Here is a 137,528-nt window from a genome sequence, read left to right on the forward strand (position 1 = left end):
CTCCCTCCTTTCTACTCTAAAAAAAAATTCAGTGGAAAAAAGATCCTCAAGTGAGGATTAAAAAACAACCCTCAAACCCTAAAATGATTTTCAAAAAGGTTGTGTTGCATAAGCCTCAGGCTCTGGGCATCTCTCTCCACTGCAGGGGTGGGCAGGCCGGTGGCCCTCTCAGGGCTGGAGGGCCACAGGTCAGGGCCTTCTCTGCCTGCCAAAGGGGCCCTCCGGCAGCAGGGGCCCCTGCAGAGCAGGTGCCAGCACCCACTTCCTCGAGGATGGACCCCAGACGAACTGCTTTAGAAGCTGTACTTGCAGGATCCCTGTCAACTGGTTCTAAGGGACTTGACTGTCATTTGTCTCATGGCCACTGAGGGCCTACAAAGAATCTGGGTACCGGCTGGTAGCTAACAGTCTGTGAACCAGGTACAGAAGTAAGCTACGCCTTCTTCTGGAGTGGATGGAAGTTTCTAAATAAAACTCCAGTGTAGTGGAGGGGGATTGGGGAGGCACCCTCTTGGGGAAGCTCTTTGATAGAAGTAACTCATCTTCTGATACTTGTTCATTTACTCACTCAATACTTATGTGCCAGCCCTGGGGCTCCGATGAGGATTGACGCACTTGGTCTCTGCCTTCATGAAGCTCCATTCTAGAGGAGAAATTTCAACCAGGGCGCCCAGGACCTATCACAGACACTCCCAAAGGCATATGTGCTACAGGGACTTCAGTCAGGTTGGCCTGGTTAAAACCCGACTTTCCTCCTTACAGCCACATGACAGAGGAGCTGCAGCTTCTCTGTCCCTGCTCCTAGCTTCCCACGCCATCAGTTGCTGGACTAGTGCAGTGACTACCATTCATAAATGGCAATTATTTTGTATTCTTAAAAGCAAAGTGACTGCCTGGAACAGTCCTGACACTGTAACTGCCTGCGATGATGGAAACGGTCTATGTCCGACACGGCAGCCACTACTCACGCGTGGCTTCACGGTGAAACGGAGGAATGAAATTTACCAAACAGCTACAGTGACCAGGGGGTGATCATAGTGGACAATGCAGGCAGGTCTAGAAGAGGGCTGGATCCAGGGCGTGGCAGGTGATGTCACAGGTAAACAGGAGCTGGGAGGAGTGGAAGGGATGGGCGGCTGCAGAAACACGGCTGGGTGGCGAGGAGACAGGCTCGGAAGGGCTAGGAATGGCAGGAGCAGGTGGAGTGAGGGCCACTGCTGTGAGCAGTTTTCAAGTAGGGGGAGGAAAGAACATGTCTCAGGAGGTAGGCAAAGTGAAAGCCAGACACAAAAAGGCACATACTGTATGACTGCGTTGACATGGCACGTCCAGAACAGAAGCTACAGAGCAGAAAGATGCGTGGTTGCCGGGGGCTGGAAATGGGGGCAGTGGGAAGGGGAGTGACTGCTATGAGAGTGGGGTTTCTTCGGGAGGTGATGAAATTAGGCTGTGGTGATGGTTGCGTAACGCTAAAACTAACCACTATGCTTGAAGTGGGCAAATCGCATAGCGTGTGTGTGAACCTCCATCAAGCGGTTTCAAAACACCAAAACCTCAGGCCTCAGGTCCATTTCCCATCGCAAGGCTCTGACTTCTGATTTGAAAAACAAGAGCCCTCCCTACAGCTGGAGCCTTTACCAGGAAAGAGAAAGTCAATGCACGCAAGAGAAATCGAACACCAGCTGGTGGGGGTTTGAAAGGACTCCTGAGAGAGAAGGAAAATGCTTGAGAAACGCAGAAGGTGCGAGAAAAAGCCATCTCTCATCTCTCCTGAAAGGGCTGTTATCAGACGTTAGTTTGACATTCCCAGAGGTGAATGGACAAACCTGGCCTTTCATTTCCTTCTCAGTGGTTTTTCTTCATCAGGGATGGAGATGCTCAGGTGGGCACAGTGTGGGCAGGACCTGGGAGAGGCGGGAAGCTGTGTGCTGAGAAAGCTGGCGCACAGGCTTTCTCTGCGGCAAGCCAGCAACCAGCAGGGGCAAAGAGGAGGTTCTGGAGTCCAGTCAAAGGTGACTGAATGTCGGTTTTTAAAAGGAATACAGCTTAAGACAGCTATAAAGATGCACAAATCTAAATTTTAAAGTTTAAAACCAGTATTTCTGGCATATTCAAGTTTTAAAGAGAAACAACCATCTTTAAGTATGATGTTAAATTAGGAGACGTTCAAGTTGTGCGTAACGTTCTGTTTTTACATCAATTTCTCTCTCAGGAGTTCTAAGGCAAAGACTCAGAGAAGATCTAGATCACCTTGTTCTTGAGTCACAGAAAAATCTGCGCTAGCGTGGGGAACGTAAGGAAGAGCCTGGAGAACGTAGTCAATCATATGGTAATCACTTTTATATGGTGACAGAAGGTAACCGGACTTACCGTGGTGATCACTTCATAATGTATTTAATATCAAATCTCTATTGTACACTTGAAACTAACAGAATATTGGAAGTCAATGATATTACAATTAAAAAGGAAAGAAAACCTGTGCTAGATGGGAGTGAACTTCAGGTTAATCACCCTCTAATTACACAGGAAACAGCTCTGGAAGGGAGTCCATGGAGAAAGCCCCGACCCTCCATCCTGGCCCAGTTTCCCAAAGTGTGCGGTGCAGACTTGCATGGCATGCGATGAACACTTTATATATAGATGCTATGTAGCTTACCATGTATTTTAAAACATAGAATTAGGAGATTCCAAATACTAATGGTCAGAATGAGTTGAAGTTGAAAAGGGTGCATTTTAAGTTGCTTTAAAACAGGTGGTGGTGGTGACGCCCTGGCTGGTGTGGCTCGGTTGGCGGCGTCCGTTGCACAGAAGCTGCCAGTTCAATTCCTGGTTGGGGCACATGCCTGGGTTTCGGGCTCGATCCCTAGTATAGGGCATGTAGGAGGCAGCCAACTGATGCTTCTCTCTCCCTTCTCTAAAAATCAACCAAAAATCTTACACACACACAAACACACACACACCATTAGCAAAAAAGCCCACATTACTGTGATGATGGTTGTATGACATTGTGAATGCACTGAATTGTCCACTTAAAAATGGTTAAAGTAGCCCAAAAAATAATAGTGTGGTAGGAGTGAAATGCCAGTCCTCCCAGGAAGTGGCCTCGCAGCACACTGACCAACTATTCGGGAGCACTGAGTTACCAATGAACCCCCCTAAACACCAAGACAGCTGCTCTAAGGAGGGCAAAGCTGCAATGATTCGCCACCCGAGGGAGCCACAGGAGTTGTAGGGTCCCCAAGTGCCTTTGACTAGAGTCTAGATGACAGCGTGCAATCATGTGCAGTGAGACTGGAGAGGTTAACCAGAGCACGTTGGCCTTTATTAGTGGTTACGAGAAAGGGCTTGGGAGTCGGGCAGACCTGGTTTGATTCTCAGTGCATGCCACGTGCTAGCAGGCAGCCCAATTTCTTTTAACATCAGTTTGGTTATCTGCAAAATGGGGATGAGAACTGTAGCTCCCTCCCAGGGATGTTACGAAGACTGGAACACGGTGGGGAGTGTTTTTGCCACTGTGCAGGCTTTATGTGGCTCAGCCATCAGCCAGTCAACTGAGTTGAAGTTTATTTGCATTGAGGACTGTAATGTTTTAAATAGGTCTCAGTAAAGGATCTTCTTTGGGGGGAAAAAGACTGAAACATACAATGTGTACCCAGTGTTTCCCACAGCACTTGGATTGTGGTCAGTGAACATTAACTAGGATGATTACTGCCTATTAATACAAAGTTTTGATTTTTAAACATATTTTTAACGAATACAAATGAAAAAGCCATTTTCCCAAGTTTATTTGCATTCAGAACCCTTACTTCCACAGAACGCTTCACAGGCTAGTCCTCAGTGCAACCGGTGCTGGGAAACACTACCCCAGGCAAGCCTGAGGGAGGACCCGTGATGAGAAGGTAGAGGCCTGGCCTCTTCCAGGCCATGTGCTGGTTGCACACCTCTGCACAGGACTGGCCCCTTGGAGGAGAGGGTGGCAAGGGCAGAAAGAGCAGACATGCTTATACTGCAGCCAGAGGGCCTGAGGCTGCAGGCCCAGGGGCCAAGCCTGTCATTCAAGGACTGAGGAGGCCCAAGTGTGGGGCCTCACTTGGAGAGAGATCTAGAATTAATGAATAGTAAAGCCAAGGGACCTTAGAAGTGCCCTCCAGTGGCCTTGTTCTGAGGTCAGAATGAGGGGAAAGGAGCTGACCCACTGTGGGCTGCAGCAGTAAAGGCCCGGGGAAGAAGAAACCCACACTCTGAACTCCATCCTGGCCAGCTGCCTCCCTAGGCACAGGACTCCGCAGTCCAGGGAAGGGACTGGAACTCAGGCTTGGGCCAGTTCCGCAGTGTGGCAGCCACTACTGGGAATAGCAGCAGCATAAAAATCAGGGATGCCAAAAAAAAGTTACGATGCTTCCATTATCAGCAGGGATGCTGCAAAAGAAGAGAGGATGCCGGGGAAGGCGGTTTTCTGGGAGGTTACCTTCTTTCAGGAGCCGTGGGTGGGTTCAGCTGCAAACAGGTACATCGAAACGAAACCTTACTAGGGCGCCCACCCCCTCTCCAGGAAGGCCCCCAACCCCACCAGCCCCCAACCCACCGCCTGCCCCAATCAATAACTCTGAAGACAACACCAGTTCTTCTCAAACAGTTTAATAGCAAATAAACAAAGGAAGGTACCACACTTGGCAGATACAAAATGACTTTTTGTCCGTGTGTCTGTGCAATTAAAACAGATTTAGGTTCCCCATTGGGACAAAAGGAAAAACACACAAAAAAAGGAGATTCCTTTTAAACACATACTCCCTTGCTCCAAACTTGTAACAATTTTTTTTTCTTTTTTAATTCACTACACAAACTCTGTGATCAGGTCAGAAAAGCGACAAGGGCTCTTCTTGCCTTTTTTTTTAAACCATTAAAGTAAAATCCATAATTTTCTACATAGTACAACACAACTTCACACAAAAAAGACATTTTCTTTTGCAAATCAAAACAGGGAAGAAAGAAAAAGCTCAAACAAGGTAAAGGAAAAGCATTTCTACGGCTGAATCACGACTCTGAGTTGATTGAATCCCGTTGTTGCTGCAGAACAGACTGTGCGTTTGGTCATAGTGGCAATTTTTTCTCTTCACATTGTGAAATCACTTTACATTGTTTTCTAGTAGAAAAGGCAAAAAACTGTACAAAACCCCTAGTGTTAAATACAACGTTTGTACCAATAAAAAACTCACACAGGTTTGTCTTCAAAATGTAAAGTTTCTTTTTTTTTTTCTTTTTAAATTATTCACAAAAAGCAGCTGGAAATCAGAAAGGCAGCTGCCGCTCCAGGGTCTCAAATCCATTAAAACCACCACAGAACAATTAAAACAATCAGAGAAAAGGAAAAGGAAACGTCCAACGTTTGGCATTTGGTTTTATCCACAGGTTTTCCCAGAGCTCCTCTTGGAATTAAAAGCAAAATATATTGGCAAACACGGATTCTGAATACACAGGAAGGGGGAGCCTCAGCGCCTTCTGCCAACAGAGGCGGCTCTGTGCAGTCAGACTGTGGGGTGCACGGCAGTTTGCTCAGGCTGGGGTTCCTGGCCTCTTTCCATCCAATCGCCCCTTCCAGGAAATTAAGCAGTCTACCATACACTGGGCCTCCATTTGGCCTCCCTTTCCTTCTAGTAAGAGTGGCCTCAAGCATAATACTAGGCAACCCACTGAGTCCCAGACCAGAAATTCTGCTGGGATCCTTTCCTTCATCAACCCCAGCATGGATGATGCTAACAGTGCTTCTACCTTCCCCACCCCCTCCCCCAGCCCTCGGCTACCCCTCCCTCTCCACCCTTCCCTGGACAATCCTGCTTCCCAGCTCTCCCGCTCACCAGGATGTATCAAAACTCCTCCCTCTGCAACCTTTTACCTCCACAGATCCATCCTGTGACCCCTCATCTCCTTTGGCCTCTCCCTCGGCCACTCACATTCTTACTCAAGTCGCTAAGACCCTGAGGCTGGGTAGTGCCACAGAGAGGAGGGCAAGTTCCCTTCAGGGAACCAAGGAACTGGCTTGCCTGGCACCCAGGGACAGTAGCTATTTGGCTCTTCACCCAATTTTAAAAAACAAATCCCCACCTTCACCCCATCTCACTAGCTAAAGCAAGAGCAGAACTGCGGTAAAGAGCCAGTGTGGGGTGGCTGGTGGCCAGGGCTGTAAACAGTGTGAAGACTGTAGTATTGTGCTTGTCACCTAGGAAAAGCGCTGGCAGGTGTACTGCCTCTTAGTGCACAGATGGCCTCCTCCGAGTGGTCAAGAGCACCCTCCTCCTTCTGGGCCGGGGGATGCTCACTACCCCTGATGCGCTAAGCCTCCTGCCCACCCGCAGCCACCTTCTGGATTCTACCTCTGTTCCTCGTGCCTCTCCGGGCACCCTCCCAACCTGTCTCTGAGCAGAGCAGCCAGCCTCCTGGAACCCTGCTGAGGCCTGGAGGCCACGTGAGGTGACAGTCTAAGTGCACAGGCAAACGCTCGAAGGGCGATAGAGGAGAAAGATGCCACTTCAAATAAAACAATACAATCTTGAAAAAAATAATCAACCCCACAACAATTTAAAATAGCTTCTTTGAAACCCTTTTAAATCGGTCAGTTTTTGCACAAACTATAGAAAACAGAGAGGTGAAGGTGATATATAAGAAGGTGTGAAGAAACAGCAGGAAACATGCAAAACTTGTTTTTTCTGGGCATAATCTTAGTAGGAAAGGAAAAAATTCCAAACAAAAGCACAAAAACAATACAAAAAAAAAATCAAAGTATCACATTTTGCTGTGGATTCTGTAGGAACAAGCATAGAGGTGGGGACAGTGGGCTGAGGGAAGAGGCCAGAGGGTTCTGAAGTCTCCCTGCAGGGTGGCTGCAGGGAAGAACCTCAAAAGGAAAAGGGCTGGCTGGGGCTCAAACTGCAGCCTGCTGTCAAAAAGGAAAGGGGTTCAGGTGTTTTCTGCAGTTGAGAACTCAGAAAAACAAAAATAAGAACACATGTGGTCTCCTCAAGCCCCACAAACTATATCAGCAAAATGTGCTCAGGAGCCTCAAAGGTTTCAGTGACATCTTTTATTTCATTGTTTACTTCAAAGTTGTCTTTAAAACTAAGCACACGAAACAAAGCCTAGAAACGGACTGGCTGTGTGTTCACAGAAATACAAACACCACGCGGTATGTGCTAGTAGGGCTGCTCTGAAGACAATTACAAAGAATTGGAATCACAAAATCAAGTGGTTATCTTATGAAGTTCTAGAAAAATAGATTTTTTTATATTCAAATGCAAGTTTAAATATTTCCCCTTCAGCAGTCGTTCTAGCAAAACCAATTTGGCAGCACAAAAGAAAAAAAAGGAAAGAAAAAAGAAAAACAAAGAAAGAAACAAACATAATAAAAATACACATCAGCATCAAAGGTCAACACAAGGTCAAAGGTGAGAGTTCAAGCATCAGAGAAGCTGAAGAGACAGGGATTTGGACGATGTACTTGACGCCACATCGACATGCTTTAGGCACAACGATGAACAAACGGCAGGAATCTAGAAAAAAAAACAAACCAGAAAGAGGGAGACCCACTGAGTTACACAGAGCAATACATCCAAACAAAGAGAGAGAGAACAGGAACACTCACTGTGTACAGCCCTGAAATGAGGAGGCGGGCGGGGGGCAGGGGCTGGGTAATGACAGGGAACTTTTGCACATGCTAACAATGGACACAGGGAAAAGTCAAAAAGGACATGGAGGACACCAAGAAAACATCCAATTGCCAGAGACAAAGGGAAACTAAGGCTTGGATTTCCCCCAAAGCGTTCAAACGCGCATCTGAGATCTCTGGTAGAGCAGAGCCTCAGCACCCCCAGCTCCCTGTTTTAAGACCCAGGAAGAAAGGAGAAGCCTGGGATGGGAGAATTCTTTAGGGACAGGATTTCTCCTCAATCTTACGGGGATGGCTCTTTGTTCCCAGAAATCCAAGCTCTTAGCTTCCACGCAGGCCCTGGCCACTCATGTAGGATCCAGGAGACAATGTCTAGTTGCATTCAAGGCAAATCAATTTCATGATAAAACCCAAGTAAGAAACAAAACTACAGGAGAAAACACACACTTATGTAAGTGAAACCCCCACACAACAGTAAAAGACTGCTTAAGACTTGACTGCGAGTCTCCTCTCTCCGAGCTGAACCCTTTCACACCATGAGACTTGTAGGGGAGCAGCTTCTTCACAAAACCATCTTTGGCCGGGGAGAAAACTGTGCTCAAGGACAGTGCTGCTGTGCTTACTCACTGGGCAGGGGAGAGGAGAACAGAGGTGCCCAGTCTCACCAGCTGGCCACTGTGGCAGCCCAGGGCCCTGCTGGGGCAAATGCACCTTTTAGAGAAGAGAACACACAAGCAGGTATGAAACCTCAGGGTCTGGTATCAAAGGCAGGTTGATTACAACTTTGCTTTTCATGTCACGTCATTTGGAAAGGGGTTTCTGAAGGCCCCAGAACCAAGGACAAATCTGTAGACAATAATGGTAAAGTGGGGAAGGAGGGAGAGAAAGGTGGGAAAGTGGGAACGGACTGGACTCTGGGATTTGGAAAACCCCACGATGGCCAAGGAGGAAGACAGAACAGAAGGTCAGTGATCACAGCACCACAGCACCCTGGAGAGCACAGCTCTCTCCTCCGCCAATTCACAGCATTAATTCCTTCCCCCTCTGGCAGATTAGCTGGGCTGCAAACAGGCCACAGAAAGTCAGTAGTTTCAATCATACACAGCACCCTGTGTGTATAACAATCACATTCTGGATTCTACAAAATCCTGGCCTTTTCCAGAGATATAATTTAGGTAATAAATATTCTCCACCCCGGAGCTGTATAAAACTTCTATAAAAATAGAAACGACATTCTTGATTCCAGCCGGTTGGGATTCAGAACAGTGCCTCCCCAACCTAGCATTTTTTTCTTTTTTTATTTTCTTTTTTCTTTTTTATTTTTATTTTTTGCATTTATTTAAAAAATCCCATCATGACCCTGGAAGCCTTTGGAACAGTTTTATCCTTGAAACACAGGACACATTTCACCCAGTGCGCAGAATTCAAGTTTACGTGGTTCAGCTTAAGAAGTATGTTTCACGTTTCTTAGAGGACAACAGACCCAAGTTATCACTATGAGAAAGGAACAGCTGTCCCAGCTTCAATGGGATCACCCAACACCAACTACCTGTACAACAGCAAAATGGTCAATCCCTGTCTGTGACCCTAAGGGACAGCATGACGAGAGTCCCCATCAGACTTACTAGCAAACCAACCCCTTTAATCTCATCTCTGCTGATAGGGGTCAGGACTGATGTTTGTAAAATTTAAGATCCCAGGGACCCAGTCACTGGCCTTGCCTAAGAGTCATACCCTAACAGGGCTACCTGTGCCCACGTGCACATTCCCAACAGCATGTCCTTCCTGGCTCTCCACTCCCACAGCATTTCTTGGAGCAGAGGCAGAGCCCAGAGGCTGGGGGATCATAGGCAAGAGCTGGAGTGAGACCCATGGGAGGCAGCAGGGGACTAACTAAGCACGTGGACAAAAATGAACATGGTAATACTGAGGTAAATAAACACTAAATCCATATGGAGGTTGTAAACGTCCTGTTGTCTCCTCTGTCCCCAAGAGAAGAAGACAGGGCCAGAGTGGTCAGAAGAGGGGCCTGCCTTGGTGAAAACACTACATCTGGGACACCTCAACCAAAGAGGCAATCATGGATTTCTTAATCCTTTTAAGTACTAAGTGCTGGCTGGCCTCTGGCAAATGTAGCACTCTGGTTTGAAGGGACCTTCTGATGCAGGTACACCAAGAAGCAGGCTCCTCTCCCCCAGCTGGATGGCTTTTGATCACTCTGCTCAGAAGAGGTGCACCCTCAGCCAGGTACTATAAGCCCTTCTTGGTTCTGCCCTCAGGATAAAACGGTGGCTTGGGATAAAATGACACTCCTTGCTGTGGTCAACTACAAGGAAGGAAACCAGAGTGTCTTCCCTGGAGGCCTTCTTTAAAAGGACCTGTGAGAAATGGGCCATGGTCTAATGATCTGGTGTTCAAATAAACTAAAACTGACCTGTTTGACCAGGCTACTTCCTCCTAACAGCCACTAGCCTCACAGGGCCAACCCAATACCAATGACTGGCTGGAAAAGCCAGCAATGGGTGATGTCTCCCTGCTTTTTGCATACGTCAGGGTGTTTAACAGAAGTTTTATTTCCAGAGAATTGTTATCCCCTTCTTGGGAAAGAGGGGAAGAAATCCTGGACAGAATCTCAGTGCTTCCAGAGGGCAGCTATGGGAGAGTTTCAGCCAACACCTCCCAGGTGGATGTCAAGTCCCTCTCACTCTCCTCCAGAGCCAACCCCACCTGTTCCACCCTCCCCCCACCCCCAGCTCTTGAACATCAGCTCTCACTTCATCCACTCTCACACTCAGGGAGATTCTGGGGGTCAGTTTTTGGTTTCACTCAGTCCTCTTTTGGGGTAGTTTTGGGCAAGTTCTTATCTTCTTTAATGTTTCTCCATCCCCCCTCCTCCCCCAGGGCGGTTTGATGTTGGTCCTTCTCAACACACACTGGTTACAAACACAGCAAACTTTAAATAAAGAAAAAAACTCAGGATATGGCACCTAAACTCCAAAGTAAAACACTGGAAACCAAAGCACAAACTTGTCCTCTGTACGAAGCGAAACTCCCACAGAAGGCAGTAGCCGAGTCTTCAGGGCAAGCTGTGCCTGCGAGAGTGGCAGGGATCAGGGTCCAGGGCTGTCAACACACAGCCTTAGGGCTTCGAATCATTAAGGGTGCTCCTCCCCAACTTACCAGAAGACCCTCTCACTCCAGTCTCAGAGGGGAGCACGCTCAGTAGGGCTTGCTGTCATTCTTCGAACGTTTGAGCTGCACTTTAAGCCGCTTCATGCCAATCTGAAAGCCATTCATGGACTGGATGGCAGCTTGAGCCGAAACAGGATTGTCGTAACTTACAAAACCTGTGTGTCCAAGCAGAAGCCTAGGTGAGGGACATAATGAGGCAAGCAGATTCACAGTCCTTATGCAAGAGTGGTACCTTATGAGCTTAGCCTCAAATCCCACTTTTTCTCAGCAGGAACAAGAATTCTGGAAATTGTATCACATAAACTAAATTAGATTCCTAACAGTACCACTTGACATCAACATGGTAACTTTAAGTATTTTGGTCAATCCATTTCCCATACATTATTTTACTCTCTGGAGAGAGTCTGGGCAGAAATCACTGTGCCTGTTACAGAAGTGAAAATAAATGGAGGCTCAAAAAGAGGTCACGTAATCTGCCCGAGGCTGAGTTAAACAAGAACCCAAACTCCATTCCAGGTTTCTGCTATCAGCCCCTCCCCCCCCATACACCAGAAGAGAAGCCAACATACCAAAACACTTGCTCAGGTTTGTCTGCTTGTCTATAAAAACCTTGGCAGACACGACATTCCCAAAGGGCATAAACATCTGCAGCAGGTCCTGATCTCCAAACTCCTGGGGCAGGTGGTAGATGAATAGGTTGGCTCCCTCTGGACCTTCAAGACATCCATTGATTGAAAAGATATTGGTGTAAAGCATGCTTGTCCTCCGGCACCGTTTCTTATTCCCCCCCCCACCCGTGTTAAATTATCGGCACTCCAACAGATTCATTTATTTGGAGAACTAAACAGATTCTCCAAATACAAAGCAGGGAACTGAAGGGCAATCACTGAAACAGATCCCTTCCCTCATATTTAGCTATGCTCTTTGTCTCATCGAGGGATGTCAGAATTCGACCTGTGGGAGGAAGGTGTGCTGAGACAATAAAGTTGGCAGATTTGCGGGTGGAGCATAACACCAGACTAGACGCTTGTAGAAAAACACAGAAAAGGAGGTAGAAAGAGATCATAAACACAACAGGTTTCAGAACTGTGCCTAGAAACTACAGGGACAGCAAATACACTGGTAGTTGCCAGAGGCAGGAAGTGGGGGAAGAAAAAGGGACATGAGGAAATGTCTGGGGGTGATAGAAATGTTCTACATCTGTGATGGTGGTTACACGACTGTATGCGTTCATCAAAGCTCATAGAGCTATATTCCAAAAAAGGTAAATTTTACCTTATGTCAATTGTGCCTCAGTAAAAAAAAAAAATTACATTTTAAACTATGATTAACATTGAGCTCAAAAATAGAATATGCTTTCCTCCTCCTACCACTCAACAATTTTCTAACCAAAAGAGTTTCATTTACAACCACAGTGCAGTCATTCTCCAGCCAGTCCTCCCTGATGTTGTCAAACATATTAAGGACCATTTCTGCCTTCTCACTTGCTGCTCCTCTGTCCCCGTCATCTCTTCCTCTATTTAAATGGCAACTTTGAAAACCTCTCTGACTATTCTGTAGAAAACGCTGTCCCTGGCATTCCCCACCCGCCCCCCTTTCCTGTTCATCATTCTTCAAAGCATCATTTGGAACACCTCGTGCTTTTTACTGGTTTATTGTCTGCCTCCATACCAGTTTCCCCATTACCACATCCTAAGGCACATAAGCCCGATTCAGAGCAGGTGAGGATGTGCTAGACCAGGACTCCTTGCTGCCACGGCAAGAGAGAATACTTATCTTTTTCCTACATTAGTGCTTAAACCTTGCCAGCTCCTGGTTATAATACAAGCACAAGCAAAGAGGTGTCAGCAGGACTTTGTATTCATACGAACCACCTCCAGGCCTCTTTCTGCCTAGAAAGCCACCCCTGAATTTAATACCATTTATATCAAGACACATATTTCCCACTGCATCAACCCATGGGCCCTAACTCTTTGTGTCCCACCAGCCTTCAGTTTGTCCTCAATTAGGAAAAGCATAGATCAGAAAGTGAGAAAAACACCAAATACTAAAGCTAAAAGGGACCCCTACCCAGAAGATATCCTCTGACAGATTTCTAATCCACAGGGAAGACTTCCTAATAAAAACAGATTCCAAACTGGTGTCAGACACAGTAAGGTCAGTATGTTTCTTCATCTAAAAATGGCAGCCCCATCCCAGAAAGGTGTACAGAGGTTCTGATCTGAGCCACATCCAGAAAACATTCCAAAAGCAGGTCCCACTTAAAGAGTTCCTCAGAGTATCTTTGACACTGTCAAAACCTTTCTGCTCTGGTGCGGACAGAGAAAGCACCCTGTTCCTGACTCCAGCCACCCTTTGCACTCACCTTCCTTCTGGCTTCCAGCAGCACCAATGCTCTGCTGTGTCAACAGATTCTGGTTGTACAGAGTGGGGAGCGCCGCGGCAGCGTACTGCTGAATTCCCGAGTAGGCCTGCGTGAGGGCCTCCATGGTGCTCCCAGTGCCATTGGAAAGGCCACTGCTGCCCAGGCCACCATTTAAAGCAGCCATCCCTTGGTTGGGGGAGAGAACAGGATTAACAGGATTAGAAAGACCCAACTGATGCCAAAGCCCTCCCTTTCATCTTGCTCTTAGCTTCACCTTGCCATGTGAGTGGTCAGACTTCAGGACACTCACCAGGCCTTGTTGCTAATGGGGACATTAAAAAATGCCACACCCAGATGTGGCTTTCCCCTTTACCTTCTTCCAATCTGTGCAAGAAATGACACAATTTACACATGACTTTCCCCATTTCTCTTTGGATTTTCTGCCATTTCCTCAGATTCTGATAAATAATAATTTCAGGATTGGGGACTAAAGGGGGAACATGTGGTCTATGTCAAGATGTGGGTAAACCCTATCATTAAAAACAGCAACTAACATTATGGAATATATTCCACGTGCCAGATTCTGTACTGAGCAATGTACTCAGCACTTTACCTGTGTTCTCATAAATTCTTAATAACCCTCAAAGTATTCTATTCTCACATCATAGATAAGAAAATGACCTTGGAAAGGTAGTCAGAAGTTATAGCTAGTTAAGGGGCAGAGGTGGGATTCAACTCATGATTTTGTTTTTTTAAAGATTTTTAGAGAGAGGAAGGGAAAGAGAAACATCAATGTGAGAGCAATATATCCATTCGCTGCCTCCTGCACTTGATCCCACTAGGGATCAAGCCTACAACCTGTGCATGTATCCCTGACAGGGAATCGAACTGGCAACCTTTTGGTGCACTGGACAATGCCTAACCAACAAGCCACACCAGTCAGGGCAACTCATTGAGTATTTTTAAGTTCACTAGGCTACTCAATTATTCTTAACGGTGCCATTACCAGGGTTATTTATAATGTGCTACCTGTACAAAAGCCTGATGATACTCAGGGGCTCCCTCTCACCTGCCAAAGAGCTGACATTGAGGCCTGCTGTTGCTCCAGCTAATGTCTGCAAGGCTCCAAGGGAGGCAATGGGGTTGACAGAGTTGCTGCTGCTAGAGCTCGGTGAAGACCCTGTGACCAGAAACCCATGAGTTAAACTCAAGCCAACACTTGCCTTCTCATGTCAGCAGGAACCAAAGCCCAAGAGTGATACTACTTAAGTATTCTCTTTGTAAAAAGGTTTTCAGTTACTAATTTTGATAACTGTCTCTACTGTACATAAAACCAAATGATGGTTACAAGAAATTAAAAATTATGGGATGTATCTTAAATCAGAATATGGTATCTGAAAATTTGTTGTTCATAATCTGTTCCCCTTTGGAAACGAGTGTTAACTACTCTCCAGAGTGACATACCCCTCTTGGGATTCTGCCCATGGCACACAAGTGCCCACTGGCCCATTACATGCTTACCTGAACTGGTGAGTACGCTGAGGGGACTGCTGGATGTAGTGAGAGCATTGGTACCACTTGGTGTGTTCTGAGCAGCGCTAGCTGCAGCAGCTAGGGCAGCCAAATTCTGTAACTGCATTGCATTTAACCCTGCAACATCCAAAGCAAGAGATCAGTGAGCAGATAAGGGTGCCTCCTATCCGCTCCAGCAATAACAGCGCACACCGGCAGAAGGCTAGATCCAAAGAGGAAATGTTCTAAAAAAGCCTCATAAGCCACCCTACAGGGCTCCAAAAAGATTCAGATATCACTCAATTCATTAAGAAACTTTGACATCATTTCTTCAGAGAAGAGGTATTTAATCCAATAGCATGCCACCCCAAGTGAGCATCAATAAAGGGATGGGCAATTGGGAAACCAGGAAAGAGGGGCAGATCTGTGGTCTACCAAGGGGTCAGGGGTCCAAGAGGACAACAATGCCAAAACCTGTGGCACAGAAGCGGACTGCATCTGAGCCCCTCACTTAGACCTCACAGAGGATGTACTCTTTGAAATGGAGGTGAACAAGCAAAAAATGTAGCAGAGACCCAGGAAGGGAGGAACAACAGACAATACGTGTGGAAACAGCAAGAGGAGAAATAATAAAGAAAAACCGCCACTCGAATACAGATTAATCATCAGGAAAGAGAAAACACTGAGGGAAAGGCTTCCAAGTAGAACCTAGGCAACAATTAAAAGGAATTTGAACTGCACTGACAATGTGTTGCAAACCTTTTAGTAGATGATGAAAGGCAGAGGGGTGAAGAGTTAATGAGAATAAAAACTACAACACAGATTTTCAACCTAGCAACTGTCTCAGTCCCTGGGACAAAGTGAACCACTATCATTTTTCAAATGGTAAATGCAGCTCACCTAAGACCACCCCTTTCTCAAATGTACTTGCCTAGCCCTGTCCCACAACCAAAGAGGCAGGGGCAGGCAGGGCTGGAGCATCCCTCCCCTCACCCACTAACTATTCTGATGGACCCTGCCTCAGGTTTGTCTGTGGAGCCCCATTTTGTTATAAACTCAGGTATTTGTCAATTAAGTTTTCCATGCATGTTAATGGCAGCAAAAGGTAATTCACCTATGAAATAACATGTGTAAGACACAGAGGTAAACTAACTGCCTGGATTTTAGCAACTTCAGGGTAAGCCATTTGCATGGAAGCCACCTTAGGCTTTTCTTCAGATTCACTGGAAAAGTCACTTTATTGTAGAAACAAAGGGTTCCTGCAATTTTCTTCTGATCAAAACAGCCTCAGGTAGTCTGCAGGTGCTAACAGCTCTTTTCCATCTTCTTCCTCAACAGATACTTACAGGGGTGGGGAGCAGTAGACAACCCCAGAACAATCTGGCATCAATGACTAACAGTGTCACTTTCTAGAGACAAGGCAGTTGAGTTCTGGGATGTTCATCTCATGTCAGGTTTACATGAGTGGAAAATTTTTTTTCTGCACAAACGGTGCCAAGCTTTCAGACTGTTGTTAGCTGGGTCTGATGGCCTGGTTGCTGCTGCTCCTCCACAGCAGTGAAATACTTACCTCCCATTGGGTGGAGGCTGCTCAGGGTGTTGAGGTTCCCAGAGGAGGCAGTCTGCTGAAGGAGCTGCAAATAAAGCTAGACATTACACCAAAAAACAGAACAAGAGTGAGAGTGAGGGCTGGTTCTGCATCTGGGATAACTCTACAGCACAGCAAAGCGAGAGTGCAGAGGCCCCCAGAGAGAACGTTGAAGACAAGAACCCAAGCCAACACAACAGAAACATACGGCTTATGACAGCACAGAACAACACAGCTAAAGCCCTGGCCCAGAAGACAGTAATGTTCACTGAGTACTGAACCAAGCTCAAGTGCCCAGGCAACAGAATGTAGCACGAAAGATGACAGAAGTAGAGCAGGGAACTAAGCTCAACTCAAGCAGCTATATAATTGACTGCGATGGGTGTCTGCACATGGATGACTGCATTTCTATTTCCTCTATCTCAAGTTCTCCTTAGTTAGGTCCATACATCTTATTTTGCAGATTGTTTCCATCTGGATACTCTATTTCAAACAACTATTTTAAGCATTTTAAAAAATTTATTGATTGATTTGAGAAACACCAATCACTGTGTTGTTCCAGTTATTTATGCATTCATTGGTTGGTTCTTGCACGTGCCCTGACTGGAGGTTGAACCCGCAACCTTGGCTTATCGGGGCAATGCTCTAACCAACTGAGCTGCCTGGCCAAGGCCTCAAACAACTATTTTAAAAATCAAACTTGACCATTTCAGGGTATTTCTTAGAGTCACCCTCTACCAGCCACGACAGACCCATGACTAGATCAATCTCTCCCATGCTACACCTCCACTGAGCCATTTATCTCTCCCCTTCAAATTGGACTTCACTGGTGCAGATCACCAAATGATTGATGGATCAGTCCATATCAGTTCAGTGTACACATTCTTTCAATGGATGTCCCATAACAAATGAAACAAGAAGACCTATCTACCAGTTTATGGATCTCCATGACCTTGACCTTATTCTGCATCTTAGCTGACCACAATGTTTATCTAACCAACCTGCTGAAACCTTTGCTCCATTCAAATGCAATCACTGTTCCTTATGGACAACTGGTACTCTTGCTTCTAGATCCTTTATGCAACCTGTTGTCCATTCCCATAAACATATGATCTGGTTTCTCTTGAATCCCTTTAATCCACAGGTTTCAGGAGGTCCACAAACCTCCAGAAACAGAATGGAAAAAAAAAAGCACACACACAATTTTTACCAGGTTCTCAAAGGGGTCCACAGCCCCACAAAAAAATTCATAATGAATGCTGATGCACTATCACTTACACAGCCCATTAGCACCCACGAATTCACTTGTCTTCTTAAACACCTTGGGCAATGTGTTCAGTCCTAGCTGGTGGACTGTGCATACTGTATTTATCACCTTCATTTCCTCCTTAAATGAGAATAGCTTTTAGGGAGGGGATCACATCTAAATTAAAGAGACCATAGCTCTCACCATATAGCATCAGGTAATTGCTGGATGTAGCACAACAAAAAAAAGGGGAGTGTTCCCTGAAAAGAGGCTCTAAAACTCTCTAAGAAGTAAATGTGTATCATGGAGATCATTTTCAAAGCATTATAATTTTGGCAGAAGACTAAAATCTCTCTGAATTTTCTAAACTTTTAAGGAATGTTCTAGCATTAGGAACAATGTGATCTGTTGAAATAGAACCACCATCTTCACTTTTTGACTTCTGAGAAATATTAGCAAGGATAAACTGGGATTCTGTCTAACATATTAGAAATATGGAGACTAGGAGGCATCAAATTAGTCAAAATTCAGTACTGGGGGACAGAAATCACTGCCTTCCTTCTGTTTCCATAGAGGATAATATTTGAAAGGAATAGCAGTAGATGACAATAATTATTCCTATGTGTATATTTTTGGACTATCCATATAAATCTAGTGGTTTCACCCTTTATTTTCTTTCATTGGTAGCTTTACAGATGACCTGTTCTTTCTGATTTGCAGATGGCACAGTTTTAATTATAGTGTCCTGTCTGCAATTCCTTTAACGGTTTTAGCAGGGAAAATCTCCTGTAATATTGCAGACCTAGTAAATCTTAATAATAAATTGGAGCCTGCCCCTCTTTTGGACTGTACGACTTAAATTCAATGAGAGAGCGAGCAAATTAAAAGAAATCTATTTACAATATAGAAAACTCAAATATACACCTATAATACTCATTTAATAATGTCAATGCTTGATCTCTCAATCAGCAGAAAGAAACATTTATCATACTCTTCAGGGAGACTCAATAAGGTCTGATAGAAAGATATTTCATAATTAAGATTCCCTTAGGAATTTTTTTTCTTGGGGGCAGGGGCATGAGATGTTTCTAAATCTTTTTTTATCAAGAAATTATGATTTCACTTTAACTCAAGATATAATCAAAGTCTCAAAATATAACCAAAGATGTGTGACCAGAGCGATGACGAGAACATGACTTAAAGAACATTGCACTGCCTGAACTTTTACATAAAATTCCAATGTGCTAAAAGTTGTAAATGCCACTGCGTCTGTTTGCTGGGGATAGCAAAAGAAGAAACAGCTGGGAGCTTGCACAGTCTGCAGAAAGCAAACCACAAAGACTCACTGCTAAATACTGGGGTCCAAGAGTATTTAGACCAGCAAGGTTTCCCCACACAGATGCTGCGCTGATTTGCTGCATCTGCTGCTGGAGCTGCTGGGCCATTCTCTTCTGTTCTTTGTCCTTCTGCGTATCAGCAAATTTTACCACCATGGGGGATGAGCAACCCTATGAAAACACCAAAACCAGTAAGGGTCAAATTCCTCCTTCTGGGTGAAGGAAAAATCCTTTCTAGTGACACACAGGTTGCATTCTAATTTCATTCACTGTTAAATAATTCCCTTCCGGATACACGTGACAAAAGACAATTTAAAAGGGCAACTAGTTCCAATATGCTCATTTTAATGTTCATTTAATAATATCCAATATGTTAAAGAAACCATCGGTTGTTAACTTTAAGACATCTGGCCTGCTTAACTTTCAGGACAACCAGATGCTATACATGCTGTTGGGCTTTGAAGGCCAAATGCCCTAGCACTCTCAGGCTAAGGAACTTCCCCCTTGTATTCATCTGCTTCCTACCTCCATGGTCTGTGCTTGGTGCATTGCCTTGATAGCCGTCTGTGCCATGGCTCTTGTTGTAAAAGTCACAAATGCACAACCTGGTAAGAGAAGGGTCAATAACTCAATCATTCATTTGCTTATTTACTTAAAGACATTAACTGAGCACTTAACTATGTGCGAAGTACCATGAAAGCAATATGTATGGACTAGACACTAGATGTGGTTCCTGCCTTCAGGGGTTCATGATCTAGTGGGAGAACTATGTCACACCGGGGTGATAACTGCTATAATGAAAAACCTAGGAAGCAGAGAAACCCAGCAAACAAAGTGCTTGAGGGATAAAAGAGGATTCTTAGCCTCTAGTTCCTCCTGAGAAGAGTGCTTCCATTTTGACATCACAAACCTTTCCAAGCATAGAAGAAGAGAATTTTAATACATGACACTGAAGGGCAGAATCCACCAACACCAACCTCTCCACCATGACAGAGCTGTATTGGCTAGGGGTCACTAGTCCAATTAAAGAGACTCCAAATTCAAAATTAGCATCTTTTTAATTTATTTTTATTTATTGATTTTTAAAGAGATAGGAAGGGAGATATACATAGAGAGAAACATCAATTTTTTGTTCCACTTATTTATGCACTCATTGGTTGAATCTTGTTTGTGCCCTGACTAAAAATCTAACCTGTAACCTTGGAGTATCGGGGCAACACTCTAACCAAGTGAGCTACCCGGCCAGGGCAAGATGAGTATCTTTAAAGCTTAAAAATGTACCCACCTCGGCTCAGTCCATCAGGTCCCCGCAATATCCGGCATTCTTCAATCTGTCCAAATGAAGAGAACATGACTCGGATGTCATTTTCAGTGCACTTCTTGGAAATCATACCAATAAACAGCTTCCTGTCTTCCACTGCTAAGAGAGTAAAACACAAAAGGCTTGAACATTATTACTGCAAGAGGTAGTAGAGCACAGGAGTCAAGAGCACATGGGCTTGAACCCTGGCTCTGGTGCCTTCATGCCCTATTTCACAGATTCTAAGATATACCTTTCCCCCCATAGTTAGCCCTTCCTCTTATAAACAATGGTATCTTAAAATTGGAAGCACTTAGATGAAATGAAGTAGCTTTATGACCTTGTGAAAGGTCATAACCATTCTGCAACAAATTGATGGTTGTCAGAGACGGTGAGTGGAAGATGGACAAAGGAAGTGAAGGGGCTCAAAAAGTACAAACTTACAATTATAAAATAAGTAAGTCATGGGGATATAAGGCACAGCATGGAGACTATAGTTAGTAATACTGTATTGCATATTTGAAAGTTGCTAAGAGAGTAGATCTTTTAAAAATTTCATCACAAGAAAAGTTTTCTGTAACCATGTATGGTATTTCCACAATAACATTGTTACAGAATGGTTAACTGGCCTTACCATGGTGATCATTTCACAATACTTATCAAAACATTATGTTGTACCCTGAAATTAATGTAATGCTGTATGTCCATTCTACCTCAAAAAGAAATTAGAGCACAATGCAACTCAGATGCCACGAGAACAGCAAACTAGGAAGAAACCTGATAAGGGGAGGGCCTACATGCTTGCTTACCATTGTTCTTCTCACTGTCAGCAGGTTTCATCTGTATAGGATGATGCATCTGAAAAGGAAAACACATGACTATTACCATTGTACACACTGAAGGCTTTCAGAAATAAGAGTTAGGACTCAAGGAACACCAAAACTAGAGCCTGTAAGAGTTCTCTTGAACTCACATCTGCCTCATGACCTTTGCCCCGCAAAATATCAGAATAGATAGAATGCTGAGTCAAGAAGTCAAAATCCTCTTGGCTGAGAAAGAACTACTTTCAGCCTATCACCTTTGGAAGTCCCCTTCACATCCATTCCTGTGGCAGTTACTCTTTCCACCAAATGGTTTTCATTGTGTACCTGATCACTAAGTCAAAACCACCACACTTCCCACTCACTAGTAGGAGCTTTCTTACCCCTGGGAGGACCTTCATGTTGTGAAGAGCATTCTGTGCTTCTAATGCAGCTTTGCGGGTGTAAAATGTAACAAAACAGCACCCTGCAATAAACAAGATTTCACAAAATCAAACCAGTCCTCTGAAAGCAGAGAATTCCTGGAGTACTCAGTCCTCCCTGGACATAAAGGGTTGGGTTAAAAGTAGGTTTACAGTTGTATGTGAAACACAGTTTATTCTTGTCTTATTATTTACTAATTATTGCATTATTTTCCATACGAGCAACTGTAAACCTACTTTTGCCCTGCCCTGTATTAGAACTTTAAAAGGGCAGGGTTTATTAAAATTAGCGAGAGGGCGGGGGAGGGGATGAACCTAGCAGAGGGGGGAAAAACACACTTTTCCTACGAATTTTCTTTATTGTTATAGTCTTTTAGTTCTATTAAAATTCTTCTTTAGCTGCTCTTAGCTTTCTTTTCTTTGGGAAAGATGACCAAGCCATTGAACCCACCCTATTTGGAGGACCAGGTAGTGTGCTGGGCAAGAGGACTCGGCTACAAACAAGACAGACAGGCACCTTAAACACCGCGGGTCATTGTCTACCAGAAACACATTCTTTTCAGAATATATTACTCCTTACACTGTAGACAATTCTTACCATATGCCTCAAACATAATTATCATTTATTAAATTATAAAATGACTTAAGAGCAAGAACCTCTTGGTATCTTTTTTTGGACTCTTGGTTCTCATCAAATATAATTAAGCTTCTAACAGTACATGCTGCTGACTGAGATCTGTAAATTTTGTGCTTTGTGTCTTTGCTGGGGATAGGAGGGAGGAGGTGTATTTTGTAAATCTTGGGTTCATAGTGCAAGAGATACGATACACGTTTCTTTAAAAATCACTCTGCAAATAAGATTTTAAATTACTGCACGTTATATTGCCAGTCATTTCGAAATTACAATACTTTCAATTGATTTTAGAGAGAGAAGAGAGAAGGGGGAGAGAGAAACATCGATTTGTTGTTCCACTTATTTAAGCATTCATTGGCTGATTCTTTTTTTTAAATTTTTTTATTGACTTTTAAAGAGAGAGGATAGAGAAAAACACCAATGAAAAAGAAACATCACTGAGCGGCTTGCCTCCTGCACGCTCCCCACTGGAAACTGAGCTCCCAACCTGGGCATGTGCTCTGACCGGGAATCCAACTGGCAACCTTTTGGTTCATGGATCGATGTTCAATCACTGAGCCACACACGCCAGGCATCAGATGATTCTCGTACGTGCCCTGAACGAGGTTCAAACCTGCAACTTTGGCCTATCAGGACGACGCTCTAACCAACTGAGCTAACTATGGCAAAAAGGGAAATTAATTCCTTTCTTCTAGATCCTGCTATAAAACTGGTTTCAAACGTGACAATCATGCTTGTTCACATTTGTACTGTAGAACAACAGCTTTCACAGAAAATCACTCTGAATCTGTGTGTGTGGAGGGGCAAAGCTAACACCTTAGCTACTGTAAGTCCTATTAAATTTCTACTCTGCTGGGTATATCTGGAAGCAGCTCAGCCTTTCTTCTGTTTATTTTATAGGCTATAGCAAACAGGTACCTACAAACAAGGCCCTCCTAGTTGCTAAGCCATCCTGCAAGGCCTTTATATACACTAACAGAAACCCATGGGTACATGGACAGTCTTCTTCTTTCCATGGCCATCCCCTCCCATTAGAATTAGCTTACCCTAGCCAAAACAGTGAAGAAAATTTTATGTGGCTGGTTTACTTAATGGACAAGATCCAATTTACAAATCATCCTCACGAAGTCATCTTAACTTTTTATTCTTAAGCCATTAAATGTGTTTGGGCTGGAATATATAGCTACTAAAAAAGAACAGATTCCCCACCCTCCCCCATATGACCATAGGAACATTCTGGCAATGAGAGACAGCATGCACAGGACAAAATTTACATATAAAACCCAAACCCTCACCTTTGCTCTGAGGAGGGTTTTGGCTCCTATCCCTTAGGACGTTGATTTCATAGACAGCACCATACTGTTCAAAGAGTTCCCTCAAGTCCTTCTCAGACCAGGTCCTCGGAACCTGGCCCACAAACATCTTGATAGCATCAAGATCCGGTTGGTCTGGATGGTCCAGGGTGCCGTTCATTTTCTTTGAGCTGCATTAGATAAAAAACTACTATTATATACTCATGTTGCTTTCCAGAGGGAGTTTTCTTTGCTTTAAAGATCTCAACTATCTCCTGAAAAAGCAGGGGGGGGAATCTGTCTTTTATGACTTCCATTCAATTTACCAGAGTTCCCTGGTCCTCCCTCACCATGGCCGCCCCCTTCCATTAGAATTAGATCCCAAACTAAAGTTGCCATTCTGATTAGGATACCCTAGGTTTTAACTAAGAAATTGAGTGTCACTTATTCTTTGTCTAGTATGAGAATTCTCAGAAGAACTTAAGAGGTAAATTTCCTAAAGCAAATTTTAATAATTTTAAGAGTAGTTAACAAAGCTTTTTAAAATGTTCACAAAAACACAAAGGACTATTAATTATGAACAAGATTCAGGACTCTCAATAATACAATGATAGGTAAAAAGTTTCCTTTCAGTAGACATTAGAACAGAGGCACTTGATTTCCAAGGCCCAAGCTAAGGACTGACTAGATGTTGGTCTTTGAATGTGGCTGTCTATTGTGCTAATCCTGGTGCTCTTGAGGTAGGCCCCCAGACCAAAACACAACTGCCTCTTAAACTCTAACAAGTGATTGTTATATAAACATAAACAATGATGTCACCATTCTAGGCTTTTATTGTTTCTATGTTACCCAATTTAATGCTGTTTTTCCAAGACTTTACCAGTTATTCCCTTACCAACTACAACCACTACAAAGACAACAAATTCCTCAATCCTATCACACCAAACTTGTAATGTTCATATTTTAATACCTTCATTGCTACCCCTGCAACTGCCAAGAACCTAGGGGGATTCTTGCACTACGAATATTTCCACCATCAAAACAAATCAAAGACTTTCTGTACCACCGTTTCAAGATCTTATCTATATCAGTAACAACTTAAATTCCAAAGAGCCATCATAATTAACTTTTCCGCTAGTGTTTGCTGCTTAATCCAGAATCACATCATCATATTCAAATTTGCCATGCTTTAATATCTAACCCTAAATAAAATAATAGTTTTCATTAAAGGAAACACAAGTTTTTACACCACTGCTATCTTTTGAATAGTATTTGAAGACCACTGAGAATGATGGATCTATGAAAGCAGCTCAACCGCTATCTTTTAATTCCTAAATCTCTTGTAACAACACCCACAGGGGCAATTCTCACATCACCTTTACTAAATCTAGCATTAACTTATTATTGAAAGCTGTTCAGATAAATGGCATATAGACCAGCTCTTGTTGCTTTGTCCGTAGAGGTTCCCCATACTCTAGCTTAGTCTAGGGCTCCTTGAATGCAGAAACTGTTTTATTTCCTATTCATTCCTGTATCTGCACTTGGTATAGTGCCTGGTTCAAAGTAAGTACATACTCAATGTGGGATGGGAGAAATTTCTTGTTCTCAACAATTCCCCTATTTAAGCAACTAACCCTGATAAAAATGAATGCTCTGCATAAAGAGGGTTCACAAATTAAAGAGCAACTATTATTATCTCCTATGATTACTTGATTGTCACAGGATCAATCTACCTGTATTAGAGGGTAAAGGGAGCCAAATATATGGTGACAGGAGATGATTTCACTTTGGATGGTGGGCACACAATGCAATATACAGATCATGTATTATAGATAGAACTCTACACTTGAAACCTACATAATCTTGCTGACTGGTGTCACCCCAATAAATTTAAATTTAAATTAAAAATAAAAGCACTATGACTAGTGAAACAATGAGTATCATTCCCTACAACCTGCTCCCAACAACTTTAATTACCAATTCTAATATTTTATTAAAATGTTGCTAATCTTTAATCATATTTCTATTCTAGGGAGGGTTAATATAGACCCCCAATGGTGCTCAGAATGTTTTGAGGATGGAAGCTGACAGCTAGTTCAGAAAAAAGGTCTTTATTACCTTGCATTACATTGTAGGCAACTGCTTTCGGCTTGTCCCTTCCATCTATACTTGTGTGCCGTTTCTAAACTTTCTACATTACTGTTTAGTGCAAAAGCATAAACACAGTCAACACATGTGGACTGTGGTTTATCCAAAAGTTCAGTGGAGACAACGTTCCAGACAAATGCTCTCTTCTCTCTTTACTCTCCGAATAGTTGTCCATGTCTTCATTCCACCTACTCCACAAACACCCCCACCTCAATACCAATTCATTAGAAGAATCCCCAAGAACAGTGCACTCAAAATGCCCAGGGTTTGGGGCAATCTTCAAACTTAACTCAGAAACTTTTACAGCAATTGGACCAAGTAATTTTGTAATGTTCAATCCAATAATAATAGTAATAATAATAAAGACACACAAAATGCGATTTACACCCTATTTTTTCTACTCAATTGTTTTTACTGTATTTTACAAGTTGGGGGGCAGGACATGGTCCTTCACTATTTGAGAAGCACTTCTAGGGCAGAGTAAATTTTCAAGCCAGGCTCATGATGCTGTGGATACCATGCACAACTGGAGTTATCCACTGGTTTGTTCTTGTTCCTTCCTCCAATAAATACTGGGCACTTACACAGGCCAGGCACTGTGTTAGATGAATAAGAAAAACATTTATTTGGAGCACATGAAGACAGAGTTAGAAATAAAAGTAACATCAGCTAGAGATAATCTAAAAAAGGGAGATGCAACCACATGTTTATGTAATAAGCAGTCACAAACTTTTTCATCAACTGTTAACTGTGTCTGAAGAGATGAGTAACACTGCTTTTCCATCCTCAACCCTCCACACATACTTCCAGTATGGATGTCATCCTTATGAAAAGTTTCCACTGCATAAAAAGTCACCTGGGACAATATGCCCAGTGTGATACAAGGATCCCACATCATTCAGGTATGGCATTTACTCTACATATCACTAAATCCACTCTCAAATTTGTGCCTTACCTCCCAATGGTGGAGGGCTCCTTAGGGTCAGTGATCATTAATTATGTGTTATTTATTATACCTGTTCAAGAGCCAATGAATTCAGCAGCACCATGGAGAAGTGGCTACAGTGTACCTGTCATTTCTAAAAGGCAAGTCTGTAGAATTCTTATCTTCTGTGGAGGTACTGAACTGGGAGTAGGATGGAAGAGAGGAAAAGCAGGGTCTGCAGCAGTGAGGGAAGAAGGGAGATAAGGCAGCAGGTGTTTTAGGGGAGAGGCATGACACCAACCCACCTCTATGCTCTGCTTCAGACAGCAGAAGCAATAAATGGCGGCAACTGGTAAATCATTAAAAATGAGAAACTGAGAAATTAGGGCCAGAGGCTGCCTTGTCTACCTGATTCTTCATGGAACATGCTATAGGAAAACAGAGCAGAGAACCAACTTGGAAGAGAAACAGGGAAGGGAAAAGAAGGAGCTTTATTTTCAAAGCACGTATCTATTCAAAATTCCTAAACTCTCTTCTCTTTCTCCTATCTTTCCCTGTCTTGAAACTTCCCAGCCCAAACCCACTTCTTTCTCATTCCCCAGCACCATGGGGTAACACTTAACCCAACAAGCTGATCCACTGGCTGGCAAGAAACCTAAGACCATTACCTATGCTTAAAACAGGAAGATAGGCCTAACTAATCGAGTTCCTCTACAGATGCACTGAGCAAGACAATAGCCACTAGCCACATGTGACTAGTGGCTACTGCACAGGACAGCAGAGATATATAACATTTTTATCACAGAAAGCTCTACTGCACAGCAATGCTCTAAAGAACCTGGAACTGGTTAACAGAAACAGGCAGTTAGTGGTGAAGTCAGAAGTGGAAAAGGTGCAACTAGAGAGTGTAAATTGACAAGATAAAAGGGCAGCAGCAAGAGATAACGGGTTACGCTACAATACAGATGAAGTTCAAAGCAAGCTAAGTGAAAGAAGTCAATTACAAAAGGCGACATATTGTGTGATTCCATTTATAACAACACATCCAGAATAGGCAAATCTATAGAGACAGAAAAGAGAAAAGTGGTTCCCTGGGAATGGGGATCGGAGGTGGGGGGAGTGAGGGGAGGAAATGATTGCTAATGGGTACAGGGTTTCTTTTTAGGGTGATAAAATTTTTCTGCAATTAGTTGATAATTGCACAGCTTTATGGATATAGTAAAATTCACAGACTGTGCAGTTTAAGAGGGTAAATTTTATGTTATGTGAATTATTTCTCAATGAAACAAAGAGAGAGTGAGGAATCAGAAGATAGGGTGGAAGGGCAGGGGCAAGGCTAAGAAAGCCATGCTGGAACCAAAGTTATAGGGTAGATGAAGAGTAGTAGCAGCAGCAGCAGCAGCACACGTAAAGCAGGAATGAAGCAGAAAAGTTTCCAGGTGTTCCAGCTGCAGAGTTCCTGATTACATTACAGCCGAGTTCACCTGTGTCCTTATAAGAAAACCCTTAAATACTACCTTCACACCTGTTTAAAAACCATTTTCAAAACCTTTTCATTACTCATTTTTTCACTCTCTCCTTCTTTCTCATTACTTGTTGACCTCCTTTGTTCATTTATAAACAGAAAAATTTCAGACACTTACCAATCTCTCCACCTCCCAGCAGGCATAAATACTTGTTGCATCCTGATCTCCAGCCACCACCCACCCCACCAGGTCTCTCTGGCTCACATACTGTGCTGTGGAAAAACTGGCACAGAAGAACATCACAATAAAAAGGACCCAGCAACACTGGCCTGAGTTACTTACCAGCTGGTTCTCTAGTGAGAACAAGACAGAATGTGTCTATGCTGGAAGGAAGTAATTTTCATTTGGATAAAGGGAGCTCTTCCTGTGTTAGTTGGGGTATTAAGTACCAGAAAGAGCTATCCATAAAGGTTTTTAAGTCACTACTCAACAACAGAACAGCTAACAATCCGCCTATAAAGGTTTTCAATGTCCTTCCCTGAGGTATGGAGATAATATCTGGAGTGCCTATCTCTGTAATCATCTCTAATTATTAAAAAAACTCACAGGACTTATCGTTCATTCAACCGTATTTTCCATGCTCCTACAATGTGCCAGATACTACACACTATAAGGATCTATTGAAGTGACAGGGCAATTCTGCCCTGGAGGCAGTGGCACTGAACAAGTGGAAGGATGCAACTATAATACTCAACAAATGCTTTAACAAATTAATCAAAGTTCTGTGAAAAAAAGTGGCTAATAGTTTTATTTTATTTGGAGGAGGGGAGTAGTTGTATGCAGGAATTTAAGGGGAATGAACTAAGCAGCTGGGAAAAGTGCTATAGCATGAAGTATGCAAGTCTCAGAAGGGAGAAAAGGCTGAGATAACGTTAGAAAGAGAAAAGTTAGGGGAGAGTATAAAATAATTTAAAATATTAGGAAAAAAGAGAAAATATGTACATTAGAAAATGAAAGAGAATAGAGAGAGAGGTTGGAGAGAACCAGTGAGGGGCTTTCCATGTTATACCGAAAGAACTGGGATTTATTCCAAGATGTTTAAACAAGGATCACATTTGTCTTTAAAAAGACATCTGGCATTAATCTAGAGGATGAGATAAAGTGAGGAAATATGGAGATCAGGAGCCTCTTGAAAAAAACTAGCTCCTAAGATTAGGAAGTAGTCGTAGGCAAGGCTGAGAGAGAAATATGTGGGGGGAGAACCCACTGGAACTTGGAGATCACTCCATCAAGGAGATGAGGAAGGGGAGAAGTTACTGATCGCTCCTGGACTCTAGTGCAGACAATGAGGGATTGTTTGTGCTTGGGGAAGCCTTCAGATGGAGATACTCAATGAACAGTTTCTCAAACAAAGTCACAGAGCTCAGGGACACTGACGAGATACATATAAAGATGTGAGAATCAGAAAAGCACATCAATACCCCCTAAGCAATGGGAGAGCTAAGAAAAGAGAGCTAAGATCAACCCCTGGAGAACATCCATGTCTTACAGGGCAAGCAAAATAAGAGGAACCAGTGGAAGCTGAAGAATGGTCAAAGCGAAATCAAGGACATTGTTACAAGTGAGAATAGGCACTAGGGCTCAGGTCCCCGGGCCTTTCCACAGCTCCTCTACCAATTCTCTGTTGTAAAGAAATGCTGAGTGCTCACTTCGGCAGCACATATACAGTACTAAAATTGTAACGACAGAAGATTAGCATGGCCCCTGTGCAAGATGACATGCAAATTCGTGAAGTGTTTCATATTTTAAAAAAGAAAAAAAAAAAATTGGAAATGAGATACCCTGCTAGATCACATTCCAAGGCAATATTACTTCAGAGAGAAAATCACTGATGTCAAGCCTCCTACTAAAGTAGCTTGTGTGTAAAGGACTTAGAACCCAAGAACCGCAGGCGGCAAGCACACTCCATTCTCAAGAACTTTCTTCTTCCCAACTCTGAGGTGTGTGTTTTGGTATATGGTGCCTACTCGGGCCCGAGGACTTGCGATAATGAGAAGAACTGATGGGTAACTCTGTTCAGTGACAGCTGAGGCCTGGTCTAGGGGCAAAAATAGAGTATATCATTAAACTTGCATTTTAGGCCCAAGGTTAACACCAACTCTCCTCAGGCAAGTCAGTTTTAGCCCCCCTCAACTGGGTTTCTCATCTGTAAAATAGGGGCAATAACCTATTCCAAATTAACCTCAAAAAGCTTTTATGAAGACAGAGGACTAAAACAGATGTGAATGCACTTGGAAAAGAATGATATAACAGTGTACTCCCTGATTACCTCAATTCAGAATGGCCTATCTTCAGTCCATTAGTTCTCAAACTCTAGCGTATGTGAAAACTACATGGGACATTGTTAAAACACAGATTCTTAGGCCCTACTCTAGCATAAGAATATCTGGGCAGGGGTCCAGGAATCTGCAATTTTATGTTCCAGGTAACTTTTATGCAGTGTTCCATGGTCCAGACTTCATGAGATGCTGAATCAGTCCAACCTGTTAAAAGATGACAAAACTGCCTGCCTAGATCATCCACCCATGATCTAGGAGAGACCTATGATCCAAATCGATTCGATTCCTGGTCAGGGCACATGCCCAGGTTTCCACTCGATCCCCAGCAGGGGGCGTGCAGGAGGCAGCTGATCAATGGCTCTCACTGATGTTTCTCTCTCTCCCTCTCTCTGAAATCAATAGAAATATATATTTTTTTAAAAAGGTGAGAAAACTGATTGAGGAAAAATGCTGTATCTAAGGGTTGAACACTAGGCAGTGGCAAAGCAGAGAGAGAAAGTGTTACAATGAAAGATAATTTGAGCCACAAAATCCTATTTCTAAGGCTCATATATCTGGTACATAGGAATATTTTTATTATATAGTAAATACAATAGAATTTTAGCAGTAAAGAACTCTTATAAATAGACCTAAACTACTATTATTTGAGACTACAGGGAAGGCACAGGATTTATTTCAAACAAGCAAGCCAACTAACTTTGAGGACCCCCAAACTATTCCATGAAGAGCTGTTTGGAATCTGCTATTATCCGTATCTGTTACATCCAATCCCAGGGTGGCCTTATTTGCATGTGGAGGCCTAAAATCAAACAGTTGCAACTATCATGTGTTATCTAGGGAATATTCTACCATCTAATATTCTTGGCTTTGAATAACCTAGACTCATTTACTTGAGATTCCAAGATGCTCTGAAGCCTGGTTAAAGTAACTGAAACCAGGAATTAGAAATGTGTTCTCGCCTGGCCAGGCATGGCTCAGCAGTTGAGCCGTCGACCTAGGATCCAGGCGATCAGGGTTCGATTCCCGGTCAGGGCACATGCCTGGGTTGCGGGCTCAATCCCCAGTTGGGGGCATGCACGAGGCAGCCGATCAATGACTCTCTCATCATTGATGTTTCTAGCTCTCTCCCTCTCCTTTCCTCTCTCTGAAATCAATAAAGATATATTAAAAAAAGAAAGAAAGAAAGAGAGAGAGAGGGAGGAAAAAAGAAAGAAAGAAAGAAAGAAGGAAGGAAGGAAGGAAGGAAGGAAGGAAGGAAGGAAGGAAGGAAGGAAGGAAGGAAGGAAGGAAGGAAGGAAGGAAGGAAGGAAGGAAGGAAGGAAGGAAGGAAGGAAGGAAGGAAGGAAGGAAGGAAAGAAAGAAAGAAAGAAAGAAAGAAAGAAAGAAAGAAAGAAAGAAAGAAAGAAAGAAAGAAAGAAATGTGTTCTCTACAAAGCCCAGAATTCAGGTTCCCTGTAGCTACAACTTGGGGCCAGGTTAGTGCTTTAGTTGTGTACAACGGCTGTGTCACTTCCTGAGCAGTACTGATGAGGCTTCTCATTACCGTGTTCAAAATTTATTTGGGCAAGCTGCCAATCAAGACTGAGCCAATGGGGGGGGGGGGTTGCAGCTGATATATCCCAAATCATGTATTATAGCACTTTCAATTAGTAACTGAAATCAAAATCCAGAATTACAGTTTATATGTCAATACAGCATCCTGCATATACTACTAAATACATACTCTGTGATGAGTCTACCAGTCTTCTCTGTAATGAGTCTAGGAATTTGATCATTAAAAATAACTTCCCAAAAGATTATTTGAAATTACATACCCAACCTAAAGCAATAAAAGTACAGTTAAAAAAAATACCTCAGAACCTACCATATGGAAAACACTACAGCTTGGAGGGACAGGAGCCAGCACACTTGCTGGTCATATATCAAATGTACCTCTTACGTACAGAACTTACAGCCTTGAGGAAATCAGCAGTCATGAGATAGAAGCAGACTCTAATAGAAAGTAACAACAGCATGGATTTTGGCTTCCTCACCCAATTTTTTCTCTTTTAAGGAAAGGAACCAGTTACATTAAATAACAAAGAAAACAACCCAGCTCCTCTGCTTATGATAAAAAATTAGACATCAAAAATACTTACACGGGACTGGAATTCAAAGAGCAATGATCCACCATCATTTCTGGAAGGAAATCCAACTTAAACGCAGCCATCACCTCACTCTCCCCTTCAGAAGCCAATGATATTAACTTGCTGCACTTGTCTGATCCACAAATACACACAGCTTTAGCTTCCTGGGCCCCACAAAAAACACAAAGTGGAAACAGGAGCTCAGGGAAACCAGCAATAAGTGCCACAGAAACAGGCAGTACTGGGGAAGGGGAAGGGAGCATTGGATTAAAAGGGGGATGCGACCATGTGAAGGGAGGCTCAGCCCAGCACACAACGAAAGTGCTGATGCGCCAGGCTTGTTTTGTGTGATTTTTCCCTGGCGAAGCAGTACTAAGTGCACTGTCAGATAAACAGTGTCAGATCCATGAAGATAGCAGTGGCTAACAGAGCAGAAGAAACACAAACTTGTTTCACATCTTCCAAACTCCTCTCCCTGCAAATCAGTTTCTGAGGACCCCCAAAGCCTGAAACTACCTGGAAGAAAAAAAACCAAAAAACTCACCTTATGTGGTCTGAAAATGTTTTTGGAAAGAACTGGGTTGTTAGCCTTGCTCTGAACTTAGGTACCAAAGTACCAGGTACCAAAGACAGCAATGAGCACAGTGCTTGGGTCCAAACTAACCTCAGAATAGTCACATAAGGAGGACCACCAGCTCAGACCATCAGACGCAGGCCAGAGGCAAGCTGGTTCAAGAACTGGACATCAGAAACTTACTGCTCACATACTACTTACTACCTGCACCTGACTAACCTTGCTTTCTTGATGGTGTTGACAGCCAAGTGTGCCTTCTCATCAGTGACAGACTTTAAAAATTGCTGCTTCAGTGACATTCATTAGATGGCACAAGGCAGAATTTCTTTACTAACTCTGAATCTTAATTTGCCAGAAAATTGAAAAGGTAAAAGTGAAAATAGAATATAATATTTTGCCTCTTGACAGAGTACTAGAAAATAATGTCTTTTCAGCTGTTTGACCTTTCTAATAATGGAAAAGAACTGGGGCCTGCTAGGGACAAACACTCAAACAAGTGAGGAAGGACAGAGAAAGCAGATGAAGCCTCCTCATTCTCCGTCCTGTAACCTTGCCAAAACCAGGACTGATGAATGCACACATAAAAATTCTATTGTGGGTGAGCAGCAGAGATGGATATGCTTAGCAGTCAAGGCAGATGTGCTGCTCCCGTTCTCAATTTAGCTCATCCCTCCAAACAACAAATGGTGGTATTTCAATATTTAGGAGATGACTCTAAAACTGTATCTCTGAAGGTTCCCAAATTTCACAGGCCGCCTTTCCATTTTTATCATTAGGGTTGCCTTACTTCAAAGATTTCACTTCCGTCAAGCTCAGTTAACACAGGGAACTTTGAAAGAAGTAGTTATGTTCAACCCATTAAGAGGTAAATGACTGCACTTCTAACGTGTAGTTCCTTAAAAAATACTGAAAGGCAGCATGTCATGGTATAGGCCTCAATGTTCTCGTCTGTGTAGCAGTGGCTGACTGACACCTATCCTGTGTTTGACTAAGGAACGTAGAAACTCTGATATAACCATCCAAAACTTAAAACTGCAACAGCAGTTAACTACTTTTCTATTAGTCAGAGACCCTGGCTCATCTGATCTACTGCTGTAGAGACATAAGGGGCAGTAGCTCTCTTCTACCCTAGTAAAGGATGAAGCAAAAACAAGCTGCGAGTGAAAGGAGACTGCAACTGGCTCACAATACAGCTCACCAAGCCCTTCCTGCCAGACAGGCAGAGGCTGCGAACACAAGTGGGACTGGGTATGCTACTTGTTAGGTCTGCCCTAGTTTCTCCCATGTACACTGGAGCTCATCCCATGCCTCCTCCTATAGAAAGCTACCTGGACCAGTGAGTAAATTTGTGAGGTCAGTAAACCAAATTAGATTTTTTAAATTCAAGGATTCCTTTAAAAAGGAATCAGCAAATTTTAAAGAATCCCACTGGTTATTGTTATGCTTTTATTATTCAGTAAAAATACATGGCTTGTAATTACATCTGTTTCAGTCAGAATCACATCTATAATAAGAGAGTGCTTAAATGTGGAAGACTTCACTGAGTAGCCTGGTACTACTCAGTGCATGAAAGAATGTGCACTCCTTACAGTAATTTTTACCAAGCCAAAAGTTGGGAAGCACTGATTCAGAGTAATGTTTTAAAATCCACTTTACGATATATAAAGCAACACTGCTTTAAAAACGTACAAGATGGAAATGTTATTACATGAAGGAGAATGCTTCTTTTTAAGCGGGTCACAAAAGTTAACTCAGTATAATTACATTCAACATGCTTGGGAGGGACAGGAGCACAAAAATTAATCACAAGTCACTCAATTCTAGAAATGGGTTACAAAGTTAATTGATGATAAAAAACAATTATGGGAATACAAAATGCAACTGTTAAAATTAAAAAGTAGAATTAAAAGAAACCAAAAATGCCCATAAGTTGTTTTTAATTTCTAAATCAGAAACACATTCCAGACTTTTTCCACAAAGGATGCATTAGAAATAAAGAGTTGGCAGGAAGGTTTATAACCAAGGTCCGCTGCAAAAGAAGGCCTTAACTTCCCCATAGTCCCTTTTTACAACTTGTCCTCTCATTATGAATTTATATTCATGGGTTCCTTTTCTTTCTTTGGTTGTCTGTCTCAACTTTCTTTGCTTTGAATATTCTCTAATTCTTTTCTAAGGGCAACAATTCAAAGCCTGATTATGTGATGATAGGGCAATCAGTCTGTCTTAACATTAAGAATCCAAATCATTAAAAATGATGGGTAGAGCCGGCCTAGGCATGGCTCAGCGCTTGAGCATCGACCTAGGACCCAAGAGATCGCAGTTTGACTCCTGATTGGGGCACATGCCCAGGTTCCGGGCTCCATCCGCAGTGGGGAGGGGGGTGCAGGAGGCAGCCAATGAGTGACTCTCTCATCACTGATGTTTCTATCTCTCTCTCCCTCTCCCTTCCTCTCTCTGAAATCAATAAAGATATAGTAAAAAAAAAAAAAAAGAAGAAGAAGAAAAAAAAAGATGGGTAGAGCCCTGGCTGCTGTGGCTCAGTTGGTCGAGCATTGTCCCATGCAAGGAGAGGTCACTGTCTAGATTCCTGGTCAGGGCACATACCCAGGTTTTGGGCTCAATCCCCAGTAGGGGGAGTGCAGGAGGCAGCTGATCGATGTTTCTCTCCTTTCCTCTCCCCACCCCCAAAACCAATGAAAACTTTTTTTTAATTAAAATGATGGGTAGATAAGGGGAACCCTCAAAAGATTAACACACCCTGCATTTAAAATATTGGAATGGAAAAAGCAGTTTAAAAACGGAATTAGAAATGCTAGAAATCACAGCCTTTGTTTTGTAAAAAGAATGAACGAGCAAAGAAAAGCATACTTGAGCAAAAAAGCACCAGGTGGTACTCGCAAATGTCAGGCTATAGTGATGTAACCAGGGAGTTCAATAACAGGTGGAGAGATTTTATACTTCCACCCTGATAATCTAAGTGTGTTTTAAAGGGCAAAATGAAGTCTAGTTAGATGAGCTTAGAGGAAATTAGAGCCTACTACTAAATTATAAAGGAGAATCTATGTCATTAAAAATCACCATCAGTCTATATATAAGGAAAAGTATAAAAACCTAGGGAAGTCATAACCTCAGACAGTTAAGTGGACTGGATACCAACCCCCCAGCTTCTGGCAGTTAGATGATATAAGGAATGTAGAAAAGAAGCTACTGATACAACTTGAAAATAACCAACCAGAATAATTTAATTTAGCTTAAAACGTTTATGGACTTGAATTTCACTTCAAGTGAAATTCTCAAAAACTTGAGTACTTTTACTGTAATTAGTGGGTCTCCTAGAGCTCCCAATCCACTACCTTGCATATGCAAAAATATACTGACCTAAATTGGCAATGATCTCATTGGCATTTCACTTTGTGGGAGCTTTTTTGCAAAAATGTGACAGCTGAGTAAAATTTGAAACAAACCAGAAAACCTTGTAAGTTTCCAATAAGAATATAGACAACAAAGACATTTCTGAACTTGGGGAAAGAGAAGTAATAAAGAATAAAAAGAAATATTGTAAATAATTTTCATTTCAAATCTAAAATCACGCCTGGCCAGTGTGGCTAAGTGGCTGAGCGTTGACCCATGAACCTGGAGGTCACGGTTCGATTCAATTCCCAGTGGGGGCACATGCCCGGGTTTCGGGCTCAATCTCCAGTAGGGGGCTTGTGAGAGGCAGCCAATGATTCTCTCTTATCATTGATGTTTCCCTCTCCCTCTCCCTCTCTCTGAAATCAATAAAAAATATATTTTTTAAAAATTATCATATATGATGCACTGAAAGGACAGGACAAGGTAAAAGGGAGGAAAAGTACTACCATTTTGAAATCTGTAAGGTTTTCCATCCATTTCCTCCCCCTCCTTAATCACTATCTCCTCCCCCAATTGGTGTCAAAGAGAAGGACCAACGGAAGGGCCTCTTCTCTGCTTAGTGCTGTCAGCAGTATAAGCTCAGAGCCTCCCTTGGAGTGTCTGGGACTAACCCTGACCTAATAAATTGTACTGTCAAATTGTGACCACCCTTCAAATCAGGTCATATTTTCAGATACCAACTAGTTCTGGAACTTAAGTGTAATTCTTTATTTAAGCTCCAGTGCTGATTAAAAAATCAGTATGTTGAACAAATTCTGGTTTCAGGAGGGTAACATTATCTGTGTGAAATCCACTAAGTTCTGTCGTTATCCTTCCTTAGTCTACTTCACTTGGGGTCTTCCAGTTATGAAGTGGAATGGGAAAGTAAGTTAGCTGGGTAGCTGATGTGTGCAGTACTGCCTCCCAACACACACACATACCCAAACACCCCCCCACACACTCTCTCCCCCCCTTCCCCGCTCCCTCCCTTCTTCCCTCTCTTCCCCTTCCCCCCCCACACCTCTCCCAAAGTTATTAGAACTAGTAAACAGCTAGTTCAACTGGGAGATAAGCCTGCCATGGAAAATTTTACCTAAGGAGAGAGAGTTGGGAAAGGGCTAGAAAATATTTCTAGCTTCCTAGGGACAGGAAATTATATCCCATAATGTAGAAAAAAAGCCATCACCTTTCTGAAGGCAATTTTTTCATATCTGCACAACAGGCCTCATGCAAGGTTAAAAAGACGCCCATGGAGCACACCCATCCAGCAGTTAGCCCATACCTGTAGCTTTACACTTCCCTCTCTGGACTATGTCTTCACTCTAAAAAACCAAGGAAAGAAAAATAAGTGGGCCATACCTACACTTCTCATAACTCCAGATATGTAATGTATCTTCTTTCCAAAGAATAGACCTCTTGGAGTGTCGTTCCATATGCTGAAAGGTCGCAGGCTCAATTCCCGACTACATGTCCAGGTTTCAGCTTTCAGGTCTGATCCCCAGCTGGGATGCATGCAGTAGGCAACTGATTGATAATTTCACTCTCACATCAATGTTTCTCTCTCTCTTTCTCTCCTCTCTCTCTGTGCTTCTCCCTTCCTCTCTAAAATCAATTTTAAAAAGTATGTCCTCCAGTGAAGATGAAAAAAAAAAAAGAGCCCCTCCCCTCCCTCTCCCAATTTTAAAGTACACAATACCTTAAAGATAACTGCATTTAACATCTTAAAGCTAATTTTAAAACACCAGCAACTTAAAAGATAGGGAATTAAAGTAGCAAAAGGCTTAAAAGAGGTTTGCCCCCCAATGTCAAGATAAATTGTAAAACAATGATTAGGATTTATGAGGTTGAATTTCAACATTCCTAAGTCACCAAAACAATCATTTCTGGCATCTGCTTTTGGATGGGAAACTACAATAAAGCTAAAGGCTGCATAATTCTTTTCGCAATTAAGGATTGTGTTATTAATGTGGAGAGGCCACGTTATTTCCCCAAAGCAACCTTCCTGAATAGGTGCCAGGCATAAAATTCTTCAAAGCCAACCAAGTCCCTGCCTGTGTAAATGCATCTCACTAGCTCTGTAAATTTAAGGTGGTGGTGAACCACTGAAACCAAAAAAGTCAGAAGATAAGGAAGTTAATTGAAGGTAAAAGCAAACAGAAAAACCACAAAACCAATTTGTTTTATTTTTAAACACTATCAAACAATCTTGCAAGTAAAGATTGATTCTGTAAAGCTGCCCAAATCCTTACAAACATCATGGACAACTCCTCCAGTTATATACACAAAGAACTGCTTAAAGCTACCAAGGACGAGGTCTACATTGGAAAGTGTAAGAACCCTGAAAGTCAAAGCTAGAACCAGAGCTGCAAGACACTACACTCTACCTACCCTCCCGGAAGACAAAGATGTTACTTGAAAAGCAAAAATTGGTGCTTAAGTCCTTATTTGATTTTCATATGGACCTAATTGGTTTTCAGTTTTGCTGAAGTAGTGATGCTTGCAATCATTTTAAGACAAATCTGTTCTAAGAAAAAAAACTTCTAAATACACTTACTTGGACCTGCCTACATCAAAAGTTATTAAGAGAAAGGAATTTACATTTATTAAGTTCACAATACCTCATTCAATCCTGTAATACTATCACCATTACAGTGGAGACTACTCTAAAGATGTAGATGCTAAAATATTCTGCATGAAGTGATTCTAATCCCAGAGTCCATTGTCTGTCTTAAGAAATGTGATCATCATCTAAGAGGTACAAACTTTAATTGAGCAGTTACCTTGAAGGGCAGAGAACAAGTTAAATTTCTACTTGTCAGTTTTATTCTGGGAAGCATAAAGGCAAAGACAAGACCAGGGAGTTCTCTGGCCAGTGTGGCTCAATTGGTTGAGCGTGGTACAATGCACCAAGAGGTCAATGGACATTTCTCTCTCACATCAATGTTTCTCTAACTTCTCCCTTCCTCTCTCTAAAAAAGTCAATAGAAAAATAAAAATAAATAAAAGCTCTGTTTCCCCAGTTTCGTTTTTCCTACACTCTGTTGGAAATGCTTTGGAGACAGAAGAAAGCTAAATGGAAACTACAAGCTTGAAGTCTGAGTTTTTTACATCTTTCATTTCTGTGAGGAACCAAACAAAATGCATTAAGCTCTGTGAGGAAGCCTGTAGCTCCTTGGAGCTCTACAGAAGTCCGTTCCTATTAACATTACCCCTCCCTTTCTCAATCACCATGGAGGAAGATATAAAAGTGGTGAAAGAGTTAAGGGGGGAGGGGGCGGCAGCAGAGAGAAGAATGAAGGGCAAGCTAGTTCGGAGGAAAGCAGTCTTACCTGCTTGTGATATGTAAAGGTGTTCAAAATATGGCCACCTTTGAAGTTTTAAAATTGTACTTGGCAAGTCAATGATACAGGGGACTCTAAAAAGCAAACTACCTATCTCATGATTTCCCCAAGGAAAGATAACCTGGAAAAAATTTATATGTGGCTTTGAAATATATCTTGGAACTTGTATATGATCTTGACATGTTCTAAGGATGTAAGAGTGAATGAATAGCATCATCTCTCAGGACTGATACAAAAGCTCTCACATCTCCCACTCGTCTTCCTTAGTGCAGGCAAGTTAATGAACCTTCTTCATCCCCAGGAAATCGGCCACTGGCTCACACCATCAGCAGCTTTTTTTTTTTTTTAAATCCTCACCCCAGGACATTTTTTCTAGTGCTTTTTCAGAGAGTGGGGGAGGGAGGAAAGAAACACTGGTGTGAGAGAGACACATCGATTGCCTGCCTGTCCCCCCCTCCCCGCCCCCCAGCCAGGGCCAGGGATGAAGCCTGCAGCTGAGGTACATGCCCTTGACCAGAATCAAACCAAGGATCCTTCAGTCCGTGGACTGACACTTTAACCACTGAGCAAACTGGCTAGGGCCCATCAGCAGCTCTTATACAGTAGGCACTGAATCACAAACTCCAGATGCAGAGGCTGGTAGCAGGTACAGTAATGCTCAATGACCTACATAAAGCCAAACCCATTTGGCCTCATTAGCAAGACTCACTTTTTTTTTTTTAAATTGAGGTAACACTGGTTAACAACTTTTATCTCACTAACATGTTAGTAAGTGCCCTCAATACCTTGAAAAACTGTTGATACAAAGCAGAGAGCTAATGAAGGAATGAACAACTACCCAGATTAGAGGAATGTTTTTAAAAGCATTTTTCCCCTAAACATAAAAGTGAAGCTGTTCAGGCTGAAGCTAAAGGGCAAGGCTGTGTACCTCCCCTGGCCCTCAAGTCTAACCCTAACCCTAAGTCTCTTGGGAAATATGAAAACAGGCCTGGATAATTCAAAACAATAAATAACTCACCAATTTTACATTCAGCTTTGAGATGAATGGTTTTTTTGAACAGCGGCTTTTTCTATCTTAAGAATCTAATAGATTACTACAAATCAAGGAATTTAAGGCGCTATCAATGATAATAAATGCATGCATCCTCTAATTAATGGAATATGGTACCTAAAATTCATAAATCTTATCACCTGAAAGTAGGGAGAAATGTCTAAACATTTACAAGTCGTGATAATTATATGAGCTAACATTTTGGGGGGATTTACTGTATGCCATGCAGTGTCTTAGGTGCTTTGTATTTAGCCCTCACACCTATCCTAACCTTATGTACAGATGAGAAAAGAAACGGAGAAATTAAGTAACTCTCAAGATCACCTGAATCCAGGCAATGAAGAGAAGAGGTTGGAATATAAAGCCAGACACTTTGGCGCTGGCTGGGTGGTTCAGCTGGTTGGAGCACTGTCCCATACTCCAAAAGGTTGCGGCTGGGGCGCGCGCGGGAGGCACCTGATGATCTCTCTCTCTCCCTCCCTCTCTCTCTCCTCCCGCCCCCCCCATCAGGAAACATACCCTTGGGTGAGGATTGAGAAAAATGTTTAAAGCCAGACACTTCAGCCCTCGAGTGAAAGGAGGACTCAGGCACGAGGATCACGTATACACACCACAGAAAAGACTTTAAATGCTGAGTGTCATAAAAGTTGAGTCTTACCACTTTTCTAAGACAAATTTTTAATGTTCGAAGTCTCGAGAGTCATATGAGAGATAGAATTACTGGTAGGGAAAACTCCATGCTGTTACTCAGCAGACGTGTGCCTCTGAGCAAGTTGATTAACATCTCTAAGGGGCAGTCTGCTCACCCATAAAAGAAGACTTAACTACATATCTCAAAAGGAACCAAATGGGTGACCAGAATTCAATTAAGCCACTGTACAAATTTCTAACTGAAAGGGGAAAGAGACAAATGATAGAAATGGCTTGGGAAAACTGTGCTTTTTAAAAAAAATGTCCTTTTAGGCCACCTGCAATGTCCTTTCTTTTTCTCCTATCATATGGCTGATTCAGTAGGAAGGAAGGCTGGGCTTACTGCTTTGTAAAATTGCATGTCCTTCCGCTCCCATACTCTAGAAATCCAAGTAACCAGATAATAAGATCAGCTGCAAAGCTTTCCATACTAGTCAGGCTAGTCTTCATGCAAAATTCCACCAGGGAATGGTGCTAAAAGCCAGTAGAGTTTGACATGGGTAGCCAATCTACTATCTTCCTTGGGAACCTGTAGCAGGGAAGTAACAGTTGCCATTAGATTCTAATCCAGGATCCTAGCACACACATCACAACTAATAGGGTAGAATCTACCTCAAAGGCCAGTGCATTAAATGAAATAAAATGTGGAAAAGCACTCAGCAACAAGTAGGTGGGCCCAAGACTGAATGACCGTAGAAAAACTATTTAACAACTGCTTTGCTAATCTATAAAATGCGGACGATTAGGTGGATTAAACATACACTGAAGCACACAGTAAATTCCTTTCCAGTCCCATTATCCCCAGAGCATCTCCTTCCACTCTAATAAATGACTAAATTACTCTATGTTGAACAATCTGGGTCCTATACTACACCAGGCTTAGTTCTGACTTGTCTTGGTCGGCAGCAGTAGAACTTAACACTTGCTCTGTGGGGTGTGCAAAAATCTTTTTTTCCCTTGTGACACTTGCTCTGTGGCTACTATTTTCATGATTCAGGCTTAAGTTTAGGGCTTCTGACTCTACTGACTGAGTCATCTACGTGTGTCCTCTCCCTGACCCCAGTATAAGAGTTTATAAACAGATCTCAATCTCATCTCCTCCACTGGCCAGTAAATTCATCCTTTCTTTAGTGGTAACAATTTTTTTCCAGCTTTTAAAAAAAGCTGTGGTAAAAAACCCATAAAGTTTACCATCGTAACAATTTTTAATACAGTTCAGTATGTCAACATTGTTGTGCAATGTGGTGACAATTTTAAAATTTTTCCTTTTTTATCATGATTCTTAATCTGGGACCCTTAGATCTCTTCTAAGTCCATAGATGAGTTTTGAAGAAAGGGGAATAGTAGGACCATAAACCCTATGATATTTTTTTTTTTGCTGAACTGTGTGAAGATGGACATGGGAGATTTCCTGAAGAACGAATCCAAAGCTTTCACCAGATTCTCTAATCATCTGTGCTTTTACTCTCTTAGCTGCCAAGAAACAAAACAGACGGTATGGTATGTTAGACAAAGGCCAAACCTGATGTCATTTGCATGAGTAACTTTTTTCTGGGCCTCAGTTTCCTCGTCTATAAAATGAGAGGATAGGGCTAGATTAATCCAGACTATCACTAAATCATCTAAAAACACAATCCTATTTTATCCAAACTGATTTTAAACCATCACCCAAAGTTTAAATCAATTCCCACCACATATGAGACATGCCTAAGAAAAACTACGTATAAACCTCATTTCTAAATTTTTGTTAAGGAAATATATTTCATATGCTACTGTTTTGTGAACAAGTAACAAGTGCTTCCTTCTCTTTTCTGTTTATATTCCCCAAGACACCTGGAATAAAGATAACACATATCAGACCTTCAATTGTTGAACTGGAATACCCTAGTTTATCTGCTCTAATTTATAAATGTTGTATTAACATCTACATTAAGATATCTACACATAAATGTGTACTTTTTGTTTTTTAATCCTCACCTGAAGGTATTTTTTGCATTGCTTTTTGGGGGGAATAGAAACATTGATGTGAAAGAAAGAAAGAAACACATTGATTGGCTGCCTCCCACATGCACCCTGACTGGGGCTGGGGATCCAGCCTGCAACCGAGGTATGTACCCTTGACCGAAATTGAACCCAAGACCCTTCAGTCCGAGGGCCGGTGCTCTAGCCACTGTGACAAACCAGCTAGGACAAATGTGTATCTTTTAGTAAAAAGAAGTCTCCCTCTTTCAACTGGGTATTTGGGTAAAAGCAACATTATGAGCAGCCCCCCCTTTTTAATAGAAGCAGACTTTATTAAGTACTTATTCCCCTTTAATTTTTCTACATATTCAATTTTAAAATGTACCTATTTATTCATTTTTACATAAAACCACACCTTGGTTTAATTCCTAACAGGCTTTTCCCTATGTATATATTAAGACTCATGCACACTCAAATACACATAATTATTAAATATCATACTATATATACGATTGCATAACCTACTTTTTTCCCTTAACAATTATAAACATCTTCTTGTGAGCAGCCCATATGTAAGAATCAGTCAGAACTGGCCTGATTTTACCAATAACAACCTTCCTATATGTCACAACGAACTAATAAATATAACAATACCTATTTTACAAAGCCAACATAATTAACAAGTCCTCTGAAACTGCTACAAAAAAGTAGTAAAGTTCGATGGGGTGAGTGAGTTGGCTCTTCATTCTCCTTCCTTTCCCTGCCTGCCATCCCATCTCCTGTACAGTTATATGATCCATATAACTATATACACACCTAAACAACAAGCCATCTCACCTGACGGGCATCTTATTTTGGAGGTGTTCAGGTGAGGCAGAGAGGGAATGTAAAATACCTTTTTAAAAACCTCTTTTCCTATTCCTTCCAAAATGCTTATACTCTCAAAGTAATTCTCAAATCCCATAAAGTATTCACTCTCTCCTATAGATCTCTCTAGGGGGTCAGGGGTGGGGTGTAGGAATCTCATTCCGTGTTAGCTCCTCCTGTTTCCTTGGCAGCACTATCAGAACTGGAAAACATATTGCTTGCTGGATGTAGCAGCAGTAGTTTACATATGGCAGCTAAGCTAATGTGCGGCTTTCTCTGGGGAGAACTGCTAACTCTTGTTTATCTTTCTAGTTTGCAACCAGGGTTCAGGCATATCAATGTTAAATATCTGACTAGTGACTTCTACTTTCAAAGACACAGAATCATGCACAGAAGTCAGAGGCAGCAATGGCTACCCATTGTATGGAAGTAGAGGCTCTAAAGACACAGAGGGGGCCTACCTACAGGGACTGAGACACCAGACAAAGCACCTAATCCAAACTCAGGGGCTCAGTCTTCTACTTTTCCATGATATTCAGGTATCACTTGCTCAAACTTGGCCATGATCTAAGACCACCATTTCTGACTTAGTTTCACTGCCCTGCCATACACGGCCAAATCTGTCTCATCTAGTGAGTCATTACTGCTCCTCTCCAACTGCATTTTGATTTCAGCCCACTTGTGCAGCTCATCAGGGCTGCGCCATATGTTAGTACCATGTAGGCAGAATGTGACTAATTTTTTTCTAAAACACTGTCAAGAGTTACTTCTAAAATTATTTTATAATCTTGATGTCTCTGAAGTCATTTCTATAATACATAACCTTCTGGAAATGACTTTATAATTATTTTTGTGAGTGTTCAAAGGAGATTCTTTAGCATTTTCACCCCCATTTTCAGATGAGGGGAACTAAAGTGAACAAATTAGGTGACCCAGGTTCTACAACCAGCCATAACTTACACTTTCTGGAGTCACAGAAATCTGGTAAAATAACTCCACTTGTAAAATGCTTTTCTGGAGGGGAAGCTCAAAATATTAATTGTTTTTATTTTCTGAGGTGACTATTAAACTTCAAGTACAACTACTTGAAATTTAAAGGCTAATTATGATGACTAAATGGTCTCATATCCATCTGAATAGTTTTAATAGTAAAAGGACTGAATGAGCCAGGGACCACAAATATTTTTCTAATTGGCAGAGATCATAAATGGGTGAAACCAACATTTTTTTCTTTTTAAACATATCTTTACTGATTTCAGAGAGAGGAAAGGAGGGGGAGAGAGAGATAGAAACATCAATGATGAGTCATTGATTGGCTGCCTAGCGCGCAACCTGGGCATGTGCCCTGACCGGGAATTGAACCCCGATCGCCTGGATTCTAGGTCAATGCTCAACCGCTGAGCCACACCCGGCCGGGCTGAAACCAACATTTTGAGAGTGAGAGAGAGAGAGATGACTTGCAGATTCAGCTATCACCAATTCCCTTAAAACAGAATTAAATTTAAACAATTTTAAAAGGAGGGGTGCCCAGCTGGAGTGTCTCGGTTGAGCACTGTCTAGTTTGCCAAGGGGCTGCCGGTTCGATTCCCAATTGTGGCACCTATGGAGGGCAACCGGTCAATGTTTGTCTCTCCCTCTAAGTATGACCCCGGGTGAGATTTAAAAACAAAAGGAGATGGGGAGAAAAAGGGACATCTGTAATATTTTAAACAAAAATAAAACTAAAAAAAAAAAAATCAAATAAATAAATAAATAAAAAGGGGGGGGCTGCTTCTCCCTACTCTAGGCAACTTGCTTCTTCTCTGGCAATAATGATTGCTAGGTTTAATAATAAAATTTATCTCAAGAAGGCTTCTTAAATCTTCCACTTCACGTCATATGTTCATTCTAGTAACTGTTTCGGGAGCTAGTTTGACTACCCTTGCATTGAGACCTTTTTGATGGATAATATTCTTTGCAAAATAGTTTTAAAAGAGCTTAAGTATCTTATTAATATTAAAAACTACACGTGCCCTTTGAATTGAGCAATTCCAGTTCTAGAAATACATCCTTCAAACAAACTTGTATCTGATGTACACAGAGTATGCAAAGGGGCATTCGTAAGAACACTATATATAATAGCAAAAATTGGAAAAATACAGTATATGCCCATCATTTGGTTGCTGGTTAAATAAATTATAGTATAGCAAAACAAAAGAACACTCTAAGGCAGTTCCAACCTCTACTAAGGTTGATCAGAAGAATATATTTATATAATAAGAAAGGAATTATGCATTGCTTGTGTATAAACAGAACATCTCTGGAAGGATAAAGAAAAAACTGCTAACAAGGTTGCTAATGTGGGATACTGACTGAATTACTTACAAACTAAAGTTACCTATTCTACAGGGGAAAAATTTTTTTTAAATATATCTTTACTGATTTCAGAGAAAAGACGGGAGGGGAGGGGAGGGGAAGGGAGGGGAAAAAAAGGGGAAAAAAGGGGAAAGGGAGGGGAGGGGGAGATAGGAACCTCAATGATGAGAGAGTCATTGATCAGCTGCCTCCTACATGCCCCCAACTGAGGATCAAGCCTGCAACCCAGGCATGCGCCCTGACCGGTAATCAAACCCCTATTTCCTGGATCCTAGGTCGATACTCAACTGCTGAGCCATGCCGGCCGGGCCAGAAAATTCTTAAAAGAAAACTCTTGAAACTGAGGGACAAAGTAAAAAAAGTTACCAACTCATGCTGTTCCAAAGCAAGTACTTTGTTTGTTTTCCTGCTTTGCCAGGAACTTTTGTGTGGAAACAGCCATTGTCCAAGACAACCAGCAACATACCTACCACATGTGAGCTGGGTGATTATACTACACCGTCTGAAATTACCTCAGCAACTCAACTAATGTTCATGCAACTTAAACTACAAACCTTAAGGATGGCCTGTTTACAAAGTTTGGAGCCATTTTCAATCACTCAGCTATGCATCTATGTGTACATTTCCTTCAGTCAACCTTTCCTGCCAGGCAGAATGTACCATTAGCTGAATTTCAGTAAAGACAAGGGACAGGGTGAGATAATACGTCAAAACAAGTTCTATAAATACAACTTTTGGCCTAGTATCTCAAAAAGGAATCGAAACAGCTTCAAGCTTAAATAGAAAAATCCTGCAGTCCTGCAATATCTTACTTGAAGGCTCTAGAGAACAGAAGAGGCCAGGGATCTAGAATCTTGTTTCTCACACCCTATCTTGTCTCCCTCTCCCTAATCTCAGAGGGAGGTTAAGATCAAATTGCAGGTATCATTCCAGGTCAGCATCTCCCCACCTCTTCCCTTATCTTACCCCCTCCACACTACCCAACTCATCAATATCCTCCACTGAGCTCACCCCACCTGTTAGGCACACATGCCCAATACATACAACACGTAACAGCCCTTCTACAGCACCTAGCATCTCCAAAACCACTGACCAAGCAGCCAAGAACCCTGCCTGTACCATCTGCCCCAACCTCACCCCAAAACATGGGTACTCAAGCAGGATGCTTCCATATGGCCCTGTCTCAGGGGGTTTATCCTGTTTTGTTGACAAGCAGGAAACTTTACTCAATTTCTTTCTGCTCTTAATGTTGTCGTAATTCTAGAAAACCAGAAAAGACCTCTTTCTTTGGAAATGATTCCTGAGGCTGTTAGGTTATATGCCTAACAGAAAGTACAAAAATTACACCTTTGCTTCAGCCAATCAGAGAGTAATTTCCCCTATCCCTCGGGGAAATTCAAAATATCTATTTAATAAGTGATAGTATTAACTATCACTTTTTTTAAAAAGTTACTTCAATTATCATGCTTTCATTATTCGAATTGCTCTCCTAAAAGTGCTTCTCACATTTAAATACCCATTTATATGATCTCTGTCACCTCCTTCAAATCACTCCTTTAAAAAAAACCACTCAGCCCGGCCAGGCATGGCTCAGTGGTTGAGCGTCGACCTGGGATCCAGGCGATCGGGGTTCGATTCCTGGTCAGGGCACATGCCCGGGTTGTGGACTCGATCAATGACTCTCTCATCATTGATGTTTCTATCTCTCTCTCCCCCTCTCCTTTCCCCTCTCTGAAATCAATAAAGATATATTTTTTAAAAAAATAAAATAAAATCACTCAGTTTCACAAATTTTAACTTGCCAGTGCTTTGATTTCATTTTTACAAATACAAACTCTTCATAAAATGGGAGCTCTATCAGTCAAAACACATGTAGAGAACATCCACTATAAACCCAGAACTAGGGGGTACAAAAAAAGGCTCAATCCCTGTCCTTAATGCTTTTATAAGTCTTGTTCAGAAGACATAACTTACACCACAAACAAAAAACATAGGACAGCATATATCCAAGGGAAAGAATATATGGCAAGAGATAATCTGCCATCAATTTGAGAGAAACTAGAACATCTCAGGAGAGCTGATGTTTATTTCCCTGTCTAAATCAAACTTCTGTGCTATTCAATCATTGTCTAAGACAGAACATCATTTTTGCTACCCTCCAATGAAATTACCCAGCTTACCATAATTCTCCCATTGTTTCTTTTGAACAGACCTTCCTGTTATCCTGTTATATTCACACAGATCATAGTTAATGGATTAGGTAAAACGTGCCAGTGCTCCTTTCCCATGCTCCCCCTATGAGGGCCTCTCTTGAGGATGTGTAGTGCAGGGAACAAGAGTTAGGGAAGCTAAAATTCTGCTTTCAATATCTTCAGTAAATAGTCTGGAACTAGCAGAGATAAACTAGTAGTTTCGGGGATGCTCCACAGACTTGCTATCTGCCTTGCAGCTCTTTATCATCAATAAATGAATTTGCTGACAGTGACCTGCAAAACTCAAGTCAGATAGTCATTTTCATTAGGAAATTCTAAAACAAAACTGGGTTAGACTGATTCATGATTCAATAATCCTATATTCCAAATGTGCTAATAAAATTAATAGACAAGTATTTACTGTGAGCCTACAATATACCCTACACTCAGACTCTAGTCACACCATTGTTTTCTAATCCCAGTTTTGCAGCTTACTAACCTAGTCAGGTAACTTTGGGTAAATTGTTTCACTTCTTTATACCTATTTCCTCATCTGGAATATGGTTACAGTAATACTATCTACCTTACAGGGTGTTTGTTAGAATTAAAGGATTTATATACGTAAAGCATTTAGACAGTGCCTGGCACATGAAAGTGTTCAATAAATGTTTTCTATCATTATTACTCGAGGTTCTAAGGTTGGTGCCTATGGTGAGACAGGATGACTCCCAAAAAGTTTTATTCTTTGATAAGATGATTAATAAAATGAGACCAGGGAAATTATAAATTTCTTTAAAAGATCGAGAATAAAAGGAAAGGTGGAATAGAGATGTGCTAGCCACAGTGTCCTTTACTGAGGTTGAGCTATCATATCAAAGAGCTGTTACTGAGTGTAATGTCCAATGACATCCCCTACAAAGAGTATATTCATGGTATAAATGGGAAAACATTAGTAGGATGGTAAAATGAGATGGGTACAAAGGGAAGATGAAGCCTATCTAATGCTACACTCAACAGGAAGTCATTAAGCACACAGGACCCATGAGAGACTCAGCACCAGGTCTTAGACCCTGAACAACCACATACGCCCAAAGCCAACAATGGACAAGTGGCAAAAAAGATTCCTAAGTGATTCAGAATCAGAATACATCAGCAAATAGTAGCACGGAACTCTGCAACCACACCACACAGCCAGAGGAAGGAGCTGCCTCAGGGAATGTGTTTCTCTAACATGTAAAGTCCTTTTCTCTCCTCATCGGCCACAGTTACAAATATGTGTAGAGAACAGTCTCATCCCTACTCAGCTGACAAATTCTATTCCCAAGTCTGCATGTTTATGACTCATGGGGAGATGGGGGAGGGGAGTAAAGTATAAAACAAACAAACTTGAATTTAGACTTAAGTTGAGCAAGAGTGAGGAGTTCATTTCTGTCTAATCAGAATATCTCATAACAAATCAAGAAAGTATCCTTTAAATATATAGTAACAAACCCAATACTGTTTGGAAATAGCCTGAAATCTGCCCACATGTCATGTCCCCTACTATTCCTTAAATAGACATTACACCAAAACACACTGCAAGCCCTCTGTAAGGCTAAACTTTATAAAGTACTCTGAATCAGCGCAAACACAGCACAGGCCACTGCAAAGCCCAAAGCAACAGGGTGTTTCCCACAGTTCCCTTCCCAGCAAATGGCCAAGTTAAGAAGCTTAGCCCCTACTACTCAAAATCATTTAAGGAAGCAGAGGTGTCTCAGCCTTTTCTGTTCAAATCTATTATCAGGAAATTTGTATGCCAGGAAAGGAATTCATTTCCACCCCTCAGAAGTGATCTTTGTGACCAGTAAAAAAACAAAGAGGAAAACACAAAACAAAAACAACTATTACTTTAATGAAATAAGTTTCTAAAATAGTACCCAAAGACCACTTCTGACACTATTTACCAGTTTGGCATCCTCTCCCTGAAACATATTTTGTTAAATAATACAAATCTTGCCTCCTCACCCCATCCCAGAAATTCTGGAACATTCTCTACAATTTGTAATCGACAAAACAACAAAGACAAACAGGTCACCTCTTTAACTTGAAAATCTGAGTCCTCCACAGAAATGTACACAGACAGACAGATGGACGCATGTAAGAACACAGACTTCGAGCCCTGGCTAAGCCCTGAGCAGGCCTGAGCCAGTATGGGTGCATAGGGCAGCCATCCGGGCCTAGCTAGTGGGCTGCGCCTGCTGTTGCTGTACAAATATAGAAAGCTGAAAAGAGGAACAGCAGCTTCAGCAGAACAGATTCTGCTCCGTGCTTAGAGAGGGAGGAGCAGAGACCTGAACAGCTTTACCCATACATGGTTGCTGAAAGGGGACCGTTAGTGAAAGCCCAATTATCTCACACACATGCACTCTGTTCACATGCTCCAGACAAAGAACAGAACCATACAGGCTGGTATTTGAAGAAAGGTTTGAGAAATTCTATTTCAATCAAGGAACTTCCCAATAATTTCTGTCATTTACACCAAGAATCCCTCAGCCCAGGGAAACAGAAAAGACACTGTGAAAATTTTACTGGGTCAGATTCTTACCAGATCAGCAGTACCCATGAGGCTTAATTTATCATTTAAATTCTGGAATTTAACACACACACAAAACTTATTTCCCATTTATATGAATGAGCCTAACCTTTACTGGCCCTCTGCTGTTTTCAGAATGAAGGTGTCATTCCAATTCTCAGACTATATTTTGGGGTCTCTTTTATTTTTTCTAGTTGGTAGAAGTTAAAATAAATTGTGATATAATATTAAAAATGTATTTCCCAGGATGCTGGCTTATACAATCAGAAGCCAAATATGTATTTATATTTCAAAAATTACTTTGCTTAGAACCATTCATTTGGATTCATCTCAATGTGAAATATATGAAAAGCCTAATTTCTGAGCAGAGTGAACACTCCAAAGATAAAAATGCACGGCTCTGCCCTGACCAGTGTGGCTTAGTTGGTTGGGCATCATCCCACGCACTGCAAGGTTGCAGGTTTGATTCCAGGTCAGGGCACATGACCGGGTTGCGGGCTTGACCCCCAGGTACAGGGCGTACAGGAGGCATCGAATGGATGTTTTGCTCTCTCATCGATGTTTCTCTCCTTCTCCCTTCCTCTCTCTGAAACCAATAAAAATATTTTATAAATAAATAAATAAATAAATAAATAAATAAATAAATAAATAAATAAATAAATTGATAGATAGTAGGATGCTGCCCTAGCCAGTTTGGCTCAGTGGTTAGAGTGTTGGCCCACAGACTGAAGGGTTGCGGGTTCGAGTTCAGCCAAGGGCATATACTTTGGCTGCAGGCTTGATCCCTGGCCCGGGTCAGGGGAGGCAACCAATCAATGTGTCTCTCTCACATTGATGTTTCTCTCCCCCCACTTCCACTCTCTCTGAAAAGCAATAGAAAAAATATCCTCAGGTGAATATTTAAAAAAATTTTTAAAGAATCAAATGTCCGCCCGGCCGGGCGTGGCTCAGCGGTCAAGCATTGACCTAGGATCCAGGCGATCAGGATTCGATTCCCGGTCAGGGCACATGCCCGGGTTGCGGGCTGCAGCGGATCAATGACTCTCTCATCATTGATATTTCTAGCTCTCTCTCTCCATCTCCTTTCCTCTCTCTGAAATCAATAAAGATATATTTAAAAAAAAAAAAAAATCAAATGTCCAGTACAAACTATAAATGCTATGCAAATTGAAAGAGAGAAAGACTGAGGACAGAGAGGCCTACACCTTCCAGGGGTTCCACCTACCACCACTCTCACTAAGGGAACCTGCAGTTATCTTAAATATGAGGATATAGGGGATATAGGGACATGATTTCTAAAGCCCCTCTGTTCCTGAAATACCTTGAGTATATAATTTAAAAATGTAAAGTAACTTAAACCTAAAATGTTTCACAATAGTATGAAATTAATACCACACTGCTTATGGAGGCAAAATTATGGTTTTTGCCCATTTTAGAGAAAACATATTCTAAAGAAAGATAGCTCAGCCAGGCGTAGCTCAGCAGTTGAGCATCCACCTAGGATCCAGGAGGTTGGGGTTTGATTCCTAGTTGGGGCACATGCCTGGGCTGCAGGCTCGATCCCTGGTCGGGGGTGTGCGGGAGGCAGCGGATCAATGACAACTCTCTCATCATTGATGTTTCTATCTCTCTCTCTCTCCCTTCCTCTCTCTGAAATATATTTTTAAAAAAAGAAGATAAAAATAAACTCAGCATCCACTCTAACATCTCTAACTTCCAGGAAAATATTCTTCCATCTCAGAAATCTCTCCCGAGCCTTTTGAGAAAATTTTATACCACAGTTATGGGAAAAACAAACACCTCCACAAGAAAACAAAATGGCAGAACTAAAAATGTGGATGCTGATGTACTCTGAAATCCTCAATTACAAAACACTGCTAAGTCGACCAGTCATGAAGGGAGGCTCAGGAAAAAAGAGCACTGCCCAGCTCCTTTCCATCACTGAACTGTCTGGGGTATATGTGTGCACAATCCCAAGCTTATGGGGCATAAATACACAAATATACCAGGTAGCCAATAACACACTTTCCCTAAAACTTAAAGAAAAGAAAATCCTTCAAATTTTTAAGATTTAACCGGTCTACCATAATTACTTACTTTAATACATCACCAAATTAATCATTTAAAGTTTTGAAATTTTCCCTTTGCCCCTTGTAGGCAGGTAACACAGCAGTAATAATGAACAAGGGATGCCTAATGGCAGCAAATACCTAGATCTCCTAGTGTGAGGCAGAACCCTGTCCACACCATTTGATACACTGAGAAGGAAAAGAACACAGCAGGATTCCTACAGTAGTGGCACTCTCATGCCCCAGAAAACACAGGCATGCAAGTGTTCGACATTTTATTAAAAACCTCCTAACTGTGTATAGCGGCTTATATACTTAATTTTTCTGAGCAGCCCTGTTACAGCAACTCTGATTCCTGAAAGAGTAGCTTATTGTGAACTGATATGCTACTTGGGGGAGTAAGGTCACAGCTTTAATTACCTGTTATGAACTTAATTAAGATTACTTATGTGAATGCAACTAAGTAAAAATAAACACAATGCAAAAGACCGCTACTGGCCTGGCTGGTGTGGCTCAGTGGATTGAGCATCGTTCCATGCACCAAGGGCTCACTAGTTCGATTCCTGGTCAGGGCACATGGCTGGGGTTGCAGGCTTGATCCCCACAGGGGGTGTGCAGCCAATCAATGTTTCTATCTCTCCCTTCCTCTCTAAAATAATCAATGGAAATATATATATATTTTTTTAAAAACTTAAAAAAATAACTAAAAAGACCACAACTGCATATATCAAGGGTGATTAACCTCAAAATCGAAATGGCTATAAACACACAGTATAGCCTTTGGCAAGTTATTTCTCCTTTCTGGGCCCATTTTCGCAAGTGAAAAATGGCACTGGACCGGTGAGGAGTCTACAGACTCATAGACTCCATGGATATTTCATGGATTCTACAAACTCCCTTACATTATGTACAGAACTTTACATGTATATGTAAACTATATTTATGTACTACTTGTTTATAGTTATAGAGAAATGAGTCCATAGCTTTTTACCAGACTTTCAAAGGGGGTGCATGATCCAAAATAGATTTAAGAACCCAAAATTAAACAATACACAGTTTGTTCTATCTCTAACATCCTGTCATCTCCTCTTATACTGCTGGTCCAAAAAGAAGGGAATCTTCATGACAACCCAGTCAAGAATAAACAAAATATCCTGGCCAAGAAATTAATCAAAATAATGTATTCCAACTCAAACTGAACCTGAACTGTTTTTAGATGACAGACTATCCTTAAATGCTTTTATCAAAAAAGTTTTCAAGCAATTTTACCACCACAAGCTCATCTCAGAGGGCTTACATGAGAAAAGAATTCCTTAGGGGTGCTTAGAAATATCCCACTAGATAGTCCCTCTCTTTCCAGGTGCACTTTTTTTAAAAGGTAAAGCTTCCAAGTTTCCTCCTTCTAATCCTATCCTGTAGCAGAGAAAGTAACAAGAGACAAGTGCACAGGAAAAAACTAGAGCATGGAAGACTGGAATGAAGGAGACTGATAACAGACAAAGGAGCCACCCACCCTCTTAGCAAGAGGTGATATATGAGAATGGCCACTGCCTAATATCTCAATTTGTAAAAAGGACATTAGATAACAAAAAACTAGCTTTCCTCTAAGACAACAAAAGAAAAAATGTGTCTGTTACCGAACCATTTAAGCCTAAAATGTTTAGGTTCTCATGGCAACCTAAGTCATCACACTGCACATACTGTATATAAAGCACATATTTAGAGGCTTAACTAGTAAACTCAAAATGTGACATATGTGCAATGTGGGCGATAACATTATTCTGGGAACTTTAACTTTAAAATCTTCCAACTTTTATTTTGCGGCCCCAAAGATGATATAATAGAGTCAACTACACAGAAGGTGCGAGCTCAAGAAAGAAGAGATACAAAGAACATAAATAGAAGCAAAGAGATGAAAGACAAGAAAATTGAGGCTATCAGAAAAAGTTTCTGAACATGGCTCTCGCCTACTGTGAATCAACTTGTAAATGGAGGCTTAAAAAAACAAGATTGCTAGTGAGGACACATATTAAAGACAGCATTTGGAAAGGTCTTCAGTGTAGACCCAGTCAAGAGAGGACAGGGTCACAAATCAGACCATTTGGTAATTGTGGCACTGACTGCAAGGCAGTCTTAGAGAAGTTGATGTTTTCTCTTTTTTCTACAAGCTCATGGAATATGGTTGTTTAGAATTAAGAAGCAATATCAGAGCCAAAAAAATGGCTGTAGGTCATGGAAGTTGGGGAAAGGGGAACCAGACTTTAAGAAAAGGAAAAAAATAGTTTGTTTATCCACTTACCTGTTGATGAATATTTGGGCTGTTTCCAGGTTTTGGCTATTACAAATAGAGTTAATATGAATGCCTGTATACAAGGTTTTGATTGAACATACACTTTCATTTATCTTGGATGAATATCTGGGTATGGAATGGCAAGACTGTGTAGTAAGTATATGTTTAACTTTTTAAATAAAACTGCCAAACCGGTCACACACACACACAAAAAGGATATGGCACTCATATGTCACATCATGTCTCACTATGGAATGAAATAAAAATTTAACATCCAGTTTCTCATCTACTAAATGATCCATGGGCAGGATACCTCCACCTCTCTCTCTTGCTCTTAAAAACTCCATTATGACCCACACACTCCTTCTAAAAGACTTGATGATGCTATGCTATGAATGCTACATACCTTAACACCGCATTTTCATGCCACTTCTGTTAGGGTTAAACTACTAGTACTTTTCAAGAAGTACATAAACAGTTTACGTAGGGTACACGAACAGTATCGCAGCAGTCTGGTTAACAGGTGCACCTATTTTCCTAAAGCTCTCAAAAGTAGGAACTTTTAGAATGAAACACTGAATTCATAGTACTGATTATAGTTAAAAATTATACCACCACATGAAAGGGAGTGGCTACAAAAATAAATTATTTCATTATTGTTATTAGACTGGGCCTCAATAAGTAAAAGTACAGGAAACTACCTCAGCACTTGGAGTGTGGGTTGGTAGCCCAGTCCTGTCTTACCACTAAATAGCTGGATGCCCCAAATAAGTGACTGCCTGAGGTTCCTAGGCTCAAATTTCCTTGTCTACAAAATGGTAAGGATGCAATCATTTCTCTCCAGAGCTCCTTCCCCGTTGATCTGTCTCCATCTCCCCCTAACCCCCATCAATGTGAAGTCTTAACAGATAAATTTCTTTCATTACATTATAATCTGATACTTTCTAATCAAGGAAAAGTCTGTACAATAAACTTTGATGCAAAAACTCTCTGGTCATATTAAGAACCAGAATAGCAACTAAATAGTAAATGTGTTTTAGGATAAATGAGAGAAAGGATAAAGCTAGGATTAGATTTTTTCCCTTCTTTTCTTTTTAAATATGTTTTTATTGATTTTAGAGGGGCGGGGAAAGGGAGAGAGAAAGAAACATCGATCGGCTACCTCCTGCACGCCCCCTCCTGGGATGGAGCCCAAAACCTGGGCATGTGCTTACAGGGAATCGAATCAGTGACCTCTCTAGGTACATGGGACAATGCTCAACCAAATGAGCCACAGCGGCCAGAGCTGCTTTTTTCTTTTTTTGATGGGGGGTGGGGTGGGGGTGGAAAGAAACGATTTGTTATTTCACCTATCTGTGCATTCACTGGTTGCTTCCTGCATGTGCCCTGACTGGCGATCAAACCCAAAACCTTAGTGTGTGAGGACAATGCTCCAACCAACTGAGCTAATGGCCAGGGCCAAGATTTCTTTCAGAGCCAGGACACACCTGCTAATGATTAAAATATTTGATTACTTTAACTACCTTGGCTACACAGCAAGAAAGTGCTGGTAATCACGAAATTCCAGAATATTAAAAACTCAGCCACATTTTCATTCCCTACTATGTTGAAGTCAAGAGAGCAGAAGAGCCCTGGCTGAGCATGAACCTGTGCACCAAAAGGTCACTGGTTCAATCCCGGTCAGAGCATATGCCCAGGCAGCAGGTTCCATCCCTGTGAGGGAGGCAACTGATCAATGTTTCTCTTTCTCTCTTTCCCTCACTTCCTCTCTCTCTAAAATCAATTAAAAAAAAAAAAAAAGCAAAGGACTGCCAAAAGTATTTTCACTTTAATTTTCTGGTAAGACAAAAAGAAAAATCAATGTTGGAGCCAAATTCTTCATTTCTAGGTATGGTAAATTCTTCGAGAAAAAATATCTAGTTTTAAGAAAGTGAAAACATTTCTGTGCATCTTATTAGAAAATATGGGTTTGTGCTTCGCTCAAAGGGAATAAAATAAGCTAATTATCATAAATGTTTACCTAGTACTACCTTTCAAGCAGTTCAAGAGAGAAAAAGTAAAATAAAACTGAAGCACTTACTGACAAGAGAATAAATGACTGGTATACTAAATACTAAGCAACATGACATCCAAAAAATGGACCTAAAAATCCCTTTTTTGGTATATGTAATTAATAATTACCAAAATAATGTTGGTTTTGAACTCCAAACTCACTTTTGTGTAAATGAATCTATTCTAAACAATGGAAAAAGCATTCACAAACACACCACAAAAAATGCAAAACAATTTGCTTATCTGGCTTTTGATTCTTTTAAAATATTCTGAGGACTCTTCTGATACTCTTTAGCTCACAATCATTTCATCATATTAAGCTCACTATAAGGTACTTGCAGCTGAACATATAGCACTGATCATCCTTCCTCCCATCTGCTAAAGAACTAGCTTGCTCCAAACACGGCACTGTCTCGTCGAAGTTCTAGGTTAGGTATGACATACTCTTCTAATGAATTATCCGTCTTGTCAATGACTGACATCCATGACTTAAATGGAGATAAACAGGCTAAAGAAAAGCACTCGGGTCTGATTTTCAACTGCTGTTTAAGGGGAGAAAAACAAAACATAGAGCTTTTACAATGGAAAATCCATGTAAAACTATGTTCGTTCTCTTTGAATCAGGCACTGGGTTTTTAGGTAAACCTCAACCTGAGGAAAGGTGGAAGGGACAGAGGCTGCCTGTCCAGAATGGCGTAGAAAGTTTCCCTGCATGACCTCTAAGACCTTTCCTAACCTCAGAAAATGGGACTTCATTTATGAAAAGTAGAGGCATGGTAAATGCAACGCATGGGTGGGCACAACAGAATAGTATTGCTGGAAAATTAGAAGGCCTGGGCTGGAATCCTGCTTCTGCTTCTGTGTGAACCTAAGTAAGGGATTTCACTTCCCTCATCTGCAAAATGAAAAGATTAGAGAAGAAAAACCTCTAAAGACTCTAATAGTCTGAGACTATGGCTTCCCCTATGCCTACCTCGGCCACCACCTTCCCACTGCTGCCTTACCATAATTAGGCAACTTTTTTAAGCATCTAATTAATGGAACACAGAAATTAAAACCTTTAACTTTCTATTTCTGGCTCACTGCAAATGTACAACAGCATTTTATCAAGAAGTAGTTAATGCCACACAGTTCTTGAGATACTGGCTTTTCTTTGAACCCCAGTGACAGTTACACAGTGACAAGTTGTAAGCAGGAGGTTGTTACCATGGGGACCCACTAGGATTCCTGGGGGTGGATCCAGCAGGCCTTCCCCCCCACACTTCTTTTTCTTGTCAAAGCATTTTTTTGATGTTCTGGATCTGGCAATTCAGAAAGCTTGATCTGATTTTTCTTCAGCAAGCTGCCTTCTAGAAATATTACCATGTAATATACAGTTCTACAGAAATAAAACTTTTGGTGACTCTCTCTTGCAAAAGAGTTAAATATGTTCACCTTAATCTTTCCCCTCCCTATTCATAAAAACAATTAAATAAATACAAACTCAATGAAGTTTCAGTGACCTATTTATGCTACCATTTCTTTCCAAATCACCATACTGCATAAATTATATTATTTAATATCTTCAAGACTTCAAAGTTCTCCAAGGCAAGTTTTGACTCAGGAAATTTCAGCTTCCCTACATATATTAGAAATGTAACAGACACACAAAATATAATAACTCAAACTCATTATAAAATAAATCAAACTGATTAAATGAGAACAGAAAAGTGTAAGTTTAAATTCCAAGTCTGCTCCAAAGTCACTGTGTGTGAACAAAGGGGATATATAATTCAGGGATACGAACTGCCACTCCCAGCTAAATGTGGGCTGCCACTCAGCTCCCCCGAGACACATTCTGTTAGAAGATACCTTAAGAAAACAGATCATTTACAAGTCTGATCTGTGCATCTGGTTTGTTCAGAGGAGAAGTGGAACAGTCAGAATTCAAAAGAAAACATTTTTCTAAGTTGTATGCTTCTTAGAACAGAGTGAAGTCTTTCTCTAGATCTTACTTAGCCCAGAGCAAAGTTACACCAGACAGATGAGCACTAATAAATAAAAACAGCACTTGATTTCATAGTAATAATGGAGAACTTCAGCTATCCCAGGCCTGATTCACAATAACTTACAAACTAGAAAGTACCTGAAACAAAGCTTCAAAAAGTGTCCCTGTGCTCATAAAAGTATTTCCTTAATCTCAAACTAATAATTAAAAAGCCTAAATATAAATGTCACTAAGATAAATGTGTTGAAAACCAAATTCATAACCATATTATAGAACAGAAATCACAAATTCACAAGCCCAAAGGGAAAAAAAATGATCTGAGGAGACAGGGTACACATCAGCTAAAGGTAAGCAACAGGCATCAAGATATTCCATAGAAATATTATATCTGGTTTTGATATATTTATTCACCTAAGCTTTCCTGTAGCAGGTCCAAAAAAGTTATTTTTAAAGTTTCCCAGTCCCACTGTCACAATGTATAACCCAAATTAGTTCAGTAAAGAAGTTTGCAAATTTTTTAAATTGCACTTGTAAAGTATCCAGAGGTTATAAACATGCCCTGCTGGAGTGGCTCAGTTGGTTGGGGCGTCCTGTGTACCAAAAGGTTGCCAGTTCAATTCCCGGTCAGGACAAATACCTGGTAGCAGGTTTGATCCCTGTTAGGACAATGTCTTTCTCCCCCCCGCCCCCAAAGCATGTCCTCAGGTGAAGAGATATACATACATACAAACGTATATACATATATATAAAAAACATGGTCTTTCCCATAAACTTGAAAGGGGAAGAGCAAAGAACAAGCCCAGACAGTTTTGCCACATTAGTTTAATATCAGAGAGTCTAAAGACAAAAAGGAGAGACTCAGGTGACAGGACATGAAAGGAGGCAAACTCCTGGGTACTTTATTCATTTTTACTACTGGTTTACAATTTCCTTGATTTTATTTTTAAATGCATGCCTTGGCCAGAAAAGTAAGACAGCATACACTGCCAGCAGTATCAGGTTCTCCTTTTCTTATTCTCTGGGGCTACAGAAAACAGAGCCAGAATCAGGGTTGTCTAAGAGCCCTCTGATTTTGTCCAAGCAATATACGATATGAGGTTTCAAGATCACAGAACTACACAAAGGCTTTTCTAGTACAAATCTTAGCCAACTTAATGTCTTTCAATGGAAAACTGCTTACTTTCCCCCCCAGAAAATTCCTTGGAGCTTTAAAGTATACTTTATCTTCAAAAAGCAGTAATTTGAACAAACAAGAAATTCACAGAATTTCAATTTTAATATTTTCTTCCTATTGCTAGTCCTTAGCACTGAACTATCTCAAAACATAAAAGTGCCATTAGACCAAACATGGACTATTCAACAAATATTTATTGACTATCGACTTTATATAAAGCCCTGATATGAGTAAGCACTATGGACTGTAAAACCTCTATGCACAGTATTTGGTTCAATACTATATACACATTACATGATGATATAACAGTGTTTAGGTACATATTCACAACCTGGCCTCTGGTGTCAAATAATACCTTCCAGATTTTTCTACCCTGCAAATACATTCCTTCCTGGTTGTATACAAATCCACATTTCAAAGCTGGCTCTTGTCGCTTTTTAATTCCTGCACATTAATTAATATTACAGGAAAATTTTATATTTTTCTGGAATAAAGTCTTTCAACTTAACAGAAATGAAATGATCACAGGAAGAAAAAAAATTAAATTAAAAGCATTAAACTGTCTTTCTCGGAGCTTCCCTCCCTTCCTCATTAACATTTCTCAAAGAAAACATCTCCACTGTGATGATCCTATTACAGATCATTTGTGAAGTTACTAACCCAGCAGAACCCAGGCAGACTCCATCAACTGGGCACACAGCCACTTCCCATTACCCTTTGTTTAAAGTCTCAACCGCCATTCAACCCACATCACTGTGTTCCACTCAAGTCCATCAACCTTTTTTAAAAAGAGGAAACAATCAGGACACTAAATGTGTTACTTCCCTATAAAAGAAAAAAGGACCTAATCCATATGCCTCACAAAAAAATTCTTTAACAATGATGGCTCACTTTAAGTTTCCTATTTGAAACAGCAGTATTATTTTATTATCTGTCTTATATGCCTAAAAGAAGTAGTTATAAACAAATTATCATTAAAACTTGTTTAAAAACAAAAAACACTTCAATCTCGATCTGGCAAAGCACCAGAGAGCAGCTGTCTATACACCAAAAACAGCATCACAGGTGCATGTCTACACTACAGACTAAGGAGCCAAGACCTCAAGCAGCCTAAGCTTGGGGGTAGGGAGGCTTTTCCAGGGGGTGGATGGATGATCTTTCAAGGGAATGACGATCCTAGGCCTGACTACTCCAAAATTCAGATGAGTATAAGAAATGTTAGGCAGAGCTCTGTACTTGGTGTCTTATTTAAAACTCTTCAGTTGTAATTAAGAGAAACCTCCTTCAAACTAACTTAAGCATAAAATGGAATCAATTGAAAGGATACTGGAGTATAATCAGAGCCCAAAGACAGAAAGAAAGTACAACAAGGCCACACCTAAAAAGCCTTTATGCACCCAGACTTCTACTCTGCAGGTGGACGGCAGCCTCTCTCTCCAGAGCTACATTTCTCATCTATACATCTTTCTGGATGAATTTACTTAATTCTCCCTCTCTGCAGACTGGCCTTCACTGCTTCCACATGTATGAATCTGAATATGGCTGCGCCCCAGCATCTGAGCTTGTACATTTGAAGTCCCTGGAGGTGATCTGTTTGTTCCCTACAGACGCAAATCTCAATTCCAATCTCAAATTCCTAGGAAAAACTGATTTGCCCAGCTTGGGTTAGGTGTCCACCCCTAGCACAATAAGCTGTTATAAGAAGGGCTAGCCCTGGCCGAGTGGCTCAGTTGGCTGGAGCATCCTCCCCATACACCAAAAAGTCACAGGTTCAATTCCCAGTCAGGGAACATATCTAGGTTGCAGGTTTGATCCCTGGTTGGGGCACATGCGGGAGGCAGCCGACTGATGTTTCTGTCTTGCATCTCTCTCCCCTTTCCTCTCTAAAAGTCAATAAAAACAGCCCAGCCGGGCGTGGCTCAGCGGCTGAGTGTCGACCTAGGATCCAGGAGATTGGGGTTCGATTTCCAGTCAGGGCACATGCCCGGGTTGTGGGCTGCAGCCGATCAATGACTCTCTCATCATTGATGTTTCTATCTCTCTCTTCCTCTCCCTTCCTCTCTCTGAAATCAATAAAGATATATTTAAAAATAAAAATAAATAAATAAAAGTCAATAAAAACATATCCTCAGGTGAGGATTAAAAAGAAAAAGAAGGGCTAGATCACAGGATATAATTAGGGTAGGGACTGAGTGCCTGACTCAAAAGGTATGTAATTCACTAAGCAAAAAAAGGAGTCTCCATCCTCAAAAAGCTTAATATCTTGCTGAAATGAAAAAAAAAATCATTAACAAAATACTAAATAATACCCTGTGATACAATATTAGAATAAATGGACAAGAAAAGCTTCATGGGAAAGGTTAGCTGTGCACTAAATGGCAAACAGATTGAGCCACGAGCAGAAACGAGGATGCAAATGCAGGGCCTGCTCCTCTTGCTCTAGCCACCTAAGAAATAGCCTCCAGTGAAATATCCTTGTGGAAAGCCTACTATAAGGCTAAAAATGACTACATGACCACAAAGCAGTACTGCTTCAATGTGCAGTAATAACCAGCTAGCTGATGAATGTCAGTTATACATTCTCAAGTTGCTTGTCATCACCACCCTTGACTTCCTTTCACTCCCTGGACCCCTAAGACTCTTGCTCAGACAGCATTCCAAATCAGGCAGGCAGCAAACAGACGACACAGGTGTTTCTCCCTGGTAGTACTCCACCCAATCCAGCATGGTAAGTTGGCAGCATTACGCAGACAGAATTCAGGCAGGAGAGAGACACTAGGCAAGCTATGCGATGGTAGTGTGGGGGGAGGGCCCTGGAGCAGAAAAGAGGAATGTTTCCCACACACAAATGCTACAAGCACAAAAAGAAGCTGGGAAAAGCCTACAGCGAATTATCCGTATAAAACAGAAACTAGCAAAAACTTAACAGATGTCCAAATATTGGGTTAGAAAAGACAGTCTACTCACAGTAGACTATTACCCCACATGATCACCAAAGTATCTATTGGACACATTTCTAGCCTCTGCAAGAGCTTGCTTCAATTTCACAGGAAACAAAAAGGTTAAAGACCAGTGAGAAAGTGGTGACAGTTTCTAATTTAGGGATTCCTTTGGTGAAGAGTACCAATGTGATGTAAACGGAAACTACTGACTACTGACCTTCCAAAATTCAAAGTGTAACACTATAACATTAAACAGCTTTGGAACTAAAAAACTTCATTTTGTAGAATCCCCAAACTAAAGACATTTCCCAACTCAAAACTAAAGTTTCAATGGAGTTTCAACAGGGGGATAGTGATATTCAACTCCATTTTTCAAAGCTGAACAAAGCTGTAAAAACGAGCTGGCAGTCGGTGGAGGTCGGAAAGTTAGTGAACAGTTGTTTTTTTATTTTATTTGTTTATTTATTTATTTATTGAACATTCCTTTCTCTAAAGCCACACTCTCCACCTAAAAGTAGCACATTAAAATCAATTCAGTGGTCTTAGCTAAACCCTTCCCTTCCCTCTCTTCTCCCCTCCAAGCGAGTTACCTCTATCTTTCCCTCTCCTAAGCTCCAAGGGCCCTTCTTTTCCTCACAGAACTTGTTTCCTGAGCCTATGCAGCCCAGCTGGCTCACTTCTACTACCTCTGTAACTTTCTAAATAAACTTTCTCTTACAATTTGAGTTTTTGGCTCTGAAATCTTTCTTTGCTGAACTCAAGCAAGGTCCAATTTTGCCTCTAACACTGCTGGTAACAAAAATCACTGTACAAAGAAGTTGTTAAATTTATATGTAAACAATACACATCACAATCCCTACCCTTTCTGCACAAAAAAGTTATGATAAAAAATGAGTTACTAAGATAGGCCAGAAATCTTCAGCCTTTACCTCTCTCCTAATTAAAACAGAAATACATCACTGCCCTGGCCGGTTTGGCTCAGTGGTTGGAGAGTCCACCTGCGGACCGAAGGGTCCGAGGTTCGATTCCGGACAAGGGCACTTTCCTCAGTTACAAGCTAGCTCCCTGGCAACCAATCGATGTCTCTCTCTCACAGTGGTGTTTTTCTCTCTCTCTCCCTGCCCCTTCCACTCTCTGAAAAGCAATGGAAAAAATATCCTCAGGTGAAGATGAAAAAATATATATGCATATCACTGACTGTCTCTTTGAATGAAAACTAAATGATGTCAAATCAACTATAAATAATTGCCCCCACAAAATAAATAAAATCAACTAAGTGAGATCTGTCAGATCTCACTGCAGCCTCTAAACTAGAACTCACCATTCCTCTTTACATTTGCTGCCATATTTTCTAAAGGAGGAAAAGAAAAATCAGCGTTACAATCCAAAAACTGTTCTGAAAATGAGTTCATTTCTTGAAAAATGGGGTAAAGGGCAGATGATTGTCACATTAGATAGAATTTTACAAAGCTCTAAGTTAAAATGCTTTAAATCACTTAAAAGGCTGAATTATCTTATATTTAGTCTGCTCCCCTTTCTCATCCCTTGAAAAAAGTCTAATTTTAACCTAACTTTTCATACTTATGAAATTAATGACAGCCCTGGCCAGTGTGGCTCAGTTGGTTGGGAGTCATCCATGCTCCGACAGGTTGCCAGTTTGATTCCTGGTCAGGGAGAGTGCAGGAGGCAGCCCATCGATGTTTCTCTCTCCCTCCCCTTTCTCTCCAAGAAAAAAAAAATCCTCAAAAAACAAAACAAGAAACTAATGTTAAGTATGAAGAAGGAAAAAAAATCACACATGTCCCAACACTCAGAGAAAATTTTGGTATTTATCCTTCTAGCATGTGAGATCGTGAGATAAAGTTTTTAGGAGAATTAAATATTTCCTTAGTGGAAAGAATAGGTTAAGTCAATATGGAGTTTATGATGGATATAAAGCATTCTTGGAAAATTTAACAGGTCTGGAACTCAAAGAAGTTTAAAATAAACAAATAGGCCTAGCCAGAATGTAGGTTCAATTCCAGGTCAGGGCACATACCTGGGTTGCAGGTTTGATCCCCAGTTGTGGAGCGTAGGGAAGGCAACTAATTGACCAAACATCGATGTTTCTTTCTCTCTCTCTCCCCCACTTCCTCTCTCTAAGCATGTCTTCGGGTGAGGATTAAAAAAATAAAAATAAAAATACATGTGCTCATGGCCTCATAGCAGAGAATAAAAAAATAACAATGGAACAATTCTGTAAAGAAACCCCTACTTTAAGGTTACAATTATAAGATCTCATCAGGAAAACTGTCTTTAGCAAATTATAAAGCTCAGATAAGGATTCTTGATACAATATAGTTTACAAAGCAAATAGCTAAAACTGATTAACTCTTTCCTCTGCATTACAAACTTTTAATATTAGAACTCTCCCCCTCCCCCATGCCTAAAACTAGTTACCTACTTAGGAAGAGACTCAGGTGTCCCTATTACAAATCCAATAATATACTCATTTGTATTTTCAGTTTTCTACCAACAGATTCTCATGTGAAGTAGACAGCGAAAATGAATCTAGGAAACCACATTACCCAAGGATTCCACAGGGAACAGTAAGCTAAAAGGTTGTATTGGGGAAGGATGCCTTGTGCAGACAACATTTCAGATGCACAAATTGGACATTAGGAAACAATGTCTCATCCCTTAAGCCATAAAAGACAAAGGAAAATGCAAAACAAAATGCACCCAGAAGGGGAAAAACGAAAGGAACACTGACTTAGTAGCAACTTTTTATGTACAGCACTGCTAGGCATTTTAACTGTGTCACATTTTTTTGGTTGAACTGCACTGCTGACCCATGTGATAAGTAGTATGCCCATTTCTACACATGAAAAAAGGAAATAGCATTATCAACACTGTACCAGACACTGTTCAGTGCCCAGCATGTTATCTCAATTAGCTCTCACATTACCATTCCAGGTTGGTATCTCTATTTTAAAAATGGGAAAACAGGCCCAGAAATGTGAAGGTCACACACAGTGATGATACCAATTTTTAAGCCCACTGGCTTGAGCTGTCACACCTATCCCTCCCTAGCTATGCTTATAAACCCCAGTCGAGTCACATCATTCTTTGAAACCACAAGTTTTAAGGACTCAAAAAATCAAATAATCAATTCTCAATTATGGAAAAGTACTTCTCCAGGATTTTTTCAAAAATTTGTTTCTATTTTACTTGCTTGTTGACTATTTCTGTGTGCCATATCACCTCTTGAAAGGAGTGTGCAGGTAAATAAGGATTATGTTAGTATCAACTTCATAATTTATTAGAAGTTCTACTTGGAAAGGCTACATAGAAAGTTAATTCCTGATTCAAATATTTCTGAAACACTTGAATTTCCATGCTACATTCAATTTCTAACTATTATAAAAAATAACCAAGACTCAAAGAACAGCTTTGAACAAACGAGTGGTTCACGTTGTTTGGAAAAAATGTACTGCATGTATATCCTCCCCGACACTAAAATAAAGTCTCCTGTGTTAAGTACTGTGAGGGCTGTAATACTTCATGGCACAATAGGGTTCACTGAATAAAACTTCCAGTTCATTCTATGACCCAATGATTAATATTAAACTCCATTTATTACTAGAGAAGAAGAAAATGGAGTGGGAGGCAAGGTCCAAAAAGCAAAGAGAGGAAAAGTAGAAAATCAAGCAGATGAAAATCAGTTATGAATCTCCAAAAAATAAGAAGCTCATCCTAAGAAAGCCTTTCATGCACGAGAATACTCTGAATAGCTTTGTTCCTACTGAAAAAAACAAGACCTATGACTACCTTCAGTATGCTCTTTCCCTGAAAATATTGATCAAACTAGGCCATTAAATGCCAAGTTTTTAAACTTATCTGTACACAATATGAATACCTGGAGATCAGTCCACTCTCTGACAAAAAAACTCCTGTATTATTATTACAAAGCAAAGGCAGAAACTTAAACTTGCCTATTCTTGTTCTCTTCATGTGACACTTTTTCTGTATACAAGCAGTATTTTGAATATGCTGAACACTGAAAGATTGGAAATTATGATTAAATTAGAAATGGTGCTATTAACTGTGGATTGGTTCATTGTCATGTACTTTTATGCATAACAACATGTCTGAATTTTCAAGAGATTTGAGCTTGTTAGTGAACATACCTGTGTGGCAATCCATACACAGAGCATGCATTCTAACCAATTCGGTGGCCCTTGTAGAGTTCCGAAAGAGGAGAGAGCAGCTTTGCGCAGTGGCAGTATCGTAGCCAATGAGGTTTACCCGAGGCGCGACTAATCGGAAGAGGGGAGCGCTATCAAAAGACATCCCTGACCTCAAGAAGCAGAGGAAGTTAGCCACCAAAAGAAATGAAGTCCTGATGCATACATGCTACTATGGATGAACCTTAAAAACTTTGTGCTAACTGAAATAAGCCAGACACAAAAGGACAAAAATATTGTAGGATTCTAGTTACACGAAATACCCAGAAGAGGCAAATTCATACAGACAGGAAGTAGACTAGAGGTTACCAAGGGCTATGAGGGAGAATGGGGTGTTATTGCTTAATAATGGTTACAAAGTTTCTGTTTGGAGTGAAAAAACATTTTGGAAAAAGATAGTGGTGGTGACTGCACAATACTGTGAATGTACTTTAAAAAAAAAAGTTTTTATTGATTTCAGAGAAATGAAGGGAGACGGAGACAGACAGAAACATCAATGAGAGAGAAACACTAATCTGCTGCCTTCTACATATCCACCAGGGATCTGAGCCCACAACCTGGGCATACGGTCGGACTGTAAATTGAACCTGTGACCTCTTGATGAATGAGACAATGCTCAAACAACTAAGCCCCACCATCCAAGCACTATGAATGTACTCTTAAAAATGACTAAAATCACCTAACCTAAACCTAAAATTATAAAACTCCTAGAAGAAAATGTAGGGGGAAAGCTTCATGGTTTTGGACTTGGGCAATGATTTTTTAGGTATAAGACCAAAAGCGCAAGCAACAAAATGAAAAACAGACAAATGAGATGACATCAAACTTTAAAAAATATTAAGTTTTTAAAGGACACAACCGACCAAGTGAAAAGGCAACCTACAGAACGGAAGAAAGTACATGCAAATCAAAAATTAAAAAGGGGCCAGGCCAGGCGTGGCTCAGCGGTTGAGTATCGACTTAGAATCCAGGAGACTGCAGTTCAATTCCGTGAGCACACATGCTCAGGTTGCAGGCTCGATCCCCAGTAGGGGTCGTGTAGGAAGCAGCCAATCAATGACGACTCTCACCATTGATGTTTCTCTCTCTCTCTTCCTCTCTCTGAAATCAATAAAGATATATTTTTTAAAAAAATTAAAAAGGGGTTAACATTTAGAATATATTAAAAAAACTACAATTTCACAACAAAAAAATCAAACAGCTGTAGCTGGTATGGTTCAGTGGTTGGAGCATCCGCCTGCACACTGGAGCATCTTGGGTTTAATTCCCAGTCAAGGGCACATACCTGGGTTGCAGGTTCGATCCCCGCTCCCAGTCTGGGCTCCTGTGGGTGGCAACCATGTGTCTCTCTCACATCGATGTTTCTCTCTGTCTCTTTCTCTTTCTCCCCCTTCCAAAAAAAAAAAAAAAATCTGATTTAAAAATGGGCAAAGAACTTGAACAGACATTTCTGCAAAGACCTTGGCCAAAAACCATAATGTTCAACATCATTAATCAGTGAAATGCATATCAAAACCACAATGAGATATCATCCCATACCCATTAGGATAGCTACTCTTTTTTTTTTTTTTTTTTAATATCTTTATTGATTTCAGAGAGAAAGGGAGAGGGAGAGAGAGAAACATCAAGGATGAGTGAGTCATTGATCGGCTGCCTCCTGCATGCCCCCCACTGGGGACTGAGCTCGAAATTCGGTCATGTGCCCTGACCGGAAATCGAACCTGGATCCTTTGGATCATAGGTTGATGCTTAACCACTGAGCCACGCCCAGCTGGGCCAGGATAGCTACTCTTTAATAAAAAATTTAAAAACTGGGTAGCTCAGTTGGTTAGAGCATCATCCTGATATGCCAAGGCTGCGGGTTCGATCCCTGGTTAGGGCACATACAGGAATCAACTGGGAAGTGCATGAATGAGTGGACAACAAATCGATGTCTCTCTTTCTTCTTCTAAAATTAAATTAAATTTAAAACAAAAAACAAAAAACAAGTGTTGGCAACGATGTGGAAATATTAAAGCCCTTGTGCTACTTGATGGGACTGTAAACTTTCAGATTTGCAAGATAAAAATTCTGTAGATGCCCTAGCAGTTTGGCTCAGTTAAGAGTGCCGCCAGGCCCGGCCGGGCGTGGCTCAGCGGTTGAGCATCGACCTAGGATCCAGGAGATCAGGGTTCGATTCCTGGTGAAGGCACATGCCCAGGTTGTGGGCTTGATCAATGACTCTCTCATCATTGATGTTTCTATCTCTCTCTCTCCCTTCCTCTCTCTGAAATCAATAAAGATATATTTAAAAAAAAAAAAAAGAGTGCCGCCCAGCCAGGCGTGGCTCAGCGGTTGAGCATCTACCTAGGATCCAGGCGATCTGGGTTCAATTCCCGATCAGGGCACATGCCCAGGTTGCGGGCTCGATCAATGACTCTCTCTCATCATTGATGTTCCTAGCTCTCTCTCTCCTGTCCTCTCTGAAGTCAATAAAGATATATTTAAAAAAAAAAAAGTGTCTGCCCACAAACTAAAGGGTTCCAGGTTCAGTTCCAGCCAATGGCACGTATCTTGGTTGCAGGCTCGATTCCTGACCCCAGTCAGGGTGTGTGCAGGAGGCAACCAATTGATGTGCCTCTCTCACATCCATGTTTCTCTCCCCCCCCCCCCCCGCCCCTTCCTCTCTGAAAAGCAATGGAAAAAATATCCTCAGGTGAGGATTAAAAAAATTTTTTAAATTCTGTAGAGATTTCCCAACAATGTGAATACACTTAATGTCACAGAACTATACACTCAAAAATGGTTAAGATGGCCCTGGCCAGTGTGACTCAGTTATCTGGGCGATGTCCAGTGCACTGAGGGGTTGCCAGTTCAAGTCCCAATCAGGGCACATGCTGGGGTTACAGGCTTGATCCCCAGTGGTGTGCAGGAGGCAAATGATCAATGTTTCACTCTCACATCAATGTTTCTCTCTCCCTCTCCCTTCCTCTCTCTCTAAAAATCAATTAAAAAAAGTCTTTTAAAAAAAGTTAAGATGGTAAAGTTTATATTATGTGATTTTACCACATAAAAACCGCAAATATAAAAATTGGTTAAAATGGCAAATTTTGTTGTATTTCAATTAAAAAATAATTTAATATATCAAAACCCACTGAATTGTATGTTGTGTGAATTACATCTCAATAAAGTTGTTTAAAAAGGTGGGGGGGGGGAGCAGAGGAAACAGCAATTTGCTGGGAGTACCCAAAGCCTTGAACTCTGGAGCCTAATGCTCCTATTTCCTTCAAATTCACAGTGGCCTCCAGGTGACAATTCTTCTCTTTCCCTTTCCAGGCACACCACCACCCTCTAACTTCCCACTTCCTTATTAGGTCTAACCTCACAGTCAAAGTAAGTTAAAGAAGCTGCAGTAGCAGTCACAGGAAGGGGCAGGGAATGCTGGACTCACACTCCACATTTAGCAGCAGAGCCAAATCTTTATTTAAAAAAAAAATTTTTTTTTAAACCACTGTAGACATACAATAAATATTAGGTCTGTGCCCTTCCTCGCCTTCTCTTCCAGCTCAGCATATGTTTAAAGAGCGATTTTTCTGCTCCAGTACTGTGATATCCACTGACCTACCTCACATGTGCTAGAGCTGTTAAATACAGAGCACCATTTAAAATGTGGTTGTTAAACCCGCCTATCACCTATTATTAAATCTTAAAACACAGCAGAAAACTGTTACTAGGATAAGCCTCTTTTGGTAAAATAAGGAACATTTCTATAGCATATAAAACCGGTGATAAGACAAAGACTGGACATCAATAATTACCTCTGAGTGGTGCGACTAGGGGGAGTTTTTTCCTTTTTGGCTTACATGTATTTTTTTTTATAATGAACCTGTAACTTCTGCAATAATAAAAAAACCCAAGTTTTATAAAAATAAATCATCTGAAAAATAAATAAATAAATAAATAAATCATCTGATTCAAAATTTCACTGCCTGCCTCTTGAGCCACAGGCACTTTCACGTGCTACAGCACTGAGGCTGGATTAGCAACATGTGCGAGGTAGACACATTTCCTCCATTTTGCAGATGAGAAAAAACCGAGGCTCAGTTTGTGCAGCTAGTAACTGACAGCAAGGACTACGATCCAGGCCTCCTCACTTCAAACTCAGGGCCCTTTCCATTCCATCACATCTTAAAGGGCAATTTGCACGGTATTGTTTTTTAAAAATCTGATGAGACTCTTTTAAGAGGACTTGCTAGGTAACCTTGGGCAAAGTCACTTAACCTCTGGGGGCCTTCCCTTCCTCATCTAAAAAGTGAAGGGGTTGGAAAAGATATTCTGTCTCTAAGAACCCCACATGCTAATGGACTCTGAGCCCAGACATTATCTAAGAGATAACATCTAGAAGAAAACCCTACGGGCAAGAAGATAGGGCTGGAAATAAGTGGAGGCCTACGCTCCAGGCCAACAGCCATTCTGAATGGACACAGGTGGCGCACGGTCGAGAGGAAATTTGGAACCACTGGGGGAACCATAAACTTCCTGGTTAAAGCAACAGCTGAAAACTCCGGATTCAATCTTGGCTAACTCATGATCAGAAACCACATACTGTCAAGTCAGGAGAACAGAAAAAAAACGGGCACGGAAGGTATTGGGGTGACTGTAGCAACAGTTTACGCAAGCAATGGTAACCGTGATTTTTCCACGTGGGCTCGTTAACGTGAAAACAGAGAGAAAAAGAGCCCTGGGCGGTTCTGAGTGGAGACACCTTCTGCCTCACCGAGAATTTCAGAAGAGCCTGAAGCACGCACAGAACTCCAGGAGAGGCCACGCTCACAAAGAGTCGACCTAACACTTGTGGAAAAGGGGAAAGAATGCGATAAAAAAGCCTCCCCGTTCCGCAGAGAAGCCAAGAGCCCTGAGGAGCTGAAGTTCCCGTGCAGGAGTCGCTGGGCACCGGGCACCTCGCACGGCAGACATTACAGCGCTCCGTTCTACTCAGAACTGTTACGATACAGCCTCCAAACTCGGGGGCAATAAAAGTACAGCGTTGACTCGGCCGGCGAGAGAAAGGTTCCATTTTGATGAAACAGGCTCCGACCAACTACGAGGATGAGCCTAAAGCGACGAAAGGCTCCTTAAAGCTTGTGCAACAGTCTTAAGAGAATTCAAACGACACCCAGACCCGAGGACCACAGCCAAGACACCGGCGGCTTTAAATCCAAAACCAGGCGCCCCGCGGAAAGCTCCGCGATGCTCCCCGCGCCCCGGGTGCGAGATCGCAACCCAGCTTCTAGGCCACGACGGGGTGAGCACCTGACGTGGGGGAGGGCGAGCGAGGCCCTGGCGGATCTGGGCCGAGGAACCGGGGCTCTCCGCGCCCCTGAGGGGACGCGCTGCCCTCCGGGGACAGGGGTCCTGGCCCCCCCCAGGGACGAGCAAATGGAACACGTGGGGCGACAGGAGCAGGAAGGGGTGTCCCGGGCAGGCAGCCTGGGTCTGGCACGGCGGCCGGAAAAAGAAAAGAACGGAGCTGCCCCTGGGCAGGGAACGGAGCCGGCTGGGTCCGGAGGGTGAAGGCAAAGGGCGCGGGGAGAGGGAGCGAGGCCACGAGGAGGGCGGGTCTCCCTGGGCACCGGGGCACGCGCAGGGCAAACGCGGCGGGACCCGGGGAGCAGAGAACCCGGACACGCGGGAGGAGACGACGGCCCTGCCCCCGGGGCGCGCGGAAAACGAGGAGCGGCCGCGCCCCGAGGGCCTTGTGCCCCGCGGCCGCCCGGACCGGACCCGCCCCGCGGCGCCTCCCTCCAGCCTCCTTTCCCTCCCTCCCACCAGCGGCCCGTTATCCCGCGGCCGCCGCACTCACCAGCGGCTGCACCTGAGCCCGCCGCTGCCTCCGCTGCTGCCTGCGCCTCCTCAGCCGCCGCCGCCGCCGCCGCCGCCTCGCTGCTGAGGCCGAGTCCCGGGGGAGCCTCCGCGTCCCGCCGCCGCTGCCGCTGCCGCCAGAGCAGAACACCCCAAAATGGCGGCACTTCCGGCACCTACCACCGGCGGGGAGGGCCGGGGGGGCGGCGAGGAGCGCGTACCACGGCGGGGCCGCCCGCAGCGCAGACCCGAGCGGAGCGCGGCGCGGCGCGGCGCGGCGCAGGGGCGGGCCCACGCCCGGCGCTGCAGCGCCCCCTCGGGCTGGGGAGTGGAGAAGCAACTGCGCCGAAACCCGGCCGCAGGAGAACCCGCAGCTCTGGGAGCTCCCGGGGCGCATCCCTTTGTCTCCGAGCTCTCCTGGAGGGAAGGGTGGGAGGACCCCGGCCTGGGAACCTGAAGTTCTCGGCTCTGCGCACCGCGCCCACGGGAGCTCGGAGGACCTGATGGGCAAGGACCCCTGCTTGGCACTGAATATGCACATAGTGAAACGAGGATGGATGGATGGATGGATGGATGGATGGATGGATGGATGGATGGATGGATGGATGGATGGATGGATGGATGGATGGATGGGTGGGTGGGTGGGTGGGTGGATGATGGGTGGATGATGGGTGGATGATGGGTGGATGATGGGTGGATGATGGGTGGATGATGGATGAGCTGAAGGGAAGGGAAGGGTGTGCTTGGCCAGCCTTGGGCACATGACACACCCTCATTTCTGTCCCAGCCGAGGAGCAACAGGGTCCCGGCCTTCCTCCTCCTTTGCTGAATGTGAGTGGAATGTGAGTGGATTGCAAGCTTTCAGAATTAAGGGAATGCTTTCTAGCGGGATGATCCGCTGTGTGAACGCACAACCTTGCCAAATCCCTGCTGCGCCAGGAAGCTCATAAGGGGCCTGTTAAGAAACTGGTGGGTGATCTGGCCCCAAACTTCTTTCCGCAGGGGAAAAATTTTTTTTCTAAGCAACCCAGGTTAGGACCTTAAAGACCTCCTCCAGAGTGACTCTGGAATCCCAGGATCTAGGTGCAATGCAAACAGTACAATAGTTTGTTTTTTAAAAAGGCTAAGGTCGTTTATTCAGCGGGTTCTACATCTTGTTGGACAGTGAAATACAGAGAGAGAAATAAAACTTAGCTCTGGGGCCTTTTGGCCCCAACAACATGCAAATAACTCATGGGTTTGCAAATGAATTTTCTGTAACATCATCTGACTTCCCAGAGCAAATAATCCTTATACCCACAAATACTGATTATACCCTACCTTACCACAAAAAAAACAAGTGGACTCCCAAGCAGAAGCCTCAAGGGTTTTCCCATGTGTTGGAAGCACTTCTTTCCCCCTTGGCAGGAAAAAAAAACTAACCACAGTTTTTCTAGTACCATATACAGGTAGATGGGAAGAATCAGCCTCTAAGTTGTACACTGTCGTATTCCTTAATCGAATGCTCTCATTTATCATTTTATATACAATTATTATGTCAATTATATGATCATATTGATAATTTTATATGTAATTTACTGAAAACATCCTATATTTATAGACCATTATAGCTTGTAGAATGTTGTCACATACATTACCATAATTAATTTTTTTTTTTAATCACAAATAGGACTTTTTTAATGCTCACCTGAGGATATGTTTATTTATCTTTTCAGGGAGAGGAAGGGAGAGAGAGAGAGAGGAACATTGATGTGAAAGAAACATCAATCAGTTGCCTCCTGTATGTGCCCACCAGGGATCAAACCCACAACCTAAGTATCTGCCCTGACTGGGAATCAAACCCTTCGGTGTACAGGACAACGCTCCAACCAATTGAAATCAATAAAATAAAATTAAGTAAATCTCGCATATTAAGAAACAAAACAAGAACAAAAACAAAAACAGCCTCGCCGGTGTGGCTCAGTTGGTTGGGTGTCATCCCATGCACCAAAAGGTCGTTGGTTCAATTCCCGGTCAGGCACATGCCTGGGTTTTGGGCTTGATCCCCTGGTGGGGACATGATTCCCCCAGTGGGGGCGAGCAGGAGGCAGCAGATAGATGTTCTGCTCTTACATCAGTGTTTCTCTTTCTCCCTCCCTCCCTCCTCCCTCTCTCTAAAAATCAATACCCTGGCCAGTGTGGCTCAGTGCAGCTCAGTGCTTAGAGTATTGGCCTGCACACCGAAGGGCCGTGGTTTCAATTTCCGGTCGAGGGCAACTACCTGGGTGGCAGGTTCAATCCCCTGCCCAGGTCGAGCGTGTGCAGTAGGCAACCAATTGATGTGTCTCTCTCACAAGGATATTTCTCTCTCCCCCCTCCCCACTCTCCCTAAAAATCAATTGAAAAAATATCCTGGGGTAAGGATTAACCAAGAAAAAGTAAAAATAAAAAGACATATATAGGTGTGTGTGTGTGTGTGTGTGTGTAGATGTACACATATATATGTGTATACTGCATACATATGTATGTAATGTCAATTCTTCCTCATTGTCAACAGCTAAGGGAAGAGATATTCTCTCTTGTAGGAAGCAAATATGGGGAGATGTGAGCTGGGGAAGGAGGAATGAGAAATAAAGTCCTGGCAGCGTGTGAGCCCCTGCTGATGTCTGCTGCCAGCTGCACATTTCCCTTTCTGAAGTTTGTTATGTGAGCTATAGGTCATCCTTTTGCCAAGGCTCAGAAAGGGCTGGGCTTCAGAATGCAGGTGTTCATCAATGAATGAATGAACAAACTGTGGTGTATACATAAATGGCATATTGCTCAGCCTTAAAAAAGAAGGAACTTCTGGCACCTGCTACAACACGGATGAACCTTGAGGACATGATGCTAAGTGAAAAAAGTCACGAAGGACATATACACGGTATTCCACTTATATGAAGTACCTGCCGTAGCCAAGGACATGGAGGCAGAAAGTAGAACGGCGATTTCCAGGGGTGCGGGGAAGATCATCATGTCTCCAGGATTCCCTAATCTGAGGCACTGGCTCTCCCATTCTTTTTTTCATGCTTTGACTTGATAAAAATCAGCTGAGTCAGTTGTTTCTGTAAAATGTTTTATATTCTGGATTTATCTGTTGCTCTCCCGTGATGACATTTAACTTACCCCTTTACCGCCTATGTTCCCTGTAAAATGAAAGTTAGCTTTTGAGGCCTGGTTAAGATCAGTTTCAACTTTTTTGAGGTCAGTGCTGTGAACACCATGCTGCATCACTTCTGGAGGCCAATGAGGTCAGGTTGTTCTGCTTTTATCCACGTGGAGATTAATCAGTTTGGGTGGCCTTGGCCTGATCCCTCCGTGGGAGTTTCCTATCAGCTTTTCATCTCATGCTTTTATCCATTGACGACCACTGACTGGATCAATTATTTCACCAGGGATTGCAAAATGCTGAGTTTCTAATTTTATTATTCCTTCCACATTTGTTAACAGGAAGCCTGCTGTAGAGAAGAACTTTCCCGCACCAACTGGGGATATTTGGTTATCCTGAAATACAGTTCATACAGCAAAGGCAAGAGAATAGAGGGGCAGAACCCCTCACTGGTGTTGTTCACCGATGTATCCCAAGTGCTGGGGTATTATCTGGAAGATACAGGCCGCTCAATAAATATTTTTATTTTTTATTATTTTAAAAAATGTCTTTATTGATTTCAGAACCAGGAAGGGAGAGGGAGAGAGAGAGAAACATCAATGACGAAGGAGCCATTGATCGGCTGCCTCCTGCACGCCCCCGACTGGGGACGGAGCCTGCAACCCAGGCACGTGCCCCGCTGGGGAATCAAAGGCAGATCTCCTGCATCTTAGGCTGATGCTCCACCTCTGGTGTGTGGCGCTGGCTGGGCTCAATAAACATTTTTAAAGTTGAATTGAAAGCCATATATTGGAATACCGTGTAGCTCATTGAAAAGGATAGAGGAAATATTTATCTATATATTGGCATGACATAATACTTACATTGCCGAGTGAAAAAAGGTCGCAAAGCAGTAAATAATAGGATGTCAACTTTATAAAAATGTATATTTTAAATGTATCAGCCCTGCTGGCGTGGCTAAGCGGTTGAGCATCAACCTAGGATCCAGAAGATCGTGGTTTGATTCCCGGTCAGGGCACATGCCCAGGGTTTCAGGCTGAATCCCCGGTAGGAGGCGTGCAGGAGGCAGCCCATCAATGACTCATCATTGATGTTTCTATCTCTCTCTCTCCCTTCTTCTCTCTTAAATCAATAAAGATATATTTAAAAAATAAATAAAAATAAATGTATCAAAAATAGGATAGATTAATGGGTGAGTGTGATAAACAATAAAATGTTAATTGTAGAATTTAGATGGTGGTTATATGGGTTTTCCCTGTTCAATTTATTCAGTTTTTCAGTTATTTATTTTATTATGAAAATGTTCATCACAAACTGTTGGTAATACATATATATATATATATACATATATAATATATATATATATATGTCTGTATTTTAAAGAGTGGGTTTCAGGGTAAGGATAGAACTTTTCAGGTTATACACTTTATATATAAAGCAAAAATTGTAAATAATCCTTTGACACAATAATTCCACTTTTAGGAACCTATCCTACTATAATAATTCTAAATGCAGAACATATAGAAATGAATATAGAAAAAAATTCATGCTAGAAATGTTTGGAAACAAAAATTTGGAAATAGCCCGAATGTCTAATTATAGAATGATTACATTACGGTGTAGTAATTAGGTTCATTTTAAATGATTAAGACAATATAATAACATGGAAAGTGCTTATGATTAAGACAATATAATAACATGGAAAGTGCTTATAACGCAGCATTTAGTGACACAAATTTTTATCAACATAACAATGATTTTTTTAAAAAGGTTACACATAGATTACATAGTGTTATCATAAGACCCAACAGTTCTTTCTTAGGTGGATATCCAAGAGAAATGAAAACATTTATGTCCACACACACACAAAAACTTGCATATGAATGTTCATAGCAGCATTATTCAAAATAGCCCCAAAGTGGAAACAACCCAAATGATTATCAACTGATAAATGGAGGAACAAAGCATGGTATGTATACCTATACAATGAAATATTATGTGGCAATAAAAAGAAATACAGTATGATACATGCTACAATATGGATGAAACTTGAAACATTATGCTAAGGGAAAGAAGCCAGACACAAAGGAAACATATGGCGTGAGTCCATTTATTTGAAATGTCCAGAACAGGCAAATCTGTAGAAACAAAGTAAATGAGTGTTTACCTAGGGGTGTTGGTTTGCGGGAAATGGGGAGTAAGTAACAATGGGCACAGGGTTTCTTCAAGGGTGATGAAAATGTACTAAAATTGTTTGTGTGATGACTGCACAACTCTGTGAATACGCTAAAACCACTGACCTGTACACCTCCAATGCTTGGACTGTACGGTATGTGAATTGTATCTCAACAAAGCTATTGTAAAAAAGAAAATTTTTAAAAATGTCTTCATGGATTTCAGAGAGAGGAAGTGAGAGGGAGAGAGAGATAGAAAGATCAATGACAAGAAAGCAATTGACTGGTTGCCTCTCGCACAACCCCTACTGGGGATCAAGCCAGAAACCTGGTTGTGTGCCCCGACCTGACTGGGAATCGAATGGCGATCTCCTGGATCTTGGGTCAATGCTCAACTGCTTAGCCACACCAGCTGGGAAAAAAAAAAATTGTTTTTAAATTATACAAATAGGCCCTAGCCAGTTTGGCTCAACAGTTAGAGCATCTGCCCGTGGACTGAACGGTCCCAGGTTCGATTCTGGCCAAGGGCACCTACCTGGGTTGCAGGTTTGATCCCTGCCCCTCATGGGATGCTTTCAAGAAGCAACCAATCAATGTGTCTCTCTCACATCGATGTTTCTCTCTCTCCCCCTTCCACTTTCTTTTTTTAATCTTCGCCTGAGAATATTTTTTCTATTGCTTTTCAGAGAGTGGAAGGGAGAGAGAGAGGAAAAGAAACCACCATGTGAGAGAGACACATTGACTGGTTGCCTCCTGCAGGAGCCCCAACCAGGGCTGGGAATGGAGCCTGCAACCGAGGTACGTGCCCTTGGCTAGAATCGAACCCAGGACCCTTCAGTCCACAGGCCGATGTTCTAACCACTGAGTCAAACTGGCTAGGGCTCCCGTCCACTCTTTTTGAAAAGCAATGGAAAAAATATTCTCTGGTGAGGATTAAAAAAATAAAAGTACAAATAATAAAGAAAATTAGAGGAAAAAACTAATGTACTGTATTTGAGATGGTAGGATTACAGATGATTAAAGTAAGTTCTACTATCCTGTATTTTCCAGTTGTCATGGTATTACTTTAATGAAGGAAAAATAAGCCAGTTTTAAAAACACCAGATGCATCTCTCAACTATTTAAATGTAAACAAGCAGCATTACAACCATTTCTCGTACCCCTTTGTGGACTGTGGGTTTTGTATTTAAGCGTATCATATTTTTCTGAATGGCTTAGTAACGTATTTTTGTATTATTATAGTTTTTCCATAATAGGTGACGGGTCAGGGGGAGGGAGCCATGACTTCAGGCAGGTGGGGGTGGCAAAGGCCTTGCCAACCCGGGTTCCCCGTTTGCCCCGCCGGCCCCTCCGCTTAAACGCCGCAGCCCCTGCTGCTCAGCCCTCGGGGCCTCCCCCACCCGGCTCTTCCGGGCGCGGGCTCCGGCGTCGGCGCGGCCCCGCCCCCCCGGTCAGAGCCCCGCCCCCGGCCGCGTCACGGGCCCCCAGGCCATTGGCCAGGGCCCCGCCCATTGGCCAGGGCCCCGCCCCTCCGCCCGGGTCACAGTTCCGCACGCAGGGGTCAGAGCCCCCCTCGCCCGGGGGTCACAGCCCCCTCCCGCGGGAGGAGGGTCGCCGGCCGCAGACATGGGGCGCAGTTTGACCGGCGGTAAAGTCCCGAGCCCCCGGCTCCCGACGCGCCCGCCGTCGGCCGGGGCCCTGGTTTTCCGCCCAGGCTCCCGGGGTTCCTCCCCCGAGGCCGGCGGCCCCTCCTCCGGCGCCACGCAGCGGGTCCCGGGATCCCCGGTGTCGGTCGTGGAGTCCGCCGGGGCCAGGCCGGAGAGCTCGCCGCCCGAGAGGCCCTTGTCCCCCGCGCCGTCTTCGCGGGAGGCCCCGGACGACTCGCAGCCCCCGTCCTCGCCGCCCTCCTGGCTCTCCTCGCGGCCGTCGACCTCGAGCCCGGCGGTGGACTGGTCGCTGCTGCGCCAGGCCCCGTGGGGCGGGATGGCGGCCGGCACGTTGCTGGAGGCGGGCCTGGCCCGGGTGCTCTTCTACCCGACGCTGCTGTACACGATGCTCCGCGGGCGGGTGCCGGGCCCGGCGCGCCGCGACTGGTACCACCGCATCGACCGCACCGTGCTGCTGGGCGCGCTGCCGCTGCGGAGCATGACGCGCCGGGTGAGCGGGCGGGCGGGCCGGGGGCGGGGCGGGGCGGGCGCCGCCGCCTCGGCGGCCGGTCTGAGCCCCCTTTGCCTCGGCAGCTGGTGGAGGACGAGAACGTGCGCGGGGTGATCACCATGAACGAGGAGTACGAGACCAGGTTCCTGTGCAACTCGGCGAAGGTGCGGGGCCGGGGGCGGGGGGCGGGGGGCGCAGGGGACCGCGTCCCGGAAGCTGGTGTCCGGGCTTCTTCGCCGGGTCCGGAGCGAGGGCCTGGTACTCTTGTGCGTAAAAGGCTGCGCCTGAAGGTAGAAACTAATTGTGAAACAGAAACTGCTGCGAAAGGCGTCTGAAAGCAGAGTTGATAAAGCCCGAGGACCCCGCAGTGCACGCATGTATTCTTAAGGTCGGCAATTTAGAGTCGGTAACCCAATTGGAAAGGCAGCTGCTTCTCTTTGGCTTGCTGATTTTTCATTCATTCAACACTTAGGAGCACTAAGTATGGGTCAGGCGCTGCCCTAGAGTTACCCTCCACCCCCAAAGAGTACATTTATCATAAAACAGCCCATTGGGAAAACGGCATCCGGTTAATTTGGTTCTCTTTGAGGGACTTTTTATTCATATGTTAGAGATGTTGTTGAGTTACAAAGCACGGTCACGACAAAGTTCAAGCCTAAAACATAAGGTTCATTAAGTGTGGATGCTTGTTTGTGGAACTCTCCACAGAGGTTACTAGACATAGCCCTGTCTTTATATAAAGATGTTGTCCTGTCTTTATAGTGTTTGACCTCTCTCAGCGCTACACAATTATCTTTGTTTACTGTACTAATATGGCCTGATGAAGAAGCCGTAATTTCAACCCTTAGATTTTTTGAAACCTTAAAAATAATTGTGACTCACATTTAAAATATATCGATTAGTGATGGCATACGATTTAAGGAATGGATAACAGCTCCTTCGATTTCCCAAAGTACTTAGCCACAAAGCCTCAGGAGCTGTTGGCCAGAATGGTAAATGTTCCAGATTGTGGTCAGTCCTGTGGAGCAAGAGGAGTCACAGAAAGCGCTTGGTCTCTGGATGTGAGGCACTGATATTTGTACGATGTATCTATATTATCCCACTAGCCTAGAGAAAAGAAATTTCCAAAGCAGTGGTTTTCACATTGTAATATGTCTAAGAATGAGCTGGCAGTCTTATTAAAATGTCGTATTCCTAGGTACAACCCCCATAGATTCTGACTCAGTAACTTTAGGGTGGGTTCCAGGAATCTAAATATTTAACAAGCTCCCCAGGAGTTTCTGGTATAATTGAAGCATAAGCCACTTGCTGCAAAACTGCCATTTGTTTGTTTCATGAGCTGTATTGACCTTCATTGAGTCCTAAAGCCCCTGATTCTCGCTAAAGAGATTTAACAAGAGTATCTGAAGTCTTAAAGCAAAAACAGACCCCCCCCCCCAAAAAGTTGCCCAGTCCACCAGAGGCCCTTTTCCTATTTCTGATTCTTTTCTTCTTTGCTAAGTGATAATATTGCAGTAGCAAAGGTAGGTGCATTGTTTTAACTTAAAAATGATAACTCTATTTTTCTACCACGTACCCTCTCAAGAAAAAAGTGATAAAACAAGAGGAGACTTATGGACCGAGAAACAGAAAGCTGTTGTAAAACGTAGTAGCCCAACCCCACAACTAAGGTCACTGCACAGGGACCAAGATTATGCAAACACACAGTTGCACAACTTTTGTATATGAATTTTAAACAGAAAATGTTTTGCAGCTAAAACTTTAAATACCCAAAGGGCACTTTCAGAACACTTTAAATCTTGGACATAATTATAACTCAGCAGCATAGTAATTGTTTGATGAAAGACCAACTATGTAGGTCAGCCATTTAAAAGATATTTCTGGCCGTGGCTGGTGTGGCTCAGTTGGTTGAGCACTGTACTGTGCTTCAAAATGTTGCTGATTCAATTCCAGGTCAGAACACATTTTCCCAAGTTTCAGGCCCCATCCTGGGTCTGGGTGCATTCATGCATGCTGGAGGCAGTTGATTGATGTTTCTCTCCCTCTCCTTCTTTCTCTAAAAATGCCAATAAAAACATTTAAATTTGTTTTTCTGGGGAAAAACACACAAAATATTTCTGTAAGAAGTTATGTGTTCAGAATAAACAGTAAACGGTATATTCACAGTATAGTAGACCCTCAAACTTCCTTGTTGCTTTGCAATGCCCCTTGGGAGTCCATCTTCATACTACTAACAGCTGGCTTTTTTCATTCTCTTTATGCTGGTGTACCTGGTTTCAGGCGTGGAGGAAAGTAGGAGTTGAGCAGCTGCGACTCAGCACAGTAGACATGACTGGAATCCCCACCTTGGCTAACCTTCAGAAAGGAGTTGAGTTTGCTCTCAAGTACCAGTCACTGGGCCACAGTGTCTACGTGCATTGTAAGGCTGGGCGCTCCAGAAGTGCCACGATGGTGGCAGCGTATCTGATTCAGGTAGGAAAGGTCTTTCTGGATTGGTCCGTTGACAGCAGATTTCCAGAACTTCAGTAGCATAGTCTATAGGTGGGCCTTGCTGGAAGGAGCCGTCTCCCCAATTTCAGGCTGTTAGACGGTGGAAAGCACCTGAGCTTTGTAGATAGGCTGACCTGTGGCTTTTCCACTTGCCAGCTATGTGACCTTATGCAAAAATGGCTTCTCTCTTTGATGCTGTTTTCTTAAATGAAATGTTATGAAGCTTGAATGAGAAAGTATGTCAAGCACTGACCTCCAGCAGGCACTCAATAAATGGAGTTGCAAAGGATATTAACACCAGCTGAAGGCTAGAAACACTTGTTAAAAATAGCATGTCAGAAGTCTAATACTGTAAACAGTGCTGATCACTTACAGCTCTATAGTACTTTCTTGAAGTATTTCAGAATAGAGCTCTGGACATTAGTTTCTGGAAACAGAATCCAATGGGATTTTGCCTATCAATTTGTTATGATCAGCAGATGGGATATTTTAAAAAATATTTAGAAGCAAATACTCTTATCATTCCATTGTATGCCCCGTTTGGCTTATTTTTGTTACCTGTCTGGCTCCTGTAGAGCATTTACTAAGTCATGTGGATAGTTTAAGGAAAAAGGCCATGTAGAGATAACCAGCCTGGCCTTGTTTGTTACTGTGGACTGGTGAGTACGATTTAACAATATTAAAGCTTTGGTCATTAGGACTGTTTGCTAGAAACAAGGTCTCAGGAGGATATTTTGGGCCAATTGAGAATTGAACTGGCAGGCTAGAAATTTGTATTCTCTTGGTTCTATTGAGTTCTAAACCAATAAGTTTAGGACACAAAGATAACCCTCCCAGTAAAAATTAAGGTGCTGTTTTTCCAGCCATGGTGATAAGTTGCATAAAAACATCTACTCTTTCCAGGCAACTTGTACCCACTGGTCCAGCTCAGGGAGGATATCTAGTAGGCCTAGACAAGCTTGAATTTAGGATCTAAGCTCCACATGGTCAACCTTCTTTTGCCAGGGTTTGGCAGAGCAAGAATTAGGTAGGAAGACTGACTTGTCCCGCCAGTCTGTAATTTGGGACTGGTTAACTGAGGGTGCTAAAGTGCTCCCATAATATATGGGACATGGTTTTTAACTACCCCTCCAAAGGAGTTTTAAAAAATGAAATTCTGGGAGCCTGTTAGCACCTGTCATTAGGTCAAGGACACCTTATACCGGCTTCTTTCTATGCTGATTTCCCAACCCTGTACCCTCAGGTGTACAACTGGAGCCCAGAGGAGGCTATAAGAGCCATCACCAAGATCCGCTCACATATCTACATCAGACCTGGCCAGTTGAAAGTTCTCAAGGAATTCCACAAGGAGATTAATTCAGGGGCAGCAAAGAAGTATCACACATCACAGACATGAAGTATGTGGATTAGAAAGAACTCAAGACAACCCTGCTGGCAATAGAATGAAAATGTTTAACAGGACCAATGGGGCTTAAGCCAGACGTCATAACAGAAGTGTGTTAAGTATGGGTAATTTTGCTCTTGGTCTTGGTTTCATTTTCTTGAAATAACACTGTTGTATAGCTGGAAAGATTTAGCATGGCTTCTATTTGCAGAGTATGGGGATGTGGGTGTCTTATTTTTTTAAATAGGGTCAAAAGAAATCTATCGTGCACCTAACGCTGTACCTAATGCTATTTAGCATCATAACTCAAAGACATTTAACACTAGGAAAGAGAAGAAATACTCAGTTCTGGCTCTTTGCCACTGTCAGAATCTCAATTCACTGGCCCCTCACTTTTGGAGCAGTGATCCTGTGTGTAAAAAAGGAAATACGGGATTCAGTCAGGATTGTGACTGACTTAGAAATGTGTGCACATGTAATTAGTTTCCCTTAGGAAGTCACCCCTTCAGAATTCAAAACAGACACACATATCCCTTTAGAAACTTTGATTTTTATTTATATGAGCAGTTCCTAGCTCTTGACTGGGCTTAGAACTTTTAAAAGAGTAGAGACCTTAATATATTTGAGTTTGAAAAATGTTTCTGCTTAATAAACAATCCTTTCTACATTTTTCCTGGCTTATCCCTTACAGTAAGCCAAAAATCAAACCCAAGTATACATTTCTTGACAGACAGATGAGAAAACAATAGGACGTCCAGAATTCTAGAGTTGACTCTTGCTGGTGAAGGACACCTTCAGCTTTGTCCATTCTCCCAATCAAAGCCTGAAGGAAAACTCTTAACACCTAATTCTTTGTGAAAAAATTACCAAATAGCCACTTTGCAGGCTATGGAAGAAAGGGGAAGATTGGGCATCTTTCCTTCTGTCCTGGGATCAGGGGTGCTTTTACTTAACATTGACCAGGTAAAGAGGGGAGACTGTGCCTAAGATCTGAGAAGAGGCTTGCTCTAAGGAACCTGCGGTGAGGCACAGGTTACCAGGGGATGGCAGAGAACAGGCTGAGCTGCTCTCTGTTCAAGCAGCCAGCTGGGCAATGGTCTAGAAAGCCCCCCAAAGGGCTACCCCTATTGATTGGGGGAAGGGCTGAGTGCTGCCTTTCTTGCACTCTGAATTGGGGCCTTGGGGACTCTGAGTTGGGATGGGTAGGTGCCAGGAAAGGGAGGGCAAAGGTCAGCCCCCCCACCCCCCCAGCCTCAGGCCAGCACAAACTGCAGATTAGTAAGCAGCACCTTAATGCCTCTGGTGACCGTTACAGTGGAAGTGGCAGGGTCAAGCTTGTAGGTATTGGCATCCCCCTTTTTATATCGGTCCCGAAAAACATAAATGCTCCCATTGCAGCTGGCAATCTTCCAGAGGGATGGGGCTGAGCTCCAGGCCTCAGGAAGGCAAAGCCGGGTAAAACTGTCTAGCAGGGGATTGTAGCACAATAGGGAGTCCCCTTCAGCCACGATGAACACCAGATCTTTATGCACAGCTGCATGCATGCGGCCTGCAAAGGGCAGCACATAGGGCTTCACATGGCATTTATCTGTCTCTGTATCAAAGCACTGGATGAGTCGGGAAGGTTTGGTGAAGAAGTCCAGGTCGTTTTCCTCCCCCCCCAGTAAGTAGATGATCCCATTGAGATTGGCTCCAGCGGCCCCTGACACAGCCACCTCTAGCTGAGTTGTCTCTGTCCAGACGTTATCACCTACCCGGTAGTAGATAACTGCATTGGAGAGGGTATCCTGCAGTGTCTTGCCACCCAGTGAATATATGGCATCTTTCCCGGGCACAGACACCAGGGTGTGCTGGAGCCGGTCCCGGGGTAAGGGTGCACACCACTCCCAGTCCACGGTGGCGTTGTTACACTTCCACATGCGCCGTGGGATGGACCCTCCTACCACGTACAAGTCTCCACCATGCTTGCAGGCTGCAGTGATCTGGTGGCACAAGCTGTTTTGGCCACTTACACTGATGGAGTCATCTTCAGCACAGTGCAAGGACACAGCCAACGAGTGGGTACGAGATGACTCTTTCCCAATCAGATAAATGTGCACATTCTCCCCAATTTCCTATTGGAAAAATTAAAATTATAAATGATATCTATCGGTTCTAGGCCAAGGCTCAGCTGAGACTCACAGCCTTAATGTCCTGGGCCACACAGTTGTATTTTGCTCACACTTACTCCCCTCTAGTTTCTATGTGTGACCCTGACTCTCCAATCACTTTCTTCCAGGCATTTTATGCCGTGGCAGGGAATCTGATGCACTCATCCTTTCAGCTTCTTAAAACTATCATGAGCTGGTGATTTAGACAAAGGGTGCTTAATACTGTCAATGCAGTGACGAAAGTAGTTCTCTCAGGGGCTCTGGAGCTCAGAGGCTGGTGGCCTCCTGCACATGTCGTTCTCTCCCGGCTCCTATCCACCGCAAGCCAGAGACAACTTACCAGCCATCCCAATGGCTGCTATTGTGTCCCAGCCCTAGAGAAATCTGCCTTACCTTCAAGCTAGTCCTAAGTGACTCTGCAAAAGCTTCTCTTTCCTCTTTATTAAAATTGATCCAGGCTTCTATTGCCTCTGTTGGGTTCTGGGAACATGGAACTCCATCTGTTGAGAGCCAGAGGAAAGGCATGGTCAAAGCACTCTGACAATCTGAAAGGGAGATTTAGAGCCAGGGGCTTTAAAGAGGTGACCCACTTTGTTAGACGGCCATATGTGTATGTGGACACGTATGATCTCAAATTGCCTTATTTTTTTAATCAAAATGGATGGCCTGATATACTCCCATTTGCCACGGAGGCAATCTACTAGGCTGAGGAGCTCACACCTAAAGTATGTTTATACCTCACTTGCAGGGTCAGGATTGTTACCTAAACTTGGCCCACCACTTAAAAAGTTTTTAGGTATCTTGACTCATCCATCATAAATTTATTTAGGTAACAGGTACACGTAGAGTGCAGGATGGGTAAGAACACCTATGCATAGGGGAGATTAGAGTATAAATACAAATACTTCCTCACGACCTTCTGCTGCTTTTCCTGGAATCTTCCTCAGAAAGGGGCTCTGTCTCTGACAGCAGCTACACCAAATCTCAACTCTATTTCTTTCAGAAGGTATCTAAATTCCCACCAATAACACTGCAAACACCAGGAAGCCTGAGGGTTCCTTTCTCTTGAACTAGAATGTCCACTGAACATCATACCCAAGTAGCTGGGTAAAATATGCCCCCTTCCTCAACTTACCAGAGATGATATCAGTGAGTAGATGGTGGGGCAAGTGGAGAAATTCCTCTGTGCCCTGCAGCTGGGCCAGATGGGCTTTGGCACAGTGCTTGGCAGCAGTGTAGAGCTCAGGATCACTGTGCCGATCTGCCAGCCACATCACCTGAAGGCAGTTCCCCACCTGCACTGTGCGGGCCAAAAACCGAGAACATTCCTCAAAGAGAGATGTCAGCTGATACATGTCTGACACCTCATAAATTTCCTGCAGCTCATCAGCTCGAAGTTTCACAGTCCCATGGTAGATATAATCAACCAGGAGCTGGAAAACAGACTCACTGACATCCTGCAGCACAATTACCCGGTTGTGGGCCTCCTTCAGGTTGGAAGTGAACATGGACCGGAAGAAGCAGCTCTGAGCTGAGAGGACTAGCCGGTGGAGCTGAAACTCCCGGCCTTCCACTGAAATGGTGACATCAGCAAAGAGCTCTTCCTCCAGACACAGTTTCATGATGCCCTGAGCCACACGGCCTGAATGTGACCGATCTTTGAAAGTGTAGTTCACAAAGTAGTTCTCATCCATGGATGCTCCAGGCTCCTCCGGTGATTCCATGGTAGCCAGCTTCTCTCTCTGCCAGTTGTCTGCAAAGCAACAGCACCCTCAATAACTTGGGGAATCCACAGTCACAGTCTATGAATTTAGCGGTGCAATTCAGAGGGAGAAGGAAAACCTGAGAGCAAAGTGGGCCCAGGTTGGCCTTAGTGCTGGCCCTGCCAATAACATCCCTAATGACCCCCTTCAACCACAGCTGGGTTCATTCTGCAGTGGCACCCCATCCCTAATACAATCAATACAATTTCTTACTCTGGGTGTTTCCCTGAGAAAGCATGGTATATTCCTTTCCCTGATGTAACAAAAGGCCTGTTATTTTTGGTCACAGCAAGGAGATGGTGTAAGCCAATGATCTTAAAAACCTGGCAAAGAGCCTCACAAACCAAATAACTATTAGGTAAAAAACTAGAGAGGCTCTGGACAGTAGAACCAGACAAGACACTCCCAAGTCCTTGTGTCCAGGTAGACGTCCTCCCTTCCCCCGAGCGCATGGAGTTCAGATGTTCCTATGCTAGGCTTGGCTGGGACATCTGTCACCCGCACATTTGCTCTTTCCTGAGCTCCTTCCCCCCCCGCTCCCCCAAATAACTCCCCAAGGCTCCGTCCCAGAACTCGAGACAGAGCCCTGTCGTCCCCAGCCTGGGGCAAAAGAAGGCCCACTGCCACGTGCAGTGTCGCCGCACCACCTGGAGTCGCCTGGGAAACAGTCGCCAGGGAAACAGTTCTCTCCGCCCCGCAGCGCCCCGGAGGCCCTCCAGCCCCGGTCAAAAGCTTAGCTTACGGAGCGGGGAAGGGGTGTGGAAATGTAGAACGCAGAACCCCCGCCCCTTCCCCTCCTCTCACCCGTCCAGTTCTTTAGGGTCCTCGCCCGCCTTCTCTCCAGCTCCTGCCACACCAAGCTAGGGCCGCGCTCACCTTACGATATCCCCACCTGCTTGCCTCGTTTTCTCACCTGCGTTCCCCCCTTTCATTCCGAAGCCCGGAACCCGGAACCCCTGCTTTGGTCCTGGCATCCGCCCGGAAGAAGATATAATGCACACTTCCGTTTCCGGTCCGTGCCCTTGAGGCTCCGTGCCCTGTAGAGCTTGCCTCCGCTGTTTGGTGTGCACCCGGGGAACATGGCGGCGACCGCCAGGGCCTGGTGGCGGGGGCTCGCGGGGGCCGTGGCGCTGCCCAGGGGTGAGCAGGGGATAGCCAGATGAGGCCCGGGGCAGGAGCAGTGGCGCGACCAGCGCTGGGAGCCCCTCGGGCCTCACCCTGCGCTCCCGCTCCTTTTATCTCCCGGTTCAGTGGTTGGGCGACCCTCGGCGCTGTTGTTGCCGGTGAGGAGAGAAAGCGCTGCTGCCGACACGCGCCGTGAGTATGTGCGAGCCCGGCTCTTGTCGGGACTACAGGCGGGGTCTCCTCATTCCGTTCGTCACGTGTGTCCTTGCTTCGGGATGCCTTTCCCTGGGTCCTGGCAAATCTGCTTGTCCTTGGAGACCTGACTGCAATGATCCTCACTCTGCAGGCAAAATCGGGCCCTCCCTGTGCCTTTAGGCCTCTCTCTTATGCCCCAGATCGCACCCTTATCCATTTCCGTGATTCTTTTTCTCTCTGAATAAGCTGTCAGCTGTTTGAGAGCAGGAAACGTAACATTTGGGCCTCAGAGCCCAATATAGAGCCTGTTGTAATAGTAGCTCACATTGAGTGCTTATTGTGTGCCAGGCACCTGGAAAGTGTTTTTATGAATGATCTTATTCCTCACAACAATCTTATGAAGTAGATAGTATTACTTTTCATACTATGGATCAGGAAACAGTCCAGAGAAATGACTTGCTCAGGGTTACAACACTAGTGAGTGACAGAGCAGGCTTGCCTGCTGCCAGAGGCAGAAAACACATAGCCTTTAACCTGTAGTCTATGATGTGTGGGTACTCAGTGATTTATGTTGCATGAGCAAGTGTGTAAAGATGCGTTACAGTCAACATAAGCCAACTGGGAGTCATGAGACCTGGCATTTCCCCCTATTTGGGCCTTAGTTTCTTCATCTGTGCATAACTAAATACATAATAAATAATAAGGTTTCAACTAGGTAATCTGTGAGGGCTCTTAAGCCCTGAAGTTCATACCTTGAGAGCCTGCTATGAGCCAAGTGCTAAAGAGATACACAGAAGCAAACTCTGGTTCCCACCCTTAAAGAGCCAGCCTGGTAAGAGAGCCAAGACATATACTGCTTTAGCAGAAATGCAGGCATTGTGAAGGAAGAACCATGGAGTAGTTTTGAGAAGAGGTAAAATGCCAGCTTCAGTAATGAGAGTCTGCAGATTGTGTAGGTGGCATTTTATCGTTTTCATCACTTCCTATTCCCTCCCTCCTCACCTTTCTCACAGTTCTACAGGGAGCCCCTTATAAGCCAAGACTGGGTGCAGGGCTGGCTGCTGCCTTTGCCATTCCTTTGTTAAATATGCCTTCTTCTTCCAGCCACTGTCAGACCACAGAATGATGTGGCCCACAAGCAGCTCTCAGCTTTTGGAGAGTATGTGGCTGAAATCCTGCCCAAGTATGTCCAACAAGTTCAGGTAATATTCACTACTGTTGTTTGGTCTGGTCAAGAAAGAACCATATTCTCAGGTCATGTGGGAGTGGGCAGCCCGGGAGCAAAGAAACCACAGATTCCTCCATCCCAACTTGGGTTTCTTTCTCTGCCTTAAATCAGGAGAATCAGCTGAAGTTCGCTGCTCCCTCAGTAGCTCTTTGTCGTCTCTCCCCTCCTGTTCCATGTCTGCAGGTGTCCTGCTTCAATGAGTTAGAGATCTGTATCCATCCTGATGGAATCATTCCAGTGCTGACTTTCCTCAGGGATCACACCAATGCACAATTCAAATCCTTGGCTGACTTGACAGCAGTGGACGTCCCGACCCGGCAGAACCGTTTTGAGGTCAGTCGGAGATGTGAAAAGGTTTGTGGCATAAAGGAAGGAAAGGGGACAGACGGAACACTTTTAGGGTGACAGCTACCAATAGGACTGTAGCCTTCTTAGTTTCAGTTTGGGTCAAACAGCTCAACAAAGCAGTTAAGCTGGGGCCTCAAAATCAGGCAGAACTCGAGTTTGAATCCTGGCTCTGCCACCTATAGGCTGTGTGAATATTTTGTTTAATCTTTCTGAGTTTTAGTTTTCTTGTGGGCAGAATAAATATAAAATTGTCCCTACCTCATAGGGTAGTTGTGAGGATTAAACGAGATAGTGCAGGTAGATTGCTAGTACACAATGTTCTCAGTATATTTCGCTGTTGATATTTACTGGTCATATACTCTTTGCCAGATCCTGGGATAGAGAGAGAAACCACACCCAATACTGCCCTCCAGGAGTCCCCCCCTCTAGTGAGGGACAAGGACACTTAAACAGCTTATTGTAATAACGTTAACATGTGGGTTGTTAGAGATGTGCTATAGGAATGCAGGGGGCCACTTGGCCCTGTCTAGGAGGGTTCTTTGAAGGGAGAGAGAGTGCTTGTGGCCGATCTTAATGATTAGCCCAGTGAGGATAGGGGTGGAGGGGTGAGGGGGTCGAGAGACATCCCAGACCAAGGGAATAGCATGAACAAAGACCAGTGTGCTGACTGCTGAGCTACATGTCAGCGTGGCTTAGGCCTTTGGAGGTAGTTGTAAGTGTAGGAGGATCTTGAGGTTTTGAGCTTCAGGATAGAAGGCAGGTTCACCTAATTTACCTTGTACTCTCATCGCTGATGTTCCCCATCATGGACTTCAGCCTCAGACCCTTCAGCCTGTGGTCATCTTGGTCCTCCATTCCCTCTGTTCTCCCTAGATCGTTTACAACCTGCTCTCCCTGCGCTTCAACTCCCGGATCCGTGTGAAGACCTATACAGATGAGCTGACACCACTTGAGTCCACTGTTTCTGTGTATAAGGCAGCCAACTGGTATGAGAGAGAGGTGAGTTACTGGGCATGGTGCACCCTGCCTCTGAGCTGGAGTTGGAGAATTGGTTGAAACTGCTGTGTGCAGCACAGCCCCTCACCCGTGTTAGCCATGATGGACTGGTTGCCTGAGGTCCTTTATTTTCTAGATCTGGGACATGTTTGGAGTCTTCTTTGCCAACCACCCTGACCTAAGAAGGATCCTGACAGATTATGGCTTTGAGGGACATCCTTTCCGGAAAGACTTCCCCCTGTCTGGCTATGTTGAGGTAGGAGCCCTGGAACTGTGGTAGCAGCCTCAGGGAGGGACTGGCAAGGAACCTGGAGGATCCTGGTCATGGCAGGAAATATGGTTTGTGGACTGTGGTGGTTTAAGAGCATTGGCTCTGGATTCAAATCCTAACTCCACTTTTGTAATCTGGGGCAAGTTACTTAAATTTCTCTATGACAATTTTCTCATCTGTGAAATGGGAATCATAATAGTACTTAACCAATAAGATTTGCAGTGTGCCAAGTGATGTATATGTAATACCTGGTATATTATAAATGCTCAGTTGATGTTAGCCATTACTGTAGTAGTCATTTTAATGACCATGGCAGCCTTGAGGATACACTGAGTCTGTCCCCAAGATCTGAAAATGGAGTATTATTTTACCCTGCCCTGGATCTCTGAAAAGGGAGGTGACAGGGAAGACTGTTCAGCCTTTGAGAATGGCAGAGGCAGAACCAGTAATGTGTGACTATAAGGGCCTTATAAAGAATTTCAGTGCTTTACTTTACCACCCATGTGCTGCAGGTTGTTTATTAGCAGGAAGATCATCTATTGTATACATACACACAGGTGATTTTGTAGCAAAGTAACTTTTTAGAAATACTGATAGTGGCAATCCAGCCCTTCTCTTTAGTGCCCAAATGCTCCTGTTTTGTTAGTCTTTTGCAAGGTCCCATTTCCTTCTCAAGCTACTTCTGGTCAGGGTTACTTCCCTCTGTTCACCCCTACTGTCCGCTACTTTGGCTTGCCTCTTCACCCCAGCACCTGTTTGTTCTTACCTTATCTAGCTGGTCCTCTAATAACAGAAGCCATGCCAAATTGACTGCCAGTGACATCTTGACACTGATAATGCCAAGGCCACAGTTTAGTTGAGTGCCTGCCAGTTTAAGTGTACTCTTTTCAGCCACTGACCTGCTCCCTAATCCTGGGCAAATGCTTACCATTACCTTATAAAGTGTGTGGATGGGTGAGCAAATTCATTTCTGCTGGAAAAGGAGCTCAGAGCTCATGTTGGGATGGTGGGCTGACCAGGTGATGGCAGGGCATGAGGTAGAGGCCATTTTGGACTGTGGTTGATAGGTAAAAGAGGTGTGAATGGAGACTTGAAACAGGCTGGGACAGGAATCAAGAATAGAAAAGTAAAGGGTCTGGAGAAGTCACCCATGGCCTTGGGAAAGTGGGCTGCTTACTGAAACAAGGCCTGCCTGTGTCCAAACTTGCCTTTTTCTTCTGCAGTTACGCTATGATGATGAGGTGAAGCGGGTGGTGGCCGAGCCGGTGGAGTTGGCCCAAGAGTTCCGAAAGTTTGACCTGAATAGCCCATGGGAGGCTTTCCCTGCCTATCGCCAGCCCCCTGAGAGTCTCAAGCTTGAAGCAGGAGACAAGAAACCGGAAACCAAGTAGCTCCAGGGAAGGCATATGGATCCTAGAAAGCGCCTTATCTATAATTGAGTGTCTGTGTAAATAAAATCTTACTTACGCTCACCACCTCCTATGTGCTTATCATGAAGCCTTGACTTGGGGGAGGGGAGATACAGGCAGGGGTTTTTCCCTGCTCCCTCAGAGACTACCAAACCAGGAGTCTATTTTAATGGGACTAAATAGTGCAGTTGCAAACATGGTGACCTGCAGGCCTGGATGTATTTCTGAGAGAGGCATTCTGGAGCTGAAACTGAGTTTTCACAGTACACAGGGCTTAGGATGGGTGTGTCATGGCTTCTCAACAACTGGGTCTCAACAACTGCTGGAGAAAGCCCCTTGTCTGGTGGTAGTTGATGTGTCCAGGGGCCTGGGTGGAACACCAGGGAAACTGCTACCCACCCTCATTCCATCCAAATATCCACAGGGTTCCATGAGCAAAACGGAAGAGCTGCAGTTTTTTGTTTTTTTTAAGTCCTCACCCAAGGATATTTTTTTCCAGTGCTTTTCAGAGAGAGTGGAAGGGGGAGAGAGAGAGACACTGATGTGAGAGAGACACTGACTAAGGTTGCCTCCTGCATGTGCCCGACCCGGCTGGGGATCGAGCTTGCAACTGAGGTACATGCCCTTGACTGGGAGTGGAATCCTCAACCCTTCGGTCCATGGACCAATGCTCTAACCACTGAACCAAACTGGCTAGGGCCGCAGCTCATTTTTGAGTCTTGAGCCCTACATCCTGCTTCCTGCAACCTGACAACCCATCATGCTTGAGCCAAGGGAATCTTCCTGGACTCTGGCCTCAGCCAAGAATGCTGTAAACAAGCAAAGGCGGTCCCAGGGCTGAGGCAAAAGACACTCAGGAGCTGCAGATCTGTCTTCCAGGGGGATAGGACTCCCTACCCCAGCTGGTCTGGACTCCTTTCCAGTCTGGCTGAGTGCCTGAGGTGGAAGTGCTTGGCTCTCTGCCTGTCTATGGGGCTGTTCAGTCAGCCCACCATGCATTTGGAGGACTGGGCTTTGCAGCTGATGCTCTTGGCTGCTGAGGTGCTCCCTGGAGGCTGGGTTGGGGACTGGGTGTCAGGAGTTGGGCTCAGCTGCAGGATGTTTTGGGTGTGAGGATAGTAAGGTAGTGCTACTGCTTGAGCTCTTTTCTACCTTTTAGGAGGGCCAAACTCAAGCTGTTTGCTACCAAACACCTTTTTTCTATTAACTAAGCATCCGGCCCATCTGGGTAGGAACAGGCTGAGGGCATGAGAAGCAGGCAGCCAGGCTCCTACTGCCAACAACCAAGGATTCCACATTTCTACAGGATGGAAAGAGCCCCTGGGAAGCCAGAGCCAGCCCCTCCCTGTTTTGCATTGAAGACTGACACGCAAAGCAGAGAACGCCTGAGCAGCCTGCAGTGGAAAGTTGGAGCCATGGTGTGTGGCAGGCGGATGCAGGAGCAGAGAGCAGCTGGGGAGAGTAGGACTCAGAGGACCTGGTGGGGCATGGCGGGGAAAATGAAGTTCCTGGCTTGGCTAATGGTAGCTATTTGCCTCCTCCCTGGGTTGACTACAGCCCAGCACCATGAAGGTACCAGGGCTTTGGGGTGGGGTGGATGGGAGCCAAGGAATGCTACTGGCTAATAGCAGTTACAGTTGGTTCTGTCTGAGCCTAGCGGGGCCTAAGAGTTGGCATGCGTGGTACCAGGCTGACCTATGCTACACGGGTTAAACGTGTGGGCCCCATCCCCAGAACTGGAAAGGTCCAGGTGAAGTGAAGGGGGATAGCCCTAGGTGCTGGCCCTGAACAGAGTTGGGCCTGGCCTTATTCTGGATGATGCCCAAAGCAGCACCCCGTGATCTGCCCTGGGCTTGGAACAATCATTCCAAAGGCCAGGCACACCCTGGGGTGGGATGAAGGACGCTGTAACAGACATCCTGCCTTGTCTGGCCTCCCTGCCTTGCCTACCATCAGTACTGAGGAGTAAGGAAGGAGTGGGTTCTTCCCAAAGGGGTCCTCAATCTTTGGGGAAGGTCACTAGCACTGTTTTAGGTTATACTGTCACCAGATGATGATAGGGAGAGGAAGTGAAGTGTCTTGTGACCCGTTGGCCTGGAGCTCTTGGCCAAGGGAACTGTGAAGTTCAAGGAGGAGTCCTGGACATTTCCTGAGGTGGTATCTAGGTCTGGGGTGATGGTTTTGGGATAAGACCCATGCCTGGGTGGTAAATGTCAATGTGCCATATATGTGTATGCAGAAGGAGGAATGGAGTGGCATTCCTGCTCTTTTGCAATTAGAACCTCTAGACACTTATCAAGCAGCTGAGGGGCACTTCTGGGAAGCTGGGGTGTTTAGGGTGGAGCTTGGCAGGGGCCTGACTTCTCTCTGGTGCCCCAGGGCAGCCCATGGACAGCACCGGCATGGAAGGTGGCCTGCAGGAGCCAGAGGCCCCGGAAGTGATGTTTGAGGTCTTTCATTCAGCTTGGGACATGGGGAGGTGGGAGTGTCCAGAGGTCCCTAAACTCAGGGTTGGGAAGGGGGATGTCTCAAGCTGAGCCTGCTAGGGGAGAGGGGTAACCCAGTGAGGGACCTACTGCCTGCTTATACCCCCCAGCCCACTCTTGGTCCCTGCCCTGTCCCCCAGGGTCCAGCCCACTCCTTACACAGCTCCCCTTGCAGCTGCTCTGGGCTGGGCTGGAGCTGGATGACATGAGGCAGCTGCACATCCAGGATGAGGAACTGGCGTCCACACATCCAGGCCATCGACTCAGGCTCCTCCTGCAGCACCAAGTGCCCAATGACTTGAAGGGTGCTGAGCAGCGGCTGCAGCAGTTCCAGGACCTGCGGAAGGGGCCTCCTCTTAGCCCCTGGGACTTTGAACATCTGCTCCTCACAGGCCTATCCTGTGTCTACCGGCTCCATAAGGCTAAGGAGGCTGAGGAGAGGGGTCGCTGGGCCCAGGTCTTTGCCCTCCTGGCACAGGAAACACTTTGGGACCTGTGCAAAGGCTTCTGCCCTGAGGGCCAGCCTCCTTCTTTGGGGCCCTGGGCCTCAATCCTTGACCCCTTCCCCTGACCCCCCTTTTCACCTGTCAGCCCCCCAATTCCCACCCATAAGCCAGACCCATCCTGGGCAGGGGCTTCCATATGGTACCTGGTTCTTCCCACTGTGTTCAGATCTCTGGGCTTGGGGCTTGCACCCTGGACCCACGTTTACCTCTCCCTCATCTTCTTCTCTGGGCCCTGATAGGCTAAGAGCCCAGATTCTGGGTCCCAGGCAACAGGTGCAGAGCTAAAGGCGGGACTTGCAGGCAGTGTGTGTGTGTGTGTGTGTGTGTGTTGGGGGTCAGGATTGAGAAGTGTGTTTTAAGAGATGCTGAAATACTTTGGGTGGTGGGCACACAATGCAAAATACACAGGTCTTGGAACACAGAAATCCACACCTGAAACCTGTATGATACTATTAACCAATGTCACCCCAATAAATTTAATTTAAAAAAACACACACAAAACTGCTCAAAGAGAAACTGCCCCTAAGAAAGACCAGGTCAGACTCTCCAACTCCTACCCTGGCAGTCCGCGAGAGGTCCTGTGGAATCTAACGGGAGCCTTCTAAGTGCTCAGCACCCCCAGTCCTTATTAAGATACCCCTTTAAGCTCCACCACAGCTCTGGGGTACCTGAGCCTGCAAGTTCCCCACTTGGGCTGGGAGAATGGATTGGACGTTTTGTTTTGTCTGTTGGAGTGAAGGGAAGCAGGGGAGCGGGATGCTTTTTGGTCCACCCAACAAGGTTCAGATGAACACCTCAGAGGAAGGAGCGAGGTGGGGAGGGGCTGCCAGAGGCGAGCTGAGGCCGGCGCAGCCCCTGACCCTGGGTAGCTCATCCTGTAAAATGTTCCCTTCTTGCCTCCCGATCCTTGGGGCAGAGTCAGCTGTTTCACCCCGGGCCTGAGCAAGCCGCCTCCTAATCCTGGGACGGCAGGAGCTGGGGCCCCGGGTACAAAACGCTTATCGCAGCCACACGCCCTGCTGGAAGAAGGAACGTGCTGTTTCCCCGAGTCCCCCAGAGGCAGCAGGGTGTTGCCCCTGGCCGCGGAAAGGGCCCAGCCACCAGCGTGCCCGGAGAATGACATCGCAGGTCGACGGGGAGGAGTCAGGCGGCGGGGCTGACTGCAAAGGGGCGGGAAGGGAGGCCCGCGGGGGGCTAAGTGCGGAGCGTCCAATCGAATTCCACGGCCTCACCCGCCCAGGGCCGACCGAACGCTGCCCTCTGCCCTCCGACCCTCACCCCGAGCCTGCAGTAGTCAGAGCCTCTCCGCCCGCCCGGAGGCAAAGTTGTATAATTGTCGCGGTCAAGACAGAGAGCAGGGCGGGGAACGGGCGCCGGCGCGGGCGCACTTTATTGGCAGAGCGCAGGCGCGGGCGGGCCGCCATGCTCGCGCTGCGGAGTCCGGGCCTCGGCGGCTCGGCATGCACGCCGCGGGCCCTCGCGGGGGCTCAGAGCTCCGGGGGCCCGGGGCCCGGCGAGCCGGCGGGAGCGGCGGCGGGGTCAGGGTCGGGGTACACCAGGAAGCCGGAGAAGGTGATGTACTTGCCGTGGTTGCTGTAGGCGCCGTAGCCGTCGTGGTCGTGGCTGAGCAGCCACACGGCGTCGCCGCGCCGCAGCGCCAGCATCACGCTCTGGCTCTGCATCTCGCGGCGCCGCGACGCGCCGTCGTCGTAAATCATGGCCTGCACCTCGTCGCGGTTCTTCATCAGCTTCACCGACAGCGTCTTCCGCGGCAGCTTGCCCAGCGTGAAGGAGAAGAAGTAGGCGCCGGGCAGGCGGCAGCGGAACACGCCGGCCGCCGCGTCGAAGTCGCCGCCGATGTTGACGAGCTCGGTGTCGAAGGCGAGCGGCCGGTGCCGCGGCCCGGGGCCGGCGTCCGAGCCCACCAGGCTGCGCGTGCGCGCCGCCGAGAAGGCCGAGCGCGGCTCGGGGGGCGCGGGCGCGGGCGCGGGCGGGCCGCGCGCAGGCGCGTCGGCGTCGGCGTACACCAGGTAGCCGCTGAAGGTGGCGCCGGGCGCGCCCAGCGCGTACTGCGGGGCGCCGTGCAGCCGCAGCCACACCGTGTCGCCGTAGTCGAGCTGCAGCATGGTGCTCTGGCTGGCGGCGCGCCGCGCGCCCGGCCGCCGCTGCTCGTCGAAGGCCAGCGCCTGCACCTCGTCGCGGTTGCGCACGAGCATCACGGACAGGCTCTTGTGCGGCGCCTTGCCGGCCGTGAAGGAGAAGAAGTAGGCGCCGGGCACGCGGCAGCGGAACCGGCCCGTGGCCGCGTCGAAGTCGCCCCCGATGTTCACGTACACCTTGTCGAAGGTCACCGCCATCTCCGAAGTGCCCTCCAGGGGAGTGGTGCGCGCCGCCGAGAAGGCCGAGCGCAGCTCCGTGGAGCCGGGGGCCGGGCCCAGGGCCGCGCAGGCCACCGGGCCCAGCAGGCCCAGCAGGAGCGGCAGCATGGCGCCTGGAAAGGGGGGCAGGAGGGGAGGGAGAGGAGGGTTGGGCGGGGCCGCCTCCAGATTCTCGGAGCTCCGGGACCAGCCGGATTCTCTTCCCAGCCCTGCCCCTGCCCCATAACTGGGGCCGTTTCCTGGACGCTGGACTGGATGAGCGATCGGCTAGCTTCAGCAGCCCTCACTGTGACCTGGGGTTTCCACTTCGTAGGTCTAGAGTGAGGCCTGAGAATGTTCACTGCTAACGAGTTCCCGGGTGATGTAGATGCTGCTGTCCAGGGACCACACCCTGGGACTCGTCAGGTTAGGGCAGTGATGCTTCAGATGTTGTGAGCACCGGAACCCCTTCCTCAGGTGAAAGCTCGCGCACGTGTGACACAGAGACAAGCAGAAACGCTCTGTTTGTAGGGGCCTAGAGCCGTCTGCTGGGCCTACCCCATCTCCTTCCCCTTGGCAGCCAGGGGCCCTGCTCAGGGCGTCTCTCAGTTTCCTTCAGCCTCTGGGTTGCTGCATTTTCCTGCGTCTGTTCTGTGGTCCTTGGCTTGCCTCTCACTCAGGCACTGGCTCGGGATACTGATTCCCTGATGGCCACTGTTTCCGCCCCCAGCTGGGCAGGAAAGGAACTAGCTACTCCCTGACCCCTTTCCTGGCCTCTGACCCACTCAAGGGTCAGCTTCCACATGACCTCTGGACTCCCCAGGTGCCCTTCTTGCACTAAAGAGGCCAGAACAGTTGGGCTTTGAGGCAGGCCCCCCCCCCCCAATGACATTAGAGTAAGAGAAACTGACTCCTTCCTCTGGGCTTGGTGGCTGGTCACCTGGGGGAAGGAGAACCAGGAGCTGCTGGGAACAGAGAGGGCGAGCAACAATGCCAGCAGGCCTTAGACAAGACTGTGAGGTCAGCAGCTTTGTTCCTCAGTGCCATGTGGAGAAGACAAACAGCTAGACAAACAGCTTGGGTCCTGGCTCTACCACTTGCAAGCTGTGAAACCTTAGGCAAGTTCCTTAACTTCTCTGGGCATGGCTTCCTCTGTGTAAATGGGGAGGGGACCTCCCTCACAAGCTGACCGTGAGGATGCTCTGAGATAGCAGGTGTGAACACAGTTTGAGTGGCTGTGCCACCCAAGTGTATAGATACTTCTGCTCTTGGCCTTGAGAAAAGCAATTTGGGAGCTCGGTGAAGGCACTGCTTCACTCAAAGGAGTCACACCTTCGTGGCCGGATTCCATCAGCTCCCTAGTAGGCATGGGCTTTGGGGATTGTATACCCAGAGGCCTTGAAGTGGAGGCAAAGCAGGGCAGAAAATGAGCTGGCGGCAGTCTAGGACGCGGGCGTCTACAGGAGTGTCCTGGGAGTGTGGGGTGCGGGACTGCTGAGGAGGGCTGCCGGGTGCAGCTGTGCAGGTGGGCCCTACACAACAAGGACATTCACCTGAGGGTAGGTGCGCACTGGAATCTAGCCCACATTATACTTGCCTGAATGTGTGGGACTGCCGCACCTGGGGAAAAGTGTGCCTTTTCCAAACTCTTATAATAAACACCCCAAGTCCCTAGCCCAGCTGAACACTCTCCTTGCAGAAGATGTGCCTTTCCTAATTCCTACAAAGTCCCCCCATGGGCTAGCCAATACCCTTGGTGCATGGGAGGGAGGCAGAAGGGAGCCCATCTGCCCTTGCAGTGAGGACTGCAGCTCACGAGTATCAGTGCATTTCCTTTTACAGAACTCTTTGGAAACATCTGGGCTCATGGCAAACCTGGGAGGCAGGTGGGCCCTCTCCCACTTTATAGATGAGAAAAGCTGAGACCCAACAAGAGGAAGTGTTTTGGACCAAGGTCCCCCAGGGAGCTTTGCACTGGGGGGGTCTTTGACTCCAAATTCAGTGTGCCCTCCTTTCCACCACCTTTCCCTCCTAGACACACATTTCCAGCCAGTCTGTTCTCTGCCTCAGTTTCCCTTTTTGCAACAATAGGAGAGGAGACGAGTGGAAAGTCTTGGCATCGGGGATGAAGGATTGAAAGAAAGCAAAACCAAATGAGACAAACCAAACAAAAACTCTAGCGTTTTGCCTCCCGAGAGTATGGGAACCTCTGAGCTCTTCCTGACCCTGCTGCTCTCCAGCTGTCCTGCCCCAGGAACCTGCCCACCTTAACGCCCAGCAATCTCCCTGCTGAGTCTGGTGCACCCCCAGGCCCAGAGGGGTCTCCTGTGTGTCCAGTACCCCACCTCCGTTTCGCCCACCACCGCCCAGTCCCCAGGTGCCTTGGTCCGCGTTTCCCCTAAACCTCCTTCCCTAAGCAGGGGGGAGGGGGACGGGTGGGCATCACAGCTGCAGGGAAGGAAATGGCTGTTCCTGGCTCCGTCCAGGTGGGGCTCAAAATAATCATCTTCAAAGAGGAAAAACTGGGACACGCAAGTGGGCAGACCCAGAGCCCGGGAACCGGCGGGGGAGCTGCAGCGATGTCAGGCTAGGGGACCGCAGCGCCTGACCCCAACCCCCTCCCCACCTGCCGTGAAAGCCCCTCATGCTCCCAGGAAGTCCCCCTTTCACAGAAGCCAATTAATCATCTCATGAAGAAAATCCCTCAGAAAGGGGTACCCCGGCCCCTCCCCCAGGCCCCCTTTCCCCACACCCTCCTTTATCATCCCTTCGGAGAAAAAGCCCTTGAGCTTCTTTCATGAATAAAGCTCCCAAGCCCTCCGCTCAGGGACGAAGGACCCGATTTCCCCGCGCCTGCCTTCCCCGCGCCTTCCCTCCCCGCGCCTGCCTTCCCCGCGCCTTCCCTCCCCGCGCCTGCCTTCCCCGCGCCTGCCTTCCCCGCGCCTGCCTTCCCCGCGCCTGCCTTCCCCGCGCCTGCCTTCCCCGCGCCTTCCCTCCCCGCGCCTGCCTTCCCCGCGCCTTCCTTCCCCGCGCCTGCCTTCCCCAAGCCTTCCTTCCCCGCGCCTGCCTTCCCCAAGCCTTCCCTCCCCGCGCCTGCCTTCCCCGCGCCTTCCTTCCCCGCGCCTGCCTTCCCCGCGCCTTCCCCCTCCGCCCCCGGGGAAGGAGCAGCCCGGCTCCCCGCCCCAGCTGCCCTCACCTGGCTGGGGCCGGCCGGCTGCGCTCCGAGCCCGCGATCCGGCTCGGGTTTCGGGCTCCGGGCTCCGGGCGGGCGCCGGGCTGCGCACTGACCGCGGGCGGCGGCGGGCGGGGCCTGGCGGGCGGCGGGGCTCCGGGCGCGAGGCGGCGGCGGCGGGGCGCCGGGACCCCGGGTGGGCGCGGGGCGGCGAGCGCGAGGGAAAGGACAGCGCGGGAGCGAGCCGAGCCGACGAGCGGAGGGCGGGCGGGGCGCGCGGGGAGGGAGCGAGAGGGAGGGCGGCGGAGGGGCGGAGGGGCGGGCGCGGGCCTAGGGGCGCCCGACCCCCGGGCGCGTGCTCGCGCGACCCCCCTGCCGCCGGCGCTCCCTCGGGCTCCGGCGCGCAGGCGTCCTCACTCCAAGTTAGCAGGTGGGGAAACAGGCGCGGGACAGAGGCCAACCTGCGGGTGGCGCAGGGCACTCCGCAGACCAGCCTCCTCTCCGTGCGGGCCGGGCACCCGGAGCGGGCCGCGAGCGCGGAGCAAGGGGAGGCCGCGCGGGGGCCGGTCCGGGCCGAGGAGGAGCGGCCCTGCCCCGACGCGGGACGGGCTCAGTGCCCGCTGCCTCCTCCGCACCGCCGGACCCGAAGGCGCCCCCGGGGAGGAAGGCGGCGTCCTGGGGCAGAACCGAGCTTTGGCTGGAAAGGCTGCTTTGTCAGCGCCCGAGAGACGGGAGGGGGTCGAGGCGCGGGGACTTGAAGGGCCTGTTTGCGGGGGACACTGACAGCCCCCCGGTGGCAGGACCCGGCCGGACGGCAGGGCTGGGAGCGGCTGCCCTCCCAGCCAGCACCCATCAGAGGCCCCCGCTCTGGGCCCGACCCCAGGGGCGGGTCTCGGGCGCTGGGCCCGCGGGCAGAGGGCTGGGCCCGCGCCTGAGGCTTCTGGGGAGCCCTCGGGCCGGCCTGGGCTCCGCCCTGCTCTGTCACAGGCCCTCCGTGGTCCCTGAGAAGCCTGGTGCCCCTCGAGGCGCTCGGGAGCTTTCCTGTGACGCCCAGCTATTTACTACAGGGCAGCCTCACGAAGGTGGGGACAGTGAGGGCTGGCTCGGCTCCTTTCGTCAGCGTGCCAGGCGCCTGGTGATGAACCTGGGCCAAAGGCAGGGCTTGAGGCGGGGCCCTGGGGCAGCCCCGTCAGGTCCCGGCTGTGCCCTCTGCCAGCCTGAAAGGCGGTGACCTCAGGAGGCCGACCTCGGGCAGCTCCCCCTTCCTGGGGCGTCTTCAAGGTGCCTTGAGAGGGGTGGGGGGAGGCAGGACTCCCCGGGCAGGACCGTACAGCCCATCACGGGGCCTGGCTCCCGCCGAAAGCCATGTGCCACTTTCCCTGGGTCACCAGAAGTTTCTCCGGAGAGGGCAGGGTGGGGGTGGAGGCAGGTGGCTGAGGCAGGGGACAGCAGGGTTTGCTTCAGGGACTGGGACCGGGTGGGCCGCTGGGAAAGGGATATGGGGGAGGCGGTGCCAGGAGCTGGCGGGTGTCTAGGCCCGCAGGGGTGCGGGGTGTGCCATGGGACTCGGCCGGCGTCCCCGCTGCTCCTGCTTAGCTGTGCAGCTACCGCCACCCAATAGAATTTTAACAGCAGGTCCTTTTACTGCGAGCAGCGGGTGCCGTCAGGGCCGACCCGCTCCCGCAGGCCTCGGGAAAGCTCCCCTGCACGGTTCCAGCGCCGCCGAACCTGCCGGCCTCTCCCGAGGCGCCCTCAGCTGCGGAAGTGAGTGTGGGGCGGGCTGGAGGTGGACGGCCAACAGCTCCACGACCAAGGAGGCTCCAGTGTTAGTGGCATTGAGGCTTGGGCCCCTCAGTGAGACAACTCCCAAGTCCCAGCCACGTCCCAGCTCAGGACTCCAGCCGGTGAAACCTCCGTCATCCACGGGGGAGCCTACTCATGTCCGCCAGCTCTGTCCTGCCTTCCCTGTCCCCCTCGCCCACTCCCTCACCTGCTTCTTGGGATCACCTCCTAGGTCTGCTTTGGGGGGAACCCAAACTAAGACAATGAATAGTAACAGTGTCTCAAACTGTGTTAAGTGTTTTCTCATACCCATTACTTTAATTTTCTTAACTCCATGAAGTAGGTATCAACTCAATTTTACAAATGAGAAATAAATAGGTTAATGCAGGGGCAGGATTCAAACCCAGGTCTCATCTATCTCCAAAACCCAGTCCTTAACCACTATGCTGTGCAGCCTCCCTACTCCTCTAATCCTCTCTGGGCCTTATTTTCCCACCTGTAAAATGAAAGATGAGCTCTTGAGTTTGAAGGGAGGCAATGTGTTGTATCTCTGCCTCTAAGCATGGTCAACAAGATGTAAAAGCACTGGGAGAGAAAATGCTTTACAGGGATGGACTCAGCTGGGAGCCCTTTCCGGCCCCTCTCCTGGAACGTGTGCATGAAGGCTGGAGCGCCAGGACGCGGCCGGGAAGGCAACGTGAGGGGGGCTCAGAAGCGGAGATGAGTGAGAGAGACCTGGAGGCCCGGCCCTACAGGAGCTAATCATTTAGGAGGAGTGGCTGGGTGTGGACATAAAGAACCGAGGTCCACTCTGGGAGAGCACTGCGAAGTGCTATGGAGGGCTTGGGGAGGGGGCATTTCACCAGGGGACCAGGACGGTGGACGGTGCCACAGAGCAGGTGGTTTCTCAACAATGGTGAGGCCCTGACCCAGTGAGATGGAGGAGTGAGGGGGTGGGATCCAGCCAAAGGTGCAACTATGAACAAAGGGGTGCAGGTGGCACAGTGGGAGCTTGGGAACAGTATGCTCGGTTCAGGAGGGAGGGGTTTCTCCAGGGACGTGTGGCAGGTAAGGTGTGGGGCTCAGTGGATCCTGCAGCAGAGGGGGTGCTCAGAGCTGTGCGGTAGAAGTCCACTGTGGCTAGAGTGAAGGGCAGACGGGACAGAAGAGTGGAGAGGCAGGGAGATGTGGGAGAACATACTCAAGGTGTTCAGATGGATCTGAACTGCACAGGGCTAGTAAGAAGGGAAAAGGGAAGAGACAGTTGGGAGAGAGGCTGAGAAGAGACAGAGATTGACACAGTGCGGCACAAACTCACAATTTAATTAGCTGCCTGGTCTGCCAGGGGATTACAGGCGAATTAGCAGAGCTCAGAGTCTAGGGACCTTGCTGGGAGTTAAAGGGAAGTTAATGAGAAACCTAACAACATGCCCCAGGGAGAAATGAAAGAGGAGGACTGTTAGCCAAGCGGAGAGGGCGGGGGAGAAACATGTCGGGCCTCTGAGGTTTCAGACCTCCAGGGGGTGAGCTTTCAGAGCTCCTGGGTGGCTCCTGGCCCCATCGGCCGGGCTCCAGTCCTCCGAGTACTGGGAGGGGGAGAGCTGGGAGTGGCTTTGAGGACCAAGATCCCAACCTTCCCCTGGCGCTGTTCCTAGAGGGGAACTGAATACCCCACCCCCCTTTCTGCAGATGGGGAGGTTGAGGCCAGGAATGGGAGGTGACCTGCTCATGACCAGATGTGGCAGGTATGACCGTATTTCTCACCACTTCTTACATTGTGGCTCTGCCACTCCCCTCGAGGAGGAGAATTTAGGTTCAGTTGTAAAAGGTCATACTGCTTCTCTCTCTTGAAACTCACACCTGGGCCCAGCCGGGGTTGCCTCAGCAGCTGAGCATCGACCTAGGATCCAGGAGATCACGGCTCGATTCCCGGTCAGGGCACATGCCCTGGTTGCGGGGCCTACAGGAGACAGCTGATCAATGACTCTCTCATCATTGATGTTTCCATCTCTCTCTCTCTGAAATCAATAAAGATGTATTTTTAAAAAAGAAGAAAAAAGAAACTCACACGGAACCCAGACAAACTACAAACTGGAAAAAATATTTGTAACTCATAACACAAAATTTCTTTAATATACAAAGAGCTCTAAGAAAAAGACAACTTAGAAAAACGGGTAAAGGACATAATAAAAAAGAAAATACATGTATTTGAATAAGAAAGTGGCAGGAAGATGCATTTTTTTTTTTTTACCTCTCAGGTTGTCAAAGAGTAGTAAGATTTGTAACAGTCTGTTGGCGAGGAGGTGGAAACAGACATTCATACATTATTAGTGGGCACAACTGAGCACCGAGGCTGAATCGCCACGTTACAGGTGTGCAGACTCTTCCTTTCCCTCTGGTTCCACTCCTCAGCGCGCTCTCCTCACATGCGCGCCCACAGGCTTCAAACGAGCGAGCAATTGCAGCATCGTTTGCAACAGCAGGACACTGGAAACACCTACAGGTCCAGCAGTTCAGGACCCATTAAATAAATTGTCATATACACAGAACACTGTGCATCCTTTACAAAGGGATGAGGAACCATTTCGAGTAACGGCATGAAACCACCTCCAAGGTCTGCTGATCAGCGAGACGCAAGGTGTGGGCATGCTACCATTTATGTAAGAAAAGAAACACATTTGCTCTTCTGTGCAGAGAATACATCTCAGAGGATAGAAACTGGTAACAGCAGGTGCCTCCTGGGAAGAGGGATGGTCATGGGGGAGAGACACACTTTTCACTTTTACCCCCTTTTGTACTAAAATAAAAATAAAAATGGGTGGGGAGAACCACTATCTTTTAAAGCAGCTGTTCACTCCTACTGGCTTCTATTCAACCTGCGGCCGGCTGAAAGCCCTCAGCCTTTTTCCGCACACACCGTCTGGGCGAACTTCCTTCCTCCTGTGCTGTGCAGCTGGTTAAAAAGAAAAATCTAAATGCAGGTCTTTCCATTTTGGGGGGAGGGGGGAGAACCTCCAGAAATGAACAAAGCAGGCAGTTTTTATTCTTTTCAAAGAAACAGTAAATCTGTGAGGAATTGACAAGACAAAGAAACTAGGTTTGGGAGCTTAATCACTGAAGAATCTAAAAAGAATTTGGACTTAGGGTAGTAAATTAGTAAAGAGGTAACAAGGTTTGTTTATGGTCATGCGTCACTTAACAGTGGTCCATTCTGAGAAAAGTCCTTAGGAGATTCTGTCATTGTGTGAACGTCATAAAGTGTTGCACAAACCTAGATGGTATGTACAGCCTATTGCTCCCAGGCTACAAACCCGTGCAGCACCTTACGTACTAAAACACCGCAGGCGATTGTGACAAGTAGTATTTGCTTTTCACTTCTAAGTTCACCCCGTTGGTTTCAGCCCACTGTTTCAAGATGCTCTAGAACCTTGATTCTGACATTCAAATATGAGCTCTTGCTCTCAGTAAGTGGTGCCATCTGCAGACATGGTGCGTGTGGTAGGCTCTGATAACTACTGAGCTGACCAAGTGCAGTGTCCAGAAGCATGGAACTTGAGACGTCTCCCCAGATTCACATCAATTGGATCACCAGCTGGGGGAAGGGGAGCCCATCCACCTGCCTGGGCAGTTTCTGAGAGCACTGTCTTCCCAGTGTCCCCTCAGTCAGGAAGCACCTGATGTCTAACTGGAACAGAGTACACTGTGTCCAAGGAATTCTCCTAGTGCCTTCCAAATAACAGTAAATTATCGGTGTTATTATTTACTGTATCATGTTCTTAGTGAAGGTACCAATTATTTTCCTAGGAGTTCTCAAACCAGTTTAATACTGTATTCTAGAAATAAATTTTGGGAGACTTCACCTCAAATGTACCCACCTAGTTTCCAGAACCTACCTTTTCCTGTTTTCTGAATATCAGGACATCTGCAGTCCTCAGGCACTGCGGCCCCTTCCCTTTTCTCAACTACACTGGCAGGGGTTCCCGGACGTTACCTGCAAAGGTATTTCAGCACCTTGAGGTCTGCCTCATTTTCAATGGCTAGGCGCTAGGTTTCTTCTTCCCATCATCTCTTCTATTTGGGGTTTCAGTTTCCTCTAACCCTTCTTTTACTTTTCTCCTCCCAGTTCAGAAATGCTTTTCCCCAGGAGAATGAAGACAGTCTGCTTTCCAACCAAGGCCAGCCTGACACCTCATCCCAGGTAGGACCCTCTCCTCTTTATTTCTTAGTCTGAATATAACCGACGTTTTTACTATCTGCAACTTTACCAAGTCTCAATTTACAAAGACTTCACCCATTCATCTCCATCCTCTGCCTTTTAATTTTTTGAGCCTGCCAGGTGCTCTCTGTAGAGCTATGCTAGTGTCTTCAGCGCTCCCCTTTCCTGATCCAGGTCTTTCTGCAAGTGGGCTGCCGCCATCACCTATCTTAAGAGCTTCCCACTTCAAGTCCCGAAACTTGGGATCTTAACCTTTCTCTAATTTTTTCAAATTATTTCCTAGGACTATTTATTTATTCATTCCATGCCCCACTTGCCCTTCTTTCTCAGTTTGACTTTCTCCTGTAGGTCCTGTGACGCCCACAGCACCAGGCAATTCTTTCCCATGGTCGGAAGTAAGGTTAGGGGAACAGCTCCCTGGCAGTGTTTTTTGCCCACTGAGAGAGGAACCTGTCCGTGACCCATGTGAAGGATCTGTCAGCTGCTCAGTGGGTAGCTGTGGGGCACTCTGGTTGCCAGGGCAGAGGCCGTCTTCCAGCCCTCAGAGCACGGCCGGGCAACTGAAGGTGAGCTCCCACAGGGATGTGGCTTCCACGTGATCATCTTTCAGTCTCACCCCAAGGCTCTGTTTCTGTCCTTCCCAGCCTAGCAATGTGCTGCGCTGTAAAGCATGCAGGATTTGCAGTCAAACACACCCAGCTGTCTCAGTTCTTGCTCTGCCCCTTCCTAACAAGTTGTTTAAATCTTTGAGCTTCTATTTTCCCTCACTTGAAAAACAGGGCTTTTTCTGGTTGATGGAGTGGTTGAGAAAACATTGACATGGTGTGACTGAGGCACCTGTGCACAGAAGGTTCCAATACACAAAACCCCTGTGCTCATCTCAGGTTTGTGGAATTTCAGAGGTTGTATGTTCTTGGTGGATTGTTGCTTTCTTTCCTGCTCTATTCAAGCTGTTTCTTTTAAAGAGGTAGCAGTGTATGTCTTTGCCCAGCGAGCCTTCCTTTGATGAGCCATGCCTCCAGTTCAAAGTATAACGTTCCAGTGGGGCTGATCCTGGATCCTGACCCCTTCAGGCTGGGCCTGAGACTCCATTCTGGCCAGTAGAGTACTCCAGACTCACTGAATGGCTTAAAAATGGGCGTGTGTTTCAAGTTAGAGTCCTCCAGGAGTTTCTGTAAGATATTTGCTTGTCCTCTGAAATTACAAGCTCTAAGAAGCCAAGTGAGTGGAGCTGCCATTTGACATGCTGTCACCACATGGAATGAGCCTGAGAGGAAAAGCAGGCAGAGGTGGGTGGACTCCTGGGATGAAGATGGGGGTCCTGATGCCTTTGTTTGAACCAGTGGGTTAACCACTGGCCATTTCTGCTACTTGAGCCAGTAAATTTCTTTTCTTAAGCCAGTTTGTTGGGTTTCTGTGTACGCAACCATAATATACAATGTTGACCCTTTTAGTGTTATCAAATCACGAGTTTCCGCTCATCAAGTTTCATGTTTAACTTCTTAAATCTGTTTCTATTTTTATGCAGAAAAACAGGACTCAATACATGTACACAACATTTTAGAAATTCCTCAGACTTGCAGACCCAGGTCTGAATCCTGGCTTTGTCATTTACCAGTCTTGGGCAAATCAGTTAACCCTTCTGAGTTTCACTTTTCTATCAGTAAAAGAGGAATGCTGTTGCTTATATAGCTGTTTTATGGGTTGGAGCTAATGGATATATGGGCAGTACATGTAGTAGGCCACCAACAAATACCCTCTTATTAGGCAGTAAGTACATTGGTTATCCTGATAGCTTTTACCCTGTACAATTGGCTATACACCATGAATCTGTATTTCCCACACTCCTTCCAGGTCACACCTCTTAGCCACCATGGTTTCCAGGGTTACCATAGCTGTAACCAAGGAGAGGACAGGGATTCACAGCCTTTGGGGAAGATGCAAGATGAGGAGGTGGACAGGAAGGTCAAAGCTCCAATGGAGGCGATGGAATTAGCCTTGTTTGACACACTTGCAGAACTTTACACCCACTTTCTATTTATAAATACCCATCTCTCAGCCTGGTTCCTCCTGTACAAGGCTTCGGTGGAACATAAAACAGAGCAGCTGCTGGTGAGGGACACAGGCGCAGAGCAGAGGAGGTTGTGGGAGAACTGGGACTGTGTGGCTTGGGCTCAGGGTGTAAGGATTTAGGACACGAGGACAAGAAGTCTCAAGCAGCGCGGGTCAGGTCTTACCTCGATGGAAACTTGCGGAGGCAGGCAGCTGTAGCTGTCCGGCAGAGCTCCAGCTTATCTACTGCCCACTGTGCTATGCTGATGGCAGGAAGACAAGATAACAGGCTGCTGCAACAGCTGAGCAGAGATGATCACCAAGCTGGTGGCAATGGAGGGGAGATGACAAATCCAAGAGGCACTTCTGAGAACCTAGTGGTGACTTCTCAGAAGCAGAGGGAAGGGTAGGGAGGGCTCAGTCATCTCCAGGGTTTTTAGCTTGGGAAACAGGGTGCTAATGAAGTGTTTAATAATTTGAGAATGCAATCATTCCTGCAGGCTTGGGGAAAAGGGTCAAGATGTAATTCAATTTTGAGATCCTGAAGGACATCTTCATTCACAAACATTTACTGAGTCCTATGTGGCAGTAACTGTTCTGTGTGCTCATTATTCAAATGAGTGTCAAAGAGCTTTGGTGAAATTAGAGATGCAATTGCACTTGCCCTCCACTCTTCAGCCGTCCAGGTCCATGACTGCCCATATTCTCCAAACTTGTCAAGTGCCCTCTCCCCTTCTAACTCCGATAGTAATGGCCACCACATCCCGAGTATTTTCTCAGGCACTGTACCGAACCCAATACTCCAGTAAGAGGACTGCTCTCATTTAGAGATGAGGAGCTTGCCCAAGACTTCGCAGCTGCTAAGTGACAGGGCTGGAAATGGTTCCCATCTGCCATCCTGCCTCCCAGCACCCTCACTGTCCTTCCTGAAGTCTTCTCCAAGTCCTCCTAACAGGATGTGAGCTGTCCTTCTGTGGACCCCAAGGTGCTTGGTTTCAGCACCTCCTGGCACATACTGGATGACAGTCACCACAGCAAGTGTTTCCGGGACTCAGTGCCTGTCCCCGTTCAGTGTACCAGCCTGTTGTTCTACGTATGGTTCCATTTACTCCTCCCCCCACATCTTGTTTTTGTTCTTGTCACACTGCATCCCTCCCTCAGTGCACAGGAAGCACCATGGGTGACAGGGATTTATTGCACACTCGGGCACCCTCCCCTACCATACTTTGCACAGGCTACACATTAATAACTGAGGGCTGCACTTATTAACTCTAAACGCGGGTCCCTTAGGGGGGAGAAAGGCACATGTCCCGAGTTCCAGTGGGAGGGAGCAGTCTGAAGTGAGGTGCGGCTGTTTCCATTTCAGGCTCCTTTGTCTCCAGCCACAGGGACATTCTCACCAGTCTTTGTGCTGCCAGGAGGGCAGGGCCTCAGGCTGGATAGACAGCAACTAGGTACAGTTCTGCTTCTTGCCCTTATTTACCCTCTGGCTCCTTACACTAGTCTGTTTGGAAATAAGCTGCAATACTGAGTAGATTTTCCGTGGAAATGTGGCACGACCAGAGAACAGTCCTCCTTCTGGCTGCCATAGTGAGCAGAAGTTGGTGCAGAAAACTTCCTCTCACCCACTGCCATCATGGAGACTTTGGGAGGGACAGGGCTCGTTTCAGTATTTGCTCTCCTCTCAGGAAGCTGGTGCGCCTTGGATAGCAAGTCCAGGTCACGTTTCTATTTCTCCCCCTTTCCCTTGACGTTCTCTAAAGCACTGTTCTCCAGCCATGTTTTGGAGTGTGATACTGATCTGAATCTACTTGAAAACATTATTTTTCAGGGTTGCAGTAAGTTGGGTAAACAATTGTGGTTTTAATACAAAATTTGCTTGTTTGGTCCCACGTAGGAGATTTGGACCTGGGTTGCAGAGGAATCCACTATGAGAGCAAGGCAAAATGGGCTTTTCAAGATGTCATCTCATGCCTACGAATTATGGCAGACCAATACAGCATGTGGGAGCCTCCCCAAGACATCTCTTTAGGCAACAAACAGATGAGGAAGCTGATTCTTATGGACAAAGTTTGTTGGAAGGAAAACACTCAGTTGCTTTAGAAAACTAAGCAGTTACCTTCAAAGATATTCTCCTGAAAAGAAGAATGTTGGTGGCAAAGAACCTTTCATTTGCAACTTTCCTCCTAAGACAAAAGTCAGAGTGTAAGAATACAAGGTTTTGACTCTCAAGTATGAAGAGACAGTAAGAAGAAGGGTCAACAGAGGTGGGGAAATGAGACATCACATGTGACATCCTTAGGTACCCTAAAAATCTCTGCAAAGGAGATAAAATACCTATCTTTGTCTATATTTAAAAAAGATATGTTACTGCGGCACTTACGAAGGCAGCCCGAATGAAGCCATCTAACATGCAAGGCTGTTTTAGAAGAATCCATCAGAGGAGCTGACACGTAGATCACTTTCAAGAAATGCTATCCTTCAACTGTGGTAGAAATCCAAATAAAACAGACTGACGGGACTCCTAGGAGTAAATCTTTGTAGCACAAGAACTTCGCTCTCCAGCTGCATCAACCATCATCACAGTCTGGAAGTCATGCGATCATTTCTATTTTCAGTTGCTTCACCTACTTATCATTCCGGAGAGGCAAGAACTTTGTATTTCCTGATTTAAGACCATTCTGCTCTGTCCTGGGGGAGGCTGTTCTTCAGTTCACTGCCTCCACTAGGAGGCTGGGTCTTTTTCCTCAGATGGATGACTGACTTACCGCTCAGTTCATTGGCTGCTTTTTCTCAGCATTTCACAGCTGTCAGGAAGCAATAAATATGTCTTCCATTTGAAACTCGGGTTTGAATCCAGCTCTGAAACCTGCTCTGCAGTTTTGAATGAGTAACTGCATCTGAATCTCATTTTCTTTATTTTTACCAAAGATCATGAGAATTAAAACTTACATGACAGGCTTGGCAGTCATTACTTTCCAAAGCCTCTCTCTCTTCTTGCTCCTGCCATTGCACCTTAGATTGCCCAACTGCATGTACTGCTGCTTGACCAGCTAGTTTTTCTATAAAGCCCAGTGTTTTAGTGGGCTTGTTTAAAAGGGCTAAATGCAATTTTGTTCACAGATTTTCAAATCAGCGAGAAGTAATGCCACTGCTGGGTAAGCCTTAAACTTGGTTTTCAATGTAGTTTCCATTTTGTCAGTTCAATTTGTACTGTAATTACAGAATTTAGGGGAGGGGAGCTTGAAGGCAAAGACTTCCTCTGTCTGGGAGGATTATGAATGAGAGGCTTCACAAAGAGATGGTATAAGAACTGAATCTTACATAGAGGACAGATGTCAATGGGAAGGGAAAAGAGGACACTTCTAAAGTAAGAGATCATAACGAAGCCAAGGTATATTCAGGGAACAGTAAGAAACTGGGATGTAGGATTATGTTTAAAGTTTATTTCATCCTAAGGTTGCTTTTATACCCTGGTATTTTTACAACCACCCCAAAAGTCCCAAGAAACTTCACATTCTTCAATCAAGGCTTCAGTGACCATCACACTCCCAAGGGGGGATATTTCCTGGCACTTTAGCTCAGCACTGCCAAGGCAAAGCACTCGCCCAGTTTCACAGGTGCAGTTTACTAGATAATCGTTATCTCAGTCTCTATTATTTACTCCATGAGAGAGTTCATTATTTTTACACGTGTATCTTAAAAGTACCTACTTGAATTTACGAGCCCCTGAATGAAGTTCAGACTTTTGATATTAACAGCCTATTAAATTTTATGGAGGAACACAGGAATAGTGCCCTTATTGGACCTATCACTTGGATGCAGTTAGACTGACTGAACTAGTATTTGGAACATTTCCAGGCCTTGGTGAAATTTTTTAGCAGCACAGACAAAAATCAAAGCCTTGGCGCCCTCTGGTGGTAGACTGGTCCTCACAGTCAAACTCAACTAGGAATAGGCAGGCATGTATGAGCACAGAAGCCACAGGATAATAAACATGGCACATTTTCCTAGATCATCTTTACTTGAAGATTTTTTTGGGGGGGAAAAGACGGGTAATGCAAAACATTTTTATATTAAAACAAATGCATATAATATTGAATAGAATATAAAATTTACATTACTTTTTCAGACAAAGAAAGAGACATCAACAACATTTCAAGGTAAGCTGCTCATGAGTTTCAGGCTGTATTCCTAAACCCTGGGGGAGGAAGGAGACCCCTGCATGCTCACTCGGCTATCATGGGGGCTGCTGCTTTGATAGAGAAGTCTGAGAAGCAGCAAATTAAGTGCTTACTCATTTGGCAACATCCTAGCGGATTACTTAAATAAGTGAAACCATATACTTTCTCATCTTAGAGCGTTTTAACCTGTTTTTAAAAGTCCTGAGTAGATAGAAGCTTTATGCTCAAGTTGAAATTCATTGCCTTCTAAAGTGATTTTTTTCCCTCTGCAAATGCTCGTTAACGTGCCTAAAGAGGGTATGACATGCGAGGTGATCAATATCCTAAGAACCCTGTGGACTGCATCATCTGATAGGAAGTTACAAGCACACTTGCCAAGGGTGTCACAGGAATGAAAGACAAACTACTCACCTTCTGCAACAACAAAAAGAAAACAGAACAAAAACTGAACAAGAGTGTATACAATTAGAACTGTGTAATGATGTCACTTAGGGACTGGCAACGACTTAGCTTTTAGAGAAGGGGCTACTGCCACAATATTTGCTTTTCATATTTTAAATGACAAGAATAATTTCTTTTGGGGGGAGAAAAAGCCATTATGCTCTCTTTCCGAATTCTTATTCTCTATAATTGTCTTTTTTTCTGTTGTTGGCAACAATTTATTACTTTGCAATAACAGACTGAAGGTGTGGATGCCTCATGTAGAGATATTCTAGGGTGATTTATCAATGGATTGTCCTTTTTTATGGAGTATGAGATAGGGTTAATAAAAAATGCTTAGAAGCACACAATGGGAAGCAGGTTCTGGTGGGTGCTGCTGAGTTTTCAGGTTCTACTAAAGAAAAGGTCATTCTTGACCTCCCACTCAGTCTGCCTTACTATTCCTAAGTTTTATAGAATTACTTCTTCTGGGGACTGTACTCTTCATTTTACAATGCTTTGAATTATGACTCAAATCACATGACAACCTTGAGGAAAATGCAACTTTTCTGTTTAAGTAAAATAAAGAGTCTGGAGCAAAATTGTCCCATTTGAGAATAACTAAAGGGGGAATATTAGAGGTAAATTATGCTGTGCTGGGAAAAAGAACAAAAAAAGCAGACACCAAACACCTCCATTTTCCCAAGATCAAATGATTATTAAAAAAGCGTGCCATACTGTATAGTAATCAACATTCTCTCCCATAATTCTGTGCATCTGGGACTATAGAAATGTCACTGTCCCTGTCCCACATCTTCAAATTAACATTCTCAGGTCACAACAATATGTCTTCCCAAAGGGGACCTTCCGGAAAAACAAGCTATTTCCTCGGCTCATATTTCCCTGGAAAAAAAATAAATACAAATAAAGTCTAGTGTGAAGATGAGATCAGCCAGTTCAAATCAGTAGAGATCCCACTGGGCATGTTTCTGGGAGAGGAAACTTAAACGGCTAGGACAAAACTGGGAGTATCACTCAGAGTAGCAATCTGTACTCTCTGACTCACGCTGAGCTTTTGTGGAACTAACTACAATTTTGCCACATGGATAAGGCAAACATTTATTTAGACAAAATTTCCAGTTTGGATTCTGGCTCTGCCACTTGCTAACTGGGCTATGAAATGAATCAATATATACAGAGTGCTGAGAACAGTCCTAACACCCAGTGAGTGCTAACTTTTATTTTTTAATGGAATAGTCAGGTCTCTAGGGAGTACTTATAGAATCTTACAGTTAAAGTAATAATGTGTGAGCCTGACTGAGTAGACTCTGAGGTTTAGACAGCCTGCACATAGATTCTGCTCTCCCAAATACAGGCTGTATAACCTTGAGTTACGTAATTGGTGTTATTTAACTGTTCAAAATCCCAGTTTCTTCATATGTAAAGTGGGATGACAAAAAATGGTACCTGCCTCATATGATTATTTTGAGGATTACCTTAGCTGACGTGTGGGAAGCTCTTAGCATGATGCTTGATACGCAGCAAATTTCCTATCAAGATCTGTATTGTCTTAAGCACTTATAGGATCAACTGTTCCCTAGGTAAGGTATCTGATACCCTAATACATTTCCTATCTGCCTTCTTATTATAGAAGGGGGTTGGTTAGAAAGTAGGGAAAGAAGGGCCACCTTTCCTTTTAAATTGGGATAACAGTAGGAGATTGTCCAAAACAGTGTAAAACTCAGAATGAAACCCAGTATGTTCATGTTAGGTCTGTATGAAAGTCATTCAAGAGTTCTAGCTTGCTCGGCCAGTGTGGCTCAGTGGATTGAGCGACGACCCATGAAGCTTGAGGTCATGGTTCAATTCCTGGTCAGGGCACATGCCCCAGTTGTAGGCTCAAGTTCTGGCCTGCATTCACGGAGGGGCTTGTTGGGCATGCACGCTGAGCAAAAGCAACCACAGTACCACTTAGGTCTTTTCATTTGACTTCAGGCTGGGGAAACCTGAGCTCTGTGAACAAAGGCCTTTGTCATATGTGTCACTAGTGCAACAAAGAGCTTCTTCATATACTTTCTTCTACAATCCTATAAAAAGTGCTTCCCACTTGCCCTGGCCAGTGTGGCTCAGTTGGTTGGAGCATCATCCTGTGCACTGAAAGGTTGCAGGTTTGATTCCTGGTCAGGGCACATACCTAGGTTGCTGGTTTGAACCCCAGTGGGGACACGTATGGAAGACAACCAATCAATGTTTCTCTCACACATCGATGTTTTTCTCTCTCTTCCTCTCTAAAAAAAACCGTATCCTTGGTGAGGATTAAAAAAAAAAAAAAAAAGTGCTTCCCATTCAAAAACAGTTTTAAACTGATGGCCATTTTAAGTGATCCTGTGTTAAATTTAGCACACAGCCATCCATTATTTTGTTTCCTAATAAAGCTTTGCAGAGACTGATCAGGAATTTTTGGCTGCAGATGATATATCTCACAGCAATAACAAACAATAAGTTGGAGTCTGAACAAAATCATCCACTAACATGTTTCTGGGAGACATAACTAAATGACTACGACAAAACTGGGACTAAGACTACAAGTAAGAGACCAGCTCTATCGACATCATTGTGAACAAATAATGTCATAAACAACTTCTATTTCTCAGTTTCCTCTCTACCACACTGTAAGAAAAGACTTGAATACATAAGGAGATTCTGAGAAGTTACAAAAAGGTGAAGTTGGAGGAAAAAAAATCTGAAACCAAGGCCATCATTTTCACAACCAGAATAAGCATCTACCCAGAGCCTATTTGTAGTTTGCAAGTGATCATTCAAACGGCATCCGGACACATCTAGGGATTTCTGCTTCTTCATTACCCCTGCTGATGAGTTCTGAACAGCACATTTACTACTATGCCAGATGACCTATGGAGCACTGTAAAGGGCACAGCATTTGGTAGCTAAAAGGTAAGCTACAAGAATTAACTTGGGATTCCAGAGACATTATTTAAGAGAACAAACAAAAACAAAAAGTAAAATATATTGGGGGGGGAGGCAAGAGAGGGAGAGAGAATGAGAGAAGTACCTCTTTTTGTAGCATGCTCCAGCAGTCTATCCAAGAACAATATACTGGAGAGTAAGGAGGGCACCCACCAGCAAGCCTGAAATAGGAAAAGAAAGGAGCCACTCAAGTTAACACTTATAAAACTTTCTCTCAAGAGTCCAGTAAATCTGTCAAAATATTCTCCTGCCTAGAAGTTTCCCTGAGAGGCAATTTTAGATCTAATAAATTTCCCTCCCTTATATTTAGGTTTTGAATCAACAAATAGAAACTTTAGTCAGTTACCTATTTTCTAAAACATCTAAGTTTTTAATTTGTGGACATATGAAATTCTAGATCACAGTGATTATGTGATTAAAGAGTGGGAAAAGGGGATTTAAGAACTAAGTGGTGTTTATAAGCTTCTAAATAGGACAATGGATATAAAGAGTGGTGACTACATGCTCTTACTCAGGTATAATCACTTTCTCTCCAAAAATTATAAGGAATAGTAACACATTTAACTCATCCTTCAAGTATGCTCTGGGCTAAAATACGGCAGCTGCTCTACAACCATAAAACAAACAGAACGTGACATGATACGAAATATGGCAACTGTGCTCGAAACTCCACACAGCTTTCTAGTTGATATCTTGTTTGAAAACAATGACATGGATGTCTGATGGTATATTGTACTAGGGACTGTATTGGAAGAGAGTTCTTCTGGAGAGGCGAAACCTGTCCAACTTGGTATGGTCATTTGGCATCTAGAAGCTGGGACCCAATGGTGTCCAGCACCACACCATGCCTACCCTTCCTGACCAATACACTGAAAGGTTAAGAAACTTTCCATGGACCAAATTCCCTATTTTCCTTTCTTTAAAACTCACTTTCTCCATAAAGCCCCTAGGAAAAAACAGGTATAGGTTGTCATTCAATCCCTGATATACCTTTTGTAACTTTCAAGAAAAAGAGGAGAGTCTGGTAGGTATGGCTCAGTTGGTTGGGCATCGTCCCATGGACCAGGAGGTCATGGTTCGATTCTCAGTCAGGGCACATGCCCAGGGTTTGGGCTCGAACCCCCGTTGGTGCTGTGCAGGAGGCGGCCAATTGATGTTTCTATCTCTCTCCCCCTCTCCCTTCCTGACTCTGCAAGATTTAAAATAAAGGAAAGGTGTAAAAATAGAATAATTTGATAATTCTGTCCTTTTCAGAATAAGGCCTATATGGCAAGTGCATATTATTTATAAACACTTGAGAAATTTATTTATGTCTTCCCCTATTCCAAAATAGGCTATGAGGTGAAATATAAATTAATGCCACTGCTGGCATTCAGGGTACAGAGGGAGAAAAATGAGGAAATCTAGTCAGGGCACCACCTTCCTCTCCTCCCCCACATTCTACCAGGCCTGCCCTGCCTGTCAAGCACGCGGCAGCCAACTGCCAGGAGAAGAGATGCAGAACGCTCACCCGCAGTTGTTGACAGCCATGAGGTTAGAGACAAGCACAAAGGGATAGGTCAACATACTGGCAAAAAACTGTAAAACAGTAAAAAGACAGCGAAGTTATTAGGTCATCAGTCTTCTTTCTTCTCCCTTAAAGTCCTAGCATCACTGTGGCCAAATACTCCAACACTGGTTTTGCTTTTTCAGTATCCCAGAAAAGATTAAATTATACATTTTTCAGCCTGAAGATGCTTCCCTCTCTTAATATATCACTACAGCTAACATTTTAACTAAAGGCCAGAATAATTCTCTTATTCTGTGATTCAGTCCCTCATTGAAATAAAACTGAACTACAATATTTAAAAGCAAATATAACTAAATACAATTTCAAAACACCCCTGAGGAAAATAAGAAAACATGAGCAGCCGTCTAAAGACAACAGAAACCATTTTAGAGATCACTTTAGAGATCAACTACTGGAAGGCTCCATATGACTAAAGAAGGTACCATTTTCCACGGCAGGATCCATGGGCTGCAGGGAGAAGCAGGCCCGAGAACCCGGGAATGAGCTGTGATGAGAAGTGCCCACATCCCCCTCCTGAACGCTGAACAACAAACTACGTGGGCTTGTTATCACTGGTACTGTGCTGTAGGAACTCTGGGCTAGTCTTACCTCTGACAAACACTAACAAGTCCGACTTTCCTGGGAAACACCTGGTTGCTTTAAAGCAGTGCTAATACAGGCCAAATTTAAAAGAAAACCAAACAATTCCTAGAAGGTTGAAAGGCTTTAAAAACAACAACTCACTCCTGTGACGGCTTGGGAATAACTCTTCATTTCATTCATGGTGGAAACCTATAATAGGAAGGAAGCCTTTATTAGAATGAGTAAGAAAAACAATCTGGTATTAACAGCTAGTTGTCCCAACCATATCAATATGTTCTCTCTACATTATCAGTTTCTCTGACAGCTTGAAAATTAATTTTGAGGATAAAAACATAAAATACTGATTTATGAGCATAAAAAGACAGTGGTCAAAATGATCCACTTGATTCAACATTAACAAATTCATACTAGATGAATTTATAAGATAAATTAGGAATGAGTGTAACAGCCTGAGGATTTCAAAAGAAAATGAGATTGGTAACCTTTCCCCTGTCCTAGAAACTACTACATTTATGGTATACCCAAGAGACAAGTCACCAACTCTATGCACACCCAGCTGTGTCCCAAATACTTTGGAGATCAGTCTCCGTACTCAAGAAGCTTACAACACGGACTCAGTCCTACCCCTGGGTGTGTTCTATTTTCCACCATGCTGCAGGGCTGGCTGAGTACAAAGAGGCCCACAACTGCTGAGGCGGAGGAAACATTACTTCTAGGAAAGGCTGATTCCCCAAACCTCCCAGGCTGAGGTTTCTAGAAAGCCCAAAACAGGAGTCTCCTCAACACTTCAGAATAGATGAAACACACTGAATATACTCCTTGCAGCAGAGACAGGGATAGATCTCTTGGGCTTACTCTGCCACACCTAGGACTTTTTAGGTGCATCTCTCATGGTACACAATATAGGTCATCCCATTAGCCTTTGAAAACTTGACTGATGTTCAACTATATGATGATGATTCTGGCACATAACAAACTGCCATCATACCATTTTTTTTTTGTTTTGTTTTTTAAAAATATATCTTTATTGATTTCAAGAGAGAGAAAGGGAGAGGGAGAGAGAGAGATAGAAACACTGCACTTCCCCATCTGAGGATAGAGCCCACAACCCGGGCACATGCCCTGATTGGGAATCGAACCGAGATCTCCTGGATCCTACGTCGGATGCTCAACCACTGAGCCATGCCCAGCCAGGCAGCCATCATACTTTCTAAAGCTAAACTAGCTGCTGGGTGAATACAATAAAGTCAGCACTAGCACATCTTATCAAGGTCACAACTTACCCCACTGTCCAGTGCATAGGTATTGACGAGGTAGGCCAGTGAGTTACAGAGCCACAAAGAAATGATGTCACCTAGGAGGCGAGGAATAAGACCCCTACATGAAGAAACAATAAAAATAAGAATCAAGAAATGTGACCAGTAAAAAGATAATCCAAACACTTCCCAAATAACCAGAGATTTAAAAACATTCCAGAGAATTAAAAAGACATCAAATTCCAGAACCTAGCCCTCATAACTAGTTCATTCTAGTTGATACAATTGTACTTGAGGCTAATCTCTAATGACTTTCACTCCTATTTTTAAAATGCAGGTCAGTTATACTCCTCTAAGCTATGGCCAATGGCTCACCTTACTATTAACTACAAGCAGGAGGGCCAAAATTTTGCCTACTTTGGAAAAGAGACTTAAATATGGGTTTTGCTAAATTATATCTGATATGAAAATTTGGCAGGGCAAAAGATGAGAAAAATTACAAGATGAGAGAGGTCCAAACACATATAGGTGAGAGACATAAAAAAACCCCATGTTTTGAGAGTCTCAGTGATCTGAGTGAGCCAGCATGGGGTAGTGGGATAAACATTACCCCACAGACTGAGGATCAGGGTTCAAATGCCACTTCCATCACATGAGCTAGATGACCAGCAGCAAATAAACTTCCCAGAGCATCCATTTTTTAAAAATTTCTAAAATGAGAAAATAATGGCTGTTCTGCCCATCTCCCAGAGTATTTATGATACATGAATAAAATCAATTATGTAGCCCTGGCCAGTTTTTTCTCAGTGGTTACAGCGTTGGCCTGTGGACTGAAGGGTCCGGGTTCGATTCCGGCCAAGGGCATGTACCTCGGTTGCAGGCTCGATCCCTGGTCCTATTTCAGGGTGCGTGTGGGAGGCAACCAATCTACGTGTGTCTCTTTCTCTCATTGATGTTCCTCTCTCTCTCTTCCTTCCACCCTCTCTGAAAAGCAATGGAATAAATATCCTCCGGTGAGGATTAAAAAAAAAAAAAAATCAACTATGTAGAAACACTTTAAAATGAAAAAGGACCATTTACTTAATAATGCAGTTTTTACTGTTAATTAAAAAAATGAGGATAGCAGTCTTTTTTTTTTTTTATATATCTTTATTGATTTGAGAGAGAGGAAGGGAGAGGGAGAGAGAGAGAGAGATAGAAACATCAATGATGAGAGAGTCATTGATCAAACCCGCAACTGGGCATATGCCCTGACTGGGAATCGAACCCTGATCACCTGGATCCTAGGTCCATGCTCAACAGCTGAGCCTCGCCCGGTCGGGCAAGAGTAGCAGTCTTAAGTTCTTCCAAAGTAAATTCAAGGGAACTGATACCGTCTTGCAAAAATGTATTCTCTCAGGATAAGGAAGCTACATGTTAGATGATTTCTCCGTTTTTCACAAATTAATTTTCCTTATTTTATCAACGGTACATATTGGAAACATAAAGGTAGAAACTTGGTATTTATTTGTTAAAAATACACACACCCCAAAGCCCTCATTTCAAATGTTTTACATGTCCAGAAGCAAAGTCTGGGATCTCTACAAGAGAATTCAAGCCAACAGCGTCTAAGTAAAGCTTAACGTGACGTGAACACAGAGAGTGCATTTTCCTCAAGGGCGATATTAAGAGTCACGTCTTCACTTTCATGAAAGCTTCCTACTTACAAAAATCACACACACATCAGCAATTTACTCACGCAAAAAATCCTAGTATGCCTTCTTCTCGATAGATGGTTACTATGGAGTCACAAAGTCCACTAGGTACAAAGGAAGGATATTAAGTTTATTTTGAAGTTATTTTAAAAAAATGTTCAATTATCACTTTTAACAAGGTCAAATCTATGCCCCCCTCCCACCCTCATCTACTACCCTCGCTCTGCAGAGGCAGCTGAGTTTGGACACAGAAGTGGAGATGCTACTAAGGATGCAGTCACATGGAGCCAGTATGAATTTTAGTTTCAGTGGCTCTGTAACTTATTCTAAGATCCCAGGTAGGCTCCTAAACCTGATGGGACCATTTTCTTCTATTTACCAGTTTTTATGCAGATCACATGATGAGATGTATGAATTGTCCTGTACACTCTAAGGCAGCACAACAATGTAAAGCACTTGTATCCTACTAGTTTGGCTTCAACAGATCCCCTTGAATACTTGGAAACAAAAACACCTACCAGTACTTGGATTCTCGTCCAATGAACTGTACCATGGATCTCAGAGTGATCACTACAGAACACAGAGAAAAGATTTTTAAACTATACTGAGATAAATTTTGATAGCCCTGAAAAAACACACACAGAGGTTTTCTACCTAAAGACACGTTGCTTTCTGGATAAACTGGTTAAAAAGCCAAAATATGAAGCAAACAAAAAACATGCAGGAAAGGCACTTTACTGAACCCCCATGTCAACCATCTAAGTGGTCAGGAGAGATCACGTTACAGAAGAAAGAGAAGAAATCAGATTTCAGTTGTCAACTGCGAACATACCGTGGAAGGGATGTGTGATGAGGGTAGCAGCAGAACGAGCCATCATCTCCCGAGTTGTCTAGAAACAATCAACACACACTTCTGAAATCTAAATAAATGACACTCACTCCTGTGAGAAGTTACATGGGTGGACATCGTAGAAAAAGAAAGTGAGCAACCGGCGCTCCTGCCCTAGAGTCAGGAAGAGCAAGCAGCTTGGATGCACACAGTATAACACACTGTCACTGTATCATACCTTTCACTTGTGGATTTCAATGTTGTTATAGTTACTGCTCAAAATTTCTCTGCAAAGGTTTCTGTTATCTTCTCAATTTTACAGATAAGAAAAACAAGGCCAAAGAAACAGGGAGGGTCACCAGCAAACAGTCACCTGGGCTGGAATAGAAGTATGAGGGCTATATTCAGATTACTAAGCTGCTCTCACTGTGTGTGCTTTCAGAGACTCTGACACCTACGCTGGACAAAAGCCAGGCTCCATTTAATCTGTGCCAGCATCTCTGGGAGAACAGGACTTTGCTTTCTGACCACAGCCCTATAACCCTGTCATAGCTTGGAGCTGCTACATTTACCCTAGTTTACCCTTCTCTTTACAAGATGCTATAAAGGTGGTGAAGAAAACGAAGTTACAATACTTGGAGGTAGGTCTGTCGCTCATTTCTGCATGTAAACATTACCATCAGTTGCTAAGTTAAGACATTCCTCACCCTATTCCAGTGGGTGAAAAGAGCCTATGGGACACGATGGGCCAACTAAAGTTAAGAAAAGACAAAATGCCCATTAATACACATCATGTAAATTATGGAAAATGAAGTTGATTCATCTGACGTCTAGACCCACAGTAAGGTTTGTTTTGGAATATATATATTTTAGATGGCAGCATTTACTAGAAAACTGTGACCTCACTAAAGACAATTAGACAACGTAAAGACTAAGAAATAAAAGAGTAGTCTGAAAGCCATAAATATTATGTCAGGAACGAAATAAACTCCAATGGAAGTTTGGGAGTGGGAAATGGGTGATGAGGAATCTTCCGAGGTCAGAACAATGCTGTAAAAGTATTTCTGGATATATAATGTCCAACACACAAAGGGTCTGGCCACTACTTTAACACTTTTGTACCAGAGAATTTCAACTCTTAGTAGAAATTCCTTCAGTTTTAAAAATGAAATGAGTGGGCAAAATTAGTTTCCTTGAAATGCATCTATGCTGAAGAGCAAGCAATGCTTTTCCTCTCTCTCTGTTATACATATAGCAAAGCCCAAATCATAATGAAGGGTTAATTTCTTTCTTTCTTTTTTTAATATATCTTTATTGGTTTCAGAGAGAGGAAAGGAGAGGGAGAGAGAGACACAGAAACATCAATGATGAGAGAGTCATTGATCGGCTGCCCCCTGCACGCCCCCGACCGAGGATTGAGCCTGAAACCCAGGCATGTGCCCTGACCGGGAATCGAACCCCGATCGCTTGGATCCTAGGTCGATGCTCAACCGCTGAGCCATGCTCGGCCGGGCGAAGGGTTAATTTCATTTGGAACAGACACTGCACATACAGGCCTGATCCTGATTCTACAAGTACCCACTAAACATCCTCTGATTTAGGGAAATAGCATAGGACATAACTCATCTCTTACCTCCTTGATAACTCGGTCGAAGGAAGATGAAACTTCTTCTTTTGGTACATTTCCAGGTCCTAACTCCTGGAAACCAAACAAAAGACATATCTTGATGGTTTTAAATAGAACTGTTCAAACAGGAGGCCACCCTGTATGCCAACACTCACTGAGATGAAAGGGAGACTGACTGCTTGTCCCTTTTCCTAAAGAGAACCAAAGAGCAGTAACTTGCAAGGGAAATGGGCCCATGCATACAAATCAGCTTCAACATACCTCAGCCTTGTCACTCTCCTGGTAACGCTGCAGAGGAAGAGAAAAGGAAAGAAAGGGTGATTAGGGCAATCACAGTGTCATTGAGAGAGGACATAAAATGAAAACTCTATTGGTAGAAAGTAAAACAGTTGATATCTCCAATTAACTTCTAATTTTAACTAGTAGATTGTAAGTAAGTATCTCTAAGGCCATTTTATTGCTAAGTTTAACATATTGGTCAGCTGAAGGGACAAGCTAATGCTCATGAAAACTCTAATCTAAAAGGAGAAAAAACAAAACAAAAATCCAAGAACATCATTTACTAAACATACATTTAGCAGAAAACAAATTGGTTAAAAACATAGCCTAGGGCTAAGGCTATGGAAAAAACCTCCTGGCTTTTTCATGGAGAAAAGTAGGACCAATACCAAACTAGGGCAAGACTCTTTTCTTCATTGTACAAAAGAACAGAGAACTGGTCCTAAGTCTGAATAGCTGAAATCGCCTCACATTGTCTTCTGTATCTCTTTCCAAAAGAAGCAAGAGAGATTTTTTCTCCTACCAGAGAAGAGAAGATGAATACCAATGGAGCTCAGTCTACACTGAAAGAGGAAATATTATTTGTGGGATATTTCATAAATAAAAGATGGGCGAGGTGAAATTAAAGAGTCAGATAATTAAGCTCCTAGTCACACCAGATGAAAAAAATAGACAACACTTTCTCTTGTAAAAAGAATTATGTATTAAAAGATCAGAGGCAAGAGAACAAAGATCAAGATTAAACAAAATAGTGGTTTTTGGTCAAATTAGAGGTCTTTGACTAGAATTAATTCTAATAGTTTCAGGCATGTTAAAAAATTGTCACTCATTTCTAGACTTTGCTTTTTACTCGATTAATAAAATTTTTTACCTGTCTCTTCTACATTATTCTAAACAGATTTCAATTTAACTCTTGTTCAGATATACAGAACTCTTTCTTATAAAAGTTAACAGTTGCATCAACCCTGAATTGATCTGTCTTCTCGACTGCATAAACTGTTTTTGATACTAAGTGTAATACTAATCCCCTGTTATTTTCATTTGGCTACATGTGAAACATATATTCAAATGGATACTTGGATACCTCAAGTTTGATACTTGGATACCTCAAGTTTGTCTTAAGGAACTTGGTTTCAAGCAGTAATTTCACTTTTGCTCTCAGTCTATACCTAAACCTCTGACTAGATGACAACTGGAATTATGTATGTGAATCTCACTTAGGTAACAGCAACACTTTCACTGAGCCCAGAGTAGGGTGTGACTGGAAAATAGTAATTAATCCACCAAAACCCATTAAGACTCCATCACTCTGACCCATGGACCACCCAGAACTATGCTTTTAAATTCAGTCCACAGGCATGACAAGAATATAAATAATAACAAAATAACTGAAGGGTGAAACCCTTTCCATGTGAGGAACTGACTGAAAACCTCTCCAGTTCAAATCAATGAAGGCTGAAAAGCACTTAAAATCTAGGCCAATTAGATCATGCAACTATTTAACAAATCATGATTTGTCCATCAGATGATAAGACATTAGAAGTGGGGCAACATTAAAGCATAAAAAAGCACAGGATTGTGTTGAGTACTATTTAAATAAGTAGTTAGTAAACATTTGGAATTGAGCACATCTGATACATTATATAGGTTGAAAGCATTATACAGACTTAGTTAGCATACACTACAACATTTTCTGAGTTATAGCACAGAGGATAGCACACTCTTGGAGCCAGGAGGAGACAGAATAATGCAAGGGAAAAAACCCAATAGTTTATATTCTCAACCATTCTCATGCTGAACAACCTTCCCATGGACTGTTCTAAATGATACAGAATTTGTATTCATAATACCTTTATAAATAGAGCAAAGGGCAATGCTGTTTGACCTACATTGTAACTGGTACAACTGAGAAAGCAGTACAATCAAAATTATAAGCTTTAGCATTTGAAGTTAAAATAAGCTGGTAAAACAAAAGGATCACTAAAAAAGGAATAAAAGGAACTTTGATGTTTTTAAAAACATTGTGAAACATCTCAAACACACAGAAAAATTAAGAAAGTAATTCACCTATGTATCCACCACCAAGGTAAAATAGATGTTAACATTTTGCCCTTTTTGCTTAAGATCTCTTGCCTTCTTAAAATAAAATGCCACAGATAGAGCTGAATTCCACCCTTACCTCTTCCCCCCTCCCCAAAAGTAACCACTACCCTGCCGTTGATGTACACTTCAGTGAGGTTTTAAAAAAACAAACTTTCGCCCCGGCCAGGTGTGGCTCAGCGGTTGAGCGTCAACCTAGGATCCAGGCAATCGGGTGTTCAATTCCCGGTCAGGGCACATGCCCGGGTTGTGGGCTTGATCAATGACTCTCTCATCATTGATGCTTCTATCTCTCTCTCTCCCTCTCCTTTCCTCTCTCTGAAATCAATAAAGATATATTTTAAAAAAGAAAAAAAAAGAAAAAGAAAACAAAAAAAAAACCCCAAAACAAACTTTCAAATTTATGCAAATATAACATAGGTATAGAAACAGTGCATAAAATACAAATGTACAATGTAATAAATAATTAAAAGGCAATATCCATATAGCCATGATCCAGGTCAAGGAAAATCATTCGCATTACCCCAGAACCCTATGCATGGCCCCTCTTTCTCTCCCTCTCCCCACAAATAAACACTATCCTGACTTTTATGTTTATTTTGTTAAAAATAAATTTGTAACAAAACATTTTACTAGGGGTTAACTCTAGAATAAGAGGAAAATAACTTCAGAAAGAATTATGTTTCCATCAGCTTCCTTCCTTCTTCAAAGAAATAAAATCAGCTACACAGGAGATCAAGTAAGTGTATTTAATTTCTGCTCAGAACAACTGGTTCAGAGGAAGAAGGTTGTGTAGATCATAATCAATTACTTCATCTCACACAAATTCCATTTGCTTCCCAGGAAAGAGTTAAAAATGGGTATTTCATGTACATGTTTTTCAAGAGGAAGAAGGGCCATGGTTTATAAATATATCTTTGGAATTGCTCTTGATCAGTAGAACAAACTGCTTTATGGATCATTTAAATCTGTGGGAGGATTAACTGATTTTCTTCTTACCTGTAAAACTTGACCATGGACCACAGTCCCGAGGACTCCTGAACACAGCCTTGGAGTTAAGCCTGTAAACAAGCCGCGCTTCCCATCGATGCTCGCAATGTGCTGAGCTAAGAACACAAGTCAGAGATTTAAATTCCAGTTGAAGGAAATAGTTACATAGAAATTTCAAAGGAATATGCTTTCTATATATTTTCCTTCAGAAACTCCTGCTTGTCATGATCCTCAATGTCACCCAATTCTAAATAAATCAAAGACACTTACTTACCATAACAAAAGAGACCAGGAAGCTGACATACTTGCCGCCCAAAAATATTTCGTCCTACTGTTGGAGGAAGAGGTTCATATCCCACCTTTGAAAACAAGAGAATACATATATCACTACTAAGTAATATTCCAATGAATGCCTTGGTTGCAAGGTCTTGAATTAAGAATAAAATTAGGGTTAAAATTTAACACAAGTTAAAATGCAGCGTATGTTTTCCAAGGCAATGATGAAGCATCATCCTTGTCAGTTTTGTGTCGACTGATGACTGGTTTCAATGAACTCCAAGTTTTGTTTTGTTTTCTTTCTTTTTATACAATTTCAGAGAGGAAGGGAGAGGGAGAGGGAAGAGAAACATCAATGATGAGAGAGTCATTGATCAGCTGCCTCCTGCACACCCCACACTGGGGATAGAGCCCCCAACCTGGCATGTGCCCTGACTGGGAATCAAACCACAATCTCCTGGATCATAGGTTGATGCTCAACCGCTGAGCCACACCGCAGGGCTCCTAGTTTTCTTTTGGTTCAAATTCTATAAGGTAAGCCATTTAGCTGAAATACACCAATATGAAACTGAAAATAGAATAAGGGAACTTTTGTATTAGGAAAGCAAATGTTTATGGAGGAAGCTCAAAAATATTTTCTGAAGAAAATCTAGCACATTTCATGTATTTGGACAAAATGAGAAGACTAAGCTATCAACTTCATATTTGGTTAGCAAGACACAATACTCAAAAGGCATATGCAGATATAGCTGGATAATTCCCTTGGGAAATAATTGCAAGCTAAGGCCATGTTAAACAGCACACTGTCATTAACTGCCTAATGAAGGGCATTTTAGTTAATGATTATAATTTTATTTCTACAATATAGTCTTTTAAGTATCTGAGAGAATGAAAACGCTGTAGGACATGGTTTGGGCTCTACTGCTGTGATTCTTATTCTTAAATAAGTCCTGACTGAGTTCCCTGAAAGTGTTACTGTGCAACTATTTAAAAAACTGCGTATCTGGGGATTTCACCGCAACCCCTGAGACACTTGGCTACGTAGAAGCTGTGTCATTAGGGTTAAGGATATTCAAGTTTTTGAGGCAAGAGGTGTGAATGTCACTAGAAATCCCTGCCTTCTGGAAAAGCACCGGGCAGTGGGCTCATACCAGATTTACTGCAAAATGCCGTCCTCCAGATACTACCTAGCTACAGACATGCCAGTTCTGGTTTGGGTGACATAGCACACACTTCAATCCAAGTCTTTGTTCTTGGTTCAAATAATTTATTTTACAATAGTGTTTCACATACATAACCTGAATCCATACAGGTCAACTCAGCAACACATAATCTGGATTATCATCAACTCAAGAGTAAGAAATGGGGTCCTCCCCGGTGCCCTGCATGTTTTTGACAGAAAGGTAGATGGGGAGCACAGCCCCGCTTCTAAAAGCTGCTTCCTTCCTTGCCACGGTGCAAAAGGCAATTATGTCAACTCTCAACGAAGGTGAGCTCTGTGAGTTCCCTGCCATCCCAGGGAAACTCAGCAAGGCAGCTGGAAACACCATCACTCGGGTCGGTTCGCCCAGTGGTTGGAGCCTAGGCCCCTGGGCTGAAGGGTCCCCGGATCCCCGCCCAGGCCTGGGCAACCAATGGATGTGAGGGACCCTTCCATGTCTCTCTCTCCCCCCCTCCCACTCTTTCTGAAAAGCAATGGAAAAAAATATCGTCGGGGGAGAGTTAAAAAATAAAAAGTATATAAAAAAGAAAATACCTCACCATTTATCATCAGCTACTTGACGGTGACTATACAATACCAACTATTTTACAGGTTAGAAGCTAACATGTATGTTTAAACTCGCTAAAACTCTTTCAGCTGAACGGATTCTGCAGCTCAGAAGGGCGGGACGGCCGCGGTCGGGAGCCACGCGGGCGGCCGCGGCCGGCGCTCGGCGCTCGGCGCTCGGCGGGTCCTTCCGCCGCTTGACGGGGCCGCCGCTTCCATGTCACTCCTGAAGGAGCTCCCGCGTTTACCTGGGTATCTGGTGCTAAAATCTCCCAGCACAACAGCGGCAGTAACAGCGGCCCAACAAGAAAAAAATGCTCATAAAATGTTGGGTCCCCTCTGATGTCAACAGATTTCGTGTCTTGCGTTTGGGGCGGGGAAGGTGAATGCTACTTTCAGAGGGGCCAGAGGGCGGGTCTGGGGAGCCCTCGGTGTCGACCGGCCGAGATCAACCTCAGGGAAGGAAAGACCAAGTTCAGAGGAGCCAGCGGGCTGGGCTGGGCAGGGCTGGGCTGGGCTGGGCTGGGCAGGCGGCAGTTGGCTGCGGGGAACCGAGCGGGCCTCTCCGCTTGGCGGAGGCGAGCGCCCGGGAAGGCCCGCGGGCAGTGGAAGGGCGGCGGGCGGTGGAAGTGGTCCCTGAGGGAAGGACGGGGCAGCAGAGGAGCAGCATCTCGGGAGACTGAAGGCCCGGAAGGCTGGAGCCGATCCTCAGGCGCCGCGGGCGGCGGCAACCGAAAAGGGCGCCGGGCGGGGAAGGGAATGGCGACGACTCATACCTGGATGAGCACCTTCACGTACATGAGCGGCTGGGACAAGATGGTGAGACCGGAGCCCAGGAGCACCTGACTGGCCGCGTCCGCCATGATGGCACCCGCGGACGGACGGACAGACGGAGCCACCAAGCGACCGAGCCGGTCCCGGATCACTGGCCCGCCCGCGGCGCGCGCGCACGCACACCCAGCGGCGCGCGCCTCTCCTCCCAGTCCCCGCCCACCGCCCCGCCGGGAGAAACGGCCGGCGCTCGAGCGCCCGCGCAGGGGCCTGGGCGGGGCTTGAGGGCCAGGGGCGCATGCGTTTCGTAGTGGGATCGGCGCCCTCCACTAGGAACGGCCGTTTCTCTTGCGCCTGCGCAGGCCGGAAACGCCCGGAAGCAGAAGAATGGGCGTGGCAATGGGCGTGCGTGACCCTGACGGCTACGGCAAGGTCAGAAGGATGAGCAGAGGGGAGACGAAGCGCTTCGGCCCTCGGCGTTTGGGCAGCGGCAGCATTAGGTCCAAAGGGTACTCGGGGTCAGAACCATTAAAAAAAAAATAATCTAATGGCCGACAAAAACTAGATAAGTGATCTCGAAATATGAATCCATCCGTGGGTTTCTAAATTCATGCATTCATCCGGTTAACGTGAACTTCTTGGAAGTGCCTTCTCTGGTCTCTGTAAACTTACCTCCTGTCACACGGTCCTGTAGCACTTATGGCTGCGCTTGATCAGTTTGTCTCCTCCCCTGGGAGGAAAGCCCCGGGAGTTCAGGTCCTGACGGCCTCTTCATTGGCCCTTCAGCCCGGCGCCTACCAGGTGCTCATGAGGGAACAAGCACTTTAGTGCCCATCGGGCTACAGGCTTTTAGGAGAAGAAAGAAAAAGACCTTGTCCCTCACCCCTCCAGCCCCACCCACGTGCTCTGTGTCAAACAACACTGCGTGCGACAGAGGCAGAAGAGTGAAGCTCCCAGAAGGCGTGTGTTTGGACCCGGCTCTCTTGTGTATCCATGTGGTTCAGAAGAAATTTTCTTTCTCTTCTTTTGTTTTCAGTTTTTGTATCGAAATTTAAGAGCAACGCTACTACCTGCCTCTCAGGGTTATTACTAAGCGTTAGGTGAAATGGTGTACAGGATACGATTTTTAAAAAACTATATTGCCCGGCTGGACGTGGCTCAGCAGTTGAGCATCGACCTAGGATCCAGGCAATCGGTGTTTGATTCCCGGTCAGGGCACATGCCCGGGTTGTGGGCTGCAGCCGATCAATGACTCTCTCATCATTGATGTTTCTATCTCCCTCTCTCCCTCTCCTTTCCTCTCTCTGAAATCAATAAAGATATATTTAAAAAAAAAAAAAAAAAAAGAATTTACCTTTTGTCCTTTATTGCCTTGCCCGTCCTTGGCCACTGGCCCAGGAGAGGCTCATGAAATTGAAGAAACGCTTTGGACTCCTTGCCAGGTTATGTACGATTCATTACAGTTCAGCCAGCTCGCAGGTGTTTGTCCCCTAATTAATCATTTTCTCTTTCTAACTCTACTGATTCCCTCCATTTGCTTTCCTTGACTTTATTTGGTTGTTCTTTTTCTAACTTCTTAAATTAGTTGCTGTATTAGTGTTCTATTGCTGCCATAATAAGTTACCACTTAGTGGCTTAAAACACACACGTTTATTATCTCGCAGTCCTATAGGTCAGAAGTCTAGCAGGCTCGGCTGATTTCTCAGCTCTTGGTTCCACAAGGCTGAAGTCAAGGTGTTGGCCCACTGGGTTCCTATCTGAGGGCTCTGGGGGAGAATCTACTGCTAGGCTCATTCAGGTTGTTGGCAGAATTCAAGTTGTCTTCCCTGTGGTTATAAGACTGAGATTACCATTTCCTTGCTGATTGTTGTCCAGGGGTTGTCCTCAGCTTCTAGAGGCTGCAACTTTTCTATAAATCAAAACTTGCCAAAATAAAAGGTTATAGAAAAGTAGACACACAAGAGACAGGTGTTCTCTCACTGGGTGTTGCTGGGTCTGGTTGTTTGCCTGGATCCACAAAGTTGGACGGAGTTGGCGCTGAGCGCAGCAGGGCTGGAAGACGAAGCCTGCGTCTTTGCTGATGCCAATGAGCTGCGGCAAGTCCTGGAGCTGCCCTGAATCCGGACTATTGTTTATGTGAAACAATAACTGCATTTTGCTCGAGTCTTTTCTCCCCACTCCTGTGGGCTGTAGTTGAAATCATTCTGGTTAGGAAAGGCAGACAAGTAAACAGGCTGTGCACTAAAGTGTTTTAGGGGCAGAGGCAGAAGTCTGTAGGACACGAGGGGCAGACTGGTGAGTCCTGCCTGGGAAACAGCATCAAGGCCAGTTTCAAATAGTGGGCTGCTATTTGAGCTGAGTCTTTAAAAACATTTTTTAACCGATACATTTGACACACAACTGAGCTGGGTCTTGAAAGATTACCGGTGTTTGCGAAGCAAGGGTGTGGGGCATGGAGGGAGAAGGAGGGGCAGTTAATGTTGCAGATTCCTAGGGAATGGGCCAGATTCAGAGCTGGAGGCTGCTGGGGCAGCAGGGCCCCATCAGGGAGGGGCGGCAGAAGAGAGGCGCCCTGCAAGGGACCGACATGATCAGATTGGCCTTGTAATGGGCTCACTTGGGCTGCTCTATCCAAGAATGGTCAGGATCTTCAAAATCGGACGCTGGGAGACCAGATTTAATAGTTTAGAACAATGATAACCTCAACAGAGCTGGAGGAGAGAAGTTTATGTATTTACTTGGGAGGCAGAGTCAGTAGGATGTGGTCTCTGACTGGCTGCGGAGGTGCAGGGGAGGGGGGCTAGCAATGCTGAGCCTGTAAGCATGGTATTGACGGTGGTCCTGCTTATGAAAGAGAATACAGAGGGGGAGCTCTAGTTTAAGGAAAAGATACTGGAATAATTCCACTTAGGGCATGTTGCCTTTGAGGTTTGGAAGGGAACTAAGTAGAGATGGAGGGGACACAGTGGATCTAGGGGTCTAGGCACCAAGGGTGAGCGGAGATTCCCCAGGTAGGGCATGTACAGAGAGAGGCCCAGAGCCCAGGGTGCATTCAGGGAGCTAAGGTGAGTGGTGTTGCAGAAGCCAAGAAGCCATATTTCACTGTGAGGTGAATATTGTAGAACAGTGCTGTCCAATAGAAATACAATTCCAGCTACATACATCATTTCCATATTTTTAGTAGCTACATCAAAAAAAAGTAAAAAGAAACAGGTAAGATTAATTTTAATAATATATTTTATTTCACCCAAAATATCCAAGATATTCAAGCTGGCTCCTTTGTCCTGTGGCATGTCTCCTTTTTAAATACATTCTTACTCTTTGGCATGACAAAATGTCCCAGGCCCCTCATCTCAACTCTACGATGCCCAGCCCTAGAATCAGCCATTTATTTCTCTAACAAACCCTGATTCCTTTTAGTGGGGAATGGAATTAGAGAACAGGATCTTAGTGCAGAATGTGTTTATTGCTAATGGAGTGCATTTAATCTCGGGCCCTTTTACACACACACAACACGCAAAGATACACATATGAATATGCACACATATCCGTATTTTAGAATCATGACCAGTTCACACTGTCTCTCATTCCAATCCACTTTCACAGGGTTTTTTATTTCCCTCCATTAAGTATGTGTTTCTTCTTCCAGAGTGAGAACTCTGGCTTTTAACATCAACGCATTTAGTCATTTGCTTAATCATATAATACATCTAAAATCATTTCAGGATCATTTTGCCAATATGGGCACAGAAACAAACCTAATAGAGTCAGAACTTGTTTTCAGCTTTCTTAACCTCCTAGCAAGGTTGTTCCTGGGAGGAAGACGGTCGCAGGGAGGGAGCAGGGGACCTGAGGCAACCGGAGGCGATGTGAAATCACAGTGGAAGGGGCAGGGTGTGGGAGGGTCAGTTCCAGATGCAGAGGGTAAATTTCCGAGGCTGGAGGAGGTACCCGAGTGGTGGCCCTGGTCCACTTGATGGTGTGTCCTCCTGCAGCCGCCTTGGCAGCCTGGGTGTAGGAGAAGACGCGTGGCTGGGCTGGCTGGAAGGATCCAAAGGTGGGGAACTACCGGGTGGATGTGGCAGAAGGACAGAGGGTGAGGACTCTGGGGTGCTGGCAAGAGAGGGGTTGACGTAATGCACCCCAGAGTCTGGGCTGAATGGGGAGGAAGCAAAGCCAAGAGCGAGGAGAGTGACCGGAGCTGGCGCCGGGCTGAGAAGGAGTTTACCGAAGTGATTTGCGGTCACTGAATCCAACAGTCTAGGAAGAGCCAGTGCAGGGGACCAGGAGAAGAGATGGCCTTGTACCAAACTTGGTTGGAGGCAAGGTGGGAGGGGGCTGAACTTGGAGCAACCAGGGCCTTTCTTCCCCAGGACCAGAGTCTGAGTGAGAGAGGAGCAGGCTGGCCCAGGCTGCGTGGGAGCCATTTCAGCACATCGCTGCCACGTGGCATCGACAGCCGAGGGAGGCATCTGGGTAAAGTCGCTTCGCAGGAGGAAAGGGAGCTTGTGGATGATTTCCCCCGCACAGTCACTCACCTTCGAGGCCGAGGCCGGGAAGGGAAGGCCCAGATCCACTAGGCAACCGCGCCAACCATCGCCCCAGTTGGGTGGACTGAAGCCCAGGTGCTCTAACTCCCAAGCTAGTGGCTGTCTGGCCCCCAGATGGTCTGCAGCTGGCCTAACGTCCACTGGTTGGCCTGTTCTGGCAGGCTCGCTAGTCTTTGTTCTTCACCCGAGGTCTTTTTTCCGGGGGGGGGGGCCCACAATAAAAACACCACTATGTTTTTATATTGGGGGGAGGGAGTAGAAAAGAAAGCAGCCCCTCTACCAGGCCTTAGTCAGTGGCAGCGTCTCAC

The 137,528-nt window shown here is 44.7% G+C and overlaps 7 protein-coding genes and 1 non-coding gene across 13 annotated transcripts; 4 read left to right on the plus strand and 4 right to left on the minus strand.

Moving 5' to 3' along the window:
- Nucleotides 1-4,622: 4,622 nt before the first annotated feature.
- CELF1 (CUGBP Elav-like family member 1) lies at nucleotides 4,623-74,032 on the minus strand. 5 transcript variants are annotated; one of them, XM_087821875.1, is made up of 15 exons: nucleotides 37,623-37,638; nucleotides 32,386-32,537; nucleotides 23,373-23,560; nucleotides 21,405-21,487; nucleotides 21,010-21,058; nucleotides 20,186-20,317; nucleotides 19,426-19,505; nucleotides 18,910-19,071; nucleotides 16,300-16,363; nucleotides 14,739-14,867; nucleotides 14,287-14,397; nucleotides 13,218-13,403; nucleotides 11,422-11,565; nucleotides 10,841-11,007; nucleotides 4,623-7,544 (listed from the first exon to the last, which is right to left on the minus strand). In XM_087821875.1, exons 2-14 carry the CDS (start codon nucleotides 32,454-32,456, stop codon nucleotides 10,880-10,882), a joined length of 1,527 nt encoding a protein of 508 aa, XP_087678001.1. In that variant the 5' UTR covers nucleotides 32,457-32,537; nucleotides 37,623-37,638; the 3' UTR covers nucleotides 4,623-7,544; nucleotides 10,841-10,879. The 5 variants fall into 5 exon arrangements, with proteins under 5 accessions (XP_087678001.1, XP_087678000.1, XP_016059480.2 ...); XM_087821874.1 differs by having other exon boundaries at nucleotides 16,300-16,375; nucleotides 37,623-37,637; XM_016203994.2 differs by having other exon boundaries at nucleotides 20,186-20,320; nucleotides 37,623-37,637.
- LOC148092053 (U6 spliceosomal RNA) lies at nucleotides 29,610-29,716 on the plus strand. Its single transcript, XR_015715364.1, has one exon. It is a non-coding gene; the product is annotated as a U6 spliceosomal RNA (small nuclear RNA).
- Nucleotides 74,033-80,856: 6,824 nt separating the features above from the next.
- PTPMT1 (protein tyrosine phosphatase mitochondrial 1) lies at nucleotides 80,857-85,950 on the plus strand. The gene is made up of 4 exons (XM_087821878.1): nucleotides 80,857-81,406; nucleotides 81,490-81,570; nucleotides 83,687-83,878; nucleotides 85,140-85,950. Exons 1-4 carry the CDS (start codon nucleotides 80,876-80,878, stop codon nucleotides 85,290-85,292), a joined length of 957 nt encoding a protein of 318 aa, XP_087678004.1. The 5' UTR covers nucleotides 80,857-80,875; the 3' UTR covers nucleotides 85,293-85,950.
- KBTBD4 (kelch repeat and BTB domain containing 4) lies at nucleotides 85,811-90,027 on the minus strand. Its single transcript, XM_016203987.2, has 4 exons — nucleotides 89,998-90,027; nucleotides 88,566-89,183; nucleotides 87,824-87,930; nucleotides 85,811-87,394 (listed from the first exon to the last, which is right to left on the minus strand). The coding sequence occupies exons 2-4, from the start codon at nucleotides 89,152-89,154 to the stop codon at nucleotides 86,534-86,536; spliced, it is 1,557 nt and encodes a 518-aa protein (XP_016059473.1). The 5' UTR covers nucleotides 89,155-89,183; nucleotides 89,998-90,027; the 3' UTR covers nucleotides 85,811-86,533.
- Nucleotides 90,028-90,242: 215 nt separating this feature from the next.
- NDUFS3 (NADH:ubiquinone oxidoreductase core subunit S3) lies at nucleotides 90,243-94,830 on the plus strand. The gene is made up of 7 exons (XM_016203988.2): nucleotides 90,243-90,333; nucleotides 90,445-90,510; nucleotides 91,618-91,715; nucleotides 91,925-92,074; nucleotides 92,963-93,088; nucleotides 93,222-93,341; nucleotides 94,580-94,830. The coding sequence occupies exons 1-7, from the start codon at nucleotides 90,273-90,275 to the stop codon at nucleotides 94,745-94,747; spliced, it is 789 nt and encodes a 262-aa protein (XP_016059474.1). The 5' UTR covers nucleotides 90,243-90,272; the 3' UTR covers nucleotides 94,748-94,830.
- Nucleotides 94,831-95,063: 233 nt separating this feature from the next.
- On the plus strand, nucleotides 95,064-98,074 carry FAM180B (family with sequence similarity 180 member B). Of its 2 annotated transcripts, none has more exons than XM_016203971.2 (3): nucleotides 95,064-96,337; nucleotides 97,145-97,215; nucleotides 97,427-98,074. In XM_016203971.2, exons 1-3 carry the CDS (start codon nucleotides 96,013-96,015, stop codon nucleotides 97,820-97,822), a joined length of 792 nt encoding a protein of 263 aa, XP_016059457.1. In that variant the 5' UTR covers nucleotides 95,064-96,012; the 3' UTR covers nucleotides 97,823-98,074. The 2 variants fall into 2 exon arrangements, with proteins under 2 accessions (XP_016059457.1, XP_087678005.1); XM_087821879.1 differs by having other exon boundaries at nucleotides 95,064-96,183.
- Nucleotides 98,075-98,874: 800 nt separating this feature from the next.
- Nucleotides 98,875-103,373, minus strand: C1QTNF4 (C1q and TNF related 4). The gene is made up of 2 exons (XM_087821877.1): nucleotides 103,311-103,373; nucleotides 98,875-100,248 (listed from the first exon to the last, which is right to left on the minus strand). The coding sequence occupies exon 2, from the start codon at nucleotides 100,241-100,243 to the stop codon at nucleotides 99,245-99,247; it is 999 nt and encodes a 332-aa protein (XP_087678003.1). The 5' UTR covers nucleotides 100,244-100,248; nucleotides 103,311-103,373; the 3' UTR covers nucleotides 98,875-99,244.
- Nucleotides 103,374-115,337: 11,964 nt separating this feature from the next.
- Nucleotides 115,338-132,798, minus strand: MTCH2 (mitochondrial carrier 2). The gene is made up of 13 exons (XM_016203985.2): nucleotides 132,676-132,798; nucleotides 130,130-130,214; nucleotides 129,865-129,971; nucleotides 126,748-126,774; nucleotides 126,493-126,558; nucleotides 124,863-124,920; nucleotides 124,549-124,600; nucleotides 124,075-124,134; nucleotides 122,364-122,457; nucleotides 121,222-121,269; nucleotides 120,439-120,506; nucleotides 119,014-119,089; nucleotides 115,338-116,843 (listed from the first exon to the last, which is right to left on the minus strand). The coding sequence occupies exons 1-13, from the start codon at nucleotides 132,760-132,762 to the stop codon at nucleotides 116,757-116,759; spliced, it is 915 nt and encodes a 304-aa protein (XP_016059471.1). The 5' UTR covers nucleotides 132,763-132,798; the 3' UTR covers nucleotides 115,338-116,756.
- Between the last annotated feature and the right edge of the window lie 4,730 nt (nucleotides 132,799-137,528).

The sequence above is a fragment of the Miniopterus natalensis genome, chromosome 11 (assembly GCF_054644295.1).
Source record: "Miniopterus natalensis isolate mMinNat1 chromosome 11, mMinNat1.hap1, whole genome shotgun sequence".
Classification (NCBI taxonomy): Eukaryota; Metazoa; Chordata; class Mammalia; order Chiroptera; family Miniopteridae; genus Miniopterus; species Miniopterus natalensis.

Bases quoted from the DNA above. Each gene is read 5' to 3' on its own strand.
- FAM180B (XM_016203971.2), top strand. From the start codon at position 96,013: ATGAGAAGCAGGCAGCCAGGCTCCTACTGCCAACAACCAAGGATTCCA. The intron at 96,338-97,144 runs GTACCAGGGCTT...CTGGTGCCCCAG, and splicing joins TACAGCCCAGCACCATGAAG to GGCAGCCCATGGACAGCACC. The intron at 97,216-97,426 runs GTCTTTCATTCA...CTCCCCTTGCAG, and splicing joins CCCCGGAAGTGATGTTTGAG to CTGCTCTGGGCTGGGCTGGA.
- PTPMT1 (XM_087821878.1), top strand. From the start codon at position 80,876: ATGGGGCGCAGTTTGACCGGCGGTAAAGTCCCGAGCCCCCGGCTCCCG. The intron at 81,407-81,489 runs GTGAGCGGGCGG...TTGCCTCGGCAG, and splicing joins TGCGGAGCATGACGCGCCGG to CTGGTGGAGGACGAGAACGT. The intron at 83,879-85,139 runs GTAGGAAAGGTC...CTGTACCCTCAG, and splicing joins TGGCAGCGTATCTGATTCAG to GTGTACAACTGGAGCCCAGA.
- CELF1 (XM_016203991.2), bottom strand. From the start codon at position 32,456: ATGGCTGCGTTTAAGTTGGATTTCCTTCCAGAAATGATGGTGGATCAT. The intron at 11,566-13,217 runs GTGAGTGCAAAG...GATGTCTTGAAG, and splicing joins TGCTGGAAGCCAGAAGGAAG to GTCCAGAGGGAGCCAACCTA. The intron at 11,008-11,421 runs GTATGTTGGCTT...TTGGACACACAG, and splicing joins AAACCTGAGCAAGTGTTTTG to GTTTTGTAAGTTACGACAAT.
- NDUFS3 (XM_016203988.2), top strand. From the start codon at position 90,273: ATGGCGGCGACCGCCAGGGCCTGGTGGCGGGGGCTCGCGGGGGCCGTG. The intron at 92,075-92,962 runs GTCAGTCGGAGA...TGTTCTCCCTAG, and splicing joins CCCGGCAGAACCGTTTTGAG to ATCGTTTACAACCTGCTCTC. The intron at 93,089-93,221 runs GTGAGTTACTGG...TTTATTTTCTAG, and splicing joins CCAACTGGTATGAGAGAGAG to ATCTGGGACATGTTTGGAGT.
- C1QTNF4 (XM_087821877.1), bottom strand. From the start codon at position 100,243: ATGCTGCCGCTCCTGCTGGGCCTGCTGGGCCCGGTGGCCTGCGCGGCC.
- KBTBD4 (XM_016203987.2), bottom strand. From the start codon at position 89,154: ATGGAATCACCGGAGGAGCCTGGAGCATCCATGGATGAGAACTACTTT. The intron at 87,931-88,565 runs GTAAGTTGAGGA...GGCTCTCAACAG, and splicing joins ACTCACTGATATCATCTCTG to ATGGAGTTCCATGTTCCCAG. The intron at 87,395-87,823 runs GTAAGGCAGATT...TTTTTCCAATAG, and splicing joins CACTTAGGACTAGCTTGAAG to GAAATTGGGGAGAATGTGCA.
- MTCH2 (XM_016203985.2), bottom strand. From the start codon at position 132,762: ATGGCGGACGCGGCCAGTCAGGTGCTCCTGGGCTCCGGTCTCACCATC. The intron at 129,972-130,129 runs GTAAGTAAGTGT...TTGTGTTCTTAG, and splicing joins TCCTGGTCTCTTTTGTTATG to CTCAGCACATTGCGAGCATC. The intron at 124,921-126,492 runs GTAAGAGATGAG...GATTGTTTCTAG, and splicing joins TCGACCGAGTTATCAAGGAG to ACAACTCGGGAGATGATGGC.